At 44.8% G+C, this 144,179-nt stretch overlaps 5 protein-coding genes, 4 long non-coding RNA genes and 1 pseudogene across 15 annotated transcripts; 5 read left to right on the top strand and 5 right to left on the bottom strand.

Annotated features, from left to right (window-relative positions):
- Window positions 1-2,815: 2,815 nt before the first annotated feature.
- LOC136462443 (sphinganine C4-monooxygenase 1-like) lies at window positions 2,816-3,860 on the bottom strand. The gene is made up of 2 exons (XM_066461541.1): window positions 3,570-3,860; window positions 2,816-3,367 (listed from the first exon to the last, which is right to left on the bottom strand). The coding sequence occupies exons 1-2, from the start codon at window positions 3,804-3,806 to the stop codon at window positions 2,816-2,818; spliced, it is 789 nt and encodes a 262-aa protein (XP_066317638.1). The 5' UTR covers window positions 3,807-3,860.
- An 8,128-nt stretch (window positions 3,861-11,988) lies between these two features.
- On the top strand, window positions 11,989-13,458 carry LOC136462441 (uncharacterized). The gene is made up of 2 exons (XR_010760724.1): window positions 11,989-12,367; window positions 12,477-13,458. It is a non-coding gene; the product is annotated as an uncharacterized lncRNA (long non-coding RNA).
- A 12,425-nt stretch (window positions 13,459-25,883) lies between these two features.
- On the top strand, window positions 25,884-29,780 carry LOC136462440 (MDIS1-interacting receptor like kinase 1-like). 2 transcript variants are annotated; one of them, XM_066461539.1, is made up of 3 exons: window positions 25,884-28,902; window positions 28,993-29,442; window positions 29,515-29,780. In XM_066461539.1, the coding sequence occupies exons 1-2, from the start codon at window positions 26,235-26,237 to the stop codon at window positions 29,424-29,426; spliced, it is 3,102 nt and encodes a 1,033-aa protein (XP_066317636.1). In that variant the 5' UTR covers window positions 25,884-26,234; the 3' UTR covers window positions 29,427-29,442; window positions 29,515-29,780. The 2 variants fall into 2 exon arrangements, with proteins under 2 accessions (XP_066317636.1, XP_066317635.1); XM_066461538.1 differs by having other exon boundaries at window positions 28,993-29,780.
- Window positions 29,781-34,767: 4,987 nt separating this feature from the next.
- Window positions 34,768-35,427, bottom strand: LOC136464984 (secreted RxLR effector protein 161-like). Its single transcript, XM_066463901.1, has one exon. It carries the CDS (start codon window positions 35,425-35,427, stop codon window positions 34,768-34,770), a length of 660 nt encoding a protein of 219 aa, XP_066319998.1.
- Window positions 35,428-46,444: 11,017 nt separating this feature from the next.
- LOC136464983 (uncharacterized) lies at window positions 46,445-53,898 on the top strand. The gene is made up of 11 exons (XM_066463900.1): window positions 46,445-46,647; window positions 47,524-47,624; window positions 48,043-48,515; window positions 48,666-51,355; window positions 51,438-51,492; window positions 51,584-51,790; window positions 51,860-52,006; window positions 53,271-53,387; window positions 53,524-53,601; window positions 53,694-53,846; window positions 53,893-53,898. Exons 3-11 carry the CDS (start codon window positions 48,075-48,077, stop codon window positions 53,896-53,898), a joined length of 3,894 nt encoding a protein of 1,297 aa, XP_066319997.1. The 5' UTR covers window positions 46,445-46,647; window positions 47,524-47,624; window positions 48,043-48,074.
- Window positions 53,899-54,238: 340 nt separating this feature from the next.
- On the bottom strand, window positions 54,239-54,713 carry LOC136462439 (uncharacterized). The gene is made up of 3 exons (XR_010760723.1): window positions 54,633-54,713; window positions 54,388-54,540; window positions 54,239-54,311 (listed from the first exon to the last, which is right to left on the bottom strand). It is a non-coding gene; the product is annotated as an uncharacterized lncRNA (long non-coding RNA).
- Window positions 54,714-77,999: 23,286 nt separating this feature from the next.
- On the top strand, window positions 78,000-81,835 carry LOC136462438 (uncharacterized). The gene is made up of 4 exons (XM_066461537.1): window positions 78,000-78,073; window positions 80,696-80,811; window positions 80,958-81,147; window positions 81,486-81,835. The coding sequence occupies exons 1-4, from the start codon at window positions 78,064-78,066 to the stop codon at window positions 81,833-81,835; spliced, it is 666 nt and encodes a 221-aa protein (XP_066317634.1). The 5' UTR covers window positions 78,000-78,063.
- Window positions 81,836-88,003: 6,168 nt separating this feature from the next.
- On the bottom strand, window positions 88,004-91,536 carry LOC136462437 (uncharacterized). 6 transcript variants are annotated; one of them, XR_010760722.1, is made up of 6 exons: window positions 91,374-91,536; window positions 91,195-91,313; window positions 90,210-90,303; window positions 89,725-89,806; window positions 88,929-89,635; window positions 88,004-88,452 (listed from the first exon to the last, which is right to left on the bottom strand). It is a non-coding gene; the product is annotated as an uncharacterized lncRNA (long non-coding RNA). The 6 variants fall into 6 exon arrangements; XR_010760719.1 differs by having other exon boundaries at window positions 88,005-88,452; window positions 90,210-90,292; XR_010760721.1 differs by having other exon boundaries at window positions 88,006-88,452; window positions 88,929-89,115; window positions 89,501-89,635; window positions 90,210-90,292; window positions 91,195-91,536.
- Window positions 91,537-93,980: 2,444 nt separating this feature from the next.
- Window positions 93,981-94,597, top strand: LOC136462436 (uncharacterized). The gene is made up of 2 exons (XR_010760716.1): window positions 93,981-94,105; window positions 94,200-94,597. It is a non-coding gene; the product is annotated as an uncharacterized lncRNA (long non-coding RNA).
- Window positions 94,598-143,395: 48,798 nt separating this feature from the next.
- The window catches only part of LOC136462435 (putative F-box protein At5g52610), a 2,438-nt pseudogene continuing 1,654 nt past the window's right edge, over window positions 143,396-144,179 (bottom strand).

The following is a 144,179-nucleotide window of genomic DNA, read 5'->3' as shown; positions in this document are numbered from 1 at the left end:
CTAGTGTTGCACATGTTGCAATGGCTATACATGCAAGTTTTCGGTGTTTCATTTGTCTTCAAATGTATGTTGCATATGTTTCATCTGTATGTTTCAAAAGTAGATCGGGTGTTGCATTGCGCCGGTGGCTGGCGGAGAGCGGCCTGCCACAGGGCTTCGGCTCCTACCTCGCACGGCGTACCTTGCCCTCTCCTCTCCTCACCCTCCCCTCTATAAGGTCCTATGGCTAGAGGAGGGGGTGAATAGCCTATTAAAAATTTCAACAACAACACTTAACAAACCGGTTAGACAATTATGAGGCGAAGCAAGTGTTGCGCCAGCCTACTAAAAATGCAAGCCACCTACCACAATTCTAGTTTCTATTGTTTCTAACCACACAATAACTATGTCACTACACTAAGTTAGTGTGCTCTCAATGGCTAACTAAAGAGCCACACTAACCAAACTAACAAGCTCTCACAACTAGCTACACTAAAGAGCTTGACAACTAGTTTGAGGTAATATAGAGAGAGTGAGCAGGATGGTTATATCACCGAATCAAGGAGTGAACCAATTAATCACAAGAATCAATATCAATGAAGACCAATCACCTCGGAATCAAATGATGGCACAATGATTTTTATCGAGGTTCACTTGCTTGCCGGCAAGCTAGTCCTCGTTGTGGTGATTCACTCACTTGGAGGTTCACGCGCTAATTGGCATCACACGCCAAATCCTCAATAGGGTGCCGCACAACCAACACAAGATGAGGATCGCACAACCAACCCTGTTGAACTAGATCACACGAATTAGTTGGACTCTGCTTTTGAATTCCATAGAAAAGGAGAACAACTCAACTTTTTTTATGCACGTGTTGTGTGATTTTTTACGGAAATGTTTCCTTGAAATATAAATATCTGCCCCTACAACTACAAGTGTAAATCTTCTCTAAAAAATCTACAAGTGTAAATTTAGAATTTGAAGCATATTAAAAAATCACGATGAATCTAAATCATGCACGAAACACCGAGTTGTTTGTGATATGTTTACTAGTACTGTTTTATTATAAAAAAATAGATTTTGTGTGCGCTTGGCTTCCAATAGTGAGGTGTGTGTAAGATTTTGTTTTCTGTAGCTAATCAAGTACTCACTCTGTCCAAAAATAGTTTCATTCTTTTTTAGGATTCACTAAATCTTAAGTTTAATCAAATATATATAAAGTATTTATGATGATTAATAAATACCATAAGATTAATCATGAAATATATCTATATAATAAATTTATTTAAAGATACAATCATAGATAATACTTTATATAAGTCTAGACAAATTTAAAAACATTTAATTTAGCCCAAATCTAGAATGATATATTTTTTTGGACAGAGATACTGGATCTTTGCACCACGGTAATATACTCCATCTGTATTAAGATAACTAATGATAACACATAATTTAAGCTCACATAAATTAACTATATAACGTGTTCGACACGGAGCAGGAGTCCGAGCGGTGCGTGCACGAACGGCCCAAGTAAGTTAACGAGCCATTTTTGACGGCCCAAGATTTGGATATGCAATTTCGACGGCTCTCGGCCCAGGCAACTCATGGGATTTATATAAAAACAACTTTTATATAAAAAACAACTTTTATTGTAAGAACTTTTTTTATTATCTTACGCTCGGCGAGCTCCCATGGAGCACCACCGTCATGCTCCCTTGCTCGATGTGGAAGAGAGAAAAGGGAGGAGAGAGAATAAGACGGTTCAAATGAACCGCCGAGAGAGATGGGAAGGGATGGGGTTTTATTTATACCAGAAGCATGCTTCGTGCGTTGCAACAGGAATTGTTGTCGTTTAGAACAAAATTAGACTATATAAAAGAATGAATTATTATAAATTAAACTTAGTAGATGGTGTGGCATGCTGATGTGCACAATTAAATGCTTGCAGTGGATGATGTGTCTCGCTGGCATGAATATTATGGGCCATTTGGGAGAGCTACAGCCTTAGCTTCTCCGAAGAGAATCACTCCTAACCAGCCAAACGGTCAAAATGCCAACTGGTTCAGGTGGGGATCAGGAGAGAATCACTTCTCCCTTTACACTAGGAGCTAAAAAACCCCGCTTCACCCTGCTCCATATTATACTCTAGAGGGGATCGGCAGAGAATCAATTCTCATCGCTCTCCACTTTGCTCCCTCTTAGTCAAGGAGCAGAGCTCGCCCAAATGGGGCTTCATAAATGCATGTGCTAATGGACTTTAATTATATGTGATAGTGGACTATTAAGGTGGACAGCTTGCATATCGAGATAGATTACTAGTAAGATCTAGGATTATAAGAGATATAGATATAGATTAGGCCCTAGTTGCAGATAGGTTTTATGCTCCGTGAAAAAGAAATTTGTGAATACAGACATTTAATGGTGGTGTTGGTGTGGGGGGGGGGGGGGGGACAGGGAGGGAGGGATAGCTAATGTGTTTGGTGCCACCACCCAAGCAGCTCGCGTGGATCCTGGCAAAGGCTTTCAGACCTGTCGTCAATAAACCACCTTGCGTATGGATACATACTTATTTATTAGTTTAAATATATTACTCATTTTAAAATATTCTAAATCTTACTAGGTGACAAAAAATTCAAACAAACCCATATATTTTAGTATATTATTTATAATATCATCACAGTAGTATATAAAAAAATATGACCACATACTCTATGCATACTTACACATACAACGTAATACTACTTCGGGTGATCTAATATGATCATATACTCCGTATACATACATTTCATTGGGTCATATACACTCTAAATCTTGAGATACACATGTACGAGAATAGCTACTTGTTGCTTCTCCTATAGTCAAGGCTAGGTGCCCGGACCTGGAGCATTCCTTCTCTGTCTTCAATGAGGAAGGGCATGTACGTCCCAAAAATCCTGTCCCACACCACGAAGAAGAGCTGAGAGTAGTTGTACTTGCCACCACGCAGCTGGTGGTGCACGTCGTGATACGCCGCGTTGTTCCAGATGCTCAGGCGATCCCAGCTGGGTAGCAGCGACAGGCCGCAGTGGTTGTCGATGACCTTGACGGTGCAGAGCGAGAAGAAGAAGATAGAAGCCCTCGGCGACATGCCGGACACCAGAAAGGCGGCCGTGCCACCGATGGTGTCAGTGATGAAGCTCTCGAGGGGGTGTCCGTACAAGGCTCCGAAGGAGTAGGGAACCACGAGACGATGGTGCCATGAGTGGAGGTTCCGGTAGAGGAACCTGTTGGCGTGCAGGGCTCGGTGCCATGCGTACTGCCACAAGTCGAACCAGACCATGGCCACTGCGATTTGGCTGGCTAACTTCAGATAGGAGGTCTTTTTACTGATGGGGCTCTCTTCTTTGACCTGTGTCCCAATTAAATTCAACAAAATAGCTAGTATCATAATCATTGTCACATGCAAGCACCGCATAATAAATTGTGCGTCCCGTTGCAACGCATTATATGTAGCAAGGAACCATACCAAAAAGAGACATATATGTAGTCATGCATGCGGCACGCAATGCAATAATAATGATCTTAAGCATGCATATATACTAGGCACGTACCTTGAACATCATCACCATGGTCACCATGGCAACCTGCACGAGCTGCTGCTTGAGGACGTTGCTGATGACTTGTCGCTTCGAAACATGGTTCTTGCTATCTTCATGAGTGCTTGGGTGCAGCCTGTATTTGTCCATATACATGGACTGGCCAAGCGTTGCATGCAGGCCACAATACGCCCAGTACACCACGATGGGCACCAGGACGGCCAAACCTTCGTCAGAGAGTAGTAGCTCCATTTGTGTTCTCTAGTTTATTTGCTAGCTGTTCGATCGATCGATGTACGTATACTACATGCATGTGCTATGCAGGTACTGATGTGTGTCGATCTTACTACTGGAACGTCTCTATATATAATACTCTTGCTCTCTTGACTTTTATACGTATACCAGGGAGGACTGACGACAATTATTCGCGCAGCAACGACTGACGGACTGGGTCCGTTTACTCGGTCTGCTCGCTGCATCCAGCTACCTAATCTCGTGGCTCATCGTCGTCCGCTCGTCCGCGTCGCTCGTGCTGCTGCTATGTGCCCCCCCCCCCCCCTGCTTGCGCTGCTCGCCGGTGTCACCCCGTCCGAGCCGCGCACCCCCTACCTGTACTCCCGCCTCTTGTCTTCAAAAGTAGATTGGGTATCGCATCTTCCTCCTCACATTTTTGATGCCTCGTCTTGTGTCTCCTCCTCATCTTCTACTGCCTTGCATCCTTCTCAGACTGCGGAGAGGCGCAGCGAGGGCCGGCGAAGGGGGTGCACTAGGGCGGGCGGACGGGACACGCCAGGGGATTACGGCACGGACGCAAGCGCACGCTGTCCCCTTCCGCTACATGGGTACGTAGCGCTTTGATCCCCTTTAGTTTTTTATTTTACGCGGGATGCTAAGATGGTCCCGTTGGTGAGCCACGACGCCAGCACACGGTTCGGTTGGCTGGGGACTGGGAGATGTATCCGGACACGCTGCGTGCGCCGGACGAACGCTAGTGCCCCCGATTTTGAAATATTCCATTTTCTTTTCTTAGATTAATTAATTAATTAGTTAGTTAAAAAATCTTAAACAACAATGACTCAACCTAGCAAGTAGAGAGAGTACCGTAGCATTGCCTATTGGCCGTTGCACCTAGCGTGCATATACGACGAACGAACGAAGCTGGTCCAGAATCTTGTGGGGCATGTAGTATACGTTCGGTCTTGGCATACGTGACCGGTGACCTGGACTGGAGCTTAGCTTCTGCTAGCTACGACTGTGGAGTTATTATCAAAGTCATCGCCATTTTCACAGCGCGACGGGTGAGAATTTTCGGCCGGCCAACCCATTTTGACAAGATGAAGTCAATTATGCATAAATGAAGACATATGCATCACTACAGTTGTCCAATATAAGTATGGTCCAATTTAAAAACATTTAATTTAGCTCAAATGTAGAATGATATTTTTTTGACAGAGATAGTGGACGCGCCATAGTAATATACTCCGCTTGTCCCAAAATAACTGCACGTCTCGTTTCTCAAAAAGTCAAATGTTGTGAAATTTAATTATATATGTAGAAAATTATATCAAAATATGTATCTCAAAATAAGTTTGTTGTACAAGTATATGATGCAATCAATCTCATCGTACTTACTACGCATCATAATATTAGTATCTTTTTATATATTTGATTTAATTTTTAATAATTTGACTCCTCTAGATATGTGTGTTATTACTAATGACGACAAAAGGATCATTACACAGAGTAAAAATTAAAAGTATAATCACATTCCATCTATTCATGCAAACAATGATTATTATTTTGCTTGGAGTACATGCATATGGAGGCGCCATCGGTGGTGTCTCTAAGCAACTCTTAGATAGGAGGCATGGGCGGGGGTTGCGGTGTAGGTTTTGAGGCACCGGGGGCGGTTGCGGTTGCAGCGTCCGTGGGTTTTAGTGTTATGCTTGCTCACTCATGCGCTGACTAGGTGACATGGCGATTATTGTCCTTCCAACGGACGTGGAATGAGGCCAGAGGGTTGTGGGGGCTCAAGGCCTCCCCCTTCCCACTAGAGCTGCATATAGTTAACAAAGAGTTGTTTTACAAAACTTTTTATTTTTAACAACTTTTTTATTTTTACGAAGCTCTTTTACTAAACTACCGAAGGACACTTTTTTCTCGATTTGCTAAAACAGAGTTGGTTTACAAAACTGCCGGAGAGATGCTCTTATGGCTAGCAATGGATCGGAGTATACTACTCCAAACATATATAGGTCTTTATGGGAGGCACTTGGAGGAGGGCACATGGCAAGCGAGGATTGGTTGGGATCGAGTTGTTGATGCTAATGATTACTAGTACTTCTTTATTATAAAAAAACAGTTTGTGTGCGAGCTTCCAACAGTTTGTGTGCGAGCTTCCAATAGCTTCCAATAGTTGATAAAAAAACAGTTTGTGATCGAGGTGTGTGTAAGATTTTATTTTCAGATAATTAAGTACTTACTCTGATACTCTGTTCAAAAAGAATTTCATTCTCATTTTTAGGAGTCACTAAATCTTAACTTTAATCAAATATATAAAAATATATCAATATTTACGATGCTTTATGAGTATCATTAGATTAATTATAAAATATATTTTTATAATAAATCTATTTGGAGATACCATTGTTGATAATATTTTATATAAACCTAGTAAAATTTAACAACATTTAATTTAGCCCAAATTTAGAATAACATTCTTTTGGAGAGAGGTACTGGATTTTGCACCATAGTAATGTACTCTCTCTGTCATGCATGTCTCGTTTCTCAAGAAATCAAACCTTTTAAGTAATATAGCTAGATATATAGTATATGTATCTGTAAATAAGTTCAATATATGTATCTGTAAATAAGTTTATTGTAAATGTATATATGATGCAATAAATCTCATCATACTTACTACGTATAGTAATATTAGCATTTTTTTGTATATATCTGATCAAATTTAAAATAATTTGACTCCTCGAGGAGTGTGTGTTACAGTGGGAAATTTTTTCAAGGGAACCACACAGAGGGAAAATTAAAAAGGAGAATCACACATCCATCTATTCATGCAGACATGGATTATTATTTTGCTTGGAGTACATGCATGCATATAGCAGGGGCACGAGCGGGTGTGGGGTTCGTTGGATTTGTCAAGTGGTGCAGCAGTAGCAGCCACCCCCCACGCACTTGCCGCTGACGAAGCCTGCTTTCTTGCAGCACTTGTTGCAGAGGCCCGGCCGTATTATGCACCTGTAAAGGCATTTGATCTCTGGATTGTTGTCGTCGCCGCAAGAAAACAATTCAGTTTCAATGCCCACCCCAATTCTGGCCGCCTCATCTGCATCATATATCCATGTCCATGATCCATACATGGAGGAATTTCCTACTCATTCCATTCCAAATTGATTTTATACCTAAAAAGCCGCAATGACTTATAATTTAAACCAACTTTTCTGCAGGGGACGAAAGCAGTGGGGTCTTGTTAAATTGCAGACCTTGTCTTGGGTTGGGAGTTTTGGAAGCCTAGACATTTCATGCCCACTACAGCTTTTTACTGAGGCTAATAAGCTTGTTAGCCTTCGTTGGTGAATCCCTTATGCGAGAATCAGGTAAAAAAGCTGACTTGTGAAAAAAGACTCCTGAAAACTAAGTGGATTCAGACAGGACCTATGTAACTTACGTGAGGCGATGAGGACGACTAGCAGCAAGAGCATCAACGTTATCTTCCTCGCGCTGCCCATCGTCTTCACCCTGATCTCCCTGTGATGAGCCAGAGAGCAAGTATGCAACTTGATATTTATAGATTATACAATGTTGTCCCCAATTATTTTGCTCCCAGTGAATCACTAGGCAGTGATAATTTCCTTCCTTACATAGCTCCTTAATATAATTGTCATCTTATTATTATCTACCTATTCTCTTCTCTCTCTTTTGTCTTCTCTGCCTGTATGTAATATATCTATATCTATCACTAATATTAAGAGGGGCTAGCTAGGGAAAATGCCGATGCTTCTCTAAATCGATAATACTTGGCCACGGTCGCCCGTCTCGTCTGGACGCGGCTCCTCCACTCATCCGCTGTGCCTCTCTCTCTCTCCCTCAAATAAAAAATCCCCTGCGTTTATCCCTTCTGCTCCTTCACTCATCCGCTCTGGCGCTCTCTATCTTAAAAAAAACTCCACTGCGCTTATCCCTTCCGTCCAAATTGCCATGCCGTCCTCTTCCTCATCAGGTTCCTCGCTTTCAAGGTCCATTTCTTCCCCGCCCCGGCACCGTCGCCCGCCTCAACCTCGGGCCTAGTGGCACCGTGCTGCTCGCAGCGACTTCTCCTCCCAGTACTTGATGCGGATGCGGCGGCGCTCCATCTTGTCATCGAGCCACTGCTGCTCGGTCCCCATGCCCCCCTCCTGGTCCCTGGTAGTGACGTCGCCTTTGGCTCCGCGTCCCGGCGATGGTGGTGCGACGCGACAGCGCTTGCGGTTGAGGTTGGGGTTGTCGTCCTCGTTCTCCAAAGCTTGCTGGCTATCGCAGTCCCCCACTAGGTAGGTCATGGCCGCCGGCGACGCCGTGTTTCAAGTTTTTCAGGCGTTTCAGACTTATATTTTAAGTGTTTTATGTGAATGTTGCAAAATTCGATCTGGGATGTTGCATATGTTGCAATGGTATAAGGAAAATGGACCCTAGGCCCATTTACTTTAGATTTTGGTGTTTGATGACCAACACAACCAAATTGGACTAATGAATTTGCAAGTAGTTGTTTTGTAGTTCAATAGGGTGCAAGACGTGACTTGGACGAAGGTGGCATGATGATCCCACGATCAACACCACAAGCAAGACCCAAGAAGCACAAGAGAAGACTTAAGATATCAAGCATAGTCCAAGCATGAAGATGGGAACCAAGCCGGATGCAAGATCGCGAAGAAACGAGCTCAGCAGAGGTGATGGGACGCGGCCCTTATAGTGACCGGACACGTCCGATCGATGGTTCGAGACAGTGGCAGGTGTCAGCAGGAGACCGGACGTTGAAGAAGAAACATGACCGAACGCGACGATGGCACTGTTCATCATCACGGCAATGTTTTTAGCGTGACCAGACGCAGCGGCACAGGATGACCAGACGCAGGAACTGCAGCGTCCGATCGAGTCTAGAGAGGTTCTAGAGCGACGCCAACGTGACCGGACGCGTCCGATCAATAGTAACCGGACTCAGCGCAGAGTCCGATCAACGCGCGCTCCAACGGTCGTCCCGACCAGACGCGTCTGGTCAGGACGAAATAGTGTTCGGTCAGTAGCAGAAAGCTGGGTTTCGCCCCCAACGGCTACTTTCTCCATGGGGCTTATAAATAGACCCCCCCCCAACCGGCCATTTGAGTTGTGGAGAGTTAAGGAAACATACCAAGAGTGTTGATACACCATTTTAGTGATCTCCACTTGCATAGTGCTTAGTGATTCATTAGGTAATTAGCGTAGGTGCTTTGCGAAGTGCTTAGGTTGATTAGACCACCACTTATGTACTTGCTCTAGGTTTAGGCCTAGTGTTTAGTGAGGTTTGCATACCTCTTACCACTCAATGCTTGCGCGCACCATTGTTGTACATCGGAGGGGCTTATAGTCTTGCGAGATCACACCAACCGCGTTTGTGGTGTGGCCGCCACCGTGTACCGGAGGGAACAAGGCCCACGGCGTTTTGGCCGGAAGCTTGATAGTGAAGACGGCGGGAAGCGGTCCGGGAGAGACTTTACGGAGGCACACCGGAGACCCACTTGCGCGTGGGGAAGGCCCGGGGCTATCCACGGAGTTACCCGACCGAGAGCTTGGCCCTTGCGAGGGATTACTTGCGAGGGGCTCCAATGAGGACTAGGGGGAAGCTTGCGCGCTTCTCGATACCTCCGTAGAAATACCAGAGTCGTCAACGGGAGTTTACATATCTCTACCTTACTCTTTAGCTTCCGCATTTACATTGTTTGCATAACTCCTTTTTGCGGTAGAGATAGCAACACGTTAGCAAAACCATAGTTGCACATCTAGATAGTTTATCTTTTGCATATGTTTTGCTAAGGTTAGTAAAAGAGGCCATAGTTTTGAGTTAGAGTTTTAAGTTGCCTAATTCACCCCCCCCCTCTTAAGCGTCACGGTCCCTTACAAATGGCAATATACGTTGTTGCAAGCCTATGTTTCAATTATTTAATGTGTTTCAGACATTTGTTTTAAATGTTTCATCTGGATGTTTCAAAAGTTGATCTGATGTTGCACATGTTGCAATGGCTATACATGCAAGTTTCTGGTGTTTCATTTGTCTTCAAATGTATGTTGCATATGTTTCATCTGTATGTTTCAAAAGTAGATCGGGTGTTGCATTGCGCCGGTGGCTAGCAGAGAGCGGCCTACCACAGGGCTTCGGCTACTACCTCGCGCGACGTACCTTGCCCTCTCCTCTCCTTGCCCTCCCCTTCCTTCCCTTCCCTCCATCTCGTTGTGGCAGTAGACCTGAGCATTTTGCGACCCGGGCAAAAAAAAGCCCGGTTATTTCGGGCTAAAATAATTCCGCCCATGACTGTCCCACTGGACGAGTCTAGACCCGGGCTTGGGTGGGCCGTCCACATATTTTATAGTATAAAACAACTTAAATAAATATTTCGGGCCGGGAAAAAAATTTCTAGGTAGCAAGATCTGTGCCCAGGCCCTGTCCACTAAGGTTTACGGGCGGGCTAAAACCCATCGGGCTCGGACCGGGCCCGTGGCTCGGGTCGGGTCGGGCTCAAAATGCTTAGGTCTACGTGGCAATTCGAGCTCGACCTGAGCCGGATGGGCGTGGGGCGTTGCGTGCTTCGGGTGCAAGCGCGAGAGCTCCGTCCGGACGGACACCATATGAAACGGGTGTTGCACATGTTGCGTGCTTCGAGTGGAGCGGGATAGGCGCACGGCGAAGGGAGTTGCGTGCATCACGGTAGGGAACGGGGTGCAGGCGCGGGTGTCCAAATGAGTCCGGACGTCCGGACGTTAGCACTACCCTTGCTAAATATATGGCTAGTAAGGTGGAACTACTTGACCAAATGAAACTGATGTAGTGATTTTTTTGCAGTTTTGTTGTTGTATGGTTTCTATGTCAACATTTAAAAACTTTCTACAGTTATAAGCAGTTCCTTACCTTCTAATTAATCCATGCTCTCCTCCCTCGTCATTTTAATTGATGATTTGCCATGTAAAGGCTCAGCAGGTAGGGGGTTTTTTTTAGTGGAAGCTCAGCAGGTAGGTACGTAAAGAAGCAGAAAATAATTGCGCTAGGCCAAGAAGCGATCGGAGCCCACTAGGCCAGCTTTCGCGAGGCCCTAACGAATTTGAGTCGTAAGCGTGCGTGCGTGCGGCGTTTGTGGGCTGTGGCAGGCCGAGTTCACTGGGCTGCTAGGTGAACCAACTACGTACCGAGCTCAAGAGATTTTGGACCAGTTTCGATTGTCTAGACTAGATTTTTTATTGGAAAAAGTCTACTTAACCCTACACCTATCATACTTGGTCTACTTCACCCCCTAACTATGAAATCGTCTGTTTTACCCCTGAACTATCTAAAACCGTCTGTTTTACCCCCTGGGCGGTTTTTCAGCGACGGTTTTGCTACAGTAACAGCGTTTTGTTACAGTAACGATGTCCGTGGTTTTGAATTTTCTTTTTTTTATTTATTTTCGGTGAATTTTTGAAAAATCATAGTAAATCATAGAAAAATCATAAAATGAAAAATCTAATTTTATTGGACTCCACATGAGTAGATCTACATAGTGAATATATAATACGGTATGCTTTAGTACAAAATTTTTACTGTAGCCTTAGATTAATTGGAAAATCTAATTTTGTATTCAAATTAATTGGAATAATTCATAGCTGCAGGTTCTGTTGTCCAATTATGGTGAAATTTTTATGGTACGCTAATTATTATATGCTTGAACTATAGTAAAAATTTCGTACTCATTGGACTATGTATAACTTAGTTATAGATAAATTCTAATTAATTACAGACAAAATTGGATTTTCTAATTAATCTAAAGCTAAAAAAAAATTTGTACTAAAGCATACCGTATTATATATTCACTGTGTAGATCTACTCATGTGGAGTCCAATAAAATTAGATTTTTTATTTTATGATTTTTCTATGATTTACTATGATTTTTCAAAAATTCACCGAAAATAAATAAAAAAAAAGAAAATTCGAAATCACGGTTACTGTAGCAACTTACCGTTACTGTAGTGCCGGTAGCAAAACCAACGCTGAAAAACCACCCACGCTAAAACCGACGGTTTTAACATATGGTCATAGTTGGGGGTGAAATAGATCAAGTATGATAGGTGGGGTTAAGTAGACTTTTTCCATTTTTTATTAGCTATATAGCTCCTCCCGTCCGCGGGCCGCCGTCCCATCCGCACGCAGCGCCGCCGCTCCCGTCCGCGCGCTAGGCCGAGGCCGCTGCTCCTCCCTTCCGCGGGTTGCCGTCGTATCCATCCGCACGCAGCGCCGCCGACGCGCCGCCGCTCCTCCCTTCCGCGCGCATGGCCAAGGCGCCTTTCCTCCCGTCCGCGCACAAGGTCCGGGCACTGGCACGGGACTCGGTCGCCCGTGAAGAGGGAGGGAGACGCCACGGGAAGCGACGGAGAGTGGGCGCGCCGCTTTGCTCGCGGAGTCGCTGGTCTCCTACGGCGGTGGAGGTGCTGCCACAGAGGAGCCAGCCAGGTCCAGCGTAGCGAGTCGAATCGTAATCCAATCGAACAAAGAACGAGCTCGGATCAGGACACCAGCTCATATCGGTAAAAATCCAATGGTAAGTTCGACATGAACTCCAGAGACAAACTCCTTCATTTTTTTCCCCTGTTTATATATTAGAGATCTCGGTTGAAAAAAGGTTGTCATTGGGATATCTGTTCTCACAGGCCTACGATACTGATCTCGCCGAGCTGAATAAGTTGAGAAGTTCCTCGTCTCGCCTTTGAATTCTGATCTCGCCGAGCTGAACAAGAACAAAAGCTCCTAATCTCGCCGTACACACGATTAAGCAAAGTTTGCTTCTTGATGTTGCTAGATTTTTTCTGCTCTTTTATACTGACAAGAGTAGTTCTCGGATAATTTTTGAAGATTAGTTCATATGCTATTATCTTTGGATTCGCTAGCTGAACAAGAACAAAAGCTCCTGATCTCGCCATACACGCGATTAAGCAAGACTATCTTCTTGATGTTGCTAGATTTTTCTGCTCTTTTATACTGACAAAAGTAGTTCTCGAAGAATTTTTGAAGATATTTTATGTTGCTATTCTCTTTGGATTTGCTAGGTTTAGTTAATTCTGGGTAGTGGGTATTCATATGTGTGTTTTTTTAGATGATTCATATGTGCTATTTGAGTGCACTTCTGCTTGTGCCCAAAAAAACCTGAACTGCACCATGGTGAATGTCTGCATGTTTTCAAAAATTAGATTTGACCATGGATTAGTATCACAGTTGTGGAACTAATAATACAATTAAGATCATCTTTTTTCTTTTTTAATTCCAATGGCCCCTTGTGCTGTAGATTGGGAAGATCAATGTGAATTGATATTAGAACTAGAATGCAATTTGTGAAGACTGGTTTTTACTCCATTTGGCTTGCAGGTGAAAAGGTCATTGAGCCAGTTCGCTGCTGCACAATGGGATACTGATCAGTGGCGTCCTTTCATGGAGTCACTATGGTTCATCAAGTCCTGTTCCTATGTGTTGTCTTCATGACCGCGGAGCTTAACATATTCTTCCTCAAGTTCTGTCTATGCATCCCTCCAAGGAATCCCTTGGTTGTTTATAGATTGATCCTCTGGTGATTAGCTGATTGCTATTCCAACCATCCGTGAGTACAACTCCTACTTAAAAGACGGGTTAGCCTAAGAATGCTATTCAGTTGTTATCAACATCACAAAAAAAAGGGCGTACCCAGTGCAGAGAGCTCCCGCTCTGTGCGGGGTCTGGGGAAGGGTGTCAGTGGCAAGCCTTATCAACATCACACATGAAAAAAAAAATTAACTTTAATTTTTTATCGGTTACTTCTACCAAGTCTGGGTTTTGATCACCACAGCAAACCAGTCAAGAAGTTTGGAGCCTTTTGTTGGCTGTCTGTGGCTATATATGCATATCATTAGAGGTTCTTATCTCATCATCTTCATGAAGCTCGGGCATGGTGAGCTTTCTCTTTTCACCTTTCTTGTCAGGTAGTATAGCACTGTCGGTAGTATACACTATGATGTATGTTTGGGAGGAAAAATAAATAAATATTCTGCAAATTGTTTGCCTGAAATTCAAGTATTGAACAGTCTGATCAGGGTTTTTTCTTGACCCAAGCATACGAGGCAGATGATCTTTCGGAGAAAGCTTGGGATTGCACTTGTGATTTGTTGCTTTCATGGTCATGGACGAGTCACAAAAGATTCAGGAGAAAGCGACTGTGATATACAAATCTCAAGCCATTTCAAACTCATCTTTCTCTCTTTTTTTTTTCTAGAGGTGATATACATATATATTTGATATGTGATGTAGCTTATGAAATTTTAAGCAATTATAATCCCTTTTGCACCAGGGCTCCCTTAACTATATCCGCTTGTAGTTCAGTTTTGGGTAGAAACAAATGTGGCAGCTTAGCTTTGTTCAATATAAATATAAAAATTTAGCAATGGTTATACTGATATTTTACTGGTTATCAGTTGGATCATATCGGATGGCTATGCTTTGATTTTCTTTGGTTGCTACTTCTGCAAGAACAGGATATAATGAAGTCATGAAGCAAGTTTATTTAGTGGAGTATCATGCCTTCGATGCTCAAATTGCTTGTACATGTCTTAGAAAAGCTTCATAATGAATTGAGACATACATACGTCATAGGAATTTTATTTCTTATCAAGAAGTACTTTCCAATTTGGCTCTTCAATTATACTTGTTGGAGTTTGACGTTTGATAACTTTTTTTTCTCCCGTACGGGCATGTTTGCTAGTCTATTTAAAGAGGCAAAATTTCTGGCTCTTTTTTTTTCGTCCAGCCCATTCAAATTGGCCAAACCGTCCTGGTCCACTCGCTCTCCACTCTAGGCCCACTTCAGCCACCAGATCAAGCAGTGCTTGCGTCCGGCCCACCGGCGGTCCAGTCCAGCCACCAGCCTTGGCCCACCCCGCGGGTCTGTGCCACTGGAGGGATTCGAACACCTGATGTGAAGGTTCATGAAGTTTGTTTCATTTAGCGGTGCAAACACCTCCAATATATGACAACCTTGTTATGGTTGGTAAGACAATAAATAAATAAATAAATAAAACTATGAAAATATGGTATTGCTTGCATATATTATATGTAATAATGTTGAAATATATCCGCTACTAGACTTGTCAGTTTACTTTAAATATGACGCAACATATGTTCCAGCTCCTCCTGCGTATGGGCGTTGCATGCTACTTGCAATGAGTTGTGTCAGCGTCGGAATCAAATTCCTCCTCGAGAATCATAAGAAAGGAAAGAAAAGAGAAGAAAAAATCGGCCTAAGCTCCAATACAATGGAAGAGGAATTGGAAATCAATAAAAAAAGAACACAAGATTTTTCTGCCCTATTCTAAATTTCATACTACTCCAATACAAATTGTTTAAAGCACTGAAGCTATTTTACACAGAAAGGAGTCCTCAGAAATAGATGTTTGAAAATAGCAATCGAACTTATCTTCGCTCCTATAGATAGAAAAAAACCAACATTCTCTCAAGCAATAGAACACAAATAAAATTTGAAATATATAAAAAACCGACTATCATGCCAAGTGATTAGATCTGCAGCAAATTTTACAAATCAATTTGTCAGGTGAATAGATCTGCAATACATTTTACAAATTAATTTTTTAGGGGATTAAATAAGCATTAAATTTGATTTCATGGCTGCATTGCAACAAATACATATAGAAGTGTATTCTTTTTTTTTTGAGGAAGAGAGTACTTTGGTGCAATTTGATAAACTGATGTCCCATTCAAAAATGAATTGGATTATAAAGTGTTTTCATAGTCTGTCACTCTATCATGTATCATACAAGACATAGTATAAAGTTTGACTCCAAAGTGAATTCAAACACATGACGTGATCGTTGAATAAATCTTCTAGCCATAGGTGGTTTAAGTGACCATGCAACAAGCTTCCGTTGCAACGTACGGACATATTTGGTAGTAATACTAAAGCACCAAAATTTCTGTCCCGATTACATTTTTCGTCCAGCCTAAACCGCCATGTAAGGGTCTGGCATCCGTAAGACGGTAACCGAGCCGTTCTAAAAGAAAGAGACCGTAACCAAGTCTGTTTTTTTTTCTATTTCTGCCCGTTTTTTTTTTCTTTTCTTCTACCCGCTTTTCCGTGGAGCGTCCTCTCGTGTCCCTTTCATCCGCTTTTATGTGAGCATCAGCTTGATTTTCTTCTCTCCGTTCCACACTTTTTTTTCTTTTCTCTTTTCTAGAGTAGAGTATCTAATATTTTTCTTATAAATATAAAAAAATAAAGCGTGTTTGAACCCTTAACTTTTTTCTAATAAACAAATATTTTGACCACTAAATTTTAATGTAGTTTTGATAAGGAATAATTTTTTACATTCAAAAAATAAGGAATAAATTTTATTTTTATTAGAATTTGAATCAGCCGATGGTCCAACTAATCGAACCGTGAACTGAAATTTTAAGTAGTTTGTTATCCAATGTAATAAAATAAATCTATCTCGAGGCTGTATGCATATACCAATGCAATTGTTGAAGTGAAAATTGAGAGATCTCTATTATAATCATGAACATACAGACTAATCCCTAACACAAAACTCCTACTGTCGGGTTCATAAACTCGGGGTTCTTCATGGACCAGTTTTCCAACAAGGGCTCGGCCCAACAAACAACGTTGCGAGCAACGCGCAACTTATGGGCCGACCCAAATACCTAGACGACAGGCCAGAAGGACGATCCAATCTCCAACCGGAAGGCCTGGCTGAGGAGGAACGACGCCCGCTTCCAACTCCGGCCCACCTCTCCGATCGGAGCGCTCGCTTTGGTCTTCAGCCCGCCTCCGGACGGCCTCTCCGACCGGAAGGCCTGGCCAAACGCCGCTTCCGACTTCGACCCGCTTCTCCGACCGGGAATGCGCCAAACCCCTGCTTACAGCTCCTCTCCGACTGGCGCAATCAAAGCCGACTGGGACCAACCGACCGGGAACGCCCGCCCGGTAAGGACCAGGGAACGGACGAAGAAAGTAAGGCAGGGCACTCAAGTCAACCGCAATACCAAGGAGCGTGCCCTGTACACCTGCAGGATAGTACTCTGCAACCTCTCTGACATGACAGAGCTCAAGCAGTGTTGTAGACGCCGACATTTTCCACTACAGTGTTGTGGACGCCATCAACTCCCATACTAGGCAAACACGGTAAGGCTCCCCCACATGCCTCTAGGCATCAACAGTGTTGTGGACGTCGATATTTACCGTACCCGGCGAACATGGTAAAACCCCTCGCATACCTATGGGTATCAATAGTATGGCAGGCACCGACATTTGCCATACCGGAAGAAGACGACGCAACCTCCCACGTGCATCTGACATTCAACAGTATTGTGGGCGTCTACCATCATCTTATACCCGCCGACGTGGGCAGTAAGACTTAGCAGCGAACGTACTCTCTCCCTCTCACTTGTAAGACCATCTCCTTCATCTGTAAAAGAGGATGCGCTCTCTTCAACACATCTAAGTTGATTCAGATCGATCAAGTTCTCTAGCACACAACAACAAAACCACCGGGTTCAGACCTCGAGCACACGCTCGAACACTTAGCACATAGCGGAGCTTCCGTCACTCTCGGCCCCTCTAACCAGAGTCCGACCGGACCTCTTGTACCCTCCATCTTTCTTCTTCTCGTTTGTAACTCCACTGCAAACTTCGAGCACCTGAGCTCAGGAATAAAGTCACCGACCGACTCAAACTGGACGTAGGGCACATTGCCTGAACCAGTATAAACCCTGTGTCATTGAGTGCTAGGCCACCTCCGATCACAACGTACGACAAAACTACAAATATTTACGTGTTGGTCACTTTCTGCACCGACACCTACCGACTTAGATTAGATAATAGAATTACATATTTTATGGGTCCTCAATAAAAGTCACGTACCTAGATATGTAACTCTACCAACACAATGGTAGTATCAAAATTAAAATTATGGTATATTTAACACTAAATATTTATATGCCTTACAAAGGAAGAAACATGTTCATAGATGTCATGATCATCAAAAAATAAATAAACTACAGCTTATTAACTTTATGGAAAGTGTAAAAAGTAAATAGAACTGTAACATTTTCATTATCCTTTTCATTGAACTTTTGATAGTTTTTTTTTCTCCCGTTGCAACGCACGGATATATTTGCTAGTTTCAAATAAAAACTCAAAACAAAATTTAAGACCATAGATTATTTCAAACAAAAAAATTCTCAACTGAAATGTTTTATATATTTTCTAGATCCATAACTTTGGTTTTGGTCGTTTCTCCATCCAAGGTCATTTGAAAAACTCAAAAAAATGAAATTTAAAATGTAATAACTTCAAACAAAATCTGTGATATTTAAGTGATTTCAAATGAAAAGTTGTCAACTATAGATTTGTATATCTCTTCAAGTTACAGAACTTTGGTATAAAGTTTGTGTTTATCCAACTTTGTTTGGAAAAGCTATGAATTTTACTGTGTTTCATCTATTTTTAGATCAAGACATCTCTAGATCTAGTAGATCGAGCCGTCTCTAAAGATAGGAGCATCTTTAGGGGTGGTCGTAAATCTCAACCGCCTCTAAAAATCATTTTCTAGAGGAGACCAGTTTGGGAACCATTTTTAGAGGCGACTTTTGACCGAGTCACCTCTACTAAAAAAGCAATTGTGACGCCGGAAGAAATTCAGGAATATGTCTCACTTTGGGAAGCGGTTCAGTAGATACAGTTAGATGTTGATAGGGAGGACACCATTACTTGGCGATGGACGACAGACGGAGAGTATACAACCAAAAGCGCCTACTGCATCCAATTTGAAGGGACCTTCACTAAGCTCAAACTTACACCGATTTATAAAGCTAAGGCAGAACCTAAATGCAGATTCTTTGCGTGGACTTTATTGCATAAGAAGATACTCACGGCCAACAATTTGATAAAACGACACTGGCCGAACGATCCTATATGCAAGCTTTGTGGGAATGATCCAGAAACACCCATGCACATGTGCAAGGACTGTGCTTTCTCTAAGCAAGTTTGGTCGATCTTGAAACCTTGGTTTGGTTTGTCAATGATTGACACAGTTGGATCAAATGGATCAGTGCATAACTACTGGCGTAGATGTCGAGCGAAGATAGACGGAGCCCACAAAAAAAGATTTGATGGAATCAAGATCTATTTTTTGTGGAACCTATGAAAAGAAAGAAATAGGAGAACCTTTCAAAACAAAAGCTTGCAACCACGGGAGGTAGCCTTCCAGTGCAAGGAAGAGATCGAACGGTATCAGTTGGCCACAAGACCAAATGTTCGAAGCAGTTAGTTGCAGTGGTCTTCCATTTTTTTCCTCCTCCCTTTTATGGTTTTCTCTGGCAGTTTTTCATAGTAGAGGGGTTGGCCCGAGTGCCAAAGTGGCAGCGAGCTTAGGCTCGTTTTTTAAAACTGTAAATCCTTTTTTTTTCTTTTCCCTCGTCTAATAAAAATTCGGAAAAGCTTTTTGCCGCCTTTAAAAAAAAGCAATTATTGCTCAGGGTGTCAATAAATTTCTTAGCAAGGGGCCCGCTGTTTCCACCGTTGCACACCAGGAAGAAAAGAGAGTAGTTACATCAGCCGCCGCGTAGCTAGTGCACCCCTTTCACACCATGAAGAAGAGAGAGTAGTAGTTACATCGGCTGTCGCGCAGCTAGTGGTACTCGTCGCACACCCACGCTCTAAAGAAGTGATGAGTCAACAGCCAATGGTTATGCATGGAAGTTGTTTATGGGCACGAAACACCTCCCAATAATGGGAATAATGGGATGTGTGCTGTGAAGCTACTGCGACGCAAACTCAAGAAAAATACGTGAATTTGAACATATTTGTGTGACATATGGTATGACTATGTGTTGTGATTGTGTATGCCTTGCAATCTGGTTGATGACTATCCTCTATCGTGGGGTGTCTTTGTCACATCTCAAAGACTACTCCCTTGTCCCAGAATAAATGCACATCTCGTTTTACGATGCGTCAAAGTTTTTTTAAGCGTGTGGTAAGATATATTCAAAAAGATACTAATATATGTGTAATAAATTATCATTAGATTGATTTGAAAATATACTTTCATAATAAATTTATATAGAGATACAAATATTGATACTATTTAATATATATCTAGTCAAATATTTAAAAAATTGACTCTTTGACTTTGAGAATCAACAAGATGTGTACAGTGCACTTATTTTGGAATGGAATGGGTCAATCGACCACACAATTTGTTTGAAATCAGGATAGTAATTTCGGTAGTTTCCTCGCATGCTTGGAGAGGGGAGATTGTTCATAGGTGGTGCCGTGTGGTGGATCATATGTGGACTGCTGAATTGCAGGGTAAGCTCTGAAATCTGACGATGTTGCTTAAGCCTGGAGGAGCAAATTGTGCCTGAGTTTCAGCCGTCGTACGTCGATCTGGTTTCCAGGATGATGAATACAATTTTGATATAAATATATGCACACTTGCTTGTCCACAGAATATGGCATCGGAGGTATATATGCTCCATGTTTGTTTCGTCGTCGCCATGGCGTGTTGCCGCCGATGACTGACTCATTCATTCAGCTCGCTTGTTGATTTCAGCCAGGACTTATTAGTCAACTAACAATATTTTTCTCTCATAATAAATCAGCATCAACCGGACTTATCAGCCCAGAAATCAACTAGCGAACAGGCTGATTGTTTCATTCGATGGGCTCCGACTCCCAAAATGTACGATCGAGAAGGGTACGTAGAAGGCTAGAAGCCTGCCTCACCATTAAGCTTACTCACCATGCCAATATGGCATCCATGCATGCACGTGCCTCTCACCAAACGCCTCACTAGGGAACTAACCATATGCATATAAACAAGAAATAAAGATGATAGAGCACATTATTATACTATACTATATAATATAATATAATATAATATAATATAATATAATATAATATAATATAATATAATATAATATAATATAATATAATATAATATAATATAATATATTATATTAGATTCATTTGTGAGGATGAGCTAGGGAAATATGGATCGTTTGCATGATTAATTCTTGAGCTGGATCCATCAGCCGGGCAAGTTCATGCTTGATAATGGTGCGATGAGGCTCATCTCCATTACAATTCTAGGATGATATATACAAACATACATATTCCAACTCACTGACATGCCAGGCCCAGTCCAGTTGGCCCCACATGGAAGTGGTTGACATCCATGCCTGTGAGGTACTGGGATTAATAGATTATATACAGTATAAAATAATCCTATTGCTGCGCGTAAAATAAAAGAATGTGATTAGAGAAAGGTGAAGGAGAGAGAAAGATCAGGAGTAGCTAGCTAGTTTGGAAGCTGCTTAGCAAGAGGGTTTCACATGGCCAGCCTCAATTTATCGTTTGATGTTGCCTGTTTATCCATGGCTCGCATGTGCGCATGTGGCTTACCTAGCTAGCCACCAACTGGTAGCGCCTAGCGACGGTGGTCAGGCTGTTAAGCCAGCCAATTGCAACTGAATATTATTCCCCCATCTCTCCATGATTAATCTCCATGTTTCTCTACATGATTGCTTACTTGTGCATGTTAATTGATTCTGGTTTTGTTTCTACTTTATTCTGCAATAATAGCTAAAGGCCTAGAGAGTCCCCTAATTGATTTCACATGTAAATTCGATCCCTGTGCTAAAATAAATCTGTACTTTATTTCCATTGCCAATAGTAATAAGTAAACTCTGCTAAGTTTGATTCAGATTCTTTTTTAGGACACTACTAGTTATAATATATCGCACAATTTGGGGATACATATATGTTTCTTTGAAATAAATTAAGCGTGCAATCAGAAAAATTTCATACACTCGGTTGATTCTATGACAGGTACTAGTAAGTAGTACTCATCACAGTTTTGTTAATTTTTTTTAAAAAAAAATCAAGGAAAAATAATGCACTACATGGGTGAGATCATATGTTTCTCCCATAAAAACCTAGATAAAAATCTACAATACAATGCAATGATGTTTTAAGTTTATGATATACAATACCATCTTTGTCAAAAAAATGTTATACAGGACCTACTTTTTGTTATTCAATATTCATGTTCATGTACCCAAATTTCAATTAACTTTTTCATATACAGGGAACCTGAACGGACCTAATAACAACTAAAGCGGCAGACAGACACCGAAGATGAGATGTTATACCGATGCTCCATGCAACTAGCTAGTCCTGCAACCCTTGTGCATGCATGGCTCAAATGGCTGCATCCTGCTACATGGAGAATTGGAGTTGGAGCAGCAACAAACATAACATGGGAAGAAGAAGATTCCCGCGGCAAGGCAAGGGTGGCAAACAAACTGCCACTATAAGTGATCACCCGTTGGCAACATGCATATGCAGCCCAACTAATGATCAATAATAATTCATCAAATCAAGATCATATCTTTTTTAAACTATATTACCGTACGGTTGCTTTATACTATTAGGCCTGAACAACTCTTTTGATACTGTTTCTGGATGATTGGTGAGAGATTAGATAGATAAGAAGCAGAGGTAGTGGTAGAAACCAGAGAGTGGAAGTTCAGGGAATTCTTTGGGTTTTGACTTTTTATATGCAAGGGTGATAGGACAGGAGTCATATGGATGGTGGTAGCTTTGTGCTGTGGAAAATGAAACTCCTCCAGCTGCGCTAAAGACAGTGAGTGACATCTCCTTTACATTGTTTAATTTATCGCCGTCTTGTCGGGTAACCATGTATATTTATCCAAGATACAAGAGCTTGCGACACAGTTTATCGTCGTGCCACTGTTTGTTGGAGTTGTTCCAAATTCACTCCAGGATATAGGCCAGGCTTCTGACGGAGCGAAGCGGAGGCCCGCCGCCGGAGGCTTGGGCCAGAGCGTAGCGGAGCCTGAAGCCGGCCCATCAGGTCTCGCCCCTGTGCTCGGGGGGTGCGGGGGGCGGAGCCCCCGCGGTACGGTACGGTATATACACCCTTGCTAGGGTTTCGTGGAGACTTGATTCTCTTGTAAGCCGCCATAGGCGTGTAACCCAAAACTCTTGAGATAGTGAGATTGTTGCTGGCTGGTGCCCGTGGTTTTTCCCCTTCACATCGGAGGGGTTTTCCACTTTAAATCGTGTGTCTCCTCTGTGGTTTGATTCTTTACTTCATATTCCTATACGTCGTTCATAACACTGTTTCCAAGACAATTACGATACAACTCATTCTATGCATATATATTGTATCATGGTGCTGTTTGTTAAGGGACTTAAACAATTAGTTACTGTACATGTTTTATCTATGACAATGGACCTAAAGATGTATTGTACATGCACGGCTTCTAACCTTATTAGTTCTAATCCGCGTCAGCGAAAAGTTCAACGTACCATCTAATTAATGAGTATGCTACTGGGACTAGACTCAAGGCTTAAGCTGATCTCTTATGTTAAATTCGTACTAGCTTGCTGTATCTATAGCAAAATGCTACTGATGCAGTGCAAAACTGCAAACATACACATTAGCAAGCGTACACGTATACGTAGTCGCACACAATGACAACTTACATTAGTCACCTTTATCTATGTTTCTGCTGCAACACGACATGACTAACAAGTTAACAGCTGGATCATATATAGCCTAAACATGAAGCTTAACTGAAATGATTCCACAGGAAGCTGCTGGCCGGCGGTGCAAAAATGATTGAATTGCTATTGCTATGCATGGGTTACAGGCAAGCAAAGAAGCTACGGGCTAATGATGAGAGAAAGCCTGTCAAAAAAATGATGAGAGAATGTCACAGACTAGCATGGCTAACTTTGGGGATTTATTTTTCTTTTTTTCTTAGTAAGTAGTACTACTTTTCCTCCAACACCAAACTCATGGCTGCATGATTAAGTTTGGTTGGTATGCCTACAACAAGCAGTTGCTTAAATAGCACCGCACGCCATTGCATTGTATGTATGATCCCATTATCTTGAGTACACATTAGCCTGCTCTGCACCTCTAGCTCTACCTGCATATCCTGCTCCTGCATGCAAAGTTTGCTAGTAGCTAGTGCAAAAGCGCACCTTTGATTTGCTAGGGTCGTCCCTCATTAGGCCCTATGATTATATATGAACTCCTTTGGTTTGTGTTCCACTATTCCCTAGCTAATTAGGCTTTTCTATCAGTATTATTGCCACCACAAATCCACAATTACACTTTGTTTGATCGATCAAGATGTGTTTCTAGCCGTTTTGCTGTATCGTGGCACATTATTTTGGAGATTGTCACTCTGATCTGTGCCACATATACATCAAACTGGACTAGATACACAAATTGATGTATCCTCGGAGAGCATGGCAATTGATCTCTGTATTCTTACATGGTGCAAACTCAGATTAGTCTTTCGAAGTTATTGTTCAAAATCGGTGTACTTAAAGGTATGGATGAATGTATAAATTATTGCTGAATCCGGAGGTTATTAGGCATAGGCAGCTATCTTAGTTTAATTTTGTAATTAGAAAGGCAAGTAAACAAGGGGACGTGGCTATATATATGCAAGAATAGTGTAGGTAAATAAGGACCAGTGCATAGTGTTTTTTACTGTTATTACTTGGCAACATTTCCAGTTTAACTTATCAGTTCTTAAGTGTTTAATGCGCCCTGTTCCTTTGTCCCTAGTTTTTTCTTAAACTTCAAAAATGCCAACAACACAACAAGGATTTCAAAATATGCTCATAGAGTTGACATCCTAGGGTCTATATACATAGCCCCAAGAAAAAGCCTCTCGCAGATAAGGTTGACATATTTTTCTTCAGTACCAGCTACGTACTTGGTAAACACAGCATCTACAAGTTCCATTTACTTTCACTTGGCTTTCTGTTGTTCACTGGGTGAACTGTTCATTCACTATTGCAATAATTATCGTTGGAAGAATTTGGGATGGCAGTTGTTACTCTAGATGCAGTGTTTCTGTCCCTTGCCATTGCTGTTATTGCTTGATCAGATATTCATTCAGATCATCAGATACGGAAGAAGTGCAATAAGCAGCCTTGCAGGCCAATTTAACAATTTCACTAATCACTTGTGATTCTTTCTCTGACTGTGTTTCAGCAACAGCAGCCTTCCAAACTGCGTCAACTCACTTGCTAATTAACCCATTTAATTACATTGCTAGTACTACTTCTGTTCCCTTTTCATCTGATGCATGTAGGACACAGGTGACATTCTACTAGGGACATGTGCCAAGCAATGCTCAAAGGATCCCCTTGTCAGAGAAGAGCAGTAACAGCAGCAGCAGCAGCAGCTACTGCATGCATGCCCACTGTCACAGGAATGATTAGAGCAGGTTTTATTTTAACAAGGTCAACTTGGGCAGACTCAACACATGCAGTGCACACTGTACATATGCTTAGGCAGGGTAAACTTTCTTTAGTTGTTTATATATGCATGACATGTGTCCAGATCTCTTAGCTAGTTAGGGTGCTTGCATCAGGACCACACCAAGAACGTACCCCTCTTGTCTCCCTTTGGGTTAAATCCATTCTTTTAGAGCCTGCAATGGAAGCATCCTCCTGTTCTACTGACTGGTAAATGACATGACATAGGATTAGCACTGTGAAATTACTGTAGCTCTTATTATCCTAATAGCTTATCTGTACCACAGAGAGTAGGAGCTAGCTTCTGCATGGTACTAGTAGATGTAGATCAGGATCAATTGAAATCTTAGGCTTTCATCTACAAAAAAAAATGCAGGAGTAGATCTGTTTTAGAACTTGATAACAGAAGCTTCCAAAAGAACAGGCCGTACGAACACCTAATTTACAGCAGGTCTGTTGGTCTCTGATTAGTACTCCTTAGTAATCAATCAGGTTCAGAAAGCTAGAGCAGAGCTAATCTTCTACTGTCTGCAATGACAGGGAATGTAAACTGAAGATGCAAATGCAATTAATCTACTCTGATCTGATGGGGGCTGCCACAAAGTAAAAGATTAAAGAATGCCAACATTGCCCAAAAGCAGGCTGCAAAAGCCATGGCTTTAAAACACATTCCCTCCATGTTCCATGTTCTCATGCCCCCTCTCCAAAACCCAGCTCACATTCGTTCGCAGGGTGAGGTGTCCAGGCACTAAACAAACAGCATGGTGGCTAAGAAATGCCAAGAAGATCCATTATCTTATACATGCTTTAACCGATCTTGGGACTAGTGAGAGTGATGATATAAAGCCTTTTCTGCCATCTTCTTCTTCTTCCACCTAGCTGCAGCCTCTGCCATTCCTGCAGATGCAGTAGTGTCAGCAAACAAATTACACCGTAGTAGGCAAGCCAGACAGTGCCTCTGACATGGCGCAGCACTAGAAGCAGCAGAGGCACCTGCTGCAGCTAGAAGCTGATCGATTTCAGGTCCCAAAAGTGCTTTCTAGGAAAGTGGCAGAGGCTTCTAATGGAGGCCAGAGTGACAGCACTGGTTCTGCTAGTGACAGTGTCCTCCATCTTGTACACCGGAGCTGGCGCCGCCGCCGCCGGCGGCGACGAGCGGGCGGCGCTGCTCGCGCTCAAGGCGGGCTTCGTTGACTCGTTGGGCGCGCTCGCGGACTGGACGGATGGCGCCAAGGCCTCGCCGCATTGCAGATGGACGGGCGTCCGGTGCAACGCCGCCGGCCTCGTCGACGCGCTCGACCTCTCCGGCAAGAACCTGAGCGGCAAGGTCACGGAAGACGTGCTCCGGCTGGCGTCGCTCACCGTCCTCAACCTCTCCTCCAACGCGTTCGCCACCACGCTGCCCAAGTCCTTCGCGCCGCTGTCCAATCTCCAGGTGTTCGACGTGAGCCAGAACTCCTTCGAGGGCGCGTTCCCGGCCGGCCTCGGCTCCTGCGCTGACCTCGCCACCGTCAACGCCTCCGGCAACAACTTCGTCGGCGCACTCCCCGCCGACCTCGCCAACGCCACGTCCCTCGAGACCGTCGACCTGAGGGGCAGCTTCTTCGGCGGTGACATCCCGGCGGCGTACCGGAGCCTCACCAAGCTCAAGTTCCTGGGCCTCTCCGGCAACAACATCACCGGCAAGATTCCAGCGGAGCTCGGCGAGCTCGAGTCGCTCGAGAGCCTCATCATCGGGTACAATGTGCTGGAGGGAAGCATCCCACCGGAGCTCGGCAGCCTCGCCAACCTCCAGTACCTCGACCTCGCCGTCGGACACCTCGACGGGCCCATCCCAGCGGAGCTCGGCAAGCTTCCGGCGCTCACCGCGCTTTACCTATACCAGAACAACCTCGAAGGCAAGATACCGCCGGAGCTCGGCAACATCTCGACGCTCGTCTTCCTCGACCTGTCCGACAACTCGCTCACGGGTCCGATCCCCGACGAGGTCGCTCAGCTGAGCCACCTCCGGCTGCTCCACCTCATGTGCAACCACCTCGATGGCACCGTGCCGGCGACCATCGGGGACATGCCGAACCTGGAGGTGCTCGAGCTGTGGAACAACTCCTTGACGGGGCAGCTTCCCGCGTCGCTCGGCAAGAGCTCGCCGCTGCAGTGGGTGGACGTGTCGTCGAACTCCTTCACCGGCCCCGTGCCGGCTGGGATCTGCAACGGCAAGGCACTCTCCAAGCTGATCATGTTCAACAACGGCTTCACCGGCGGGATCCCGGCCGGGCTCGCGTCGTGCGCGTCGCTGGTGCGCGTGCGCATGCAGAGCAACCGGCTCACCGGCACGATCCCCATCGGGTTCGGCAAGCTGCCGTCGCTGCAGCGGCTCGAGCTCGCAGGCAACGACCTGTCCGGAGAGATCCCCGGCGACCTCGCGTCGTCGACGTCGCTGTCGTTCATCGACCTATCTCACAACCACCTCCAATACTCGCTGCCGTCGAGCCTCTTCACGATCCCGACGCTGCAGAGCTTCTTGGCGTCAGACAACATCATCTCCGGCGAGCTCCCTGACCAGTTCCAGGACTGCCCGGCACTGGCGGCGCTGGACCTCTCGAACAACCGGCTCGCCGGCGCGATCCCGTCCAGCCTCGCCTCGTGCCAGAGGCTGGTCAAGCTGAACCTCAGGCACAATCAGCTCACCGGCGAGATTCCCAAGGCACTCGCCATGATGCCCGCGATGGCCATCCTTGATCTGTCGAGCAACTCCTTGACTGGCGGCATCCCGGAGAATTTCGGGAGCTCGCCGGCGCTGGAGACGCTCAACCTCTCGTACAACAACCTCACGGGTCGCGTGCCCGGGAACGGCGTCCTGCGTTCCATCAACCCCGACGAGCTGGCGGGCAACGCCGGGCTGTGCGGCGGCGTGCTCCCGCCGTGCTTCGGGAGCCGCGACACGGGCGTGGCGGCGCGCGCTGCCGCGGGCAGCGCCCGCCTCAGGCGCGTCGCGGTGGGCTGGCTCGCGGCGATGCTCGCCGTCGTCGCCGCGTTCACGGCGCTGGTCGCTGGGCGGTACGCGTACCGGCGGTGGTACGCGGGGGGTTGCTGCGACGACGACGAGAGGCTCGGCGCGGAGTCGGGCGCGTGGCCGTGGCGGCTGACGGCGTTCCAGCGGCTCGGGTTCACGAGCGCCGACGTGGTGGCGTGCATAAAGGAGGCGAATGTGGTGGGCATGGGCGCGACCGGGGTGGTGTACAGGGCGGAGCTCCCGCGCGCGCGCGCCGTGATCGCCGTGAAGAAGCTGTGGCGGCCGGCGCCGGTGGACGGCGACGCGGCGAGCGAGGTGACCGCGGACGTGCTCAAGGAGGTGGCGCTCCTGGGGCGGCTCCGGCACCGGAACATCGTGCGGCTGCTAGGGTACGTGCACAACGACGCGGACGCCATGATGCTGTACGAGTTCATGCCCAACGGCAGCCTGTGGGAGGCGCTGCACGGCCCGCCGGAGAAGCGCGCTCTGCTGGACTGGGTGTCCCGCTACGACGTCGCCACCGGCGTGGCGCAGGGTCTGGCGTACCTCCACCACGACTGCCACCCGCCGGTGATCCACCGCGACATCAAGTCCAACAACATCCTCCTCGACGCCGACATTGAGGCCCGCATCTCCGACTTCGGCCTCGCCCGCGCCCTGGCCGGCTCCAACGAGTCCGTCTCCGTCGTCGCCGGCTCCTATGGCTACATCGCGCCAGGTTGGTATCATCGCCGATCCATGCATGATCCGCATGCTATCAGACAGCCAGCATCCATCAATGAATCTGAAGCGATTGTTCTGACATCAGAGTACGGGTACACGCTGAAGGTGGACCAGAAGAGCGACATCTACAGCTACGGCGTGGTGCTGATGGAGCTCATCACGGGGCGGCGCGCGGTGGAGGCGGAGTTCGGCGAGGGGCAGGACATGGTGGGGTGGGTGCGGGACAAGATCCGGAGCAACACGGTGGAGGAGCACCTGGACCCGCACGTCGGCGGCCGGTGCGCGCACGTCCGAGAGGAGATGCTGCTGGTGCTGCGCATCGCCGTGCTCTGCACGGCCAGGGCGCCGCAGGACCGGCCGTCCATGCGCGACGTCATCACCATGCTCGGCGAGGCCAAGCCGCGCCGCAAGAGCGGGAGCAGCGGCGCCGCCAGCGGCAAGGACAGCACCTCCCCCGCCGTGGTGGTGGACAAGGACAGGCCGGTGTTCAGTACCACGCCGGATTCAGACTACGCCTAGGCGCCATGATAGCTAGGTACGTTGATTTGCCTCGTGTTCAGTGCCTGTCAATGATTTGTTCATGTACCTAGATTTTGCTTTGCTGCAGGATCTTGAGCCTGTGTGTAGCCAAATGTTTGCTGTGAAGATTAACTAGCTTATAGATTGTGCAGATTGATGTAAGCAGCTGAATAAGCTTTGAAATTTTCCTTACACTGGGAGCTTTGCATCTTTCATCAAAGCTTCCAATCTTGCTATCTCCTTCTCAGTAGAGGCCCTCCCACGTGGCATCGCGCACCATCTCTTCGATTTTGTCCGGCATTTGGCCTAATTGCTCACCCATCTCCACGATGTCTCTATCACCGAGATCCTGACCAGCAGTACTAGCATGCGAGACATCTTCCTTTGTACGGCCAAAGAGTCCATCTGCACGGCAGGACCTGTCATCCATATGGCTGTCCTGCAGGTCGATTTCCTCGTTTATGCCTTCCTCGCCATGCTTGTTCCAACATCGATAGACATCCATGAAACCACGAATGATCAAGTGTGCATGCACCGTACATGACCTCTCAAATTTCAACTTATTCCTACAATCTTTGCATGGGCACCACATAGCAGAGTTGCGGTTAGTCGACATATCCACCTCTGCTGTTGTAATGAATGACTTGAGGCCCTTCAAATACTGATCGCAGATACGGTTCTTGGGATACATCCATGTACGGTCATCAGCCATCTACAACAAATAAATATAGATAACCTGTGTGTAGTTGCATACAGTTCTAGCTACTGAAATCATCGATCTGCAGGTATATTATAGCAGTGATCTTAGGATTTCAGAGATCGACCTATACTAGATATAGAGAGAAGGGGAACAAATCAATATTTGTCGATCTGCAAGAGGTAGAATGCAGCGAAACACAGAGTTAAGTCCAGCAGAATGCATTAGGCAGAGATTTGAGCAGAGGCCGGTCGGGGGTAATACCTTTAACCCCGATTGCTCGATCGACGGATGCGAACCCCGGCCCCAGCCGTTGCCCTGCGGGAGGACCTATAGTTAATTAGCTCCGCGCGCCCGCCCCGACCTGGCCCCGCGCCGGCCGCCGCCGGCCACCCGGCCGATCGAGCCACCGCCCGCCGCGCCGCACGGGATTTCACAACTCCAGGGCTACCTGCTAGCTGCTAGCTAGGTTGACAGTGGATCTAGAGCTATTTCGCGATTAAGGCCCCCGTTTAGTTGTTTTCCGGAAAGTTTTAAAACTAATTACATAACTCGTCTGAAAACTGCGAGACGAATTTATTAAGCCTAATTAAGCCGTCATTAGCACATTTGTACTGTAGCACTTCAGTGTCGAATCACGGACTGATTAGGCTCAAAACGTTCGTCTCGCAATTTACACGCAAACTGTGCAATTAGTTTTTTTTTTATTCCGTCTACATTTAGTACTCCATGCATGTGCCGCAAGATTCGTTCCTGTAGTTTTTCGTGAAAACTGTTTGGAACTAAACAGGGCCTAAGTGAATAAGGCCGGCAGACGAAAACGCGTCGTAAGGTCTAACACGACCGAGCAGTCATCTTTGATACGTTGAGTTGTGATCCAAATTCAGTTATACAAGATAAAGGCTAACTTCTGACAGAGCGAAGCGAGGCCCGTCGCCGGGAGGCTTGGGCCGAAGCGTGAAAACTATTTGGAACTAAACAGGGCCTAAGTGAATAAGGCCGGCAGATGAAAACGCGTCGTAAGGTCTAGCACGACCGAGTAGTCATCTTTGATATGTTGAGTTGTGATCCAAATTCAGTTATACAAGATAAATGCTAACTTCTGACGGAGCGAAGCGAGGCCCGTCACCGGGAGGGTCTTCGTTTATATTGCCTATCTGTTATGTTTAATACCAGCTTGCCCACAGATGTCTCTCCAGTTGTTTCTGATGAGGAGCAGGAACATGTTAGCGTGCAGGTGGAGCACGTAGATGATTAGGAAACTGAAATTGTTGATAATGATGTTCATGATATTGTTCAACACTCACCTCCTGTTTTACGGCCACAAAATCAGTCCATTACAGATGGCAGAACAAAGAGGAGTTGTGGACCTCGTCCACATTTAATTGAGGAATGTGATATCGTTCATTATGCTTTTAGTTGTGCTGAACAGGTGAAGAACATTCATGAACCAGCTACGTATACTGAAGCTGTTGTTTCTGGTGATCGCGAGAAGTGGATTTCCGCTATGCAAGAAGAGATGCAGTCACTTGAGAAGAATGGCATATGTGATGTTGTGCGCTTGCCTAAATAAAAGAAGGCCGTCCGTTGCAAATGGATTTTCAACAGAAAGGAGGGTTTATTCCCTAGTGAGCCTTTAAGGTTTAAGGCAAGGTTAGTAGCAAAAGGTTCCAGTCAGATTCCTGGTGTTGATTATAATGATGTGTTCTCTCTAGTTGTAAAGCATAGTTCAATTCGTACATTCTTCAGTATTGTTGCTATGCGTGATCTTGAGCTTGAGCAGTTAGATGTAAAGACTGCGTTTCTACATGGAGAGCTTGAGGAGAAGATATACATGGACCAGCCAGAAGGGTTCATAGTACTGGGTAAGGAGGATCATGTTTGCAAGTTAAAGAGGTCCTTTTATGGTTTGAAACAGTCTCCTCGTCAATGGTATAAAAGGTTTGATTCTTTTATGTTGTCACATGGCTTTAAGAGGTCTAAATTTGATAGCTGTGTGAGTTTGAGATGAAGGATCTTGGCGCTGCTAAGAAAATTCTAGGTATGCAGATTACAAGAGACAGAAATTTTAGTTTGTTATTTCTTAGTCAGCAAAGTTACATTAAGAAAGTTCTTCATCGTTTCAACATGCATGATGCAAAGTCTGTTAGTACTCCTATTGCTCCTCATTTTAAATTATCAGCTTTACAATGTGCTAGTACGGATGAGAATTTTGAGTACATGTCAAGAGTTCCATATTGTAGTGCTGTTGATTCTTTGATGTATGCTATGGTTTGCTCTCGTCCTGATTTGTCATATGCTATGAGTTTGGTTAGTAGATACATGGCTAATCCTGGTAAATAACATTGGAAGGCTGTTCAGTGGATTTTCAGGTACCTTCGTGACACAATAAATGCTTGTTTGAAGTTTGGCAAGACTGATAAGGGACTCACTGGCTACGTAGATTCAAATTTTGCTGCCGATTTAGATAAGAGGAGATCTCTCATAGGTTATGTGTTCATTATTGATGGTTGTGCTGTGAGTTGAAGGGCAACATTGCAGCCCGTTGTTGTCCTATCTACCACTGAAGCGGAATACATGGCTATTGCTGAAGCATGTAAAGAATCGGTTTGGTTGAAAGGTTTGCTTGCTGAGCTTTGTGGAGATGATTCTTGCATTAATTTGTTTTGTGACAGTCAAAGTGCTATATACCTCACTAAAGATCAGATGTTCCATGAAAGAACGAAGCACATTGATGTCAAATACCATTATGTTCGCGGTGTTGTCGCGCAAGGTAAGCTGAAGGTATGTAAGATAAGCACACATGATAATCCTGCTGATATGATGACAAAGCCAGTTCCTGTTGCTAAATTTGAGCTTTGCTCAAACTTAGTTGGTATAACTGTTTAGCCCAAGAGGCTATTTGGCACCAGAGGTATTCTCTTTGTTGTTTTAGGGTAAAAGGTTCGTTTTATGCTACAAGAAGAAATTTGTCTCAAGGTGGAGTTTGTTGAGTTGTGATCCAAATTCAGTTATACAATATAAAGGCTAACTTCTGACGGAGCGAAGCGAGGCCCGTCGCCGGGAGGCTTAGGCCGAAGCGAAGCGGACCCCTCGGATGCGATCTTCACCTCGCCCGAGCCCTACCGTAAGGCCTCGGGCGGAGCCAACCTCTCGGGAGCAGTCTCCGCCTCGCTTGAGCCCTCATGATGTTATCACAGCGCTCGACCCAGCCGCTAGGCCTCGGGCGCACCTGGCCCGTCTGTAGGGTTATGAGGATGCTACGCTAGCAGAAAAATAAAAATTCGACCTCATAAACCTGGATCTACTGCTAGTTATAGATCACGGGATTACCACTAGACGCGTAGGTGCAGCAGAAGTGACTCGATGTAGTCGTACACGTCATAGTAGTGCCGTGCAGTTGCAAGGTCATCCGTCCATCCCTCCCTCTCATGCGGTTCGTCCTTGTGCTCCAGATGCAGCACCTCCGAGGTATCCACACGTACAAGGAGGAAGCGTCACGCCTCCAGACTACTAGGTCCATGAGGAACAATAGGCATGGGTGTGGGATATGCAGCGGCTGCCCTAATAGCGTGTCTAGCCCCGTTGCCCACCCCATCTATTTATAGGCGTCCCTAATGAGCTGCCGAGATGGAGGCCCATTAGTAACCCTAAGCCTTGTCTAACTCGGATCCAATCCAAATTAGGCTTCTAGCCCCTTAAGCGTGCGACCCTATGGGTTCACGCACACATAGACATGGCCCGAATATTCTTACTCAGCCATTAGTTGATAGCGGCCTCTAGCAAGGCGTGTAAACTCCTATGCATACGCAAAGATCATATCAGACGAACCACCACAAAACCACATACATCTTATTCCCTTGCCTCACGATATTTGGTCCAGCTCATAGGTTAACACTTAACCCAAGCACGGCCATGCATTTCTTGATCCAATCATTCGAGTGGTCTAGTGATATCTCTCTTATATGAAGAGGGGCAAATTCCATCTTGATTGACTATGTCTCACAGCATGTATCCCGACAAACCCGAAAACCACCTTTATAACTACCCAGTTACGGAATAGCGTTTGATAGTCCCTGAGTAGGTCGTTTCACATTTTGAATACATACGACAATATCAGGTCTAAGGACATAACGTATATGATATGTATAGAGATAATTAGAACATCTCACGTTGGGTCAGTCCAGCCCCATGTCATACATGTGCCCACACTATTAGTTTGACATCTCTATGTCCATGACTTGTGAAACATAGTCATCAACTAATATATATGATGGTCTAATATTCATGTGTATCCTCACACGAACTCCGATCAGGGACAACTTTAGAATAACCATACAAGTAAAAGAGTTTCACAAACAATTCTCATAATTGCCAATCGATACAAGTTGTCTTTAATGGATATTCATTGAACTCATAATATATCTTGGATACAACGCAATATAATCATCTCTATGATTACCTCTAGGGCATATTCCCAACAATCTCCCACTTGCACTAGAGTTAATCTCGAAGATATCTAATACCCATAGCTCTCATGTGCGCCTCATGCTTAGGCCGTGGAAGAGCCTTTGTCAAAGGATACGCAACATTCAAATCCATGTGTATTTTGCACATTTTGATCTCACCTCTTCTATTGAATTCTCAAATAAGGTGAAATTTCTGCAGTACATGTTTGTTCTTTTGGTGATTCATTGGCTCCTTAGCCTGCGCAATTGCCCCATTGTTGTCACAATGTAGATTCAATGGGCTGGACGCTTTTGGAAACACACCAAGATCAATGAGAAACCTCCTCATCCAAACACCTTCCTTCGTAGATTCAGAAGCTGTGATGTACTCGGCTTCTGTTGTAGAATCGGTCACCGTCTCCTGCTTGGAACTTTTCCAACTTACTGCACCACCATTTATTGTGAACACAAAACCTGATTGAGACTGTGAATCATCCATGTCAATTTGGAAGCTAGCATCGGTGTAACCATTTACAACAAGCTCATCCTCACCTCCATAGATTAGGAACACATCTTTAGTCCGTCTTAAGTACTTAAGAATGTTTTTAACAAGTGTCCAGTGACTCTCACCTGGATCAGCTTGGTACCTGCTCGTGACACTTAGAGCATATGATACATCTAGGCGAGTACATATCATGGCATACATGATGGAACCAACCACCGAGGCATATGGAATCTTACTCATGCGCTTTCGCTCTTCAACTGTCGAAGGACATTGTTTCATGCTAAAGCGCATACCATGTGACATAGGCAAGAACCCTTTCTTGGACTGTTCCATGTTGAACCGTTTCAACATTTTGTCGATGTACGTATCTTGGCTTAATCCTATAAGCCTTTTCGATCTATCTCTATAGATCTTGATGCCCAAAATGTATGCTGCTTCTCCTAAATCCTTCATAGAAAAAGTATTATTCAGTGAAGTCTTCATGGATTGCAATATTGGAATATCATTCCCAATCAATAATATGTCATCCACATAAAAGATCAGAAATACAACAGCACTCCCACTTTCCTTCTTGTAAACACAAGGTTCTTCTTCATTCTGACGGGAAGCCAAACCCTTTGACCACTTCATCAAAACGAATGTTCCAACTCCGAGATGCTTGCTTTAACCCATAAATGGATTTCTGAAGCTTGCAAATTTTTCCAGCATTGTTCGGATCAACAAAACCTTCTGGCTGTATCATATACACGTCCTCATCCAAATTTCCATTTAGAAAGGCTATTTTAACATCCATCTGCCATATCTCATAATCGAAATAAGCAGCTATTGCTAGAATGATTTGGATAGATTTAAGCATCGCTACCGGCGAGAAAGTCTCGTCATAGTCAATTCCTTGAACTTGCCGAAAACCCTTTGCTACAAGTTGAGCTTTATAGATGTGAACGTTTCCATCCATATCCTTTTTCTTTTTATAGATCCATTTGCACTCTATGGGTTTAACCCCATCAGGTGGGTCAACCAAGTTCCAAACTTGATTGTTTCCCATGGAATCTATCTCGGATCTCATGGCACTTTGCCATTTCTCGGAATCTGGGTCCATCATTGCTTCTGCATAAGTCGCAGGTTCGTCATCGTCTAACAATAACAAATCCCCACGCAACTCATGGATTCTTGCTGACCTTCGTGGTTGTGGTGGTGATTCTATTGTCACGGGTATCTTAACTTGTTCTGCTACATTAGCATCACTCGTAGAGTCCTTCCCAACTGGCTCATCTTGAACTTCTTCAAGATACATCTTCTGTCCACTTTTCTCTCTTTTAAAAAACTCTTTCTCTAAGAAAACACCATTCCGAGCAACAAACACTTTGCCCTCTGATCGGTTGTAGAAGTAATACCCTAAAGTTTCCTTCGGATATCCCACAAAAAAGCATTTGTCCGACTTGGGTGTTAGTTTATCTGACATAAGTCGTTTGACATAAACTTCACAACCCTAAATTTTCAGAAAAGACAAACTGGGACTCTTACCAGTCCACATCTCATGTGGTGTCTTAACTAGGACTTAGACGGTACCCTATTCAATGTGAAAGCGGCTATTTCTAGAGCATATCCCCAAAACAATAACGGTAGGTCTGACTGGCTCATCATAGATCGAACCATGTCCAACAAAGTCCAATTACGTCGCTCGGACACGCCGTTTCTCTAAGGCATTCCAGGTGGCGTAAGCTGTGGAACAATTCCGCAACTCTTTAGATGATTGCTAAACTCGTGGCTCAAATATTCGCCTCCACGATCAGATCGTAAAGCCTTAATTTTCTTGCCACGTTGATTCTCTACTTCACTCTAAAACTCCTTGAACCTTTCAAAAGTCTCAGACTTATGTTTCATTAAGTAGACATATTCATATCTACTAAAATCATCAGTGAAGGTTATGAAGTATTGGAATCCGCCTCTTGCTGTCGTACTCATTGGTCCGCACACATTAGTATGTATGAGTTCCAGCAAGTCTGCCGCCCTCTCAGGAAAACCTGTAAAAGGCGTCTTGGTCATCTTGCCCAGCAGGCAAGCCTCACATGTCTCGTATGATTTAAAATCAAACGAAGTTAAAAGCCCATCAGAATGGAGCCTCTTCATGCGATTCTCACTTATATGACCTAAACAACAATGCCACATATAGGTAGGACTTAACTCATTAAGCCAAGGCCTTTTAGCACTTATATTACAGACAGGAGCATCATCAAGATTTGAAATAAATAACCCATTCACAATGGATGCAGAAGCCATAAACATACCATTTTTAAAGATCACACAACCATTGTCTTTACTCACAAATGAATAACCATCCTTCATCAAACATGAAGGTGACACAATGTTTCAACTTAAACTAGGAACAAAATAACAATTATTCAACTCCATAATAAATCCTGATAGGGTTTGTAGTTGCATCGTCCCGACGTTCAACGCAGCAACTCTTGCATTATTGCCCACGCAAAAATCAACTTCTCCCTTTTCCACGCTTCTACTTCTTATCATTCTCTGCATCATATTGCAAATATGAGCAACCGATCCGGTATCAAATACCCAAGAATTAATATAAGAATTAGCAAGGAAAATCTCCGTAACATAAACAACAAGTGTACAAGCTGTGGGAGTACCTTTACTGCCGTGATCCTTTATGGATTCCAGGTACAGGTTGCAGTTCCTCTTCTAGTGACCTTTCCCGTGACAATGAAAGTACTCAGCATCAGCAGCTAGTCCGGCCTTGGGCGCAGATGGGTTTGGCTTAGAGATCTCATTTTTAGCCTTGCCCTTTTTCTTCTTCCAAGAATTGCCCTTCCTTTTAAATTTAGGCTTGTTTTGGACAACCATCACATGGCTACTGCTAGCACCTTTCTTTATATCAGCCTCTGCTATTTTAAGCATGCCACATAATTCATTCAAGCCCTTCTCCGCCCCATGCATATGGTAGTTCGAGATGAAATTCCCGTAGCTAGACGGAAGAGACGCAAGAATAAAATTAGTAGCCAACTCTTGGCCAATTGGGAAGCCCAGCTTCTCCAACCTTTGAGTGTAACCAACCATTTTGATCACATGTGGCCCAACTACCGCGCCCTCTGCTGGCTTGCTCTCTACAAAAGCCTTTGAGACATTGAACCTTTCAGTCCTAGCTTGAGTCTGGAACATATCATCGAGCGCCACGATCATATCATAAGCTGCATGATTATTGTCAAACTGCATCTGTAGATCTGGTTCCATACAAGCAAGCATAAGGCAACTTACTTCAAGATCAGCATCACATGCTTTCTTGTAAGCGGGTTTCTCTGCAGCAGGTGCATTATCAGCAGGCTCATCTGGTAATGGGGTGTCTAGAATATCTTCCTTTTTCTCAGCCCTGAGAACAATTCTCAGGTTGCGGATCCAATCCGCATAGTTTGTTCCATTCAACTTATCTTTCTCAAGAATTGAACGCAAAGTAAATAGTTGGTTGCCAGGCGCCATTTATCTACAACAAAAGTAATACAAAATACTAAGACAATGTATCCAAGACAGAGTAAACAATATTAAACCTTTAATAGAATCTACTCCCACTAAAATCAATATCCCTCTATTGAAACTTAGTGATTCAAGACCCACAACTAACAAGTCTACTAGTGAGCTTTAGCATCACCGCTAGAAGACATGGTAGATCGGTAAGCAACTCTTTGCTAATCATATCACATATGACTCTTGTTGTTGGGTAGCATCTCTATGCTTTGGTGCCCAACTACTCATGCTCCAAGGTCCCTAACCGTTAGGATGACCTTATCCAAGTAACCAACCATTTTGCTGTAAGTATCCGATACGAACCTGTCTAGTCAAGGAAAACCAGTGGCACCCTAATTTCATAGGCCCACCACCGATTGTACAAGACACATGACAGTGCAAGGTTTGGGGAGCATTCTAACTTAAACATTGCTGAGGGATCGTTCTACTTCACTATCGTATGTAGACAAAAATATTATCGCACGTGAAAGTAGAACATAGTAAGAACGGCATTAACACATATATGACTTGGTATAGCCCATTGTTCCTTTGGGGATCTCCATCTCCATCGAACTATTCATCATGACGATCTCCATCTCCATGATCCATGTATGCCATCCTTCAGTGATGAATCCACCAAGACTAGCCATCACTAACGCAAGGTAGTGAAGAAAATTACATAGTCGCGGATAGAACCATCACAGTTTGACAAGTAGGTCATTACATCAAATTGACAATATCTTTGTGGCTCCAACCATATTGTCATACTCACGACATGCAAGCCATGAATTAATTACATACATGCATCACATACACATACAGGCTATACCAGTCATAAATTCCTGCAAAACAGAGTTAACCGATTCCGACGTCTAATCTTAAAACGCCGAAAACACCATCTTCCTGGCCATTTTTTGCAAATATAATTTCAGTGAAACGGCCACAGGACATCATCAACGGATGTAAAAATTTTTTCTCTACAATTTTTGTTTAGAGTTCGTCTCAATCCGAGGTCGTATGCAAAAGTTACGGCTGTTTTACCGAACAACACTTTTTCTTGCACCCCGGCGCCCGGCAGTAGATCCTATCTATCACCGCTGCGCATCACATGCACTCGGCACTTGACCTAGGTTCGATTCGATCAACAGAATTGATCTTCATCTTGCCATGACTGGATTTACATGTATCACTTAACTCGGATGGCGGAATTCCAACTGGTACGAGTAGATCGTTACAAGACCAACACGGTAAAATCATGAACCATGATCAGAGACTCATCTACTACCACGCATATCTTCATATGCACGCATCTGAACCTATAACAACGTAGTAATAGCTCCGATACCACTGTAGGGTTATGAGGATGCTACGCTAGCCGGAAAATAAAAATTTAACCTCATAAACCTGGATCTACTGCTAGTTATAGATCACGAGATTACCACTAGACGCGTAGGTGCAGCGGAAGTGACTCGATGTAGTCATACGCGTCGTAGCAGTGCCGTGTAGTTGCAAGGTCATCCGTCCGTCCGTCCCTCTCGTGCGGTTCATCCTTGTGCTCCAGATGTAGCACCTCCGAGGTATCCACACGTACAAAGAGGAAGCGTCACGCCTTCGGACTGCTAGGTCCATGAGGAACAATAGGCGCAGGCGTGGGATGTGCGATGGCTGCCCTAATAGCGTGTCCAGCCCCGTTGTCCACCCCATCTATTTATAGGCATCCCTAATGACTACCGAGATGGAGGCCCATTAGTAACCCTAAGCCTTGTCTAACTCGGATCCAATCCAAATTAGGCTTCCAGCCCCTTAAGTGTGCGACCCTATGGGTTCACGCACACATAGACATGGCCCGAGTACTCTTACTCAGCCATTAGTTGATAGCGGCCTCTAGCAAGGCGTGTCAACTCCTATGCATACGCAAAGATCATATCAGACGAACCACCACAAAACCACATACATCTTATTCTCTTGCCTCACAATATTTGGTCCAGCTCATAGGTTAACACTTAACCCAAGCACGGCCACGCATTTCTTGATCCAATCATTCGAGTGGTCTAGTGATATCTCTCTTATATGAAGTGGGACAAATTCCATCTTGATTGACTATGTCTCACAGCATGTATCCCGACAAACCCGAAAACCACCTTTATAACTACCCAGTTACGGAATAGCGTTTGATAGTCCCTGAGTAGGTCGTTTCACATTTTGAATACATACGACAATATCAGGTCTAAGGACATAACGTACATGATATGTATAGAGATAATTAGAACATCTCACGTTGGGTCAGTCCAGCCCCATGTCATACATGTGCCCACACTATTAGTTTGACATCTCTATGTCCATGACTTGTGAAACATAGTCATCAACTAATATATGTGCTGATCTAATATTCATGTGTATCCTCACACGAACTCCGATCAGGGACAACTTTAGAATAACCATACAAGTAAAAGAGTTTCACAAACAATTCTTATAATTGCCAATCGATACAAGTTGCCTTTAATGGATATTCATTGAACTCATAATATATCTTAGATACAACGTAATATAATCATCTCTATGATTACCTTTAGGACATATTCCCAACACCGTCGGGAACAGTCTCCGCCTCGCCCGACCCCTACGACGTAAGCATGGGAGCGCCCGACCCTCTTGGCATACTTCCGCCTCGCTTGAGGGACGTGTAAGGCCCTCGGGCGCAGCTGGGAGCCGCGTGGGCCCCCACCATGACACCTGCCTCCACGAATAAGACGTGCATGACCCCACCTAGTGTATGGGGGCATGGGAGTCATGGTACGAAATGACATGACCCCGGTCATTCCACCATGACCGGCGTCCACGCCTCTACAGCAACAGAGGTAGCGGCAACTGTGCTACCTAACCCCCTCTCTACGTAAATCTAGGTGCACGCATCGCCCATCCTTGACGGTACATAAGCACATAGGCCAAAGCATGGCCACAGCGCGTTGCACCGGTGGACGGAGAGGCCAAAAACTCGACGGCCATGCTGTCCTTGTGCTACAGAGTCGACTGCTCGTGCCGGATAAGGAGGAAGACAGCCACGCCCAAGGCCACCTTTTTGTTTTTCTCTTTCGTCTTTTTCCCTTTCACTTTTTACCACAGTTGTAACTCGAGCCCTCCCCTTCAAAGCTATAAAAGGGGAGGCAGGGATCCCATCTAGGGGGGATGGATCGACCCATCGAGAGGGACACTGAAAGGTCGAGATGGCGGACTAGAGGGGGGGGGGTGAATAGTCTTTTCTTAAAACTTAATCGCGTCGGCTAACCGATTCAAGTGCGGAATTAAAACTATCGGTCTAGCCAAGACTACACCCCTCTATCTAAGTACTCTAGCACCTTGCAATGATAGTAACTAAGCAACTAAGGTGCCAAGCTAGACAAGAGCTCGCCTAAACAATTCTAGTGGTAAGGTCACACAAACCTATGCAACTAGTACTTTGCCAACCGGAAGAGCTCCTACACAATTTTAGTAAGCAAAAGCATAAAGCCTAGGCTCACTAGCAATGCTCAATAACAAGGCAACCGTACCAAATTAGAGAGCGCAAATTACTTAGCTACACAAACTAAGCAATGTGACTAACAAGGTTACACAAACCAAATTAGCCATGCAAGGGAGCTAACTAAGCTACACAAGCTAAGCTAGCTACTAGCAAGCTACACATGCAAACTAGTAGCGCAAGAGCAACAACAACAAGCACAAGTATATGAAATGTAAATGCAAGCTTGTGTTTAACGGAATGCAAACCACCGAGAAGATGATGAAGACAATGTTGACACGGTGATTTTCTTTCGAGGTTCACGTGCTTGCCAACACGCTACGTCCCCGTTGTGTCGACCGCTCACTTGGTGGTTCGGCGGCTAATTGGCATCACCCGCCAAGCCCGCACGTCAGGCACCGCAAGAACCTACCCCAAAAGTGAGGGTAGCTCAATGACACTCTCAACTAGAGTTACTCTTCGCGATCCCCGCAGGGCGAGCACAATACCCCTCACAAGCTTTCTCTAGAGCCACACACAAGCTTCTTGCGTGCTTCGACGGAGCCACAATCCACCAAGCCGTCTAGGAGGTGGCAACCTCCAAGAGTAACAAGCACTACCGGCTTGCAACACGAACACCTAGTGCCACTCGATGCTATCTCTCAAAGCAATGCACTAGAGATCGCTCACTTCGCTATTGATTCGCACACTAGCTAGCACAAGTGAGTTAGAGGGCTTCCAAGCACACCTACACAAGCCACCAAGGCTCAAGGGTGCTCAGCAACCAACAAAGGCCGGCCACCACTTCTATATATAGGCCTCAAACCAATAGAGCCGTTATACCCCTTCACTGGAATTTCTGTGCGTCGACCGGATGCTCAGTAATGTTGCACCGGACGCGCCCGGTGCAGCGTCCGGTCACTCTCGTGATGCCACGTGTACTAGCCGTTTGAAAATAATCGTTGGCACGCTCACTGTTCTCGCACCGAACACGTCCAGTGTAGCATCCGGTCGCTGTCCAGAGAGGGTGCAGAGACAATTTTTGTCGACCGGACACGTCCGGTCGTCACTGATCGGACGCTGCCAGCGTCCGGTCGCTAGCGACAAAATCGCCCGAGAACCGCGCTCGTAAGCACCGGACGCGTCTGCTCAGCGTCCGGTCAGTTTTTCAGCCAGCGTCCGACGCAACTCAGAGAGCTCCCCGAGAGCTCCTCGAGGCACCGGACGCGTCCGGTCACATACAACCGGACTCGCCCCAGTGTCTGCACAAGCACCGAACGCGTCCGGTGCAGCGTCTGGTGCACCCGAGACCAGCGTCCAGTGCACTAAAAATAGTGAAGAACACTTCCGAAAATTCGCTAAATCCTGCCTCGCAAGCTCGGCAGAAGGGAGAGGGACTATCCACGAGTTTCTCCTCTTTCTTCGCCACCGAACTTCTACCCTTTTGTAAATGTGCCAACACCACCAAGTGTACACCACCATGTGCATGTGTGTTAGCATTTCACAATCTTACTTTAAAGGATTTTCACTCACACTCTCCACGCCACTCGATCTTATCACGTCACAAAGTTAGATCGCTCAAGTGGCACTAGATGACCGATATGCAAACAAGTTTGCCCCTCTTGATAGTACGGCCATCTATCCTAAACCCGGTAACAAACTTCTCTACACACCTATGGCCGGTGAAATAAAATGCCCTACGTTATACCTTTGCCTTGCGCATTCCATTCCACTTCATCTCTTCCAATGTTGATGCAACACATGCACCAACCATATCACAAATGATATGATCCACTTCATATCATCACGTGACCGTATTGGTTCATCGATCTTGACCTCACTTGCTCTTCACCGTTGCATCGGTCCATCGGCGCCAAGTCTTGCTCAAGCTTCACCGTCACACGCGGTCCCTCGCTTCGAAGCCTCCGACTTACCCTTCACACTTGTAACCGGTCCATCAATCCAAGTCTTGTCTTGATCTTCTCCACCTTAGTCACATGACTCCATGTCATGTCTCATATGCAATGAGTTCCTTCATCACACGTTCACCTGTGGACTAATTTCCTGTGCATTCTTATATCAAACACATATTAGTCCACTTAGGTTGTCATTCAGTTACCAAAACCAAATAAGGACCTTTCAGACACATCCACCCATCGAGACAGACATCGATCGACACACCGAGACTCGAATCCTACACCAAAAGAGATTTGGGAGCTCCTCCCTCTCTCGAAAGCTTGTAACCCCTACTACAAGCACCCCGGTGCAGAGTAACACGAAAGACAGCATCCACAAGACGTAGGGACATTCAGTCCGAACCAGTATACATCTTTGTGTCCACTTTACACACCATCCGGACCTAGACGCGCAGATACAAATTTACTTGTCACCGTGTCTAGAGCGCCATTCTAGACACCGACAATTACTGGCGAAAATTTTGCTGCCAGACACCATTCTTTGATGTTTGGCTATTCAACACCGCTATTTTCGTGCATTTGTTGAGTATGATTACAAAACTGGTTATTTTGCTCATGGACACCACACGTATAATTTTATTCACTTCTCTTTCAAGAGAGAAGGTGGGGAAATATCTTTTCTACCCTTGTCTTGATCAGTTGCTCACTGAATGTTTGCGTTAACACACCGGTTGTCCACGAAGAAGAAGCTGCTGCTGCTGCACATGGGGACAAGCTCCAACACCACCATCATCTACCCTGCCACCCCTCGGCCCCTACCTTGCACGAGAACCCAGTGTTCTTCGTCGCCGACCACCGCATCCTCTGCTCCGAGCTCAACCTGCACCATGTCAACCTACAACCTAAACCAAGAAGGCTAACGGAAGGCGGGCCCATGGTCCACGGAGGGGCGCGAAGCCAGAGGTGGGGGTAGGAGCGACGGCCGATGACTAGAACGATGGCAGGGGGTAGCCGAAGATGGGCATGGTGGCGGTGAGGTTTGGTGGCAGCTCGAGTAGTGGGTTTCAGCCGGGTTTGAACCATGGGGGTAGCTTCCTTGGGTCGAGAGCATTCCATTTTGGCCCTTAGCCGGGCTGGTGGAGGACCTTGGGAGAGAGAGACCGGAGGCTGAGAATTATCGCGGTGCGGCTGGATTGGCCGGTGGAGGCGGGATAGGAGCTGCGCCGCCGGGAGCTTCGCCTCTGCACTGGCAGCAAGAGAGCTCCGCCCCTAGCCGGAGGACGAAGAAGAGGCAAAAAAAGACATTTCCCTACACTCTCTCTACAGATCCGAGAAAATGAGTAAAATAATGCGTGCGGTGTCCAGGAGAAAAAAAAACCCTATGTTTTGTAGTGGTACTCAGCAAATACACGAAATAGCGGTGTTGAACAACCAATTCCATTAAAGGACGATGTCGCCAACAAAATTTTCATGTTACTAATAATATAAATACATGAATAAGCTTTAGGTAATTTTATTTAAGTATTTAATTGTTGACGGTCAAGAGTGGCCAAGGCCTAAAAGGACCTCATGACAATATTCATGGCTTCAAACAATCAAGAAGAACGTTTGGAATACCACATTCGGAGGTTGGAAGGCGAAGAAAGGAGCAATTGGCTCTAGCCTACATAACCGGCCTGGCTGGTTTGCATTTGGAGCATGGAAGGCGAAGAAAGGAGCAACTGGCTTCAGCCTCCAAAACCAGCCTGACCGGTTTCGAAACCGGGCTCCAACTAATTTTAGCTAATTTCACAAAAATATTAAGGTGTAATGGGGATTTGTAATTTTAAACTCAAACTTTTGACATGGAGCCACATTTAAATCTAGCTACGACATAGCCTGTTGTCATACCGAATCATTTAAAAAATTTCATCAATTTTGATAAAATGTTTAAGTGTGAACATAAGTTATTTTAGGATCTGGCTTTTAACGTGGTTCTATATATGTATAGATATAGTCTTGTTAATCTGCATAAAGTTGTAGCTTGAGTCATTTTAACAAGTTTTAATCAATTTTTATTAAAATTTCAAAGTGGAATCATGTACGTATATATAGTACGTAGGCATAGTAATTCAACTCAAACAATGAATATGAATAAAATTGATCATTATCTAATGTACACAATAATATTAGATTTTTTTTTTTTGAAAACCCCAATAATATTAGAATGAGAAATAAATAACGATGATTATGAAATTAAATGGGGATACTATCCTCTCCAGCGGCAGATATGGGCATAGAATAGCGATATACTCCTGTATAAAGCTGCGAAATGTTGAGGAGGATAAGAAATTCTGTAACCCGAAAATTCTATTGTTTTTTTCCAAATTCGGAAATCGGAATACCGAAGCAGGTTCCTCTCCCGTAGTCCCATCCCGTTCTTTCTTGTTCTCTAAGAAGCTAACCCACTGTAACACCTGGCCCCGTCTCTCCTCTCCTCTCCTCCCAGCAGCCCCCTATTCTGGCCGGCGGCTTCAGCTGAGCGAACGAGCGCCAGAAGTAACCCACGATACCGCCCTAGGGTTGTGGAGAGAATCGGCGGAGACTTCGCCGTCGCCGCAGGAGCCCACCGCAGGATCCCACCGCTTCCCCCATTCTCCGGTAAGCCCCATTGTATTCTCACTGCTTCTCATATTGTCCTGCTTAGACACCATCAGTCACCGTAGATCGCGAGCAGAAGCCACGCGACCGGAACAGCATGACGATGTTGTGCTCGTGAACCAGAGCGAGGCGCGGTATCCGTCACCCGCCAATTTCGTAAACTCTTCTCGATCGTCTTCTAGAGATGTTTTGTTACAATGTTACCCATGTTTCTCGCCCTGGCCCCCTGGATTGGTGTATCCCCTTCGTTCATATATTATCTATCGCTTGCTAGGTTGTCAGGATCCCAAAGTTGGGAAGGAAATAGCTAGACTTCTGCTACCCAAAGTTGATTACTCTGTTGGTGTATGCCTTCTACTTCCATGTTTGGTTAAGTTCCTTAGGAATCCCTTACCGCACAAGCAATGAATTCCCTGACATAATTCCCTTCTTATTACCTGCAATTCGTAGTTTCAAGTTACTCTTGCCTATTTCAGAGTGATTTCAAAAATAGCTGTTCATTTGAGGATGGAGATAGTTTATAAATTAGAGTTGATGGCTGATGAATGCTTGAATTGGTGTTAGCAGGTTGTCATGATTTGTGATTATTAGTCTGATTATGTTCCTACTGTCCTTGATATCCTTTTTTGAGTCAGATTTGCCTTTTGAAGTCTGATTGCTTAAAGTTTAATCTACAGTTGATTTGTAAATATCGTTTTGAAATCTTATGTTGTTGTTCTCTATGACATGATTGGGATCTCATGAGTGTTCAAATACCAGATTATGGAAATTCTCCCGTTAAGCATTTTTAATATTCATTGAAATTGAAGTAATAGATCCAAGTGGTGTGGTACATTGGTTATCAGCTGTAATGGATATTTACTCATGGTTTTGCAGTCACTTCCGGCCCGTTTCGATGAAGTAAATTCTAAGGATTTGGATTCCATTTCCCCTTCCCAAACTGACTGTTGGAAGTTGATCTGCTTTCCAGATTGCAAGTAAGTATGGACTAGGGAAAATATCCTTTTGTGTTATGTTAAAAGGAACGTCTTAGTATCCAGTCTTGGTGTCATTTGGGTGTTATTGGGACAATGATTGCCTATTGTGACTATAGCTTATCCACAGTAATTGAAGCAACTTGCTCTCCTTTCTATAAGGAAAATGTTATTTTGATAAACACTATCAATTTTGATATTCTGTATGGTTACTGCTCCATCCTATTTGCCTGTACAGTTTTTGTTTTGTTCTAAGTATTTCTTCATGCTCACAATTCTATATGGTTACTGCTCCATCCTATTTGCCTGAGTTTTTGTTTTTGTTCTCAAGTATTTCCTCATGCTCAAAAATTCATGTCTGACTGTTAGGATAACCTTGTGATTTTCTGGTTTGCTAACTTCAGATCAATTCTTTTTGCAGTTGTCTTTGTTAATATTAGCTTATTGACAAAGATGGCTGATAATGGTAGTGCCAAAGGGGGAACTGGCGCCTATACAATTAATCTTGAGAACTTCAGTAAGCGGCTGAAGGTATTCTATGACCATTGGAAGGAGCACAAGTCTGATCTTTGGAGGTCCTCGGATGCTATTGTCATTGCTACTCCAGCACTTGACGCCCCTCCGCATTTGAAATCTGTAGCCCTGGAGATTTGGTTACTTGGATATGAATTCCCAGAAACAATAATTGTCTTCATGAAGAATCAAATACATGTTTTATGCAGTCAGAAGAAAGCAAAACTTATCGGGACCCTCGAGAAGGCTGCAAATGAGGCTGTTGGTGCGGACATTGTGTTGCATGTGAAAACGAAGAATAGTGATGGTTCTGACTTGATGGATGACATAGTGCGGGCTGCTCAGACTCGATCGAAATCAGACAAGCCAGTTGTTGGACACATAGTTCTTAAGGCGTAAAGGCGAGGCATGACAATGTGCCACCGCCCAGACGCCTAGGCGCCCGCCTTAGACGCCTAGGCGAGCATTTTGCAAGGCGCTTGGGGGTCGCCTGGACGCCTAGGCGACGCCTTAAGAACTATGGTTGGACACATTGCCAAGGAGGTAGATGGGGGTAAACTGCTTCAAACATGGGCAGCAAAGTTATCTTCGTACGGCATACGACCTTCAGATGTAACAAATGGCTTCTCTGAGCTCTTCGCTGTGAAGGACACCACAGAGATCACATGTGTTAAAAAGGCTGCTTACTTAACTTCATCTGTTCTGGAAAATTTCGTGGTTCCAAAGCTCATGAAGGTTATCACGGAGGAGGAGAAAGTCTCGCACTCATCGCTGAGGGATGAGACAGTGAAGGCTATTCTTGATCCGCTCAAGATCAAGGTGAAGTTGAATCCTGATAATGTGGATATATGCTATCCTCCGGTCTTTCAGAGTGGGGGTAAGTTTGATCTCAAGTCTATATGCTATCCTCCGGTCTCTCAGAGTGGGGGTAAGTTTGAACTCAAGCCTGGTGCATCTAGCAAGGACGAGTACTTGTATTATGATTCAGCAAGTGTTATCATCTGTGCAATTGGTTCCAAATACAGTAACTATTGTTCAAATGTTGCTCGGACATATCTTGTTGATGCTAGCCCTGCGCAGAGTAAAGCTTATGAGACCCTCTTGAAAGCTCATGAAGCTGCTGTTGGGAAGGTGAAACCAGGCAGTCAGATGAGTGCGGTTTATCAAGCTGCAAGGGCAGTGATTGAGAGGGATGCCCCTGAACTACTTCCTAATCTAACAATGTCAGCTGGAAGTGGAATAGGCCTTGAATTCCAAGAATCTGTCCTAAATCTGAATGCCAATAATGATGGTAGGGTAAAACAGGGAATGGTTTTTAATGTCTCCCTTGGTTTGCATAACATCCAGGCAGAAACCACTACCGCTGAGAAGACAAAGCAGTTTTCACTGTTGTTAGCTGATACAGTTTTAGTCAACGAAAGAGGACCGTCGATCTTAACAGCACCTTGCTCCAAGGCAGTCAAAGATGTTGCTTATCAGTTCATCAAAGATGCAGTTAAGATGGAGTGTATGAAAAAGATTATGAATATGAAAGAGAATATCAGAAACATTTGTATCTTTGGTCCAGGTCAAGCCAATATTGTTAAAGCACTATCATCTGATCCTACACTTTTGGCTCCAGAAATGATGAGTGATGCAATTGCTAGAGGAGATGAACCTGTGGCATTATACTACAGACTGGATAAAGGTCACAGAGATACGTTTCTAGTGAATGTCACCCAGTGTCCTGAAGTTACTGATTCATCAATGGAGTTTAATGCTTCATTCTCCATTGTGGATGGAGCATTAATCAGAGTTGAGTTAAACGAAGGGTTTACTCTCCAGTGTCAAAGTTTTCTTCGCCAAGCACTCTATGAGAGTGTAATACCTCTACTCTGTATCGATGTCCCTGATATAGCAGACGTTCTGAAAGATTTGAAAGAAGGTGAGCAAGTTCCTGAAGCTTATGGGGAGGAAATCTACTGTAAGTTATCAAAACTTATAAAGAAAGCAAATGACATAGGGGATAAATATGAGAATAATCTGCTTGATGATGTCACATTTGATCCCCGGAAAGCAAATGTATGTTTCTCTTCCTCTTCTTCTGGATGGGCATTTACCTTGAATGACCTTGCAAGGTTTTGGTCACCAATACTTGGTGTGGACCACTCTCTGTTGGTGGAAAGGTTATGGGGCGAAAATTTCTATGACCCAGAAAGTAAGAAATGGAGTAAAGTGCACACTGAAACCTCTAAGCGAGGTTTTCCACACTTTTGCATTAACCTCATCATGATCATCTATCAGCGCTGCCTCAAAGGTGACCAGGGGAAGATTGAAGCACTCTTCTTTGGTGATACAATTAAAGATCAACAACAATTTGTGGGAAAAGTCGGAATTTCTCTTTATAAGGAGTTCATTAAGAAATTTCTACCAGCCGGTAGAACTTTTAGGAGAATGATCATTTGGAAGCTCCCGTCTGCGCAAAGAGCTCAACAGTACCGAGTTGACCATCTCTACAGTGGCCCAGTCAATGATAGATGTGCAACAGCTATTAGGACCTGCAACTCGAAAGGTCCACTGATGCTATACATATCAAAGATTGTTACTGATGCTAAAACACATGAACCAATTGCCATTAGTCGCGTATACTCTGGAACTGTTAGGACTGGTATGGAAGTCAATATCCTGGGTCCTGCAGCTGAAGAGAAAGATGCGGTTGGACAGAGCTTTGAAATTGATCCTATTATGTGGATAGGAAACAGACAGCAGCAAGTTAAAACTGTCCATTGTGGCAATGTTATTGGGATGAGGGGGATTCATCAGCTTGCTAAAGTGGGTTGCACAGTAATATCAAATAAGTGCAAGGCGGCTTTTCCCATTAGACCAATCAGTTTTTATCTCATGAACAATATGCAAATAAAGGATGTGACTTTAGGCCCAATAGATGATCTAAACCAAATAATCCCAAGTAATGGCACACGTTTTTCTCTGCCGTATGCAGTATATAATGGCCTCTTCTCTCACCAGCGCAAAGGTATGTTTTGGTTTTGGGAACTCCATTGCACCAATAGAGGGGGTATCTTAGCAGATGGCATGGGCCTTGGAAAGAGCCGACAAGTCTCTGCTTTCCTACGGGGGCTGTTCAATTCAAATCTGATTAGCAAGGCTATAATTGTTGCACCGCTGAGTGTTATATATCAGTGGAAACCAGAGTTAACAAAAGTTGGTCTTCAAAGCAAAATGTGAGTTAGTCAAATGTTAAGTGTGAGTTTATCTAGTGTTTAAGTGTGAGTTTATACCACTGTAATTGTTTTTGTCTTCCAGGTTCACTGAAGGTAACTCTAAAATCCATCTAACTGCCCTAGAAAATGTTGGGAAGGTTAGTCTGATTTTGACTTTGCTCAGCACACTATTTCTTTCTTAGGGACTAGTCGAGCACTAAATAATCACTTCCCTCATCTCTCCCGCAGGAAGGCGGTATTGTTTTGACTACATATGAGACTATCCGCGACCATAAGCAGAAAATATCAGATAAGCTTGGTACTGTAGACTACATCTTCGCAGATGAAGGTCACAGAATAAAAAACGAAGCCGGGAAGGCTTCCAAAGCACTTAAGGGGATCAGATGTGACCACAGAATTGTGGTCACAGGGACACCTATACAAAATAATTTGATGGTACTATCTGCATTCTTCCCCTCCACCATACTGCTCTAAATCCAACTGCTAAATTGTCTCCTTGTGCAGGAATTTTATTCCTTAATGAAATTCTGCAATCCAACATTGCTTGGCAATAAGGAGGAATTTAAGGAGACTTTCTTAGTACCTATCGATCGTGGAAAGTTTAAAGGATCAACTCCTAGTGCGAGACGAAAAGCCATTGAGAGTTCAGAGGTTAATTATTTCTGACGGTTATTCTATTATGTTTCATATTTGCATCACACCTTTCACCACACAGAAAACAAAAGCCATTTGCCTTTCTTTAATCCCTCAACTGCCAGTGTATTGGGGCAAAATATTTGATTGGGAGATGAGATGTCCTGCGCTCTGGTAGTTTTGATTGGGGATTTGGTTTGGGGATGAGATGTCAGTTTTGGCTGGGGATTTTGTTGGGGATGAGATGTCCTGCGCTCTGGTCTTTTGAATTTCCATTTACCATCCAAGACCTGCTTTTGTATCTTGGCCAACATAATAGCAAGATGCATAGTTTTCAGTTGAGGGTTCAGACCATTAGTTCCCCTTAGTGAACTAAGAAACAAAGTACAGCTCATCAAATCCACTATTGTGCATAGAAATGTCGTATTGTCAGCATAATCTTCCCCCAGGCCATCCTGCTTACATTCTAGCAATGGGTGAGGGCAGTTGTGTTATCATAGAGACCAAACTGGGACCGAACATAAGATAAAAACTGAGCCCATGTTTGATTAGGATGTTGTTTCTTGTGAAACTCGATGGTTGGGTGTGTACTGATTATGGTGTGCCCAGTGGTGCGATTGGAGGCTGATGACGGTGAGGGTGAGGATAAGGTGGTGAAGTGGGAAAACTGAAATTTATCCTGAGGACTCGCACAAACGATCCATCTGCTGCTTGGTCTGTAGCTTCAAACCATCTGTTGATTTTGACACACCAAACCAGCTGGAAGATCGACTTGGTGGTGGAGTTGTTGGTGAGACAAACCAAACTCACTGACAGGAAGCTCCACATGACTTCCCAGCAACCCTGCGCTGTGATTGACGACTCTCAAATCCATACCAGGTTGGGTGGGAATTAAGGGACACAACTCAAATGCGCAGACCTTACTCTGGGATTGCTCAAAAATCCACAGTCCACTGCCACTGATGCCGCTGAAATCCCACCCTATGATTCAATGGCTGCCTAGGCCTGCCGGAATCCCACGGGATGACTGACTGCTGCAGGCCACTCACACTACCAGTATGCCCTCAGGCCACTCACACTACCAGTATGCCCCACACTACTCTCCACACGCAGCTGGATACACCCTGATTGATTCTGCCAATCTCCCTGCATTTTGCTCCTTCCTAGTACTGCCTGAACACAGGGGCTAGCTCCTTAAAAAACATAACAGTTCCTATGTTTCCAAATTTCCTAGAATGATCAATTTATTGAGTCCCTTAAAAATATTTTTCCCAGGACTTAGAACAAATTGGTTTCTCCATTTGTTTTACGAAGAAGCAAAATGACTTTGAAGGATTCAGGCAGGATAAAGGCCAACAAGTATGAGGTGATTGTCTGGGTGAAAATAAGCGCTCATCAGGTATGGAATATATATAATATTACATATTTGTGTGGGGTGTGTGGGTGGGTGGGCGGGTGTGTATGTATGTATAGCTTGTCAGCAAATTCACCCTAACCTTTGGACCTGTTTTACTTGGTTTTGTTTCTTTGTGCAGGCTAACCTTTATGAGGCCCTCATGGTTGACCCCAATCCCAGGTCGAGGAAACATGGTGGAGCTTTTGAAATTTCAAAAGTAAGCCTTCGCAATCCATCATTTTTGCCTGCTGTTGAGGATGCATCATTTCCACTGGCTCCACTGGCATGTTTCTCTTTCTCTGTATATAGGTGGCAAAAAGCCTTTGTTTGGATCCCAGTATCGTTGGAATGACAAGCGCCAAGAATATTTCACAACAATTTAAGCGCACCTTAGTGAAGACAATCAACACATCAACTAGAGAGCTAACTTTAAGTAAATTGAGCTTTTTGCTATACTTCCTGGTAAGTTTTTGATAAGTGTCTTTCTAATTCATGTCGTGTTATTTAGAAATAACCACCTAATTTTATTGTGCCGCAGCCGTTTCTCCTGAATGATAAACTTAAAATTCTTGTGTTTTCGACCTCTCCGGAAATGCTACAAGTCCTTGAGGTAACCTCATTACCTTCATGGGATTCCTTGCCATACCTGTTCTTTTCTATCATCACACACACAACAGGTGTTTAAAGAGTTACAACAACAACAACAACAACAAAGCCTTTAAGTCCCAAACAAGTTGGGGTAGGCTAGAGTTGAAACCCAGCAGATCGAAAAATATGGTTGAACAAACACCTGTTGTGTGTGATGATAGAAGGGGGCAGGTATGGCAAGGAATCCCATGAAGGTAATGAGGTTACCTCAAGGACTTGTAGCATTTCCGGAGAGGTCAAAAACACAAGAATTTTGAGTTTATCATTCAGGAGAAGAGGCTGCGGCACAATAAAATTAGGTGGTTATTTCTAAATAACACGACATGAATTAGAAAGACACTTATCAAAAACTTACTAGGAAGTATAGCAGAAAGCTCAATTTACTTGAAGTTAGCTCTCTAGTTGATGTGTTGATTGTCTTCACTAAGGTGCGCTTAAATTGTTGTGAAATATTCTTGGCGCTTGTCATTCCAACGATACTGGGATCCAAACAAAGGCTTTTTGCCACCTATATACAGAGAAAGAGAAACATGCCAGTGGAGCCAGTGGAAATGATGCATCCTCAACAGCAGGCAAAAATGATGGATTGCGAAGGCTTACTTTTGAAATTTCAAAAGCTCCACCATGTTTCCTTGACCTGGGATTGGGGTCAACCATGAGGGCCTCATAAAGGTTAGCCTGCACAAAGAAACAAAACCAAGTAAAACAGGTCCAAAGGTTAGGGTGAATTTGCTGACAAGCTATACATACATACACACCCACCCACCCACACACCCCACACAAATATGTAATATTATATATATTCCATACCTGATGAGCGCTTATTTTCACCCAGACAATCACCTTGTTGGCCTTTATCCTGCCTGAATCCTTCAAAGTCATTTTGCTTCTTCATAAAACAAATGGAGAAACCAATTTGTTCAAGTCCTGGGAAAAATATTTTTAAGGGACTCAATAAATTGACCATTCTAGGAAATTTGGAAACATAGGAACTGTTATGTTTTTTAAGGAGCTAGCCCCTGTGTTCAGGCAGTACTAGGAAAGAGCAAAATGCAGGGAGATTGGCAGAATCAACCAGGGTGTATCCAGCTGCGTGTGGAGAGTAGTGTGGGGCATACTGGCAGTGTGAGTGGCCTGCAGCAGTCAGTCATCCCGTAGGATTCCGGCAGGCCTGGGCAGCCATTGAATCATAGGGTGGGATTTCAGCGGCATCAGTGGCAGTGGACTGTGGATTTTTGAGCAATCCTAGAGTAAGGTCTGCGCATTTGAGTTGTGTCCCTTAATTCCCACCCAACCTGGTATGGATTTGAGAGTCGTCAATCACAGCGCAGGGTTGCTGGGAAGTCATGTGGAGCTTCCTGTCAGTGAGTTTGGTTTGTCTCACCAACAACTCCACCACCAAGTCGATCTTCCAGCTGGTTTGGTGTGTCAAAATCAACAGATGGTTTGAAGCTACAGACCAAGCAGCAGAGGGACCGTTTGTGCGAGTCCTCAGGATAAATTTCAGTTTTCCCACTTCACCACCTTATCCTCACCCTCACCGTCATCAGCCTCCAATCACACCACTGGGCACACCATAATCAGTACACACCCAACCATCGAGTTCCACAAGAAACAACATCCTAATCAAACATGGGCTCAGTTTTTATCTTATGTTCGGTCCCAGTTTGGTCTCTATGATAACACAACTGCCCTCACCCATTGCTAGAATGTAAGCAAGATGGCCTAGGGGAAGATTATGCTGACAGTACGACATTTCTATGCACAATAGTGGATTTGATGAGTTGTACTTTGTTTCTCAGTTCACTAAGGGGAACTAATGGTCTGAACCCTCAACTAGAAACTATGCATCTTGCTATTATGTTGGCCAAGATACAGAAGCAGGTCTTAGATGGTAAATGGAAATTCAAAAGACTAGAGCGCAGGACATCTCATCCCCAACAAAATCCCCAGCCAAAACTGACATCTCATCCCCAAACCAAATCCCCAATCAAAACTACCAGAGCGCAGGACATCTCATCCCCCAATCAAATATTTTGCCCCAATACACTAGCAGTTGAGGGATTAAAGAAAGGCAAATGGCTTTTGTTTTCTGTGTGGTGAAAGGTGTGATGCAAATATGAAACATAATAGAATAACCATCAGAAATAATTAACCTCTGAACTCTCAATGGCTTTTCGTCTCGCACTAGGAGTTGATCCTTTGAACTTTCCACGATCGATAGGTACTAAGAAAGTCTCCTTAAATTCCTCCTTATTGCCCAGCAATGTTGGATTGCAGAATTTCATTAAGGAATAAAATTCCTACACAAGGAGACAATTTAGCAGTTGGATTTAGAGCAGTATGGTGGTGGGGAAGAATGCAGATAGTACCATCAAATTATTTTGTATAGGTGTCCCTGTGACCACAATTCTGTGGTCACATCTGATCCCCTTAAGTGCTTTGGAAGCCTTCCTGGCTTCGTTTTTTATTCTGTGACCTTCATCTGCGAAGATGTAGTCTACAGTACCAAGCTTATCTGATATTTTCTGCTTATGGTCGCGGATAGTCTCATATGTAGTCAAAACAATACCGCCTTCCTGCGGGAGAGATGAGGGAAGTGATTATTTAGTGCTCGACTAGTGCCTAAGAAAGAAATAGTGTGCTGAGCAAAGTCAAAATCAGACTAACCTTCCCAACATTTTCTAGGGCAGTTAGATGGATTTTAGAGTTACCTTCAGTGAACCTGGAAGACAAAAACAATTAAAGTGGTATAAACTCACACTTAAACATTAGATAAACTCACACTTAACATTTGACTAACTCACATTTTGCTTTGAAGACCAACTTTTGTTAACTCTGGTTTCCACTGATATATAACACTCAGCGGTGCAACGATTATAGCCTTGCTAATCAGATTTGAATTGAACAGCCCCCGTAGGAAAGCAGAGACTTGTCGGCTCTTTCCAAGGCCCATGTCATCTGCTAAGATACCCCCTCTATTGGTGCAATGGAGTTCCCAAAACCAAAACATACCTTTGCGCTGGTGAGAGAAGAGGCCATTATATACTGCATACGGCAGAGAAAAACGTGTGCCATTACTTGGGATTATTTGGTTTAGATCATCTATTGGGCCTAAAGTCACATCCTTTATTTGCATATTGTTCATGAGATAAAAACTGATTGGTCTAATGGGAAAAGCCGCCTTGCACTTATTTGATATTACTGTGCAACCCACTTTAGCAAGCTGATGAATCCCTCTCATCCCAATAACATTGCCACAATGGACAGTTTTAACTTGCTGCTGTCTGTTTCCTATCCACATAATAGGATCAATTTCAAAGCTATGAGTTTTAACTTGCAGTGACCCGTGTCTCACCTATGAGCTCCCGCTCATAAGCGGTGAGGGAGTGATGGCGGGGCGCCACCGACCTGCTGAAGAAGGTGATCGGGTGAGCCTCCTGGATGAGCACGGCCCCGAAGCCATAGGTGGACGCATCGCACTCCACGACGAAGGGCTTGGTGAAGTCCAGCAAGGTCAGCACCGGGGCCGACGTGACTGCCCCTTTGAGGGCGCTGAAGGCCGCCGCCACCTCGGTCATCCATGCGAACCCCTCCTTCAGGAGAGCTATGAGGGGTGCTGCAATGGTGCCGTAATTGTGGACGAACTTGCGGCAGTAGCCCGTCAAGCCGAGGAAGCCACGCACGGCCCGTGCAGATCGGGGCTGGGGCCAATCGTGGATGGCTTGGACCTTGGCGGGGTCCATGGCGACGCTAGCCACGGAAATGATGTGGCCGAGGTAGGCGACGGAGTCGACGCCGAATGAGCACTTGGACCGCTTCACAAAGAGGTGGTGCTGGCGCAGGACGGTGAGGACAACGCGGAGGTGTCGCAGGTGGTCCGCCCAAGTAGTGCTGTAGATCAGAATGTCGTCAAAGAAGACAAGCACAAACCGGCGTAGGTAGGCGCGCAGCACGTCGTTCATCAAGGCCTGGAATGTCGCTGGGGCGTTGCACAGCCCGAACGACATCACCAGGAACTCGTAGAGGCCGTCATGGGTGCGGAACGCCGTCTTGTGGATGTCCTCCGGCCGCATCTGCACCTGATGGTACCCCGACCTTAGGTCCAGCTTGGTGAAGAAGCGCGTGCCATGGAGCTCGTCGACTACGGGGATGGGGAATGCGTCCTTGACGGTGAGGGCGTTGAGGGCGCGGTAGTCGACGCAGAAGCGCCACGAGTCGTCGGCCTTCTTAACAAGGAGGACCGGCGAGGAGAACGCCGAGTCGCTGCGGTGGACGATGCCCTACTCGATCATGGCGGCGCATTGCCACTGCAGTTCATCCTTGTGGGCCGCCGGGTACCGGTACGGGCGGACAACGATGGGGGCCGCGTTCGGCTTGAGGACGATGGCGTGGTCGTAGGCGCGTTGCGGGGGCAGCCCCCTGGGCTCGGCGAAGACGTCCCCGAAGGCGGCTAGGAGCTCGTCGAGGAGCGACTCACTGGCCACTGTCGTGGCACGGAGGCGCGGCGTGGTGGTCGACGGCACACCCAACCAGCAGAAGGCGCGTCCGTGGTACTGGAAGGACATGGAGCGCTCCGCGAAGTCCTAGACGATTGGGCCCAGGGTCGCCATCCATTGGGTGCCCAGCACAATGTCGTACCCTGCAAGTGGCATGACAAAGAAATCGACAGTGAAGGAGGTGTTGTCGATGGAGACCGGGGCGTGTCGGATCACGCCAGGGTAGGCGACCTTCTCGCCATTAGCCACAGTCGCCGTCAGGCGCGGACGAGGCTGGACAGGCAGCCCAGTGCGCCGTGCCGCCTCCTCGGCGATGAAGTTGTGGGTGGAGCCGCTGTCGAGGAGGGCGGTGAAGGTCGCAGTGCCCAATGACACCTGGACCTGCATCGTGTCGGAGACCGGAACGCCCGTGACGGCGTGGAGGGAGAAGACCAGGGACTCTGGGTCCAGCGTGGCCTCGTCCGCGGCCGCGTTGTCGTCGTCGTCCACAGCGCAGTCCAAGAGGAAGAGGCGTTTACACACCTTTGTTGTGGCCGCAGCTGTACCTCTCGTCACAGTTGAAGCACAGGCCGAGGCGGCGGCGCTCGTCCTGCTCTGCCTGGTTGAGCCGCTTCACCGGTCGGCCCTCGACGGTGACGTTGGTTGTAGCCGGCTTGGAGCTCTGCGGGTAGGTCAGCGCGGGATGCAGCTACGGCGCCGGCAGGAGGCCACGCGGTGCGGCCTTGGGCGGAGCCGCGGCTGTCGCGGTGTACTGCTCCTGCAGTTCCATCTGGCGGGCCAGGCTCATGGCGGCTGTGAGGGACTGCGGGTTCTGGACCTGCACGTCGAGGCTGAGCGGAGGAAGAAGGCCGCCCATGAACAGCTGCACCCGCTGCGCCTCATCGAGGGGGCCGGCGCGGGGAAGGAGCACCTGGAAGCGGTCCTGGTACTTCGCGACGGTGGAGGTACGGCGGCAATCGGCGAGCTCGAAGAGGGGGGCGGCGTGCAGGGGCGGCCCGTACCGCAGATTGATCAACTCCTTGAAGCGGCGCCACGACGGGGTACCCTTGTCCATCTGGACTTGGATGTACCACAGCTGGGCGCCCTCCTCGAGGTTGTAGGACGCCATCCACACCTTCTCCTCCTCCATGATCCGCTGCTGGTGGAAGTACAACTCGCACTAGTTGATGAAGATGAGCGGGGTCAGACTTGCCGTCGTACCATGAGAAGTTCATCTTCTGGAACTTCGGTGGCCGATCCTGGTGGTGCTCGTCGGAGAACGGCTTGCTGCCCGACGAGGATGATCGGTCGGCGGTGAGGGCGGCGATGGCCTTGGTGTTGGCATCCAGCGCCTTGGCGTTGGTCTCAGCGGTGGCGTGCAGGGCCGCGACGGCCTTGGCGAGGGCTTTCGACGGTGGTCTTGAGGTCGTCGTTGTCTCCCATGGGTGCGGCACAGGAGGCTGCGGAGGATGAGGCCGGGGAGGCTGGCGTGGTGGCTGGTGGTAGTGTTGGCGCGGCGGCTAGTGGTGGTAGAGGAGAGGGCGGGGCGGTTGGTGGGAAGGTGGGGCGGGACGACAAGGATCGCCGGGACCGTGATACCAGGTTGTCAAGGGCGTCGAGCCCTTGGGTAGCTGGACCTCGGCTACGTAGTTCGTAGCCGCGACCCGTCTTCTCCGGCGAGGTTTTCCCCTCCGCCACAGGCTTGGTTGTTTAGAGAGAGGGAGGGACTGGAAGGGTAATATCTTATTCCTTTAATTGTCTCCAGTACAAATATATATAGCCTGAGGCCGAACTGACTAGAGCCAATCGGCTCCTAGAATTAAGGACTAAGAATAGCAACTAATCATATCTTTCCTCCTAACCACCGGTGGCTGGCTCGACCTGGCCCAACCTCGCGCGATCAACGCGCACGGCAGCACGCCGCACGTCCCTGGTGCGCCGTCGCCTGCTGTACGTCTGGCCCCACATGACAGAATCCATCCTCAATCCTGATTTGGATTGCACTTGAGGGATTTATCCTTTCAGCCAATGCAGACAACATTGTTTTCTTGCAAGAAACTAAGGTCGCTAACATAAGTCAACACATTTTCCTCTCTGTGTTTGGTTCTGCATATGATAATTATGTTGCTTTACCGGCTAATGGTACTAGAGGAGTTCTTGGGCACATGAAGATAAACCTTTGTTCCTGCAAGAACTTAGAGATGTTAGGGCACACTTTGCAGGTCAGTTATTAGCAGGGGATTTTAATTTAGTTTACCAAGCTACTTACAAAAACAAATGCCCAACCTGGACAGAGCTATGATGGATAGAGAGAAAAAACTAGTCCAAGGGGTAGATTGGGGGTTAAGTATAACAAATGATATGTAGACCCCTAGTGTAACAGAACCGACCAATTATACGAAATTAAGTAAGAAAATCATCCGCCAGAGCAGACGATTTAGCAAACTTAAGCCCGTATAACCCGATAGTTCGTGAAATCACGAAGGATTTCAAACCAACTCACATACCAGCCAAGATCGTAATAAGTTTAGCGGTCACCATCACATATTACATAAAAGTCCGCATCACAGGTACATCAGAGTTTAAACATAGTTATTACAAAACGAGTTCAAATAAAAGTAGCGGAAGCCATTTGTTCAAAACCACACAATCACACGGAGTTCAAATACAGTGCCAGCTAATGATCATCTCCAACAAAAGCATTAGGCAAGACGTAAGGAATGACTATGCCCATGGTCCTAACCATCACCCATCGCAGGATAAAGGCAGTTGATATAGTAGCCGTAATACATCTGCCCATCTGCAACAAGTGGGAATAAAACCCTGAGTACGAGAAGGTACTCAGCTAGACTTACCCGACATAACCGAAAATAAAGTGACACCAAAGATTATGAAGGGCTTTATAGTAGGGTAGCTGACTCATTTGCAAAAAGAGGCATTTTTAGTATTTCAAGAACCTTTCCAAAAGCATTATTGTCAAGTTAATTATTATTAACCTATCGACTACATTTGCACCTATACTAGAGCAAGCATGTGATTAAGCAAGTAATGATAACCAATGATCATTAACAACTTTCATAATGTCATATTCATTATAACTGTCCAAGTGTTCCATCAACATTACTACGATGAAGTCACTCAAGTCAAGTGCTCACTATCCAGGAGCGATGGCGATTTGAATCGATTCCTAACCAGCTGGTGATTTATTCCTTACACAAACCTCATTCACCCGCTAAAGTGAGGTATCGGTCACCGAGTCAACTATCCAGGAAAAATCTCGAGTTTGTCAGGAACCACATGTACCCGGGGGCCGACCGACTGCCTTTTGGTCTTATCATCGCGCCCCCGTGTCCTACCACACCTGCTCCGGTACAGTGTGCTACGAGCAATCTACTCGGCCCGAATAATCTCCCAGCTTCGCGGTCGAAAGATACTTTATTCGGCCAGCTAAATGTAAGGCATGCGTTCAACATGACCTGAGGCCCAACAACGGTCGGTCCTTAATCGACACAGACAGAAAGCACTACAGTCCAAAACTCTATAAGTCTCCGTCCGGTCTCAACTTCAATTAACACTTAGTTATACCATGACTACATAGTTATCCAAGCAGATCCAGGTAACCACCTATAGCTCGCAGGTGACAGGAAATCACCCGACTTCTACCGGTCTAAGCCAGCTAAGCATTGACTCGACTGCGGATACCAGGGTAACAAGGATATAGTATAACAAAGGTAGGCAAGGTATAATGCAGCAACGGTTGCAAACAACTCCTGAACATAATGCATCAATTAAAGTAAAGCATTTAATTAATAATTGCAAACCGGGGAGAAAAAATGCTCCGGGGCTTGCCTCTCTCTCAAAGGAGCTCGGGCGGTGATCGGGGCACTCCGAAAGTTCCTCAACGTCCTCCTCGTCTGCTTCGGTCACTTCCTGCAGCTGCACCTCGAGCTGCTCCTCGGGCTCCTCGGGTATGACAACTGGGCTCTTGGTTTGCGATCCTGTATGATGCAGGTGCATAAGTGCTTATGCAGAAGGTGCATCGGATAAAATGAACACAATGGATATGCTTGAATGCAAGGAAGTCAACATCATCCAAGAACATGTACTACAAGCACATGTCATCTACTGCATTCTCTTCTACTACTAATATGCTAAGTCAACACATCTCATTAAATGCTTCAAAGATACACCAAAGCTTCACTAATTTCTTAATCATGCATAAAGCAACATTTGATTAAACCCTAATTAATAATAGGTTTGAATAGCAACATCTATTTTTATAGCTTAGAAAAATCTTAGAAAATTACCATAGCACAGTACTACCCTAACTAGTATACCATCAGATTTTTATGGCATTTGGATAAGTGGAATAGCCTACACAAAAATGACAAGCTTGGACCTAATTATGAACATGAAAATACTTTGTATTATGAAAAGTGTCAAACAACATATGTAATATTTTTCCTATGTTCTATACAGTAAACAATCATTGCACAAAATTTATCACATGCATGTTTTATACAAATTTTGCTCTCTAGCAAAAATAACAAAAATCAGCCATTAAAGGCACTTGAACTACACCTCATAATTTTTCTATAGGACATGTATGGAATATATTTTTCACAGGAAGTACATTACACAAGAAGAGTAACAAACTTAGAAGCATATTTTTCTGATACATATAGGTTTTACTACCCATTTTACAAGATATCAGCAATATCAAGAATTAAATAAAGCTCTACAAAAAAGTATCTCAAAAATAACATGCAATATTTTTATCATGTAGATCTGGTGACAAGGAACACAACAAAATTTGTTTCAACAAATTTGGAGCCAAAATGAGTACACAAACATTTTCCAAAGTATTTCTCTTCCCAAATAATAAAAGAAAAACCGAAAACAATTTTCCTATTACTACTGGGCCGGCCCATGGCAACGACTGGCCCACGGCCGCTTTTGGCCTGCGCAACCGAGCGAAGGGGAAGGGCGACGGCCCAGCTCGGGGCTCCGGCCCAAGGCCAACCTGGCCCAGCTCGGCCGAGGCGAGACGGCCACGCCATGCCGGCGTTCCAGGCGCCACGACGGTGCGGCCGCTGCCAGCTGGCCGACGGCCATTGCCGACCATGACCGGGCAAGCAGGCGTGCGCGCTGGGTCTGCAAGAAGATGGCGAACCCGAGCAGGTTACTCAAGGGGATGGAGAAGGGACGGGGGAAGCTCTTCCACAGCGAGGTCAAACGCGGTGGCGCCATGACCGACGGCGGTGAAAATGCGCAAGGCAGCTGTACCTTGCTCAAATGGTGTCCCTTCAGCGAGCACCAGGTGCCGGGGAGCGAGGCGGAGCGACGTGTGCTCGATTGCAGGCAATGGTGGACCACCGGTGGCCAATTTTGTCGGCGGGGCTGCGGTGGCTATGGTGGCGCGATCAGAGCTCGGTGCGGGGCGAGGCAGAGACGCAGCGAGGGAGAGGAAAAATGAGAAGTGCTAGGAGAAGCAGAGCTGTGGTGGCTTGAAAACGGCGAGGCGCGCTTGCTTGCGGGGGCCACGGGACGCCACCCGGCCAGCGTCGCCGGCATGTGCTCGCCACGCGGCGCGGCGTGCCTGACGCGGTTGGACGCGTACGCGCGCGCAGGGGAAGAAGGAAGACAGCGCGTGGGGTGGGCTGGGCCGAGGCAAAGGCGCGGGCGTGGGGAGGATCGCTGGGCCAGCTTCGGCTGATGGGCCAGAAGTGAGGCGGCGGCCCGTTAAAAGAGATAAACAATTTTTCAAATTCTATTTTCAATGAATTTTCAAATATAAATTTTCAAGTACCATTTTGAGCAAGAAAATGACTTCTTTTGAAAATGGCCCAAAAATAAAAGTTGCTTAGAATTTAATCCTCTACAACTTTGCTTTAGGGACCAACTAAAATTTTTGCATAGATTTTGAATTAGGAAGCAAAAGCTAAATAGAGAGGATTTTTGACCCTTTCCAATAATAATTTCAAAAGCATATTTTGTCAAAAGTTTGAATACAAACTTTGCTCCAAAAATTATGCTAAATAATTCTAGATGATTTACAATTATAGCCAATCATGTTTTATTAACCTAGCAAGCAAAATTAGGGCAAAACTAACTCTAAACAAGTGTATGCAACATTCATGTTTCACGAGCATGTTTTATATGTTTCGAAGCATTGTTTCAGTTATTATTTACATGATTAGGCATGTATGATTAGGATGCTTGATGATGCATAATATGCATGATTTGCAGTGCCTAAATGCTTGCATAACACCGGGGGTGTTACAGCCCTCCCCCCTTATAATAATCTCGTCCCGAGATTTGGGTTATGAATCATTTGTTATAAAAATCTTCATAAGTTTTTTGTAGATATTCTCTCGTTTCCCAAGTTGCATCTCCCTCATCATGATGATTCCACTGTATCTTGTATGTTTTCACCACACTATTCTGAGTAGCACGTTCTTTAGTGTCTAAAACACGGACCGGTTGCTCACGATACACCAAATCTGATTTGAGTTTGATGCCCTGAGGTTCTATTCTTTCCTCTGGAACACGCAAACACTTCTTGAGTTGCGATACATGGAAAACTGGAAAGACGGTACTCATTGTCTCAGGTAACTCTATCTTATAAGCTACTGGACCTCTTTTTTTCAAGATCTTGTATGGTCCTACGAATCTAGCGGCAAGCTTTCTTTGGATTCCAAACCGTTTCTTCTTCATTGGCGTGACCTTCAGATAAACATAGTCACCAACTTCAAATACAAGGGGTCTCCTTCTATCTGCATAACTTTTCTGACGTGATTGGGCTGCCTTCATATTTTGTTGAATAATATGAACCTTCTTCTCGGCCTCTTCTACAAAGTCAATACCATAATACCTTCTTTCTCCTGGCTCGACCCAATTTAGTGGTGTTCTACATTTTCTGCCATACAAAGCTTCGAATGGAGCCATCTTGATGCTTTCTTGATAACTATTATTGTAAGCAAAATCAGCTAATGGTAACCATGACTCCCATGAACCCCTAGAAGACAACACACATGCTCTTAACATATCCTCTAGAACAACATTCACTCGTTCAGTCTGACCATCTGTCTGAGGATGATAAGCGGTACTACGAATCAAACTAGTTCCCAAGCCTTTGTGCAAATGTTCTCAAAAGTGAGCCGTGAACTGTGGCCCTCTATTAGATACTATAGTCTTTGGTATACCATGCAACCTCACAATTTTTGCAATATACTTCTCGGCATACTGAGGTGGTCGATAAGTTGTCTTGACAGGTAGAAAATGAGCGGTTTTGGTAAGACGATCCACAATCACCCAAATCGAATCATGTCCCTTTTGCGTAGTGGGCAAACTCGAGATAAAATCCATACTTATATCATCCCACTTCCAACTAGGTACGGACAAAGGTTGCAACAAACCGGCAGGTTTCATATGAATAGCTTTCACTCTACAACACGTGTCGCATCTGGCAACATATGTTGTAACTTCTTTCTTCATTTTGGTCCACCAATAACGAGGTCTCAGTTCTTGATACATCTTACTACTTCCCGGATGGATAGATAGCTTAGAAAGGTGAGCTTCATCCATGAGTTTATTCCTAAGCTCTTGATCCTTGGGAACCACAAGACGGTCATCAAACCACAACACGCCCTGTTCATCCACTTTAAAGTGCTTAGACGACTTTTCTTTTATTTTCTCTTTGATGTGAAATATTCCCTTGTCTGTTTTCTGGTCTTCTATTATCTTACTCTCCAAAGAGCAACTAATCTGAATACTATGTAACACAGCAGGATGCATCAGATCGAACCCATCTTCAAGTAATGGCTGCACATTCAAGCAATGTGACTTTCTGCTCAAAGCATCTGCCACTACATTGGCCTTTCTAGGATGATATTGCACATTCAAGTTGTAATCTTTGATCAATTCCAACCATCTTCGCTGTCTCATGTTCAGCTCTGGTTGGGTAAAGATGTACTTGAGACTCTTGTGATCTGTGAAAATATTGCACACATTACCAAGTAGATAATGTCTCCAAATTTTTAGGGCATGCACAACTGCAGCAAGTTCAAGATCATGTGTCGGATAGTTGACCTCGTGCTTTCTCAACTGACGTGAGGCATAAGCAATGACTCTCCCTTCTTGCATAAGAACACAGCCCAAACCAGTTTTCGATGCATCGCAAAACACATCAAATGGTTTCTCGATGTTCGGTTGTGCGAGAACAGGAGCAGTGGTCAACCATTTACGCAAGGTGTGGAAAGCTGCTTCACACTCCTCTGTCCACATGAACTTGTGATCTTTCTGTAGCAGACTTGTCATTGGCTTGGCAATCTTCGAGAAGTCCGGTATAAAACGACGATAGTAACCAGCTAATCCTAAGAAACTTCTAACCTCAGGAACTGTGGTCGGTGCCTTCCAATCCATAACCTCTTGCACCTTACTTGGATCGACTGAAACTCCATTTTCTGACAGAATGTGACCAAGGAAAGGAACTTTCTTCAACCAGAATTCACATTTGCTAAACTTAGCATATAGCTTATGATCTCTAAGTCTGGTCAAGACAATTCTCAGATGCTCTTCATGATCCTTCTCGTTCTCGGAGTACACCAGAATGTCATCGATGAACACAACCACGGACTTATCCAATTCTGGCATGAAAACTATATTCATCAAAAACATAAAGTATGCAGGAGCATTTATCAAGCCAAAGGACATGACAAGATACTCATACAACCCGTATCTGGTGGAAAATGTGGTTTTTGGTAATCTTGTGGCCTAATCTTGATCTGATGATAACCGGACCTCAAATCTATCTTGGAGAACACCTTAGCCTTGGCTAACTGGTCAAACAGAACATCAATATGAGGCAAGGGATACTTATTCTTGATGGTTACAGCGTTAAGTGGCCTATAATCCATGCACATTCTCAACGTGCCCTCTTTCTTCTTCTTCACAAACAAGGCAGGACATCCCTATTCAGACTTGCTTGGCTGGATAAACCCCTTTTTCGATAACTCTTCTAGTTGCTTCTTCAGCTCAACTAATTCATCGGGAGGCATCCGATAGGGTCTCCTTGAAATCGAAGCTGTTCCGGGGAGTAACTCAATTCCAAACTCAATATCCCTATCTGGCAGAAGACCAGGTAGCTCATCCGGGAATACATCCGGAAACTCACACACTACCGGAATCTGATGAATAGGAATAACTTCAGTAGCATATGTCACACTTATAAGGTCTGTTCTCTGAGGCAATGGTACTTGGAAAGTACCCTCACCCAGAGGATCCTTAAGGGTAAGTACCCGACTTCCTGTATCTATAACTGCTCCCCAATCCTTCATCCAATTCATCCCTATAATGACATCCAGAACTAGTCCAGGCATAACTATTAGGTTCACTCAAAACTTCCTGCTACCTAATTCAAGGGTTGCCCCTCGAACCATCCGATTGGTCAAAACATCAGCCCCTGCTGAACTTATACGGTAACCATAACCCAGTTCTGTGCATAGTTGTTCATGTTTCCGTGCAAATGCTTGACTCATAAAAGAATGCGATGATCCAGAATCAAATAGAACAACTGCAGGGTTTTGGTTGACAGGAAACTTACCAGCGGTTACGGGCTCTCCCTCAGGAATCTTATCCATAGTTATACTATGCACCCGAGCATTATAGGTCTGCTGCTTCTTCTTGGGCGGATAAGGACAGAACCTTAAGAAGTGGCCGGCTTGATCACAATTGTAGCAGGGTCCCCTTACTGTACCAGCAGATCCCACAGCTCCCTTGGAACTGCCCTATACCGCAGTTGCGGCTGCCTTGTTAGACTATACTACCATCTTGTAAGGCTTCTGGGGTCCCTGGAAATTCTGACCTCTCTGCTGTGGTGGCCTGAACCTAGCGCCAGGTGCAGATGGACGATAGGGAGGACGACCTCCTGTAGGTGCTCTTGCTTGGGATGGACCACCTTCTAGGGCTCTCTTACGAGTCTTAGCTGCGGTGCTGGCGTTGTTGTTCTTTTCCTGCTTCAGACAATCACTGATAAAGTCATTGAATCTGGTGCGGGTGTTGGTACCCACATGCTTCATCATCTTTGGATTGAGTCCTCTCTTGAAACTGGCGATTCTCTTAGCATCGGTGTCAACCATGTCGGGAGCATAACGACACAAGTTGTTGAAAGCATGCAAATATTGCGTCATGGTTTTGGTGCCCTGATTCAATGCCAAGAACTCTCCCAACTTCATCTCGGTCAGCCTAGGTGGAATATAAACTCCACGGAAGGCCTCAGCGAACTCTCTCCACGAAATCTGAGCATTTGGAGGGAAGGTGGTGCAATGGTGCTTCCACCACATTCCCGCTGGTCCTTGCAACTGATGTGCAGCATACTCAGTTTTTAATACCTCAGTTATCCTCAACACACAGAATTTATCTTCCATAGTGTTGATCCATTCTTCAGCATCGAGTGGTTCTGTTGCTTCCTTGAATATTGGCGGCCTGGTGTCTATAAAATCTTTAAAGCTGCTATACTGATTCACCCCAATGCCACCACCCTGATTGTTACCGCACTGAACATTGTTGGCGATAGTACGCAGAAAATCCTCCTTATTCTTCTGGGATTGTTCCGTGTTGCGCTAACTCCCGAGCAACTATGCGAGGAACACCTCTGGGGTGAGAGGGGGAGGAGGTGGCAAATGCGGTTCATGGGGGGCTCATTGTTGTTGACGTTGTTTCCACCACTACCACCTGTCCCAGCGCCATTACCACCTATCTCAGCGGACTCATAAGTGGTACGATGAGTATTTGTCATCTGCATATTTCAGCAACAAGTAATGATTGAGTGAAGCTGTAATAATTGTGAGTGAATGAAAAATTATGCCGTACTGAATTTACTGGAGAGAATAAATTCATACAATAAAATAGAGGCACAATAATCGCATCCCAATTAAAACAACATCACTAATTAAATTACTTCGAATGCAAACATCGCGTCCAATACAACCAAATTGCCAGCATACATACACTGGACTTTTATGCGTTCAGATATCGCATTACTAGCCAAGTTCCAATCACATGCCAAGTCTCATAAGTTTGAAGCCAGATACATTAGGTTACATGCCAACAAAAGAAAGGTCATCGCGACAGGACCTAAACACTAGCGCAAGGCAACTAGCCTACTCCTCAGGGCCGTCGTCGGGGTCGGAGACGTCACCATCGCCCCTAGGTGAAACTACAGGCTCGTCCTCGTCCTCGTCGTCGATGTCCATGCCAGCGGCGTCTGGAGGAGCATATGGGCCAACCCCATTGTAGAGCACGTGAAACTCCTCGTGCAGGTTGACGTTGTACTCCTCTAGCTCATCGACCCTCTACAGCAGAAGGTCCCTCTCGTCCCAGGCTTCATTCATTTCCTGAACCAACTGTCCAATCATGCGGTCTGCATTGTTGTTGGCTTGAGTCAACGTATGCACCCGCTGCATAGCTCTATCACCTCTCTCTACTGCCTGGTCCCGCTGTAAGCTCATATCAGCCAACTGCTCCTGCAAACTAGCTATAGCACGCGCCTGCTTCTTCTTCTGCTTTCTTACCTTAAGCTTATCATGACTACGTAAGCCAGTCAAAGTCCAGTAGGTACTCTTAAGACCCTCATACGCTCTGATGGCGACGAACATAGCACTCATAGCATAGTTGTCACTAGCCTGTCCCTCAGCTGGACCTCTGACCAAAGCACTTCCCTGAGGCTGAACCCAAATAGCATCATGAGGATCATCCCTAGGAAAGGTGCCAGCTAGAGCTGCTGCAAGCTCACTGGGAAATCTACTCATGATGTCCCTGATGACACGAAAAGCTGCTCCCTCTGCACCCTCAACAGGAGTGCGACCCTCAAACTCCAAGTGCCAACCATCCCATTCTAGAGCATCATCAAGGGTAGGAACTGTGATCTCTACCACTGCAAGTCCATCCTCTGCTAACTGGCTCTCATTCCAAGAGTATACCGGCTCTTGACCCTCTGGGTATCCCACATCATGGAGCACTCTCCAAAGCAAGGTCGGCATGCCAAACTCGCTCAAGAAGGTGTTCGTGGTGCGGTGCTCCCTCAGGGCCAACGGACATCGATGTGCTCTTCCTCCAGTGGACTTACGGGCGGTCTGCTTTGTGTGGGCCATCTGTAGCAAAAGTTCGTTTATTACCCCGTGGAAACATATTTTTGGTGATACAACTTTTATTAAAATGAGACAATCAATTTATAAGGGGATGAATGCATGACATGAATGAAATGCACAAGTAATATGATGTATGTACGTGCCGTACGTTCTCACAAACTTATGAAATAAATAATTTCTAGCGACGAATTCGGTGGCATACAAACGATCTCTCAAATACATATCTAATACGTTCTACATGATAACATTGTTATGTACCTACAGAAGATTCATTTCAGCCCAATTCCCAATGAATGCATAAAAGCAGTAAATTTTATCTACACGCTCTACACGAATCCCCCATATACGTGTACAACGGTAGTAACTACCCGAACCATCATCCTATTGACGGCATCGCCTCAACAGATGGAATACCCACACATGAGATACCTTTGTAAAACATGCGTAGAACATGTAATTACTCTAGCATCATATAAGCATTCACCCTAGATCGGCGGTGTATCCGATCATGCTCTCACAACTCACACTTACCGAGGCGTAGAGGCAAATGATCCATACACTACCACTCAAACAAGTGGCACTCATACAATAGCACGCCGTATGAGCAACGAAAGAGAAATATGATGCAAGATCCCCAAGTCAGTACTTAATTAAGCCACCTAGAGTCCTTAATTAGGCATAAATGATATGACCACTGGCACACTTTTTAGTTTGGAAATCATGTTTTTAAAATGCCTTTTTGTTTTAAATACACTTGTGAACAGTAACACGCTAAACCATGCTCTGATACTAGCTGTAACAGAACCGACCAATTATACGAAATTAAGTAAGAAAATCATCCGCTAGAGCAGACGATTTAGCAAACTTAAGCCCGTATAACCCGGTAGTCCGTGAAATCACGAAGGATTTCAAACCAACTCACATACCAGCCAAGATCGTAATAAGTTTAGCGGTCACCATCACATATTACATAAAAGTCCGCATCACGGGTACATCAGAGTTTAAACATAGTTATTACAAAACGAGTTCAAATAAAAGTAGCGGAAGCCATTTGTTCAAAACCACACAATCACACGGAGTTCAAATACAGTGCCAGCTAATGATCATCTCCAACAAAAGCATTAGGCAAGACGTAAGGAATGACTATGCCCATGGTCCTAACCATCACCCATCGCAGGATAAAGGCAGTTGATACAGTAGCCGTAATACATCTGCCCATCTGCAACAAGTGGGAATAAAACCCTGAGTACGAGAAGGTACTCAGCTAAACTTACCCGACATAACCGAAAATAAAGTGACACCAAAGATTATGAAGGGCTTTATAGTAGGGTAGCTGACTCATTTGCAAAAAGAGGTATTTTTAGTATTTCAAGAACCTTTCCAAAAGTATTATTGTCAAGTTAATTATTATTAACCTATCGACTACATTTGCACCTATACTAGAGCAAGCATGTGATTAAGCAAGTAATGATAACCAATGATCATTAACAACTTTCATAATGTCATATTCATTATAACTGTCCAAGTGTTCCATCAACATTACTACGATGAAGTCACTCAAGTCAAGTGCTCACTATCCAGGAGCGATGGCGATTTGAATCGATTCCTAACCAGCTGGTGATTTATTCCTTACACAAACCTCACTCACCCGCTAAAGTGAGGTATCGGTCACCGAGTCAACTATCCAGGAAAAATATCGAGTTTGTCAGGAACCACATGTACCCGGGGGCCGACCGACTGCCCTTTGGTCTTATCATCGCGCCCCCGTGTCCTACCACACCTGCTCCGGTACAGTGTGCTACGAGCAATCTACTCGGCCCGAATAATCTCCCAGCTTCGCGGTCGAAAGATACTTTATTCGGCCAGCTAAATGTAAGGCATGCGTTCAACATGACCTGAGGCCCAACAACGGTCGGTCCTTAATCGACACAGACGGAAAGCACTACAGTCCAAAACTCTATAAGTCTCCGTCCGGTCTCAACTTCAATTAACACTTAGTTATACCATGACTACATAGTTATCCAAGCAGATCCAGGTAACCACCTATAGCTCGCAGGTGACAGGAAATCACCCGACTTCTACCGGTCTAAGCCAGCTAAGCATTGACTCGACTGCGGATACCAGGGTAACAAGGATATAGTATAACAAAGGTAGGCAAGGTATAATGCAGCAACGGTTGCAAACAACTCCTGAACGTAATGCATCAATTAAAGTAAAGCATTTAATTAATAATTGCAAACCGGGGAGAAAAATGCTCCGGGGCTTGCCTCTCTCTCAAAGGAGCTCGGGCGATGATCGGGGCACTCCGGAAGTTCCTCAACGTCCTCCTCGTCTGCTTCGGTCACTTCCTGCGGCTGCACCTCAAGCTGCTCCTTGGGCTCCTCGAGTATGATGACTGGGCTCTCGGTTTGCGATCCTGTATAATGCAGGTGCGTAAGTGCTTATGCAGAAGGTGCATCGGATGAAATGAACATAATGGATATGCTTGAATGCAAGGAAGTCAACATCATCCAAGAACATGTACTACAAACACATGTCATCTACTGCATTCTCTTCTACTACTAATATGCTAAGTCAACACATCTCATTAAATGCTTCAAAGATACACCAAAGCTTCACTAATTTCTTAATCATGCATAAAGCAATATTTGATTAAACCCTAATTAATAATAGGTTTGAATAGCAACATCTATTTTTATAGCTTAGAAAAATCTTAGAAAATTATCATAGCACAGTACTACCCTAAGTAGTATACCATCAGATTTTTATGGCATTTGGATAAGTGGAATAGCCTACACAAAAATGACAAGCTTGGACCTAATTATGAACATGAAAATACTTTGTATTATGAAAAGTGTCAAACAATAGATGTAATATTTTTCCTATGTTCTATACAGTAAACAATTATTGCACAAAATTTATCACATGCATGTTTTATACAAATTTTGCTCTCTAGCAAAAATAACAAAAATCAGCCATTAAAGGCACTTGAACTACACCTCACAATTTTTCTACAGGACATGCATGGAATATATTTTTCATAGGAAGTACATTACACAAGAAGAGTAACAAACTTGGAAGCATATTTTTCTGATACATATAGGTTTTACTACCCATTTTACAAGATATCAGCAATATCAAGAATTAAATAAAGCTCTACAGAAAAGTATCTCAAAAATGACATGCAATATTTTTATCATGTAGATCTGGTGACAAGGAACACAACAAAATTTGTTTCAACAAATTTGGAGCCAAAATGAGTACACAAACATTTTCCAAAGTATTTCTCTTCCTAAATAATAAAAGAAAAACCAAAAACAATTTTCCTATTACTACTGGGCCGGCCCATGGGAACGACCGGCCCACGGCCGCTTTCGGCCTGCGCAACCGAGCGAAGGGGAAGGGCGACGGCCCGGCTCGGGGCTCCGGCCCAAGGCCGACCTGGCCCAGCTCGGCCGAGGCAAGATGGCCACGCCACGCCGGCGTTCCAGGCGCCACGGCGGTGCAGCCGCCGCCAGCGGGCCAACGGCCGTTGCCGGCCATGACCGGGCAAGCAGGCGTGCGCGCTGGGTCCGCAAGAAGATGGCGAACCCGAGCAGGTTACTCAAGGGGATGGAGAAGGGACGGGGGAAGCTCTTCCACGGTGAGGTCAAACACGGTGGCGCCATGACCGACGGCGGCGAAAATGCGCAAGGCAGCTGTACCTTGCTCAAATGGTGTCCCTTCAGCGAGCACCAGGTGCCGGGGAGCGAGGCGGAGCGACGTGTGCTCGATTGCGGGCAATGGTGGACCACCGGCGGCCAATTTCGTCGGCGGGGCTGCGGTGGCGATGGCGGCGTGAGCAGAGCTCGGTGCGGGGCGAGGCAGAGATGCAGCGCGGGAGAGGAAAAATGAGAAGTGCTAGGAGAAGCGGAGCTGCGGTGGCTTGAAAACAGCGAGGCGCGCTTGCTTGCGGGGGCCACGGGACGCCACCCGGCCGGCGTCGCCAGCATGCGCTCGCCACGCGGCGCGGTGTGCCTGACGCGGTCGGACGTGTACGCGCGCGTGGGGGAAGAAGGAAGACAGCGCGCGGGGTGGGCTGGGCCGAGACGAAGGCGCGGGCGCGGGGAGGATCGCTGGGCCGGCTTCGGCTGATGGGCCAGAAGTGAGGCGGCGGCCCGTTAAAAGAGATAAACAATTTTTCAAATTCTATTTTCAATGAATTTTCAAATATAAATTTTCAAGTACCATTTTGAGCAAGAAAATGACTTCTTTTGAAAATGGCCCAAAAATAAAAGTTGCTTAGAATTTAATCCTCTACAACTTTGCTTTAGGGACCAACTAAAAATTTTGCATAGATTTTGAATTAGGAAGCAAAAGCTAAATAGAGAGGATTTTTGACCCTTTCCAATAATAATTTCAAAAGCATATTTTGTCAAAAGTTTGAATACAAACTTTGCTCCAAAAATTCTGCTAAATAATTCTAGATGATTTACAATTGTAGCCAAACATGTTTTATTAACCTAGCAAGCATAATTAGGGCAAAAATAACTCTAAACAAGTGTATGCAACATTCATGTTTCACGAGCATGTTTCATATGTTTCGAAGCATTGTTTCAGTTATTATTTACATGATTAGGCATGTATGATTAGGATGCTTGATGATGCATAATATGCATGATTTGCAGTGCCTAAATGCTTGCATAACACTGGGGTGTTACACCTAGAATACATTCGGGGTTAAGTATAACAAATGTTCAGCAAGGGGGCAAAACAAAAAGAAAGTATCACCTAGTTAGGTGGACTGTTGTGTGCAAGAGCAAAAAGAAAGGTGGTCTAGGCATCAAAGATGTCAGGAATGAACTCTTTTATGCAAGTGGTGGTGGAAGCTAGAAAATGAATCTGACTATGGCAAACCATCATAAAATCTAATTATCTAAAGGGGGAGTCCATCTGCACTATTTGGGCCAATTTATTAAAGATAAGATACATTTACTTGCAAGGAAGAACAGTCAAAGTGAAAATTGGTAAATCCACTCTTTTCTGGAAAGATGCTTGGCTATATGACAAATCCTTGTGTCCTACTCTTTTCAAATTGTGTGAACAGAAAGATGCCTATGTTCACCAAGTGATGGTTGGGGATGTCCAACCCACTTTCACCAGATGGCCAACTGAGGAACTAAACAATGAGTGGTTGAAAATTTTGGAAGACACTAACAACATCAAATTAGTAGACAGTGAGGATTGTGTGGGCTGGAAATCAGGGAAAGCTGAAAAATTTTCTGTTAAATCCACTTGACTCTCAATGAGAGTGGCCAATCTTTCAAAAACATATGGAAAAGCAAGCTTCCTGAAAAAATTAAGATTTTTCTTGTGGCTAATTGAAAATAATGCTATTCTAACAAAAGACAACATGTTAAGAAGACAATGGAAAGGTGATCCTGCCTTTTATTTTTGTCCTATTTGTGAAACTGGTACCCATTGCTTTATACCTGTTTTCAATTATTTGGTCGGTAGTTGCTATTGGGTGTGAGAAATGGTTGCCAGGGGGCAGAAAGTTTTATGCACTTGGCATTGCAGCAATTTGCTGGGCCATTTGGAAAGCCCGTGACAAGACTTGTTTTGGTGGCAAGTTGTTAAAGAATCCTATTGAGATCTTATGCCATCCATGAATCCTATTGAGATCTTATGCCATCCATGTGCTATTCCACAGGAGGATGACCAAGATGGGGATGACGATTAGGAGATTACCAAGAAATGGCGCATGAAGCGGAGCTCATGTTTTGTTTCTTTTCTTGCAAACTGTGATGTTTTTGCTGCTGGTTCTGGATGTAGCCAGTGCATTTGATAGAATTTACTCTAGCTCTTTCTAGTGTTTCCTGTTGCTCCTCGGAACAGTCTAAAAACTACTTACATTTCCGTTGCTTCAGTAATGGCAAAGGTACTGCTTGAGGATAATCTTATCTAGGCCTACCAACAGTGGACACGAGAGGATCTTACAGATGCTATTTGTAATTATATCATATTTACATCAATGTATTGTTATTATATTATTTCACATCCCGCCTATATCCTTGGCCAATGTTCCACGAGGCTCTATTAGGCTAGGCGAAGGGAGATCTAAAGTTGCGCTGCCTCACACTCACAGAGGGATAACGACGCACGTGCGAGGATGAGGCTAGCGGCGGGCATGGTTGACGATGGGCGAAGGCGGAGAGAAGGGCTGACAAAGGCGAGGCCGACAGAGGCGACGGGCCAGGGTGCGAGTATGCATAGGCGGTGGGCGACGAGCACTGCCTTGAGGAGCGAGAAGCGATGGAGCGGAGGACAGAGGAGGCTGATGAATAAGGTTGGAGCGGGTAAGGTGGGTTGGACTAATCGACGAGCCTTTTTATCTAATCTAAGTCCACTATTCTGTTGCTTGTTCTTAAAATGCGCTTAAGCTCTAGATGGAGCACCTATCGCCTAATGTAATATTATCCTTGGCTCATTATTGTATTTATTATATTTTATTAAAGGACATGGTGGGTAAGGAGGTTCTAAGAGCATCTCCAAGAGTTTCCAAAACAATCTCCCAATAACTCCTAATTTTTTGGCACTCGAAAAAAATCGACCCTGTCATGCGAATGATTATGTGTGTATCCATCGCACCAATCTAGGTAAGGATGCGGGAAAGAATAAGTAGGATAGGGTTCCTGATGCAAATGTATAATAGAGAAAAAAATATAAAAGTAGTTGAGGTGATTTAGAAATATTACCTTCTAAAAGAAACTATTGGAGAAACCTTTCTTTGGGCTCCCAATATTTTTTGGCCACTTAGAAAACTCAATAGTTTTGGGAAGAAAATTTTGGGTACTCTTAGAAATTCTGTAAGTAAGTGAAGCAACTAAACGTCTAACGTAAACTTGTCCTTGGCTCATTATTGTATTTATTATATTTAATTTAAAGAATATGGTGGGTAACAAGCTTCTAACCATATTCAAATAAATGTAAATGTCCACTTATTAAACATTTTAGTATGGCTAGAAGCTTATTAAAATTTTAATAAGTGTTCACTGAGTAGTAGGAGAAAAAATATTTTCAATAAGAGTCCACTAGTAGTCAATTAAACTGCTTGGGCAATGCGACTTTATTATTTTATATAAATAATAGATTCTCTAACAAATTTTCTCTTTTTTTTTACTCCTCTATCGACTCGGGAGTGACGATCAGAAAACGTAACGAGATCCGTTTTCAGTCCAACTCGGCACGGGCACGCAGTCGTTACCCCTAGCCGCTTGCGAGTTAGCGACCGCCGGTGCCCGGGTCGCAGAGACGCCGAGACGCTGCCCCGCCCCGACACCGCCGACGCCCTGGCGGCCGGCCTCAGCACCGGCGCACCACCAGTCCACGACGCCGACGGTACCCAGCTGGCCAACTAGTCTTATGCTATCTGGTAGTGTTAGTATTTGCTAGCTGAAGCTTTGCTTATACATTTTTCTCTATGAAATGCTGAAAACTTGGAAAGAAAACTGATTAGCTGAATGCTGCTGGATTTCTGTACATATGCTGTTTTTTTCTGAATATCGGGTAGTTCAGGAATACCTCAGGTAATGGTTTTCTGGGGCTAAATTCGGGTAACGTTTTTCATTACCCGAATTTCTAACCCGAACGCCCAGGGCATGGACTGAGCTGCTCTGTTCTGGCAATGAGTGACTACCTCTATACTATACCTTGCTTAGGGAAAGGAATATGCATATTTCTAAAAAGGATAAGCTGGCAAGCACAGGTTTCTAAATAGGAGTTATGTATGGGTTGTGTGATCAGCTGAGCCGCCAAATCTAAAGATTTCTTAAGTTTTTGTACGGCTTCTTTTTTCAATGATCGGTGACAATGAATGCTACGAATGTCCGCTGCCACTAATGTCGTCTCAGGATTGTGAGGTGCCCATAGCTTCCCGGAAGAAGAAGCAGTTCCATGCGTGTGGCAGTGAGAACTTCTCACTTAACTCTTAAATCGGTGAAAGAAAAACACCCAATCGTCAAGTAGTTTGTGGCACGCCCTGTACATGCATAGGAGTGATCTGGACAGCTGTACTTGCATCCAAATGATGTACAGAAGTTGCCGTAGTTCAGCTGAAAAACAACGTATAAGAATTGGCTTAAAAAAACATGCTCTCTGTTTCCACCATCCTCAATATAACAGATGTCACACTATAAGAATTGGCTTAAAAAAAGCATGCTGTCTGTTTCCATCATCCTCAATATAACAAATGCCACGCTGTTGTGAACAATCCTGGCAAAACCAAATAGAAAGAATACTGCCCAAGGGGCTAATCCTGTCAAAATGCCAGATGTAAAAAATGCTACCAAAAATGCAGCTCGGAAAAAAAAAAAAACTGGGGTGAAAAGAATTGACTTGGACACACAAACTGAAGCCTATAATCCCAGCAATGTATATGTATGAACCAAGCAAACTAAAGACTAGTGGAACCTAGATAGCTAAGAATGTGTAGGCTGATCATCTCCCATGACCATCGCCCTGGCCATGCTGTGTAGACTGACCGTCTTCGCCATGACCTTCCTCTTTCCACCGTAGTCCACCAACATAATCAGATCTCCCATTGCAGTCCACCTCGAGGACACCAAGGGCCTGTTTGGTTGGTGTCCGGGCTAGTTTGCCTGACAAAAAATGTTGCCTGGAAAGTTGATGCTTTTTGCCTGGTGAGGCAAACTCGGAGAAAGTGTGTTTGGTTTGAAGCCTGTGCCTGGAAATGCTGATGAGAAGATAAATCACGTTTGCATCGTCTATACATGATTATGGAACGCTATTAACATGTGTTTACCAAATAAATGATTTTTGTCTATTAGTAAAATTATTAAGATTAAATATTTGTAATGACAACTCTCTCTGTGTTTAATTTTGTTCGAACTCATATATGTGCAATAAGTACTTTTTTATTGATATGTCCATATAAATAATTTCACATCAAAAGGATATGGCCATTTGATTTTTTTTTTTTTTGGCTAAAGAGAGAAATGCTGGCCGGACAAAACAATAGAATAAAAGAGAGAAGCAGTGTGCCGTGATCTGTGTGGCTGGCTTATCAGCTTTTGCATTAATTACGCCAGGCAACCTCCAAGCCAGAGCCAGGCGACCGATTTTGTCTGCCTGGGCGACGAGCGGATGCCTGGCCCAGTCACGTACTCAGGACACCAACCAAACATGTCACAGGCAAGTTTGCTCCAGGGTCTGAACCAAACACGCCCCAAATCCTCCCTAGAGCTGCCTCCAATGCCTCAGCCCTAACCATCTTATCCGACAGCACCTTCCCCACTGAATGTGGTTCTTTCGATCTGCTTCCCACCACCGCATCTCTCATTTCTCTGCTGCGGTCGTGTGTTCGTTCCTCGGTGGCTAAACCCTAGCTTGGTTCGTTTCGTGTGCTGCGGTTTCGAATCCTGTTTTTATTGTCTGCATCAGTCGAGTTAGTTGCATGTTTGTATTGTTTTGCTGCGGCCTGCGGATTGGTATTATGCTGTGTGTATGCTCTACTAATGGAACCTAGTTGCCCCCTGATGGGTCCAATCCATATATTAATTATTATATAAAGATAAAGAAATATATATTTTGTGAAAGTACGTCTCTGTGTTTTGCGGACCAGATTTCCTGGAGTTGCTTTTGTTATGTTGGTTTTCAGAAGAAATCGATTCTGTTAATCATCTAGAAAATTTGGGAATTGGTTATAGGATGATAAACATCAGAACCATGACAACATGCTATTGCGTTAGTGCATGATTTTACTTGGGAATCTGGTATCCTTTATGCTGTCATACCACCCAAGTTTTGCTTGCTGGACTTATGGGTTTCACTGTGAATAGCTGTTGCATTGTTTGACCTTACAATATTGCTGAACATAACATCTTGTCAACCGATTAAATGTTTGCTCCACTGTTAGCCTTACTGATTACTGGACCAAAAACTTCAACACGAGCTGCTTCAGATCAGAACTTGCTCTGCTAACTCCTTATTTGCATGTCACCGGGATAACACCTTTTCTTCTTCTTCATCTTTGCAGGTATGGACTTCCACACACTATCGTGGCGTGAGCTCCAGGTACTGTGCAAGCGCAACGACATTTGCGCCAACATGACCAACGCCGCCATGGCTGAGGCGCTGGAGAGCCTAGATTTGGTGAGTCCTGATTCCCTTTTTGATGAATTGGTTTGCGTTTACAATTTTCCCCACATTTAATTGTGGGATCGCTCCTGTGCGTTTCTGACGCCTATTGGGGTTGGTTGTGATGATCATTAACGTGGAGGGTTTTGGTTGTCAATCAGGTTGACCGGATAAACTATGAGATGGCGCCCATTCCAATTCTGGTGCCAGCACCCACAGTCACAACACGCTTGACTGCGAGGAGGTCCTTGTCGCGTAAGACGGAGGTGGTGGTGTCGAACCCAGTTCCAGCCATTCTTCGGAGGAGCCAGAGAACGGCAACGCAGAAGGCTTTGGATCAGGAACCAAAAGGTGAGGGGTTTTCACTTCCAGGATCAACTTGTTTCTACTGTTCCATTGCTTTGGAGGGATCCTTGGGGGAGAAGGGGCAACCTTTGATGCTGTTTTCCTTGTTATGACAACCATTAGTTCCATGCTGTGTCAATCAGGAGCATCCATTTCTTCTTAGCCTACGAACCAGAACCCTACCATTAGTTCCATGACCTATCTATAGTTCTGAATAGTTGCATTCCAAAATTCATTGAATCATTGCTTGCTAATTTGTGGTGTGTGCTCATGGAAACCTTTTACTAGTTGTGTATTCTGATGCATACTAGTTGTGTATTCTGATACACCATTGTCAGGAGAAGATGACATCACTGAAGTGAAAGAAAGGGCTGCTTCTAAGATGCCGCAAGCTAAGCTGACATATGAGACTTGTGAAGACGACGACCTTGATGAAGATGAGGAATGGGCTTTGAATGATGATGACTCTGCCGAGGAAATTGTCTCTACTGACGAGAGTGATGAAGTAGCTGGTGAGACCCATGAGGAGAATGACACTGTTTTCACCAGTGGCTTACTACAGGAGTTTGACGGCGAGGTGGACACCGGGCCCGACCAGGCAGCTGTAAACGAGCTGCTCGAGGATCTTCAAGTCATAAGCTTAAATATGCTTCGAGCCACGTACAACGAACTCAAAGACAAACAAATCATCTGAGTACTGCATAGGTACAACGACCTAGGGATGTTGTGTTGGTTCGTAATAAATCTACTTCTGTTTTAGCGGCGAAACGCTATGCAATAGTATCGAAGCATAAGAATTCATCCTGTGCTATTCCGTCACCGGAAATGAATGCCAGCTTATATACCTGTTATTTTATACTTCCTCCGTTCCAAATTATAAGGTGTTTTGATTTTTTTTAAATACATAGCTTTTGCTATGCACCTAAATACATAGTAAGGTTAATGTCTTTAGAAAAGCCAAAGCATCTTATAATTTAGAACAAAGAGAGTAGTAAACTAAAATTTTGTGTTATGTCGCGGTAGCTTTTGACCTGATGATAGCCAACACTTTCTTTAGAAAGAGAGAATCTCATCTAGTGACCTTCAGTAGCGGACAACACTGTAGTCAGATTGACTTTGTCCTCGCAAGAAGAAAGGACAAACGAGCATGCTTGGATTGCAAGGTGATACCAGGGGAGTGTGTTGTTTCTCAACATAAGCTTTTGGTGGCAGATTTTCGTTTTCAGGTGCGTGCCCGTAGGGATAAACAAGCTAAGATTGAAAGAATAAAGTGGTGGAAACTGAAAAGGGAGACGTCAGAGGTATTTAGGGAAAGGGTTATCAAAGAGGGTTTTTGGAAGGAAGAAGACGACATAAACAATATGTGGGACAAGATGGCAACCAACATTCGGAAGGTAGCCTCAGAGGTGTGTGGAGTAACCAAAGGAAGGGGACGCGAGGCTAAAGATACTTGGTGGTGGAACGAGGAACTCCAAATGGCTATTAAGAAGAAGAAAGAATGCTATAGACGCTTGTATCATGACAGGAGTGTGGACAACATAGAGAAGTACAAGGTGGCAAAGAAGACTGCAAAGCGAGCTGTAAGTGTGGCAAAGGGTAGAGCATACGAGGATCTTTACCAACATTTGAGTACGAAGGAAGGAGAGAAGGACATTTATAGGATGGCTAGGGTTCGTGAGAGAAAGACACGGGACTTCAACCAAGTTAAGTGCATTAAGAATGAAAGGGAGCATCTCTTGGTAAAGGAGGATGAGATCCGACATCGATGGCAAGAGTATTTTGACAAATTGTTCAATGGTGAGAATATGGACACAACCTTTCAGTTGGATGACTCTTTTGATGACACCAATAGGCGCTTTGTGCGGAGAATCCAAGAATCTGAGGTCAGAGAGGCGTTGAAAAGGATGAAAGGAGGTAAGGCGATGGGACCGGATGGTATCCCAATCGAGGTGTGGAGATGCCTCGGGGACATAGCTGTAGTATGGTTGACCAAGTTGTTCAACCATATTTTTCGATCGAACAAGATGCCTAATGAGTGGAGGAGAAGTATATTGGTACCGATCTACAAGAATAAAGGAGATATTCAAAGTTGTATAAATTACCGGGGAATTAAGTTGATGAGCCATACTATGAAGCTATGGGAGAGAGTTATCGAGCATCGCTTGAGAGCAATAACGCGGGTCTCTATGAACCAATTTGGTTTCATGCCCGGAAGGTCAACCATGGAGGCAATTTTCTTAATAAGACAAGTTATGGAGCGGTATAGGGAGAAGAAGAAGGACCTACACATGGTTTTTATTGACTTGGAGAAGGCTTATGATAAAATATCAAGGAATGTTATGTGGTGGGCTTTGGACAAACATAAAGTCCCAACGAAGTACGTCGGGCTCATTAAGGACATGTACAACAATGTTGTGACTAGAGTTCGAACAAGTGATGGAGATACAGATGACTTTCCGATTAGGATAGGACTACATCAAGGGTCAGCTTTGAGCCCTTATTTGTTTGCTTTAGTGATGGATGAGGTCACAAGGGACATACAAGGGGACATCCCTTTGTGTATGCTTTTCGTGGACGATGTAGTGCTAGTTGATGAAAGCCGGACAGAAACTGGAGTTATGGCGGGAGACTTTGGAGTCCAAAGGTTTTAGACTTAGTAGAACTAAAACTGAGTATATGAGATGTGACTTCGGCACTACTACTCGGGAGGAGGAAGATGTTAGTTTGGAAGGTCAAGTAGTGCCTAGGATGGATACCTTTCGATATTTAGGATCAATGCTACAGAGGGACGGAGATATTGATGAAGATGTTAGCCATAGAATCAAAGCAGGGTGGATGAAGTGGCGGCAAGCGTCTGGTGTCCTATGTGACAAAAGGGTACCACAGAAGCTAAAAGGCAAGTTTTATAGGACGGCGATTAGACCTGCTATGTTGTATGGTGCAGAATGTTGGCCTACGAAAAGACGACATATTCAACAGCTAAGTGTCGCGGAAATGCGTATGTTGCGTTGGATTTGCGGGCATACAAGAAGGGATCGAGTTCGGAACGATGATATACGTGAGAGATTAGGGGTAGCGCCAATTGAAGAAAAGCTTGTCCAACACCGGTTGAGATGGTTTGGACATGTGCAACGGAGACCTCCAGATGCACCGGTGCGTAGTGGAATCCTAAGTCAGGATAGTAACGTGAAGAGAGGCAGAGGAAGACCGAAGTTGACTTGGGTAGAGGCAATAAAAGGAGACTTGAAAGGATGGAATATACCCAAAGACTTAGCCTTAGATAGGAGTGCTTGGAAGACAGCTATTCACGTGCCTGAACCTTGATTATTTCTGTTGAGTTTCAACTCTAGCCTACCCCAACTTGTTTGGGACTTAAATGCTTTGTTGTTGTTGTTGTTGTTTTAGGAGTACTTAATGTAGACAAAGTTGCGACAATAATACCAGCATCTTGTGGGAACACTATTTCTTGTAGATTTGAAGACATGGTTTGGTGCTAAATAGCTTATTGTAACTGTGCACTGATACCCAGCTTCTTGTAGAATAACAGTTCATTTTTCTCCTTATTTAGAAAGCACTGTTGTCTTTGTAGAGATTGATGACTTCAGCTTATCGTAGCTTACCGAGAACTTGTATGGATCAATGCTGTCGATCTCAGATAAGAGTTTTGCGTTCTGTCACAGGTGACTGTTATAGCTGCATAGATTCCTCCGACACTTATTCTGCTGTACATTGTAGTTCTATACGCTAACCTTCAAGTGAAATATCAGTGGCAACATTTTTCTGATTGAGCAAATGTAAGTGTCTGGGATCTCTTGATCAAGGTACCAACGGCAGGCTGTATTTCCACTTAGATAAGAGTAGCAAAAGGCAGTTGCAGGTATACAGTACTTTTTTGGAAGGCAGCTAAAAAGTAAAGTCACAATTGGTCTTGCTTCGGCTTCATCATAGTTTTTTTTTTTTTTTTTGAAACGGAAGATTTTATTGCATTCCAGGAGTTCCTCATCATAGACTTAGCTGTGTTTGCATGGGGCATCCCTAGAGAGGCGTTTGACCGGCAAAGTTTTCGTACTTCTGCTAGAACCGAATTTATGGGAAGTCTACCCAACAACTTAGCTGGACTACTTAACCGTTTGGTTTCTGACATCGGATGTTTGACACTAATTTGGAGTATTAAATATAGATTAATTGTAAAACTAATTGCGTTAATGGAGACTAATTTGCGAGACGAATCTATTAAGCCTAATTCGTTCATGTTTGATAACGTGGCGCTACAGTAAACATGTGCTAATGATGGATTAATTAGTCTTAATAGATTCGTTTCGTAAATTAGTCTCCATTTGAACAATTAGTTTTATAATTAGCTCATGCTTAGTCCTCCTAACTAGCATCCGAACGTCCAATATGACGAGGACCGGCATCCGAACGTCCGATGTGACGGAGATTAAACTTTTGTCCCTGGATCCAAACATCCCTAACTTGGGTCATTTGTCTTGCTTGTAACCTTGTCTCCCCAGCATGTAAATCTAAAAATATTTGTTTGCTTCCTAAAAGGCAGTTATTATCTCCTCTAAAAGACAGGATATACTAATATATGAAAGGGAGATTGGTGTTCTTACTCCCGCTTTGAAGGTCGTCAATTGTGATTTCACTCTCAATTTTTTAACTTATGATTGTACCCATGTTTGTTTGGATCCAAAACCCCTGTATGCCCTTGTTCTAAGACTTGTTAGCTGATAGCAATGTAAATGAATTAAGGAATAGAAAAATAAAAGACAATACTAACCCTTGATGTTATCCTAACTCTCTAGGTTTCGCCGATGGTTTATTAAGTATGTGCACCTTATTAAACTTTGCTTATAGATTTGAAATATTTACAATTTTTTCTATAAAAATCCTTTTGAAATGCTCTCAAAATATTTGATTTAAAAAAAGAGTTGGAATCACATGTCTTTTTTTTAGCTAAACTGACACCATTAACTCCTATAAATAGAATAGAGGTAAAATCTGGTTTCATTTTGAAAAAACAGTGACAAATCACAAAGTCAAATGAATGAGGGTGAAATCACAATTAAATTTTCAAAACAAGGGTAAAAACATAAGAGCCCCTGTGCCATTCTCAACAATATATCAATCTTAGCTTTCCCAGCAATGGAAAACAAAAAAATTTGAGAGGCCACATTTTAGAGCGGAACTTCATTTTTAGGAGTGCATACGTTGAGTAATAACAAATTAACCTAGTCGAGAATAATAAACTTTGTAAATCGGTGAAAGAAAAACACCCAATCATCAAGTAGTTCGTGGGGGACGTGCTGGGTGTCTTCCTTTTTTCTGTGTGTGCCCGGTGGGGCTTTCCGGTCTTCCGGACTTTCCTGTACATATAAATTTCTTTTCTTCCTTAATTGAGAGGCAGAGCTCCTACCAGGTTTTCAAAAAAAAACACCCAATCATCAAGTAGTTCGTGGCACGCCCTGTACATGAAGAGTAGTACTGTACATCCAAATAATGTACGGAAGTTCTTCGGCTGAAAAACATCGTATAAGAAGTGGCTTAAAAAAGCATGCTCTCTGTTTCCATCATCCTCAATATAACAGATGTCACACTATTACGAACAATCCTGGCCAAATCAAATAGAAAGAATACTGCCCTAGGGGCTAATCCCGTCAAAATGCCAGATGTAAAAAATGCTGCTCGGAAAAAAAAGTGGTCTAAGTCGACTTGCACACTGCCTATATAAAGATTACATGTCTGCACTGTGATTATTAGGTAAGTTCATTATTATTTCCTTTTAGTATTTTCATTAGTTTTAGTTTTTCAGTATATATTGTTATTTTTTATATTGAGCAATATCCTTTTATTCAATTTATTCTTTTTAATTTATTTTAGTTTAAGCCATTTCAGAATTTCAGCGCACATTGTTAACTTTTTTTAGTTTTGTAGCTTTTGTAAGTTGTAACTGTATGATTGTCATTTTCCAGTTTCAGTTATCTGATTTTTCGAAACTCTTTTTCAGTTTTATTGTTTTTTTTGGGACTTGTTTTAATGTTTTCGTTATAGTTTCAGTTGTTTGAGTTAATTAGAAACTCTGTTTCTGTTTTAAGGTTTCCTTTAGTTTCAGTTGATTGAGTTCATTAGAAACTCTGTTTCAATTTTAAGGTCTCCATTCCCCTCTTCAGTTTTTTCCCTTGTAGTTGGTCTCATTTCCTGCTTCTGCAATGTCTGTTGTTATTTGTGTAATAATGCAATCTCCAATGTTTTCAGTTTGCTCATTCTCTTCAAATCTACTTGTTGTGAACATTGATGTCTGCAAATTCAAAGGATCATTAAATTGGCTAGTATTTTTTTCAGGGTTCTAATTTTTGGTTATCAACACAGTAGTTGTTGATATGACCTCAAATTTTGAAGCATCTCGCAGGACTAAATCAGTGAAGGTAATTGTACCTCCTCGTATCTACAGCTACATGCACATGAGCAGGAGGTTGCCAATTCGATAAGATCTGGGCGATCTTCGTTGGAATTTCAATCACTTTCTATTGTTTTATGCCACTGTAAATTCTGGGTAAATTCTTTTCCCTTTATCTACCAGATTCTGATCCGGTTTCAAAATGTACATGGCATGAAATGATTGGACACAAAACTGATTGATAAATTGAGACAAAATCAACCGAAAGATGTGTACTGACTCCCTATAGAGTTGTTTCTGGCATGCATGCAGTGGCGGAGTCAGAAATACGTATACGAATTTTTTCTTTGTTATAGGAGAATCTGCGGTACAATTTACTCTGTATAAAAGATGAGGCCAGGATAACCTGCCATAGTTCGGCTCAAACATAAGAATTGGCTTCTCAGTAGGGGTTTCGACCCCTCATGTTCCTTCAAAAAATATATAAGAATTGGCTAAAAAACATGCTTTCTGTTTCCATCATCCTCAATAAAAAGATGTTGCACTGTTATGAACAATCCTGGCAAAAACCAAATTGAAAGAATTTTTAAACTGATACAAAAAAATGCCACTTGAGAAAAAAAAGAAACTCTCATCTACAATTATTATCTCACTGGGGTAAAAAGAATTGACTGGATACACTGCATATGAATGCACCAAGCAAACTGAAGACCGGAACCTAGCTTAGCTAGGAATGTGTAGGGTGATCATCGCCGTTTCCATTGCCATGGCCATGGCCATGCTGTGTTGACAGATAATCGTCACCATGGCCGCCACTGCCGCTAGTAGACGCCTTTGCAAATCTGCCTTTGACTCGGTTTCTTGTGTCTGCTCGTACCTTCCGGAATACATACATGATCTGCTTGCCAAACCTGCAAATGCAAAAATCACAAAGGCTCTGTGTTACACACAAACATTTCATATAGACCGAACTAAAAATTTAATCTTGTGGAACAACCAAGATATACCGTGGAACAGTAACAAATTGATTGTAGGATTATCCAAATAGACACCACATTATGGCAATGCATTTTTCACTACTAGAACAACAGATAAAGTAATGTTATTTTAGTCAGCAACATTGAAACATGACCAAAAGAAAAGGGATCAGGTTATATAAGAAAAATATGAGGTTGATAGGTACATGTAAACAAAGATGTTAAGTTTAACATAAAGTACCCTAATCAGATAATGACTGCAGTGTAATTGTGGTGACACCTAAAATAGATCTATTCCCAGAAAAAAGAACTGTGGAAGACACATGATCGTCCCACACAAATAACAACTACAGTATAGAAAACTAAAAGAAATTCGTGGTGAGAACATTGGTAATGCCGAGAAAACAAACCTGGCTGAGGAATAAAGGGAAGATTTGTCTCAATAGGTGGCTGAGTCTGGACGTCTGGATACAACTGAGACCTTTCTCTTTCCATAATGTTGTTCTTTTTGTCCATGATGGCACGAAGCTCTTCAGCCGTGAACTTCTTCTTCTTGACTTCTTATGAAGATCACATTACAGATACAAATATTTATTCCTGCTGTTTAAGGTCCTGGTATTAGTAAGAATCTAATAAAAAACCATTAGAAGATAAATAACTAAAAACTGACACTGACATCAGTAGCCAAGAAGTACTAACAACTATAGTTGTCAGGAACCAAAGAGACATGGAAATTATTAACCATTTCAGAAAGTTAGTAACCCTAAAGATATATTATAGATCAGATATGCAGTCTTTGAATTCGCATGATTGCAAGTCTACAACCAACATTTTCAACAGAAGCAGCATAATAAGTAGAGCACCTGAAAGTCCCAATGAACCAAAGCATATATAAAATTTTTATTTTATTTTTTGTAAGCTCAAGTTAGCATCGCTGGACGCGGTTCTATTACAGTTCAGTAAAATAAACAAATGTACTTGCCAAATGATGACTAGTCATGCAAGTAAAGAACAAGCCAACTGAATTATGTTTTGAATTAGAGATATATTAGGCTGAGAAGAACTGCAGTTCCAACTGAAAACCCTTGTTGGTTTCCATCAACAAAATCAGCAATCCCTACATAAGAGATACATGGATGGCAATTAATATTCATAACCTGGAGGGGAGGGACTGTCAATAAATGGAAGATATTGAATTCTTCATACCTTTTGAGGCTTCTCGAGCAACCTGACAAAGAATGAATCATCATGAGTGTCTCCAGGAAGCTTCAGTTATTTCAGGCTTGAACTATAGTATTAAGACATAGGAAGGGATGGTAAATTCAATTAGCATAATTCAAAGTTAAAAACGGAAAACCATATCAAGCACTTAAAATAGAGTAGTTCAAATATAAAAACCATTCTGGTTATTCTTTGCATATCCTGGTCAGATGGTTCAGTTCACATTCTACTAAAGGAAAAAAGCAGACTTCGCCAAAACTGTACTCCTAAACTTCCAGCACACAAATCATGTTTACCAGATTATATTAATCATGAAAGGCAGTTACATCAAACTTAGAATGAGCCCTCTTGTTTTTCACTGCCAAATATTAAACTGAAAGGAGGTCTGCGCATAATGGGTGCAATCCTATTGTATTGAGATGAAACAAGGAGATGCAGTGCCGAGTACAAAGATATGAATAATCACATACCTTCCCTGTAATAAGAGGGATTAGAAGTTTGGTGACCAGACTTCTAAATAACTTCTCAGACCTCAGTTCCAGTGCCAATGTATCTGCAAGAGATCTGAAATTAGACATGGTACAAATCTGAAATTAGATTTTGAATAGACATGCTCCTGAAAGTTTAACTAACTTTGCTATTAATCTATAGAAATATTTTCACACATAAAAAAAATTGACAGACCGATGGGCTTTAGTCCCTGGTATTCCAAAGCAGCAATGGTTGTTGCTAATGTCAGTAACCAGTCTAAAGTCAGATGAATATACAACTAAACATCTAGAACAGGAATGCCAAGCTTAACAAAAGAGATCCATTACAGTGCAATTTTTTATCTACAATCCAATTCCTTTACCCGTCTGGGGACTGATGGGTTATGTTTAAGAAACTATCATGTCAGTGGATACTCACTTGACATGTAAGACAAAAAAAAAAAAGAAACACATGATTTCAATCAAACTCAGCTTGGAAGACAATCAAAAGTAACACCTTGCTATGGATATTGGATCTATCAGCATTTTACGTTCAATGAAAATCATATGTTTAATATATGAAAGAAATAGTAAACTATGACTGAAGTACTAGATTAACAACAAGCAAATAAAGTTTTTGCCAATGTAAAAATATATGGAATAAATATTGTAGTGTAGTATATATTAGTTCACGGTAATCCCTGAACAACCATTACAGTGATTTATGGCACCTCGATCTGCTTTATGCTGTCACAATCAGAATATTGATAAAATGAAGAATGAGCTCTGAACATCAGTGGAAGAAGACTTACTAATCTATTTTTTATATAATGAAAACTATGAAGTGTGTCAACTATCGATTGAAATACATGCCGCTTACACCCAGAACGCTTTGAAAGATCAGAAAAAACAAAAGAAATAGTACTAAGTGTAACATGAACAAAGCGTATTATAAATTGCAAAGAAAGTGGGGAATAAAATGGACCTTCTCCTTGTGGTCGAGTATGTTGAAGAGCAGGTCGTCTCTACTGCCGCGGGATGGAGCCTGGAGGATGACGGCCGTCGGTATGGAGACTGGAGACTGGGGGCCGGCGACGAGGGGATCTGAGACGGGGAAAGTTAGCAGTGAGGAGGAACCCTAAACACTAAATCTCGGGAGCAAACCTGACGAGGGGATCTCAGGCGCCGGCAGTGCTCGACTACTAAATCTGAGGAGCCGGGAGTGCTCGACTACTACAGCTCGCGAGCAGTGCTTGGCTAATCAAGCAAATGTAGGGGCGGCGGTGAATCAATAAGAGGATGTGAGATGTGGAAGACAGGGGCTCCATTGTTGGAAGAGATCTGAAAAGAGACAGGATGTGAGAGATGTAGGTCTGGTTTAGATGCAAAAAATTTTGCAAAATGAGCACCGTAGCGTTTTCGTTGTTATTTGACAATTAGTGTCCAATTATAGTCTAATTAGGCTTAAAAGATTCGTCTCGTGGATTTCGTCTAAACTGTGTAATTAGTTTTATTTTTTATTTATATTTAATGCTTCATGCATGCGTCTAAAGATTTGATGTGACGGGGAATGTGAAAAATTTTGCAAAATTTTTGGGGAACTAAACTGGGCGGTAGAAGACGCAGTAAGCGGGAGGGGGGCGCGGAGAGGATTTCGTATTTGGAACAGGAGAGCGCCGATATGACGAGAGGAGACCGAGCGGCGAGATGACGAGAAATTGGGAGAGAAATAAAGCAAAAGCCGGTCAAACTAGTGGTAGGCACGTGTCAAAGCGTAGACGGGCATGGGTGGGTGATGTGCGGCTCTAGATAGCCGGAGTTGCCGCACATGGTTTTTTTGATTGATTTTTCGGAGTTTCTAGCGCCCGGACGTCCGGCGCGCGAGTGCGTCCGGACGCCGGTGCTTTAGTAAACCCACCCACCCCAGTCGAAAGAAGTAAGGAACCGCCCGCCCCTAACGACCCCGCCCCAGTCGAAAAAAGACAGGAACCCGCCCACCCCCAACGAGCCCGTCCCACCCTACACGCACGAAACCCGCCACGCCGCGCTCCACACCAAAAGAGCACGCAGCAGGACGCTACGCCCCCATCTCCGTCGCGCCCCGTAACCACTGCGTCCATGTCCAAAGAGCATGTAACACTTCAACATCGAAAAATATCTACTGCAACAACGAAAAAAATATACTGCAACATTGAAAAACATGCCCTTCAACATCGAAAAATATCTGCTGCAACAACAAAAAATGTGCTGCAACATTGAAAAACATGTACTGCAATATCTCAAGCAGTAGTACTGCAACACCGCAAAAACATCTGTTGCAACGACCGAAAAAATCTCATTGCAACATTCGAAAATCATCTGTTGAAACATCCCAAAACACCCATGGCAACACGAGGAGGGAATAGCGACCCAGAGCTCGCCGGAACCCTAACCACCACCGCGTTCCTCAGATCCATAGCAGCAGCAGGAGGAGGAGGAGGAGGAGGGAAGCCCTCAGATCCAGAGGAGGAGGAGGGGGGAAGCCCTCAGATCCAATCATCCAGAGGAGGACCATCCTTACCTCATCGGAGCCGCCGCGGTCTTCCTCGTCTCTGGTGGGAGCAGTGTCAAGCGCGGGTGCCATGGAGGTCGTAGAGGGGCAAGAGACGGAGGGAGGGAGGGAGCCAGGTCACTAGGGGCGCAGGGTAGCAAGTCGCGGGAGGGGAAGAGGGAGGGAGGGAGCGCCGGCGGACGGGATGGCAGCGAGCGCCCAGGGGCACGGCGGTGCTCGCATGGGGAGCAGCAGAGTGTGGATGGGGAGCAGCCGAGTTGGAATGGCGAGGTCGGAGGAAATCGATGCGAACGTCCTTGTTTTGTTCGGCAGCGTGGTTCTATTGGGCCGCAGGCCTAGGTGTGCGGCGTCCGGATGGGGTGGATGCCCACACAGTATCATTACCGTTGATTTTTTGGTTGGCACCTATGTTTATACCTGTCGCAGTGGATTGATGATTTGCAAAGGTTGATAGTTGATAAAATCCGACAATCGCCATGTTTTTCTAAGACCAAAGTGCTAGAGAATAATTGATAGTGAAATTCAATGACCAAAGCAATTCATCATTTCGGTGAAAACCAATATCATATATAAAGTCCTATATAGTGACAACCGACAATATATGGCAGTTGATAATTGATTGAAAAACAATATATATAACTTGGGTATAATCATGCATTTAGACAACAAGGATTCTATCTTAAAGGGTTAGGTTAGGTAGGAAAGGAATACTCTTAGGAATTTTTACAACCATATTTTAGAGCGAAACTTCATTTTCAGGAGTGCATACATCGACTAATAACAAATTGACCGAATCGACAGTAGTAAAATTTCCTCTCCCTAAGGGCAGCTCCAACAATTGACTTTTAAGATAACTCTAAGCATTTTTCTCATATTTTAATATAAGAGAGAAAAGCTAGCTGTTGCGTACATTTTAAGGTTACGTGAGAGTGTCATGCGGGGCTACCCATGTAAAAAGCTATGGACTAAAAGTAAGCACTATTGAAGAAGTTGGCTTAGCACTGACCATTGCGGGTGCCCTACGTGCCTCCTGATATACCACTTTCCACAAAAGCAAAGGCAAAGCATAGAGTGAGCAATAAGAATATTTTCAATGCAATCAGGGAAATCAACAGTTGATGGCATCAAACACGCAAGCACAACTCAGTCCTTTGCAATATGTTTTTATGCAGAAACTTTAACCTGCATGTTGATACAAGTAAGATACTCATTCTCTTTTATCAGGGATGTGAAGATGGGGTACAGGAGGCTAAAGGAGAAGGTCAAGGAGTACAAAAGAAGGGATGGCAAATTGTATGGCAACATGATCTCCAAGCTGAGCAAGCTTGAAGACACGGAAGACAATGTAAGTTCCCTCCTCAACCCTCGCCCTAACTTGCCCTGTGATACCTTGATGGCCATTGGTCTAACTGTCAATTTGCTGTTGTTGCTGCTTCAAGGACCAAATGAGTCAGGCACTAAACAAGAAGCGTGGGCTCTTATGGCCACTGACAGAAATGCTTAGGAGATTCTTCACTACCGATGGTAGCAAGGGGTCCACGCTGTGGCTTGTGCTGAGGCTATTGATTCCGGTAATACTATTGGTTGCAGTTTGTGTCGGTTACTACATGAACAGCAGTGTTCAAGAGATAGACTGCATTAACTGTTAGTTGAGCAAGGTATCTGTTCTCGCCTTCTCTGCTTTTCACGGGACAAGTGTTTATCGTCGTATAGATGAGAGTATTATACGTATTTGTTAGCTGTGTGGGTTGAGGACTTGAGGGTGAAGTCTTGACTACTTGTACTGTACTGTTCAACTTGACTTGTCTAATAGTTACTTCCTCTGTCTCAAAAAGAATGATAATCTCATTTTTCCAGTAGTCAATCATCTTGAGTTTTATTAGATCTATAGAAAATATTATTATTGTATCTATTATAAATAAGTTTACTATTAAGATTTATTATACGATTAATCTAATAACACTTATTACTTGTCAAACTTGAGATTGATTAACTTTCGAAAAGTGAGCTTTATACTCTTTTCTCTTCTTGTGTCACACCCCGGACGTGACTCTGTCGGAGGAGCAGCTGGCAGGGGCGTGCCTCGGGAGCATCGCCGGGGAGCCCCCGGGCATCAGTAGCCCGGGTGCTCGTCTTCTTGCGCCCGGGCCTTGGGTGGCATCGGTAGCCGGGCAGGAGCCAAAGGCCGGGTGCGGTAGCGATGTGGATCGGATGCCCATGGCTCGGGGCAGCCCCCGAGCCTCAGGCTGAAGGCGTTGTGGGGTCAGGCTTGGCCGGACCCCCTTTCCAGAGGGTGCACACGAGCGTGCCCAATGGGCATAGCCCCCAAGCCCCGGGCTATCTAAGCGGGATAGGCCGGGGGGGGGGGGGGGTCTCCAAATGATAGGGAACCATCTGAAACTGAGATTTAGACATACCTGGATGTTTATGATCTCGACAGGAGCCCCCGAGTCCTTCGTGGCCTCACTTGTCATGATGGCGACGAAGGGCTGAATTCGATCTTGTGGTGACCGAGCCCTCCTTGGCGGGGATGTTTCTGCTGATCGAGAGAGGTGTCGCCTTGCTTGAGGACTTCACCTGCAAAAACCATGAAGAAGCTTGGCTTGACCGCCGAGGGCGAGCATTAGTAGTATTGGCTCCCTCACCAGTTCGTGGTGCTCTGGTCTTCAGCTCGAGCGAGGGCTTGGCAGGCTCGTCTGGGAGCTGCCAACTAGAGGCCCGAGGGCGCCCCTCCTTTCGATCGGGTCCTGTCGTGGGCTGGGTGATCATGAGCTCAGGGCTCTAGCTTGGAGCCAACTGATCAGCCGGAGTGCCATGCCCTTCTAAGGGCTGCAATAACAGGGCTCGATCCTCTTGAGCCGGCCTTCTGGGGCTAAGCTTCAGCTGCCATGGATCTAGGAGCGTGGAGCGCGCCGAGCCTTGGGCTGGGGGCCCTCGTTGGGCCCGTTGCTTAGCAACTCCAGACCCAACTCCGAAGAGCTAGTTGTTTTTTAGGGGATGCATCGCCTGAGCCTTTGTCGATCAAAAGGGTTAGGTTAGGTAGGAAAGGAATACTCTTAAGGAATTTTTACAACCATATTTTAGAGCGAAACTTCATTTTCAGGAGTGCATACATCGACTAATAACAAATTGACCTAATCGACAATAGTAAAATGGCCTCTCCCTATGGGCAGCTCCAATGATTGACTTTTAAGCTAGCCCTAAGCATTTTTCTCATATTTTAATAGAAGAGAGAAAAGCTAGTTGTTGCGCACATTTTAAGGTTATGTGAGAGTATCATGTGAGGCTACCCATGTTAAAAGCTATGTGCTAAAAGTAAGCACTATTGGAGAAGTTGGCTTAGAGCTAGTAACTAGCTCTAACCATTGCGGGTGCCCTACGTGCCTCCTGATCATCTTCTTGTCCTTTACATATCTGCTTCGCCTCCTGCCTGCATCAGGGTTAGAACCTGAGAATTAACTATAATTAATGTTGAAAACTGCATAGGACAACTAAAGCCAAATAGTAGGTCATTTCTCTTACCCTTGCATACCGCTTTCTACAAAAGCAAAGGCAAAGCTGGTCGACTCACGTGCCAGGCCGGTGCCGCATGGCGTTCGTAGCCTGGCGTGGGGCTGGCCCGGCTGGCCGCGGCCTAGCCCTGATGCCACTGTGCCGTGCGCAGAGCCGAGCCGTGGTGACGGTTGTGTCTCTAGGCCGACATGGCGCCCGTCCTGCCATGTGATCCACCTACCCACCATAACGCTACCTGCCTCCGTGGTCATGTCACGCTAATGCCCTTGTCGCGGTGTCACTGTCCTCTCTCGCGTCGTTTTGTTGCACCAGCTGTTGTTGCGATGGGACGCCTCCCTGCCTTGCCTCGCTAGCCGACGGCGGTGAGCCCCACTCGCGTCTGGTCGCTTCCACCCATGCACGTCGCGCCAAGCCCTCCCCTATCTCATCACCTGTGCGCGCATGCTAGCATTGCCCTATCGGTCGGAGCTACTGTCGATGTTTTACCACCGATAGCCTGCCACGGGGTACCCGGTGCAGTTGTTCGGGCTTCGGCGTACGCTAGAGTCGATGGTTAATGCAAGAGACAGTTGATTTATCCTAGTTCGGGCCCTCGACTATGATCGAGTAATAGCCCTATGTCCAATTGGCGTTAGCCTTTGCGTTGGATTGATTGGTATGCTGTGTTACACCTGTGCTTAGACTTTCGTCTCTTCTGTTAAGACTTCTGACCTTGACTTCTCACCTAGACCTGCTGATCTAGGGAGCCCTGCCCTCCTTTATATAGTCCAGGAGGCAAGAGTACTAGTCGGTTTATAATGTAGAGTCCTAGTAGGATTATAGGGTAGCACTACTACTAGGATTACATGGGAGGAATCCTAGTCAAACTAGATCTTCTCTCTTCCTTGTGGGGTATCCCATGGGTCCCGCATCGACAAGCCCCTGAGCACTTCATGGTTTAACTCTAGAAGCCTCGTCTTGTTCCTTCAGGTCTTGTCGAGTAGGAACATGCATCATCCGAGTGCTTTCTTGAGTGAAACCGTGTAGCGCTTCTTGAGATCTTCGAGTGGTGTGTACTTTTTGAAAAAGTGCACCCACTGGGTGTAGCCCCCGAGCCTCTTGCTGTTTGGAACAAAGAGTTGGAGGGTCTTCTCTGAAAACTTCCCAGGAAAATTAAAAAAAATATCCCCTGATGATATGTATCCTGTAGAGCCTCCGAGCTTTTCATGGTTGAACTCGAAGGCCTCCTTGTTTCCCCGGCTTTGCCTAGTGAATTAGGCTCGGTCCGGGTTCTTTTGTCGTAAAGCCTTGAATTGGTCCTGTGTTGAAGAAGTCTTTTGAGCGACATGCGCTTTTTCGAAGAAAAAGGGCACTCACTGAGTGTAGCCCCCGAGCCTCTTGCTATTTGGAACAAAAAGTTGGAGGGTCTTGAATCACTGTCATTTGGAAAAACTGAAAATCTCTCCTGAGGATATGTACTCTGCAGCCCCCGAGCATATATCCGGGTTCTTTTATTTAAAAAGAACTTGAATATAGGGTCTTTTGTCATATTCTCGGGTAGCTTGCTTTCTGCAGTTGAATTGGTTGAATGGTATGCAGTTACTAGTTGCGTAGTGCTGGCATATTATTTTGGATATTCTATCCTTAAGTGCTTGTGTGTACACATGTGGTAGCTTTTCCTTTACTGTTTTCTGTCACTTCTTTGATTGTTTCGTCAGGTTGAATTTGTTGGTGCACCTGGATACCATTGAAGAAACAGAGCTTGAAGTCGATGATTAAGTCAGGAAGATTGCTGAGAATCTTAATATCAATATTTCTTCTCCCGATGACAATGCTTGTCTTGGTTGTAATCGTCTTTTGCACTCAGCCTTTTTTGTAAAGAATGATATACTCTGCCGCCTTGTATGAAGATTTTTTTCTTTCGATGTAGCTTTCTTTTGTTTCTCTGGATGTCTTCGCCTTGTTTATTCTTTAGACGAGTGATCAGGATTTCTTCTGAGTAGTTGCTTCTTGGGTGTGGTACGCATCCGCAGCTTAGAGTGGTCGTGTTCTTTCATCCGTTGTAGGATAACTCCTTGATAGGTTGAGCGCTTGTCTGGCTTTCATCTGAGCCGTGTAAACAACTCAGGGTAAGTCGATCGTTGGCTTGATAGAGTTCCTTGATAGGTCGAGTGCTTGTCTGGCTCTCATCTGTGATGTGTAAACAACTCAGGTTATGTAGATCGTTGGCTTGACAGCCTTCTTACTCTTGTCTAAGCCTGAAAAGACTTAGGACCGGCAAGCTCAAGCTTCTTTTCAGCTATTTTGCTTTTGTCCGATAGGCTCAAGCATATTTTTAGCTATTTTGCTTTTGTCCGGTGAGCTCAAGCATATTTTCAGTTTTTTGCTTAACACGGGATGTGGCCAGCATTTTCTGGCACTCGCCCTGGTTGTGAAAACAACTCATGACCGGTTCGAGTGTTAGCTTTATCAGCTTTCTTACTCTCATCGGCGGGCTCAAGCATCTTTTTAGCTATTTTGCTCTCGTCCGGTAGGCTCAGGCATATTTTCAGCCATTTTGCTTTCGTCCGGTGAGCTCAAGCATCTTTTTAGCTTTTTGCTCAACTCAGGATGTGGCCAGCATTCCTGGCACTCGCACTGGTTGTGAAAACAACTCAGGACCGATTCTAGTGTTAGCTTATCAGCTTTCTTACTCTCATCGGCGGGCTCAAGCATCTTTTTAGCTATTTTGCTCTCGTCCGGTAGGCTCAAGCATATTTTTAGCCATTTTGCTCTCATTCGGTGAGCTCAAGCATCTTTTCAGCTTTTTTGCTCAACTCGGGATGTGGCCAGCATTCCTGGCACTCGCCCTGGTTGTGAAAACAATTCAGGACCGGTTCGAGTGTTAGCTTATCAGCTTTCTTACTCTCATCGGCGGGCTCAAGCATCTTTTTAGCTATTTTGCTCTCGTCTAGTAAGCTTAGGCATATTTTTAGTCATTTTGCTCTTGTCCGATGAGCTCAAGCATTTTTTTCAGCTTTTTTGCTCAACTCAGGATGTGGCCAGCATTCCTGGCACTCGCCCTGGTTGTGAAAACAACTCAGGACCGGTTCGAGTGTTAGCTTATCAGCTTTGTTACTCTCATCGGCGGGCTCAAGCGTCTTTTTAGCTATTTTGCTCTCGTCCGGTAGGCTCAAGCATATTTTCAGCCATTTTGCTCTCATCCGATGAGCTCAAGCATCTTTTCAGCTTTTTTGCTCAACTCGGGATGTGGCCAGCATTCCTGGCACTCGCCCTAGTTGTGAAAACAACTCAGGACCGGTTCGAGTGTTAGCTTATCAGCTTTCTTACTCTCATCGGCGGGCTCAAGCATCTTTTTAGCTGTTTTGCTCTCGTCTGGTAGGCTCATGCATATTTTTAGCCATTTTGCTCTCGTCCGGTGAGCTCAAGCATCTTTTTAGCTTTTTTGCTCAACTCGGGATGTGGCCAGCATTTCTGGCACTCGCCCTAGTTATGAAAACAACTTAGGACCAGTTCGAGTGTAAGCTTATCAGCTTTCTTACTCTCATTAACGGGCTCAAGCATCTTTTTAGCTATTTTGCTCTCATCCAGTAGGCTCAGGTATATTTTCAGCCATTTTGCTCTTATTTTGTTGTGAAAACAACTCAGGGCAAGCCATAATAAGACAAATGTTGTAGAGGAACACCATCTTTATTGATCGTGAACGTTGATCTCATGTGGCTTTTTTGGTATATAAATTCTTCATTGAGTTATTTTCACGTGTAGAATCTTCTTAGTTGGCTGATGTGCCATGTATTCTTGACTTTTGTTCCATCTTTAGTCATCAACTCATGCGTGCCTGGTCCTGTGACTTTTGCGACAATAAAAGGACCTTCCTACTGGCTGAGTAGTTTATGACATCTGTCAGTTTTTTGTATTCTTCGTAGTACTAGGTCTCCAATTTGGAGTGATCGAGGCTAAGTACTCTTGTTGTAGTGGCGTCTTAAACCTTGGAGGTATCGAGCTGACTGAAGGGTAGCATTTACTCTGACTTCTTCTATACTATCGAGTTCCAATCTTTGGGTGTGTTCTGCTTCTCCTTCATCATATTGCTCAATCCTTGGTGATATCCAGATCAGGTCGGTAGGTAATACAACTTTTGATCTATAAACTAGGAAAAAAAGTGAGTATCCGGTGGCTCTGCTTACTTGAGTTCGTATCCCCCATACTACTTTGGGCAATTCTTCAATCCATTTGGATCCATAGTCCTCTAGTTCTTCATACAATCTAGGTTTTAATCCGACTAGTATGAGTCCATTAGCCCTCTCTACTTGTCCGTTGGCTTCTGGATGTGCGACCGATGCATAATCTATGCTGAAGCCACAATCCTGTGCCCAACTTTTGAATTCTGTAGCTATGAAGGGAGAACCCAAATCTGTGATGATTCGATTAGGCATGCTGAAGCAGTGCATAATGTCTTGGATGAACTCGACTGCTTTGGCTGTGCTATATTTCGTGAGTGGTTTGTATTCAACCCACTTGGTGAACTTGTCAATTGCCACAAAGATGTACTTGAAACCGCCCTTTGCTTTCTTGAGAGGTTCTACTTGATCCAGGCCCCAGCAGGAGAAAGGCCAAGCAGGTGGGATGCAGATGAGATTGTGAGCTAGGACATGAGCTTGTCTTGCGAACATTTGACAACCTTTACATTTTCTGACGAGTTCTTCTGCATCTTTCAAAGTGGTTGGCTAGTAGAATCCAGTGCGGAATACTTTGCCGACTAGCGTTCTTGAAGCGGCGTGATTTCCACAGCAACCTGAGTGGATTTTGTCTATGATCTCGTTGCCTTTTTCAGATGAGACACATTTTAGGAGTACTCCTGATGATGTGGCTCTTTTTGTAGAGTTTGTCTCCTACTAGGACGTAGTTCTTGCTTCTGCGAACAACTTGAGTAGCTTCTTCTTTGTCTGCTGGCAACTTATTCTCTTTGATATAATTAATAAAAACCTAGGTCCATGAGGTGGTGATTGCCAAAATTTGGGTGCCTTTAGCTAGGAGTTTAGGGGTTATCTCACCGGGTTGTTTGATAGAGCGAGCTGATAACTCCTCTATGAATATGCCGAGTGGGACCTTCGCCCTATTTGATCCGAGCTTGGTGAGGACGTCCGCTGCAATATTTGAATCACGTAGGACATGTAGAATTTCTAACCCTTGAAAATGTTTTTCGAGTTTTCGTATTTTAGCGCAGTAAATGCCCATGTTTTCTTTGGTGCAGTCCCAATCTTTGTTGACTTGGTTAATGGCTACTACCAAATTTCTATAGATGAGTAGTCGCTTGATCCCGAGGGTGATTGCTACTCGGAGCTCGTGGATGAGAGCTTTATATTCTGCTTCATTGTTTGTAGCTTGCCATAATATCTGAAGGACATATTTGAGTTGTTTTCTATCTAGAGAGATGAAGAGAACGCCTATGCCAGCTCCGCCTAGTTTGAGTGATCCATTAAAGTACATCTTCCAATGGTCGAGGATGGTATCTGGCATAGGTCATTGAATTTCTGTCCACTCAGCAACAAAATCGGCAAGGGCTTGAGACTTGATTGCCTTCCGTGCGGTGAAATCAATGTTGAGAGTGCCAAGTTCAACTGCCTACTTAGATATGTGCCCCATTGCGTCTTTATTGTATAGAATGTCTTCGAGTGGGAAATCTATCACCACAGTAATCTTGTGGCTTTCAAAATAGTGGCGAAACTTGCGGGAAGTGACCAAGAGGGCATAGAGTAGTTTTTACACATGCGGGTACCGGATCTTTGATTCTGATAGTACTTTGCTGATGTAGTATACAAGGCATTGTACTTTATACATGCGCCCTTCTTCTTCTCTCTCTATGACTATTGCTGCACCGATCACAGTAGAAGTTGCCGCAATGTACATCAACATGTCTTTGTATTTCTTTGGAGGTGTGAGGACGGGTGAGGAGGTGAGGTACTCCTTAAGGCTTTCGAAAGCCTCCTTGGCTTCCTCTGTCCACTTGAACTTGCCTATCTTCTTTAGTAGCTTGAAGAAAGGTAACCCTTTTTTATCGAGTCTTGATATGAAACGATTGAGGGCCGCCATGCAGCCTGTCAGTTTCTGCACATCTTTGACACATCGAGGAGGGCCCATCTTAGTTATAGCTCGAATTTACTTGGCGCTGGCTTCGATTCCATGATGACTGACCAAGAATTCAAGCAGTTGTCCTGAAGGAACTCCGAATACACATTTGTTTGGGTTCATTTTCCACTTCCACCTTTTTAGGTTTTCGAAAGTTTGCTTTAAGTCTTCAATTAGTGTGTCTGGGTTCTTTATCTTTACTACCACGTCGCCCACATATGCTTTTGTGTTTTTGCCGATCTGCTCACCAAGGCATGTTTAGATAGCCCTTTGGTAAGTAGCACCAGCGTTCTTGAGTCCAAACAACATGGTTTTGTAGCAGTAGGCGCCAAATGGAGTGATGAAAGATGTCTTGCTCTGGTCTTCTTCTTTTAATGTGATCTGATGATATCCTAAATAGCAATCAAAAAAGGATAATAGGGCAGATCCTGCTGTTGAATCAACTATCTGATCGATGCGTGGTAGCCCAAATGGGTCTTTTAGGCAATGCTTGTTGAGATCTGTGTAGTCGACGCACATGCACCACTCGTCCATGTTTTTTCTGTACTAAAACTGGGTTGGCTAGCCAATCTGGATGAAGAATTTCTCTTATGAATCTGGCTGCTATTAACTTTGTAATTTCTTTTTTAATTGCTACCTTCTTGTCGGGTGAGAATCGTCGTAGCCGTTGCTTCATAGGCTTGGAGCCTTCATTGATATCAATTCTGTGCTCAGCCAACTCTCTTAGGACACCTGGCATGTCAGTCGGCTTCCAAGCGAAGATATCTTTGTTGTCCTGAAGAAAGTTGGTGAGCTCGAGTTCCTATTTTGCCGAGAGGTGGGCACTGATGGTTGCCGTCTTGGAGGGATCACCGGTGCCTAGGTCGATTTGCTTGACGTCGGCTTCTTTTGGTGGTGCGAGGATGCTGGGCCTCTTAGCCGGGATCTCTAGTTCTTCTGGGTTCATTTCTGCAGCAACAGTGGCTATTTCTTCCCTTCCGCTGGTGACTTGTGCCTTGGCCGCAATTTGGATTGCCTGAACATCGCAGTCAAAGGCACGCTTTAGATGACTTCAGAGAGAAAGAACACCGTTGGGTCCCGGCATCTTAAGCAAGAGGTACGGGTGATGTGGTATCGCCATGAACTTTGCTAATGCTGGATGCCCAAGGATGGTGTGATATGATGATTCAAAGTCTGCAACCTCAAATTTGATAAACTCTGTATGGTAGTTTGAGGGAGTCCCAAAAGTAACCGGTAGAGTAATTTGTCCAAGTGGCATGGTTGCCTTGCTGGGTACTATCCCATAGAAAGGGACACTTGTTGGAGTAATCATCCCGATGAGTTGTAGTCCCATCTTCCTTAGCGTTTCTAAAAAAATAATGTTGAGTCTGGCCCCACATCGATTAGTACTTTTGTGACGGTCATACCGGCGATAGTTGGATCTAAAACTAGTGGATAGTGGCCGACGTTCCCTACGCTAGTCCATTGATCTTCTCTTGAAAACTAGATTGGATACTGTGACCAATTGAGGTATCTTGGAGTAGCTGGTTCTGCTGCCACGATGGTCCATAGAGCCAGCTTGTTTTGATGCTTGCTCCTAGAACCTGAGACCCTAGAAAAGATCACTGCTACTATCCCTTTGAATTTTTGGAATCCCTTATCTTCATGATTGTCTTCGTCTTTTTTCTAATTGTCTTCTTTGTTGTTCCCCTTATTATCTTTTCTTGCGTATCGATCAATGAAGATGTAGCAATCTCTAGTGGTGTGATTTCCTTTAGGGTGCTAGATGCAATGCATGTTTTCAATGTCTTCATGCCTTCTAGATTTGGAAAATTTCTTCGATTTGTCGGCCACCGCTACGGTGTTGTCAGGTCCACGCTTTCTTTCCTGATGCCTAATGTTTTGATGATTTTGCCTGTCGGGTTGTCTCGGTTGTTTCTATCCAGGAACCTTTCTCGTGTTTTCTCCTCTGCAGTGATCATCTTCTCTACTATGCGTCTGAATTCTTCATTGTTTCTCAGGTTTTCTTTGCAAAAGTCCTAAAATTGCCACCTGACCATGATTCTGTGAGAGAAAGCTTCGATTACTTCTCGTTCGGTGATCTCATGTACTTGAGCACGTAGCTTGCCAAATCGTCGATAGTAATCTCTGAGGCTTTCGCCCCCTTTCTGCTCGAGTCCTTTTAATTCTGTGTGGGTGATGGGGTGCGTAATGATACCCATGAATTTTTCATAGAAAGGTCTTTGTAGGTCCTCCCAGCCTCTAATTGACACTAGGTTCAATTTGTCGAACCATTGGAGGGGCATGGTTTCTAGGGCCATGGGAAAGAACAAGGTCTTGATATCATCATCTCCTCCGGCTAGTTCAATCGATTGCATGTAGATCCTGAGCCACTACCTTAGTTCGGTCTTGCCATCATATTTAGAGTGGTTGGACGGCTTGAACTTGTGAGGTATTCATATCAAAGCAAGTCGGTTTGCAAAATAGGGGAACCTATCGTGCGTTCTGGCTTCTTTGTATTCTGATTCGGCCCCTTCTTCTAGCCAGCTATCGTTCTGGTGAGAGTAGTTCCGTGGGGCTGTTTGGATGGGTACTCTACTCCTGATTTCCTTTGGTTGTTTGACTCGGTTGATCTAACTATGGTCCCTTCTACTTTCTCTGTTGTGGATTCCGCTTGGCCCAAGTCTCTCAAAAGCGGACTTTCTTTGACTTTGATCTTCCTGTCTATGAGATGTTGACCTGGCGGGTAGCCTCGAGCGGGTCCTTCCATCGTGTGTTCTTAAGGCCATTGGCCGGAGAATATCCTAGAGCCATTCTTGTTCTTCACTGCGGTGTGAGAATACCCCAAGTTCTTCTAGTGCTTCTCGGATCCTATTGTAGGGCATATTTGCCGCACATTTTTCTTCAGCTTCTAGTTCTGATTTTCTCTTATTGTACTTGACCAGATCCGACTCATATCTGGTCCAAGCTTCTTTATGCTGCCTGGCACGGCATTGGCGTCCCTACTTCAATTTGTTTCTCCTTTCTCTGGCTTGTTTCTAGCTCTCGGTTTCACCATCGTGCCCCTGAGTAAAGGGTGATATGTTGGATTCAGATTCATCCGATGACCTGATGTCGAGTGCTTCTGGAGGGGCCAACGGTGATCGGGGATGGCAAACCATGAATACTTCTCATGCATGAAGTGTTTTGTTATTGACGTCAGCTTCCACACTATCAGAGTCGTTGAGAACTTTGGTAGAAGCTTCAGTGTCGTAGATTGAGTCTCCTTCTTGGTATGGTAGAATTGTTGTCGTCGTCGTGCCAACTAGAAGGGTACTGTCATCTTTGGGAATAGAGCTCGGCCAGTGGACGATGCAATCTTGAGATGTTATAGTTAGTACGAGGCCTTCCTGAGCTCCTTTTAGTAGCATTCTTAGCACTAGACTAGTAGATCCTTCAAGTTGTGCCTGATAAGATGCTGCCGTGTTATGGAGCCCAAACGGAAAAGGACCCAACTTCTTGAAAGAACTCTAAAGGTACTTCGAGTTGAATTCTTGGTAGGTGGATGCTATGTTTTGAATCCCCATAGGAAAAGAACTCGGACTATTATGGAAAGAACTCAGGTAAGACTCCATCTCGGATGCAAAGCCTGAGCCTAAGTCGGATGCGGTTGGTCGCGAAGCCTGAGTCAGATTAGGCATCACAAGCCGCGTGAGTCTTCTAGTGAGTCGATCTATCATAGTCATCGAAATAACAAAATCTTCACGACTATCTGAATCTTCGAGGAGACGGTTTTGGAGCTTGTCATCGTCGTCCACCTCATAGATCCATGAACTGAAGATGAAGGCTAATCCCATCGGGAATATCATGTTGTCGAGGTCCATCGAGCTCTCAGATGCAAATCCGCCGAAAGCTCCTACCTGGCACGCCAGCTGTCGATATTTTACCACTGATAGCCTTCCATGGGGGTACCCAGGACAGTTGTTTGGGCTTCAGTGTATGCTGGAGTCGATAGTTAATGCAAGAGACAGTCGATTTGTACTGGCTCGGGCCCTCGACCGTGATCGAGTAATAGCCCTACGTCTAGTTGATGTTAGCCTTTACGTTGGATTGATTGGTATGTTGTGTTACACCTGTGCTTAGACCTTCGCCTCTTCCATTGAGACTTCTCACCTAGACCTGCTGATTTAGGGAGCCCTGCCCTCCTTTATATAGTCCAGGAGGCAAGAGTCCTAGTCGGTTTATAATGTAGAGTCCTAGTAGGATTACAGGGTAGCACTACTACTAGGATTACATGGGAGGAATCCTAGTCAAACTAGATCTTCTCTCTTCCTTGTGGGGTATCCCATGGGTCCCACATCGACAAGCCCCTGAGCACTTCATGGTTTAACTCTGGAAGCCTCGTCTTGTTCCTTTAGGTCTTGCCGAGTAGGAACATGCGTCGTTCGAGTGCTTTCTTGAGTGAAACCATGTAGCACTTCATGAGATCTTCGAGTGGTGTGTACTTTTTGAGAAAGTGCACCCACTGGGTGTAGCCCCTGAGTCTCTTGCTATTTGGGAGTGGGAAGACTTGTTATTCTCGTCATGGGTTCTGGCTCTTTCCGGACCGACTATTAGGGGTGGGTTTTAGGTGGAGGTCTAAGCACCGCACGGAGGCCGGGCCTCAGGTGCTGGGGCTTGGAGTCCTAGTTTGGACGGGGACCTGGACCCCTTGATAGGAGTGAAATGGGTTGGTCTTGCTTGTGCCTGGGGTGCAAGAGAGGCGTGTGTTTTGAGGGCACCCAGCTGGGCACATTGATTCGTGAATCACCGTTTCTACGTGATGGTACGACTTGACTAGTATCTGGCATCGTGATAAGAACTAGAATATGGAAGATGGTAAAATGGTTCTGATTGCTCAACCCTTGCTTGAAAGTAGGATATGTGCTTACATAGAATGGTTTGTTAATGAACTAATGATGACTGCTAATAAAATTGAATATAAGGATGCACATTTAGTAATGCTTCCTGCAGATGCAATAACCCATGAGCCAGATAGCCTTGCATATCCTTAGAGTCTTTTATTTCCTCCTAATGGGTAAGTCTTGTGGAGTATAATTGAGTACTTAGGGTTTGTTCTACCCTATTGTAGGTGACAGGTGCTAATAAAGCTAACACTTGTGTGTGGAAACCTCCTGGTGGGCTCAGCGAGGATTTTCCTTTACGTTGCGGACATAGAGTTTATTTAAAATTTCCACAAAAATGTTTTACAAAGGAAAACTTCTAACCTGTTATTATTCATGTATATCAAGTTTATCATATTAATGTTTAACTTGTAATTAAATGATTTTTATTTCTAGTGTAACTCTGATAACATTTTATATTCCGCTGTTATAATCGATTGATGAAATACTCTGATGTAATATTAAAAGTGATGTAAGAAATGCCTAAGAATGTTGTAAGCTTTATCCTCTCACTTATGATCCTAATGTAAAAATGTGGATTTTTGAGTTCTCCCTTGCGATGTGCTCGACGGAACTGTTGAATTTAGCTCACTTTCAGGGTACTTATAGTCTAGTGTAAGACAAGTACCTCTAGAAGTGTGTTATTTTAGGCGGTTCTGCCATAGGTGGTATCAGAGCATAAATGAGAGAATAAAGCTTCCAAACCCTCTTCTAAATTAAAATATGACAATATATTTTTGCAAAAAGTTAGGGTGTTTGCATACAAAGTTATATAAGTAGCCCTATTAGTATAGTTAAGTATTCAGAGTGAATACTAACTAGGTATCTGCCAGGTGAACTAACCTCTGCATAGATCGATCAGTCCTTGTCCATGGTTACTGCTGTGCTGTGGCTTCGTGCATTGTGTTCTTCATGATTCACGCTTGTCGTGGCTCATGTTTTCCATACCCCTTTCTGCGCTTCTATCGGGCCTCTACCCGATAGTCGTGCTAGTCTTTTATGGCCTCAGGTATCGCTCGTCACATGCACGTAAAGGCTCTGCTACTTTTCCTTTTTACTAGTCCTACGCAAGGCTTGAGGGTGGACTGCGCTAGGACCACTAACCGCTCTACCATTAAAAGGCCAAGCCAGTCACTCAGTACGACTACTCGGTGCATTCTAGCTCGCCAGCCCTTTTCCCTTGAGCAAGCTTCTCGCTCAAGCCTTCCTTGCACCCACCACCTACCGAGGATGGCAGGAGTTTGGGTTAGCAGCTACTGCCTGAACACCGAGGGTTTCCTCAAAATCTTGTATGCCACCATGCAAAAGCTCGGAGTTAAGAATCGTCCTGAGTATGAGGGCCGTGAGTACATGAAGCATGGCACTGAGCGATGTGAGGTCACCGTCTACATTGGCAAGAGTGAAGAGTTCTCCAACATCATTGAAGCCTAGAGTGTGACCACAACTGGGTTTTGCTTCGGCGACACCTATGAAGTTGTGGCTTGTAAAGCCTTGCGGCATCTTTGCCAGTTCTATGAGGAGCCCATTGCTCGTACCCCCATGTGGTTCTTTCCACCTTTGGACAAGAATCGGCAGGTATGGAGGGCTCGCATGGAGGCTTTGCAGGGTCAGGACACGTGAGAAGACAGCCCAACCGTGGTGCACCTGGTCAAGTACTTGCTTGCACTAGATGAGCAGTACGATTGGTAGGACTTAGAGTTGTGGGAGTGCCTCCACCGAGCCGAGGAAGCCAAGATCTTCACCAGGATGCTCCAGGTGCAGCTTGCTAAAGCGCACGCCAATTTGGCGGCCGCAGAGAGTCACGAGATTGCCATGGTGGAGGCACACAAGGTGGATGAAGATCGACATGCCCAGGAGCTGGAGGACACCTACCTCGTCACAAGGGCCAAGCGTAGGACGTTGGCCATGGAAAAGGTAGGGACCCTTGATCTTGGAGGGAATCCCTGTCCACCCGCCAGAGAGAAGGAAGGCTGGTGTTGCAGAACCGAGAGCACCACCACCCTCGGAGGTATCTAAAGTGGAGTCCTTGCTTCCCCTCACTCAGCGAACGCCTAAAGAGGAGGCAAGTCCTTCGTTAGTGCAAGTAGAAGCACCAACCATGTCTGGGAATGAAGCCAAGTGGTTCAACGCAGTAGATTAGTTGTCCTAGGGGAGATGTACCCATAGCTAGTAGTGTTTTCCGTCATTGCCGTCCAGCGTTGTAACCTTTTGTTGTATTTTGCTATAGCCATAAGATCGTTAGTCATAGGAGGCTAGCAATGTATCGAGAGGTGTGAGAGGGAATGCCTATATGTTGTTGCCCATTTGGAACATGCATGTTGCTTAGTCTGTTGGGTTGTTACGTTGATTTCCCCTTTGGCCTTGTTAGATTTGCATCTGGTCCTCGATACGACATCAAGTGGGTTACAATAAAAGCAATCAGTCAGATGCAAGCATATCAACCCTAATTGGATAATAGACCCTAATTGGATAATAGAGGATACTGTATCAACTAATTGTGGATGTCCTAGCAGAACACTTGAAATTCCTTCACTTGAATCCGCCTTGGGATTTAATTTTCTTGTTCCTTGTTGTAAAAGGAACCCTTGTTGCCTGAATCTTCCCTTGCAATACTCCTCAGATTTTTGTGGTCTATGACCCCACTGCTTTTATTGCGTGTAAGTTGGTAATAGTTGCCTGGTTAATAGCTTATGGTGTCGCGATGAAACCAAGGGCCCTTGTGGAACAGCTGCCACATGGTGACGCTGCTCGGCACATGCTGGTATCGAGGTTGTTGACCAAGTACCTTTACCAAGTTACATCGCAATACCGCTCTTGCTATAAAATATTCTCCTTGGAAAATATCCTCGTGTTCTAACGAGAAATCCACAATGGGTTGATGGAGTTGTGCTCTTTCAAAGTAACTGAGTAACATGATTTTGAAGGAGAGAGGAGCAACAATGAAGAGTTAGTCCTCAGGTAGGCTGTAGTTATTGGAATGTCTGAATTGATGCCTTGTCCTAGTCCCTGTGTCTGACTTGACCCTGCTACACACGTCGGGTTCTTGTTGCTGCATGCCCTACAGACGTTGTTAGTACCATGGCCCACTAGCGCCCCGTTTTCACGTGGCCACAGTGTTGTGATGCACTCGCCTCGTCCTTTTGCGCCGTGCACCCCTCCTTTTCCCTACACCCTTGTCATCTCTCGCCCCTCGCCCTCGTTCCCGTACCGGCCCCCCTCTCTCTTGTCCCCTTATTTTTGAATACAGCCGCTCACATGCCTCCTTGCCGGGCGAACCCCATCCCCTTCTTTTCCCCTCCCCTTCATTTCCATCCCCTCCCCAAATTAGAAGTAGTTGAGAACAAAGCCACGAGATCTAGCCGTTGCTCATAGATCTAGGGTCATTAGTCAGAGCTAATGGTGTGACTTGAGAAGAAGAGATCTGGTTTTCGCCGAAGAAGTTCGAGTTCACCTCTGGTTAGTTTTGGTCTTAGGGTATGTGATGTTCGAGTTCTTAGTCTCTTGTTTCTGGATCGTCTGGACATACGCCATGTTTTGGATCCTTGTTTTCTTGCTACTCTTCCACTGTCCCCGTCTTCATCACTTTCTTGACAGGTTATGAGTTGTATTAGGTTCTTTCTTAGCCATGTTATCTCTAGATCCCGGAGTGATTTTAGTGTTCTAAATCGTGTAACCTTCCGTGTAATTCTAGATATGAGAAATGTAATCGTGTTTCCCCTCTTCTGTTTCTTGCTCTGAATCTCAGGACGAGATTCTTTTTAAGGGGGAAGGATGTAACACCCCTGCTGTTACGAGCTTGCTTAGCACCGTGATTAAGATCGAAGAGAAATTATCAGAGCGAGTTCTTGGGTTTTAAAATTTAGAACGCACATGAAATGATAAACTACTCTTATGCGACTCATCTTTGTAGTTGAGAGAAATCAAATAAATATTTAAGTTAAATTACTTAGTTCATAAAGGTGCTAATGTAAATCCTAACAAAAAGGGATAGGATGTGTTGCGTTAATGATTGGCTCGGAAAACAATTTTATAAACAAAAATAAAAATATAACTTGAGCATAATGCTTATGTAAAGCTTGATGAGCAGGTTATGTAGATGAAAATGCAACTTTAATTTTTGGACAATAAATATTGTTAACTAGTATTTTGCAAGCTCAAAAATCGAATTCAAAATTCAATTCCACCTCAACTCTAGATCTCGCCTAAGTCAGAAAGAGGTGATGACAATGCCATTTTGGCGTTTAAATTTTAACCAAAATGTTTAAACACTAGATTCATGTTTTTGTATTGTTGTTTGCTTCTAGATGAGCACTTGAGGATGGTGTAGGTCGTGCTTGTGTTGGGTGTGACGTGGTCCTTTTAAAAATTATCCAAACTTTGCTAGAACGCACCGTGAACCCTGTGTTTACGCTCTGTTCGCGAACTGGCGTTCAGCATGGCGAGCTCATGTTGGAGCCTTCCTAACTTCCTCTCTGCTCTCTCACTGGACGTGAGGTTTGCTTCGTCAGTTGGGTGTTAGTTCTGGCTGTAGGTTAGTGGCCTTTCTTAAACCTCAACCACGATCTTCAGTAGCCGTTGCTTCGCTTTAAAACTCATGCACACCATCACTCACACTTGTTCGACCTGAGTCAGCGGTCACCGCACGTGCATGGGCGCTGCTGGTGCCGGGCTCAAGCTAGGGCCAAGCCACCATTGCTGGTCGACTCACGTGCCAGGCCGGTGCCGTGCAGCATTCATAGCCTGGCGTGGGGCTAGTCCGGCTGGCCGCGGCCTAGCCCTGATGCCACTGTGCAGTGCGCCGAGCCGAGTCGTGGCAATGGCTGCATCGCTGGGCCGACATGGTGCCCATCCTACCATGTGATCCACCTACCCGCTATAACACTGCCTGCCTCTGTGGTCACATCACACTAATGCCCTTGTCACGGTGTCACTGTCCTCTCTCGTGTCGTTTTGTTGCACCGGCCGCTGTGGCGATGGGACACCTCCCTGCCTTGCCCCGCTAGCCGACGGTGGTGAGCCCTGCTCGTGTCTAGTCACCTCCACCCATGCACGTCATGCCAAGTGTTGATGGTAGTTAACGTTCATCGTAAACCGTCAACATAACTTGTAGAAATGGATAAAAAAGATCACGAATAGAAACTTAGGGGTTTTAACTGACAATTTCCACAAGTTTTGGTGAATCTATATTTTCAGCAAGGTTATTTCAGAAAAGAGGAAAAAGGAGGACCAGAATGTCAAAAAGGACCAAACTTAACCGCGATGAAAACTATCCAAGAAGACTCCAGAAGGCACCAGAGGACACCATGCCACGGTGGAGCCTAAGAGGCAGCCATGTGGGATCAGTCGGCCCCACCCGCAAGCCGCCCAGCCCCTAGGGGTGGCCCCCGCCTATTAGCTTCTAGAACCTTCCTCCTACCGACCCCTAGGTTGCATCTACATCGTCCTTCAAGTCAGTTTGATCCAAGGGCTCATGTTGGACCCTTGGGGCTATATAACCAGGCCCTGACCCCCCTAAGGTATCAAGTCATTTGAGATCAAGTCTTCCAGAGCTAGAAGCCCTAATCTCCTCAGAGCTCCTCTAGTTTTCTAGGCAATTAGCTAGTTAGGCTAGGTCTAGAGGGAGGCAAGCAGATCTTCGCTTGGATTCCCGAAGTTGTCAAGAGTGTGGAGTCGGTATAATTCTTTGTACCCCTCTCTCATTGTATTCTCCATCGTTTTTGTATGCTTGCTACAATGTTTATGACAACATTAGTATTCATCTTGTTTATGTTCTTGATTGTAATGTTCATCGTCTACTTTGATTATATACTTAGTATAGTTAGTTTATCATCATGTTTATGCATAAGTTTGTATAAGACTTACTCTAAAGTACATAGGGTTGGTGGTGGAGATCATGTAAGCATGGTGCTTATATGTGATTTACCTATGAATAAACTCTATATTCCGGGTCATGTGGTAGATCGTGGGTGTGACAGACCTATTGAGTCCTTTGTAGTCCACTCCCCGAATATAGGTCATAGAAGTAGGGCCCGATTACGAAGGTTGTGAGAGGTTTCTATACTCAAACTTCCTTGCAAGGAATGTCCCTTATGTATGAAGATCATGATAATATTAGCAATGATTACTAAGTGTAATTGCACTAATCGACATATGCTTTGACTTGTAGTTATAGAATGACTTAGGAATTATTCCTCTAATATTCTGACTTGACCATGCTTTTGTCATTAGACTAGGAGTGCTCTGAGTGATTTATTTATACTTGATCAATGCTCAATGCTTATCATATATATATGTAACACCTCAGTGTTATGGTTGCACTAAAACACTTGCATCACATGAGCATGTGCATCATCATCTCATTCATAAGTATCATATCATGATGAATGCTATCATTTCATGCTTGGTATAGCTTTGTTTTGCTTAGTTATGCTAGTATATGTGTATGCTTGTGTGTGATCTATGCTAGCAAGTGTCAATTGTCTTCCTAAACAACTTCACTACACTTAGAATGTCATTAGGAACAATGTTCATGAAGGTCATTAGCCCTAATTATGCTTCTAAGTGCTACTTTGAATTGTGTTGACCTATAGACCTCTTTTGTTTGACTATTTAAAAAGTGCAGCTTAGATTGTTTGCATGACTGTGCACCCTAAAGCAAAGTTGTAGCAAATTTCATAAGGAACAAAAGTTGTTTTATGACCATCTCATAAAAATGTGCAGAACATGCTCAAAAAGGGCCCACAAGTCAATTTTGAGGGTAGTTTGAAGACTTAGAAATTTCTAAGTCTGAACTGGATTTTTAGTTTCATCCATCGATGTTTGGAGCTTTGTATCTCACTAACCAGGCCGAACCAGCTCGAGCTCCAATTGACAAAGTTGTAGTCTTCACTTAGATCTCCAACTTTGTCAACTACGCTGTTGACAAAATATGGTCGGCAGTCTACCTAGGGGTATGCCCAAGGTAGTAGATTATCGGCAGACAGATGCGCAAGCAACAAACAAGATGGTAACGCAAGACAGACACAAGGTTTTATCCAGGTTCGGCTGCTGTAAAGGCGTAATACCTATGTCCTGCATCTGATTGTATTGCTGTATGTCAATGAGAGATATTTTTAGAGGGGTCCCCTGCCCGCCTTATATAGTCGGGGGGGGGCAGGGTTATAGATCTAGAAACTAATCCAAGCCAGTTACAATTGTCATAGGTGGCCGGATAAGGATTCCTATTCTAACCGACCAGGATCTTGCTTGATCTCCAAATCTGCCTTGACTCCTTGAGCGGGACTCCAAACAGGTTAGCCGGGCCGCGCGTCGTCTTCTAGTGGACCGGACCCCCTGATCCGGGCCGGCCCAAGCCTAGCCGTAAGGGTATAGGAGTTAATACCCCCACAGCTAGTCCCCGAGCACCATGTATTATGCTGTGACACGCCGTTCGATCTCCTTCGACTAATGCGATCCATCTCTATGTCATCTCCAACTGATTGAAACATTGACCAATCGAATGCGCCCGCATTCTGGTCAGAACAGAGCAGTAGACCACGATTATAGCCGAAGATTCTGGTTGTCCGAAGAATGCATGGTGCTCTTAAAGACAAAAAGAAAAAGATTTCTTTCCTTATCAAGTGTGCCCACTTGTATTTCTTATAAGAAATGTAAGTGACCCTTGGACAGTAGTAATCCTAGCAATCAGTCAAAGTCTAGGGGTCGATAAAATAAACACATTCACCGCAAGGTGAAGTGTGCCCACTTAGTCCTCGAGCCTAGTAGTAGGTGACGTAGGCACGTGGTGCCAGGGTCTAAAAAAGAATTTCCACTAAAGTTAAAAATCCAATCGTCGTACAAGCAAAACGAGATGCACCGGCAGGTACATCATACCAATGTAGTCCTTGAGCTTGCTGGAAGGCGAAGCATAAGCCTTGTAGCAAGGTCTGAATAAATGCCTCTTGACTGTATGTAAGTACAAATTACATGTAGCCGAGGAGAGCGGGCTCCGAGTAGTGGTTGGAACAATCCCCGAGCACGGTAGTGGACGGAGCAGTCCCCGAGCATGGTAGTGGTCTAGGCAGTCCCCGAGCATGGTAGTGGACGGAGTAGTCCCCGAGCACGGTAGTGGTCTAGGCAGTCCTCGAGCATGGTAGTGGTCTGGACCATCTTTGAGCACGAGACGTGCGACAAAGAACCAAATACCACTTGTACTATTGTTTGGTGTATTTATTTATCTTCTTACTCTGTCAAGTCCAATCTGACACGTCTGGTCAAAAAAGTGGGCGGGTATAGCATGTCATACTGCCTTCTTGTCCTTTCGAGCAAACAGTCACTTGGCACCTGTAAGGAGGTGCATCAGTGTGGGCCCTCTCACACTAGTAACGAAGAGGCGCATACACTGATAATGAAGAGGCGCATAAATTGGCATAGATCTCGAGGTTGTGAAAACAACCGTCTGTGGTGCATGCGCACGTCTCCCAAGAATCTCGGGCAAACGAAACGGTGGAACTCTTGGTTAAATATAGTATAGAATTGGTAAGTTACTTTTTACCGAGCCCCATTACCATTCGCCGCCGCAGCCTTCTTCTTCCTCTTGCCAACCCTAATACCTCCGAAATCATCACCAATCACCCCTCTACCATATCCACCTTCATCAGCAAGGGTGGATTCATGGCGAAGAGTGACGCCCAGAAGAAAGCCGGAGTCATGGCAAAGGAGTGGTGGAAGTCAAGAAGCAACGAGTAGACCATCGAAGACCTCGTCATCATGGGAGTACTCCACAACAAGGAACTCACAGGATGGCGCACGCCGGAGGGCGAGTGGTACCTCGATCCACAACCAGGTGAGATTGTGGTTTTCGAAGATTTCTTCAAGCGGGGTTTTGGGGTTCCAGTGCACCCTTTCCTTCAGGGGCTCTGTCTGTATTACGAGATTGGGATTTGCAATCTGCATCCCAAATTGATTCTTCTTGTCTCCACCTTCATTCACCTTTGCAAAGCATATGGTGGCTTCCAGCCCCATTTCGACTTCTTTCGCCATCTTTTCTATCTGCGGAAGAAAGGAAGTGGCGGCTCGAAGATAGTCGGAGGTGTGTACCTAAATCTTCGTGACGGGATGAAGGCCTAGTACCTACACTGCCCTTGGAACATGTCGCTTGATGACTGGTACAAGAAGTGGTTCTACATCCATGAAGAGCCAAACACGATCATGCTGTGCGACGTGGGGTTCATTCCAGAGAAGAAGACCAGCTGGTCAGAGAAGCCCGAGCACCTAGAACAGATCCCAAAACTACTTGGGATGATCCCATGGAGGAAACTGGACGATCCGAGCATGGTCAGGAACTTCATCAGCCGAAGGATCTAGCCCTGCCAGAGGAGGGTACATCCTGGCTATGAGTACCAAGGTAGCGTAGACCCAACGAGGACTAGGCAAGAGGCGCTTGACAAGATCGAAGTCAAAGCTAGAATTGGAGAGCTATTTAACTTAGCTAATCCAAATTATGTCAGATTGAGTGACATCGAGCACGCTTTCAAGCTCGCCCGACCTCCCCCAAAGGTAAATCATTCTGCCTTGTACCCGTAGTTTTATGTTGTAATAGAAACTTACTGTATTATCTCCTTTGTGTTTCCTAGATTAATGGTCGGGATAGAGCAACAGTGTTCGTGTCTCCACCCCCTGGTGTAGATTGGCCGCAAGTTGCTAGCCCAACCACCCAGACCAGCGCCGAGATCGAAGACGTCGACTAGGCCATGCTCGGAGTTGGGGAGGAGGCAGTGGCTAGAGCTGCTGGTAAGCGGCCGGCGGCCAGCAAGCGTTGTCAGGCGATCTTTACATTGTCAGACGATGAAATAGAGGATGCAGACATCTTTCGACTCATCCCTCGAAAGAGGAGGAGACAACTGGAGTCGATGGAGCAAGGTGGCTCCTCCGTGCCAGTGGGACCCGCATCGCCGACCACTGTAGCGCGGAGGACAAGCATTGAAGGGGTCGAGCACCAAGCCCCGGTGCTAGTGCTGGAAGTAGAAGGAGACCAGGTATCACCCGCACAGTACGTGGAGCAAGCACGGCCAAAGAGACATGCCTTTGCCACATCATTCCGCGCTTCCAACATGTAAGTATTTGTAACTTTGTAACTTTGATGTAAGCTTGCAATTTTTATTGACTATGGTTGCCTTCTGAATTTATCTTGGATGTACTAGGTCGGCGTCCACCGAAAATCCAGATCAACTAGCCGGGAGTAGCGTGGCTCCAGCAACAGTTGCAGAGAGGACCGTGCAGCAGCCGGCCATGGAGGAAAACATAGCAGAAGGTTCACCGAAGCCTCAGACCATAAGCGATCAGACAACAGTCCCCGAGCAAGTGGTCGAGGGGAGAGCCGAGCCAAGCACAAGTGCTCTGAACACCAACCCTGCAAAGGGCGACACCTTAGCACCAGGAGCAACGGGTCAGACCGAGGAGCAGCGGCTAGAGTCAAGAGCACAGAGCACGCTTGTCGATGCTGAGGCCCGTGGGAAGGCCATAGTTATCGTAGAAGCTACCAACTCTGGACCAGCACCAGTACCTGAAGAAGAGGACGAAGTAGAAGAGGTCTTGGGCTGTCCACAAGACAGGCGACAACATGTATATGTGTCGCGCTGGCGGAACGACCAATGGGTTGTACATGAGGAAATCCCAGAGGTCGAAGAGACCATGAAGGTTGAATGGGCGGCAAAACGACTAGTGATGGAAGTCCAGGTATGCTTTGCTTGACCACCAAGCCTTACCATCTAGTTATACTGTCTTACTTAGCTTTTTGCATGCAGGGCTTAATGAAGACCATGAGGTACCGGAAGAAGTGCTTCGACCAAATTGAGGGGATCACAACTAGCAATAAAGAACTGGTGGCCGAAGTGGAACGCTTGCGCCACCAACTTGCAGCCGCCAACCATGAGAGGACGGAGCAAGAGGCGTAGAACCAAAACCTGGTCGTCCAGCTTAGTAACAAAGAGCAGGAAAAAACAAGTAAGTAGTTACTTTATCACAATGATTGCATGACAAGTGTTGTTGCGTTGTTGGTAGTAACAGTTGTAGTGCAGGCTTAGAAGCCGAAATAGTCCATCTCCGAGAGGAGAACAATCGTGCAGTCATCTAGTGTGATAGCCTAAAGGAGGACAATAGGAAATTGGCGCACAACCAGTCGTAGCTCTAGGACCACACGACCAAGATGAAAGAGGAACTGAAAAGTAAGTGTTCCAGACCCCGTTGCTCACTTTTGTTTCCCACCTTATCTTGTCATGGTATGGCGTTTTAATGTCTTGTGCAGTTTGCAGTTTTAAAAGCCAATGCTAAGAAGCATCTTGAAGCCATGATGAAAGATCGTGATGGCTGGAAGGCGCGATGCCAAAAGATCACCGAGGATCGGGACACATGGAAAAGCCGGTGCCAGGATGTGGCAACGGGCATTTTGCCGGTCCTCAACCTTATCGACCCAGCGCTCATGGAGGACGTGCCATGGATGCCACAGCTCGGACTAGCCGATAGGTGTCGAAAGGCATGGTGATGGTTCCAAGAGTTCGTGAAGGAGGCGGGTGAGTACACAGGCGCACATGTGCTAAGCATGGTACGTGCTCACTACCCCTTGATCGATCTCAAACGCCTAGAGGCTGGATACCCGAAGGAGGTAGATCCAGACAAGGCTGAGGAGCTTCGGATGACCCAGCTGGACTTGTCGGCAAAAATAATTGGTGACATTAACCTGTGTGGAGGCAGGACAGCACCTATACAGGGTATGCCATCAACAAGTCAGCTAGAAACGCCATCAGTTTTGAGCCAACCGACAAAGCCTGTGGTCTCGACCAGCCAGGCATCGGTGGGGCCATCTTCTTCAGCTCAACCAGTACAAGAGTCCCTGGGACTTGAGCATGATGCCAGGCCCAGCGAGCAGCAGGTGCCGCATGACCCGACTAGCCAATAGTATAGGCTATAGCTATAGAAGAAGATATAGTTGTGTTATTGTAAACTTAGACCTTTTTAGGCAAGCTTGTAATAACGTAACTGTATATCATCATAAGCTTGTTTGTTTTGTGAAAAAATGTATTTAAGCTTGAATTTCACATTGGTGTAACTAAGTGAGAATATGTTAGCATTCTGTTTAGTTATACCGGTTTAGTCGACACATCATCTTGACTGGTTTGTATGGCCCTAGTTTGTCTTGTGGTCGGAGTGTGAGGAGCGTAGCCTGTGCACATGTAGACGCAGACAAGTCAAACCAGAGGGGACCTGCCGATCACCCACAGCGTAGAGAGTAGATCTCATACACGCATTGGGAGGAACTGGAGACAGGGCCTGCTTCGAAAACCCAGGAAGGAATGGAGGTTAGTTTTGACTGGTTAAGTTAGAATAATAATGGACTTCGAAGTGACACATTAGAGTGGTCGGAGAAATCATAGTAGCTTTATTGAATTAAATCAAAAGTACAAGAGGAGTACATATCTTAGTAGTTAAGCATAGAAACGCCTAAGCTTGTCGATGTGCCATGAATTGGGTACGTCCGTACCATCCAGGCGAGCTAACCTGTAAGACATAGGTCATGTAACTTCCTTGATCATGAAGGGCCCTTCCCATGGAGTTGCGAGTTTGTGGACACCAGCCTAATTCGTCTTCCACTTCAGGACCAGGTCCCCGACCACAAAGAACTATTCCTTAACGTTCTTGTTGTAGTACCTGTGCAAAACAACAAGGTATTTGGCTGTACGTATGCAAGAATCGAGCCGCTTCTCTTCTACACTATTCACTTCTAGCTCTCGTGCTTCATTGGCATTGTCTTTGTCGAAGTTCTCTACCTGTGCTAATCTGAAGGCTATATCTGCTGGGAGCACTGTCTCAGCGCCGTAAACCATAAAGTATGGTGATACGCTAGTATTGCGACTGGGCTGGGTTCTGAGGCCCCAGACCACGGCTGGTAATTCTTTGAGCCATCTTCCGGGGGCCTTGTCGTTTTCTCTGTACATCCTCTTCTTAAGTGCGTCCAAGATCATACCATTTGCCTGCTCGACCTGTCCATTAGCTCTGGGGTACGCCACTGAGATGTATTTTACTACTATGCTCCTTTCATCGCAGAAGTCCCAAAAAGCGTTCTCGATGAACTGGGTACCCAGATCAGTGATGATGCTGTTGGGTATGCCGAAGCGGTGGATGACCTGTTCGATGAACATGCCAGCCTTTTCAGAAGATGCCTGTACCAGAGGCATGTACTCTATCCACTTAGAAAATTTGTCGATTAGGACAAAGATACATGTAAATCTCCCAGGAGCCGGTTTGAAGGGCCCAATCATATCTAGTCCCCAGCATGCGAAAGACCAAGAGGCTGGTATTGTCTAGATCTCGTGTGCTGGTACGTGGATTCTCTTGGCGAAGAACTAATAACCCTCACAATGGTGGACTAGCTTCTCTGCATCGGCCACAGCTGACGGCCAATAGAAACCTGCTCGGAAAGCCTTGCCAACAAGTGTTCTTGAGGCCACATGGTTGCCATAGGAGCCAAAGTGGATTTAGCCCAGGAGTTGTTCGCCCTCCTCCCGGGCTATACACTTCATCAAGATTTCCTCTTTTGCGTTCTTACGCCATAATTTGCCATCGACGAGCAGATACTACTTACTGCGATGCATCAAGCGTTCGTTTTCTGTCCGATCAGTGTAACCGCTGCCATCTGTCAGGTATTTGATGAAAGGTACTCTCCAGTCAGGCTGATTAGTGGTCAGAGGTGGCTTGGTGGTGCTTGATGCCGGAACTGTGGCCACCAACGGCTGGTCTAGAGGTTTGTCGACCGTGGGATCTTCCTCTTCGATGGAAGGCGTGAGCAGGTCTTGAACGAATACACCATGTGGGACTTTGGCTCGGGATGATTCTAACTTTGACAGCGCATCTGCTGCTTGATTTTTGTCCTGGACCATGTGTGTGTACTCAATGCCGTAGAACTTGCCTTCCAGCTTTCTGATCGATTTGCAGTATGCATCCATCTTTTCACTGGTCGTGTCCTAGTCCTTGTTGAGTTAGTTGATGACTAGAGCCAAGTCTCCATAGACATAGAGATGTTTGACACCAAGCTCGACCACAATGCGCAAACCATGTAGGCATGCTTCGTACTCGGCGGCGCTATTAGATGCTGGGAAATAAATCCTGAGAACGTACCGGAGCTGCTCCTTGGATGGTGACACGAAAAGGACTCCTGCTCCTGCACCGTTGATGTTGAGAGAGCCGTCGAAGTACATCTTCCAATACTCATCGGGCCCCCGAGAGGCAGGTGTGCTTAAGTCTGTCCACTCGACGATGAAATCGACGAGTGCCTGAGACTTGATTGTAGTACGGCTTGCAAATTCCAAGGAGAAAGGGCATAGCTCCATTGCCCATTTGACAATGCGCCCGTTCACATCCTTGTTGCGAATGATGTCTCCCAGAGGATACTCGGTCATGACCACCACACGATATCCATCGAAGTAATGTTTCAACTTTTGAGATGTTATCAGTATGGCATAGATCAGTTTCTGAATCTGTGGGTACCTAGTCTTGGATTCATTGAGTACCTCGCTAATGAAATAGATTGGTCATTGTACCTTGTAGGCGTGGCTAGGCTCATCGCGCTCGACCACCATGGCAGTGGAGACCACCCGATTAGTTGCTGCAATGTAAAGTAGGAGAGTTTCATCTTCTCTAGGAGCAGTGAGGACCGGAGGTGATGTAAGGTATTGTTTTAGCTGTGTGAAGGCAGCGTCTACTTCCTCTGACCACTCAAAACTCTCGGATGCTTTGAGCAGCTTGAAAAACGGTAGTCCTTTCTCTCCCAATCTTGATATGAAACGACTAAGAGCAGCCATGCATCCGGTAAGCTTCTGGACAACCTTCACCTTTTTGGGCGGCTTCATGTCTAAGACAACTTTGACTTTCTTCGGGTTAGGGTGTATGCTGTCATGACTGATGACATTGCCAAGCAGTATACCAGAAGGAACACCAAAGATGCACTTCTTTGGGTTTAACTTCCATTGGAATGTATTAAGGGCTGCAAAGGTGCGTTCCAGGTCGTCAACAAGGGTACGTGCTTCCTTGGTCTTGACAACTACATCATCAACATAAGCCTCGATGAGGTCATCTTTTATCTCGTCTTTGAGGCAGGCCTATATGGCGCGTTGATAGGTAGCCCCGACGTTCTTGAGCCCAAACGACATGGTCGTGTAGTAGTAGGCACCGAAAGGCATAATAAAAGATGTCTTGATCTGGTCGTCCTTTTTGAGAGCGATTTGGTGATAACCAGAGTAGCAATCGAGAAAGGAAAGCAGCTCACAACTGGTGGTTGAATCTATGACCTCGTCTATGCGAGGTAAGCCAAAGGGGTCTTTAGGGCAGTGTTTGTTGAGATCAGTGTAATCAACGCACATTCTCCATTCATTATTCTTTTTGCATACAAGAACCGGGTTGGCTAACCACTCCGGATGATACACTTCTTTGATAAATCCAGCTACCAAAAGCCATGTAACTTCTACCCTAATCGCCTCCTTCTTATCGCGAGTGAACCATCGTAGCTTCTGCTTGATAGGTTTGGCCTTGCCGTTGACATTCAAGGAGTGCTCGATCAAATTCTGAGGTACACTAGGCATGTCAGCAAGTTTCCATGCAAACACATCCATGTTGCTCCTCAAGAACCTGATGAGCGTGTCTTCCTATTTTGGATCTAGGTTGGCCTCGATAAGGGCCGTTTTGCTGGGATCACCGTCAACCAGCTAGATCACCTTGTGCTCCTTGGACTTGATGTTCTTGCATGGAGCCTCGAGCTCTGGGATCTCTAGGTGGTCGGCTGGGGTCTTCTTGGTGTCGAGCATGGTCTCAGCCATGCGAATAGAGAGGTCGTGAGCCTCTGCTATTTTGAAGCTGTCATCCCCACAGGTATAAGCTGTGTATATGTTGCCCTTGAGAGTTAGAACTCCTTTCTCAGTAGGCATCTTGAGCACCAAATACCTATAATGAGGTATGGCCATGAACTTGGTGAGCGATGGTCGACCAAGGATAGCATGGTAGGTGCCGTCGAAGTCAGCAACCATGAAGTTAACGTAGTCAGTGCGGAAGTGGTCCGGGGTCCCAAACTGCACAGGTAGCGTGATCTACCCAAGAGGTGTAGAGCTCTGTCCGGGGAGAACACCCTAGAACTGTGCCTCGTATGGCTTGAGATCCGCCTGGGTTATCTTTAGGGCCGGCAGACTGTTCTTGAATAGTATATCGATGGAGCTACCGCCATCAATCATCACTCTGTCGAACTGAACCTTGTTGACACAAGGATCGAGGACCAGGGGAAAACGTCCTGGTTCAGGTATTGCAGCCCATTGGTCCTTTCTACTGAAGGAGATCTTGCGGTGAGACCAAGGAGGGAGCCACAGATCGGTGATGAGCTTGTCGGTGTTGGCCACGTTCAAGCAAGCACGGGCGAGCAGCTTGCGTTCTCGTTTGGTCTCGATGGACACTTTGCCTCCAATGATGGTGTGCACATGATCGGTTGGCTTGACGTACTTGTGACGGGGATCTACGTCTTCATCATCGTTGTCCTCGTTGCGCTGTTCCCCTACATCGTTAGGCTTGTCGGATGTATTCGGAGCCTGTTGACACGTGTAGATAGACTTGAGAACGCGACAATTCTCCATGGTATGATTTGACTTGGGATGGAGCTGGTAGGGCCCTTTCAATGCTTTGGCGTAGTCTTCTTCGTAGTTACGACGTCCGCCACCTTTTTAACGGTGTTGACCTCACCATCATCTTCCTGAGCACGCTTGCCCCTGTAATCGTCACAGTGGTTACGTCGCTGATTACGTTGGTCGTGGTGGTCGTGGGAGTCGTTGCGCTGGTTGCGGCGGTCAAAATTGTCATTCCGACCATGGTTGTCATGGTAGTCGTCGCGGTGTGGGGGGTGGTCGGAGTGTGGAGCCCTTACTGCTTCTTCGATAATTATCTTTTTGGCGTCATCGGCGTCCGCATATTTCTTAGCAGTGGCCAGGAGCGCTGTGACTGATTCAAGTCTCTTGCGGAGGAGCTTGTCCCTTAGGGTGTCGTGGAAGCAGAGGCCAGTGATGAAAGCCTCGATTGCCTCATTGTCGGAGATTGATGGGACCTTGATGCACATCTCCGAGAAACGCCGGACATACTCGCGCAGTGGCTCATCTTTCTGATCTCGAATTCGCTGCAGATCATATTTGTTGCCGGGTTGCTCGCAAGTAGCAATGAAGTTGTCGATGAAGGCTTGCTTGAGCTCTTGCCAAGAATCAAAGTAGTTCGCCGGCAAGCTGACCAGCCATTAGTGACCTGCATGGCCAACAATGACTGGGAAGTAGTTAGACTTGACGTGCTCGTTAGCCATGGCTGATCTGCACGCAGTTTCGTAGAGCATGACCCATAATTCGGGGTTCTCCTTGCCGTCGTACTTCTAAAGTTTTTCGAGCTTGAAGTTCTTGGGCCATATGACTTGGCGAAGGTGCGGAGTAAACTGCTTCAAACCCGGTGGGCCATGGGCAATATCATATTCCATACGGCGATAGCTTTCATGGGATGCACGATCGTTGGCTCTTTGGTTGATGCGATCGCGCAGATCACGTCCTCCGAGGTAATGGTGGAGATCGTTATTGCCATCACGGCGATCTCGGTTGCCATCCTGATTAGCCCTGTGACTGTGGTTATCATGGTGATTATTGTGGTTGTCTCGGTGGTTGTTGTCTCGAACATCGCGGTGGTTGTCCTCCCGATGGTGGTTGTCATCCTGACCACCATCATGGCCACCGTTTCTGCCTTGACGGTTGTCTGATGGGTCATTATTGCGCGAGCCACGTTGGTTGGGTGGCTGTGAGCAACTTGAGTACTGGTGGCTGTGGCTTGATTCGACTGAGACAAATGGAGCCTGGGCTTGATTTACGATCTCTGCGGTCTGGGCCATAGCAGCCGTCAAGTAAGCTTGTATATCATCGCGAACTGCCTGGGTTTCCGAGGTATTGGGTAGCCGTTGCATTGTCGCCATAGCAATGGCTACGTTGGCGCTTGGAGTCCTGAAGACCTGTTTGTCCCCCACCCTATCAAAGGCATTGTTGAGGTCGCGTGGCTGGACCCTTATGCGTCGTGCCTCCTCTTCTGCTTCGGCTTTGATTTGTCAGCGATTAAACTGATCAATATTGCGTGCTTTGCGTGCAAGCCTTTCTTGTTCCGTTTCGCCGACTACCGGTGGTTCGTCATTACTAACAACATTGATCAAGTCCCCTCACCTTGGTGGGAAAGACGGGAATTGTGGGAACCCCGGGGCGTGGTCTAGGATATCCAGATCATATTCAACGCCTTCATCGTTGTGATGCTAGAGCTTGCTACGGACAGAGGCATTAGATGTGATGCCAGACGAGGAGCTAGAGCCACCCTCTTGGACTGTGTGGATGGATCCTTCTTGACAATCCTCAATCTGGACCATGTTGACGAAGTTGCGTGGCTTCAGCTGAGGTCGATGTATAAAACACCGATCCGAGCAGCGTTGTATATTGTACATGTAGTTGGAGGTAGTGTTTCGCAGGCCATAGGGCTGGGCCTGGTAGTTCTCCATCGAGGCTTCATACTCGGAGAGCCGGAGACCCGTCGCGGAGGCTGGCCGGCGACGAGCGGAGCGCCCTTCAGGAGTAGATGTGACCACGAGATCTGTACCGAGTTATGTAGGACGACTGGCTCGAGCTAGTCGGGTAGATCTGTTGTGGGTTGCGGTTACCTACTCATTAGGTTGACTTTGAATTGAACTTACCAGAGCTAGGGTTTCAGCAAGTTTGGTGTCAACCCGATCGATGGAGTCGAGCAGGTCGATGTTGTCGATCTGCTTCCCTTTGTAGCGAGGAAGCGGACGACGGGTCGTCGGCATGGCTGAAGACGATGCGGGCATAGTCAGAGTTAGATCCACCATGGTCAGAGCTAGATCCACCATGGTTGGAGCCAGATCCACCATGGTCGGAGCCGTAGCCGATGCAGGTGAAGCAATGGTCGACGTAGATTGAATCCGCGCCTCCTCCATGGTCATGGCGATGAAGTCGTCAGAGCCGGTGGTCCAAGTGATCTGGCCGATGGTGAACGTAAGGCTGTTTGGCATAGCCATGGAGCCAGAGATGATGAGCATCTTGTTCGCTTAGAGAGCAGTACGCACACCCCCTACCTGGCGCGCCACTGTCGACGAAATATGGTCAGCAGTCTACCTAGGGGTATGCCCAAGGTAGTAGATTATCGGCAGACAGATGCGCAAGCAACAAACAAGATGGTAACGCAAGACAGACACAAGGTTTTATCCAGGTTCGGCCGCCGTAAAGGCGTAATACCTACGTCCTGTGTCTGATTGTATTGCTGTATGTCAATGAGAGATGTTTTTTAGAGGGGTCCCCTACCCGCCTTATATAGTCCGGGGGCAGGGTTATAGATCGGGAAACTAATCCTAGCCAGTGACAATTGCCATAGGTGGCCGGATAAGGATTCCTATTCTAACCGACCAGGATCTTGCTTGATCTCCAAATCTGCCTTGACTCCTTACGCGGGACTCCGAACAGGTTAGCCGGGCCGTGCGTCGTCTTCTAGTGGACCGGACCCCCTGATCTGGGCTGGCCCAAGCCTAGCCGTAAGGGTATAGGGGTTAATACCCCCACATACGCCATGAGCCAGATCAGCACGGATTGGGAGATATGGATCGCCAAAGTAGCTCTATCAGTCGTCACGTTTGTGACTGAATCAGGAATTTCAGACCGGCACAGTGCCGACCGACTGCAGGCCGTGGCCGCCGCGTGGCCGCGTCGTGGCAGCCGTACACCGGCATTGGCCCCACCGGTCAGGCCACGGTGTGCCTCAAGTGCGCCACGATGCCATCAGTTCACCTCCACCTCCATTCCCTTTCCCTCTTCTCCACCATGCAAGCCGAGGCGGGTAGAGGGCGACACTGCCGCCGCCGCAACTTGGCTGAGCTCGCGCACCGCTGTCGTCAGGCCTCAGCTCGATTCACCCCACCCAGAGCACCACCACGCCCTCCTCTACCTCCTCTACCTCCTATCTGAGTTAACCGAGCCAAGGTGAGGGCGCATTGCCATTTTCCGCCGCCACCCCCATGAGCGTGACCTCGCCGGAGTTTGAGGCCGCCGTGGCCAAGATAGCTAGGGCTCCTCTCATCCTCCTTTTTCTTCCTAGCTAGCTCCGTTGTGACCTCATGGAGCTCGTACCGAGCTCGGATGAGGCAATGGGGGCTCATCGTCGCTGGCGCACCACCACCGGAGCTTCGCCGTCTGCCATGCACGCCGCCGCCCTAGCTAGAGTGCGGTAGCGGTCGAGTGGAGGGCATGGGTAGGTGCGGCTCATCGAGACGAGCACGCCGGTGACCTCAGCCTCACCGGAATCCTCGTCGGCGACGAGCTTGCCACGGTCAGACCTTCCCCTGCTCCCTGCTCTCACTGCCAGTGGGCCCGTTGACTCCGGCGGGTCCCGCACGTCAGTGACTCAGATTGGAGTGTGAATGGAAATTTTCACAGATTTGAATGAAATCTTTGGAAATCCATATCTGTAGTTTTAGAGCTCCAAGTTGAATGATTCAAATTTTTCTAGTTAGCTTGAGATGTGTAGTATTTAAGAAAAATATAACATGGGCCATGTTAGTAGAGTTTCTAGAAGAATTAAATTGCTCTTGTAAATGTGTTTTTGTATGCTTGTGAATTTGTTAATTTCATATCTAAAGTTCTAGTGATTCAAATGCTGTGAAATTTTTATGGCATGCTTGTCTTGATATAAAGAAGCTCCGGTAAAAATTAGAGAACCAGTACATGAGTAGTGTGTGAGTTATGATTTTCCCTTTTATAATTAGATGATTCTTTGGTGAATTTTAATGATTAATATATGAATCCAATGCTCATGAAATTTATTGGAGGTTATCCTGGTAACTTAAGTATCCTAAGAAAAATATGAAATCTATTGTTTGACACTTTTCAATAGGATTTCTTATTTATTAAAAAATCAGCCTTTCTGCCTTGTTATTTTTGTGTAGGATGTTTCTATTAATAATTTTGGGTGAAATTTTTACAGTAGCCTACTTAGAGCATTTAGTAACCACTGTAATATTTGTAGATTAAATGGTGCAGTTTAATATATGTTTATTACTCCACTTAAATAACTAAATAAATTAAGAAAGGCATTAAAAGAATTGAGTTGGTGGTGGACATCTTACTTTCTGGTGTTCTTTTGATATGTGTGATGAGTTAGTAAAGTTGGTTTTGTCCATTTATATGTTTGCAACATAAGTTAATAATTATTTTCTTGCATTATGCTTTTCTAGACAGTTCTGGGGACTTTGCAAAGTTCATCATGATAATTTGGTTTGCTGGGAGAGTAGTGTGTACAAAAGTTGTAGATAATTGATGTATCTAGCTCCTGTTAAAATTTGGTGGCATTTGGCCAAGTATTGTAGGAGTTACAGTAGTTTAAAGTTGGATCACAGTTTTGCTTGCTCTCTGTTTTGATAGACTTGATTCTGTGTTTATATGAATTCGACCTGCTAAACTTGGAAATCATGCTGAGGTGTCTAAAGATGAAATGTATATAATTTCATAAGCTTTCTATATTGTCTTGTCTCAAGTCATTTGGATTTATAAATCACCAGTTATGAGTAAATTACTTGACTGCTATTGTATGCTCAGGGTTGCTGAAATTGCCGATGGCTTGTTTGCTTTGCTTAAACGTGTTTGGGATGTTTTAGATGCTTAAGCTAATGTAAACAAGTTGCTAGTTACACGTACTAGGACTTGGTGAGTTGTATTCATACTTAAAGAAGAGATATGTACTTACTCAGTAAAGTGATTTGAATAGAGCTCTATTAATATTCATTCATTGTGATGCTATGTTAATCCTTGTTCCTCATGCATGATCACCATGTCATCATACCATGCCATCTTCTATGCATCCATGATATTTATCTCGTGCATCGTCATACAATAGGTGTTCCAGAGAGAGTCACTCTTCTGGAATTTGAGTCGAATCCGGAGGAGCAGCCACCGAACCAGGAAGTGCAGGCCCCAGAAGAAGCACCAGAGGGAGACGTGGTTGATTGTCCAGATCACACGCCTTATAACTTCGTAAAAGGCAAGCCCTAGAGCATTATAAGCCTCCTAGTTTATGAAAGCAATTAAGTCTATATGTGTTATATATATTGCTGCATTAAGTTATAGGTGTTGATTGAAAACACTTGCTGCATTTATATCCAATCCTTGTCTAGGAAATATACCGTAAACCTATGTAGAGCAGGATCGAGTAGATTGCTTAGTCCCACTTTAAACGGTAGAAGTCGTGTGATCTCCTATCACCTACGAGCTTTAGGGATATTATAAATAGGCATGGTTGGCTATATTTGCTATCGTGGAAAAGAACCTGGTTAATTGAAATGGAGATCGGACGGAGGCTTGTAGGATGGTTATGCTTATAGTGACTCCGTCTGTGTCGATTAAGGACCGATGCTTGGAGCCTTTCCCAGTTCATGTTGAACGCATGCCTAACACTTAGTTGGCCGGGTTTGGTGACCGACCACGAAGCTGAGTAGCTTAGCTCAGGCCGGAAGCCGGTCTGTTTGAGTGCGCCTCAGAGGGGAGTTAATGCAAATTGCTAGTGTCTAAGGGCAGGTACCTGGAGGTCCTGATCGTCCTAGTGGCATGATATCCTTGAGAGTGCGGCGTTGATCAGGCCCACGATTCCTGAGTTGTACCAAAGGTGATCTACGACTGCCTTTAGTGGGGTTTGCCGGGTGAGTGCTAGGAATACCCCCTCAGCTGAGTTGTAATTTGATTCGAGTCGCCGTCTCTCCCGGTTAGTGAGAACTTGATGGGCATATCTCCACTGTAGATTCACTAAATGAATTAATGGTTCAGGAATGATGATGATAATGACCGCCTTATTATACCTGCTATGGTTAATATTGTTTCCTCTTAATCAAGTGATTGCTATAGAGCAGGTGCTAATCTAGATGACAGGTTAATGGTTATTAACTTGATGCTTAAGCAATAAATGATTACTTATCTGTACTAAGCTTTTATGCAAAATGTTGTCAAGCCAGCTCCACTTATATATCGGCCTTGCATACTCCTTGGTGTCATGTTATTTCTGGTTTATGATGGGTAAGTCTAGCTGAGTACATTCTCGTACTCAGGGTTTATTTCCCACCTGTTGCAGATGACCTTTTCTATCATGGTTGCTGCAAGTATTGCCTTCTCCCTGCTGGGGATGAAGACTAGACCATGGGGCATGGTCTCTACTAGAAGTTCTCACCTGTTATGCTTTTGTGGACATGGCTATAAACTGGCATTGTATTGGAACTACTGAAGTTATGTTTTAAAACTATGTTGCTTCCGCTACTCAAACTGGGTTTGTAATATTTTACCTTAAACTCCGATGATGTAAGCTTTAAGCTATATGTGAAATGTTGTAACAGATTATATGTTGTGTTGAATCATGTATGATCTTGGTTTGTTGTAAGTTGTTTGAAATCCTTCGTGATTTCACGGACTACCAGGGTTATGGGAGCATAAGTACAGGAATTGGATCACTTTGGTGATTGTTTTTGTACTTACGTTCTTATAATTTGGTCGGTTCTGTCACAATATCTTTTATCATTTGACTTACCCTTGTTATGAGTAGAGAGGTTCATTATGGTTATATTCTCCATCAATACTATAAGTTATCATTACATGTCCATAGCTACGCTTTACCTTCCCAGTGGAAAAATTATAAATTCAACAACCCCGAAATACTCTTGGGTAGAACGCTACAATGGTATAGTTATTTGTGCGCTTGCGGATTACTTTTTATTCTTATCTTATTATTCTTTCTAGTCACATAAAATGATAAACATCTATTTAGTATTATTCTTGTAGTAATACTAGATAGTACCAACAGACATTTCTGGCATCATCCTCGCTGGGGATGACAACCTAGTTAGTACTGCTAGAAGTGTAGGTAACTGTTAGGTGGCTACCAAAACAAGTGTCTAGTTAATAAATATCAACAAGCATTCTTGGCGCCATTGTCGGGGAAGGTAGTTAGCCAAAGGAAGTATTGATAAACTTATATCTTTTGATGCGATTGAAATAACCACTGACCTCTACTCAAACAGGCTTACCCTTGTTTTGTCTACTTGTGTATCTTATGTAGGGTAATGTATGATTGGTTTTGACCTTTCGACAAACTTCATTGACAATCTAGAGGCATTACTCAGGAAAACAAAAACCAAACTTAAGAGAGTATTAGCCGTAGTATCAGAAGACAACCAAATAAGAAGGAGCTTAACACCAGAGTTTGAAGCTATGGCCAAAAAGAGTCTCTGTGAATTCTCTGCTCTAACAACAGCCAACATTCGCACTGGACCTACAGTGGATATTGGAGACAATGGATTCGAGCTCAAGCCTACTCTCATCATGATGGTGCAAGCCAATCCATTTTGTGGGAAGGCACATGAAGATGCAAATGCACATCTCCAACACTTTTTGGAGATCTGTAGCACCTTCACTATCAAGGGAGTAACCAAAGATGCTATTCTACTCCGCCTTTTCCCATTTTCACTGCTAGAGAAGGCTAAGCAGTGGTTCTACGCCAATAAAAATAAGAATACTACATGGGATATCTGCTCCACTGCCTTCCTAGCCAAGTTCTTTCCCACAGGCAAGGCCAATGCTTTACGTGGGAGAATCTCAAGCTTTCAGCAACTTCATGATGAATTTGTCCCCGAGGCATGGGAACGCTTTCAAGATTATATTGCAGAATGTCCTCATAATGGAACAGAGGATTGGCTACTCATGCAGACCTTCTATCATGGGCTGACCACTAGCACCCGTGAGATAATGGATGCTGCTGTTGGAGGTGCTTTCTTGTCACTCACCCTCAGAGATGCAACAACACTTGTTGAGAAGATGGCCTCTAATCAGAGCTGGAACAAAGAATGTGTTCAACCTTGCAAGAGAGGTGGAGGTATGCATCAACTCAAGGAGGTAGACATGTTGTCTGCCAAGATGGACCTACTAATGAAGAAGCTTGAAGACCGAGCTATTGAAAAGAAAGAAGTCATGCACATTAATGATTCTCGCATGACATGTGAAGAGTGTGGAAATACTAGGCACTCAGGGTGCAACTGTCCTGAATTTCAAGAGGATGTGAATTACATAAACAATAATTATCGTCCTCAGCAAAATCAAGGATGGAATCAGCCACAGAGGCCAAACTACCAAGGTAACTACCAAGGTAACTTTCAAGGTAATAATTGTAGTACTTTCAATCAGCCACCCTTGAGAGATTTAGTTGCTGGCCAATCTAGACTTATTGATCAAATGCATAAAAAGATAGCTTCCAATGATAAAATTTTAGAGAATATAAGTACTAGAATGGATAGCTTTGCTTCTGCCGTTAAGAACCAGCATAGTTTTAATAAAATGATAGAATCACAAATAGCTCAGCTGGCAACTGCTGTTCCTCCATCTGATCAAGGTAAGATTTTGGGGCAGCCGAAAAATTAAAAAACTACAAATCTTGTCGATATTCACAATGCAACTTTTTACTACACTCAACCATCAGAGGGAAGGTGGATAGACTATTCACTCCTAAACAAGAAAGGTGACCCAGGGAGACCTATCATTCCTATCTCCATTGGAGGTCACATTTTTCAGGGAACTATTTGTGATTTTGGCGCAAGTGTCAACATCATGCCTAAGGTAATTTATGAAAAGATTTTAGGAGATCCTTTGTTGTACGCAAATATATGTTTGTAGCTTGCAGATCAGTCACTTTGCCACCTTGAAGGAATTCTTGATGCCATCATTCGAGTGTGACAATCATATGTTCTCATAGACTTTGTGGTCCTAGAGACAGGTGGAGATGAAACAGCACCAATCATTTTGGGCCGACCTTTCCTGAGTACCGCAAAAGCCATCATCTACGCGGACACTGCCAAGATCTATTTCACCATCAAGGATAAGAAGGAGAAGTTCTCATTTAAAGACCACATCCTATACTCTGCTGCTCATCCTCAGAAGGCATACATTCCTGAAGAGCCGGTAGTGACCAAGAAGAAGAATATCAGAAGAAAGAAGAAGATGAGACAGTCAACATGATCAACACAATCCGAACTGAATATGACCATCTCCTCACTTGGCCATACCTAGTCAAGAAGGATGATCCTAGTGTACCAACGATCGAGTGCACAATCAACTAGAGAATTTTCTAAAGGACCTTCTGCGACATTGGATTGGGTGCCAATATAATATATAAGGTAACATATGGATATTTATTTGGTAACGAACCTTTGTACCCGACATATATGCAACTGCAGATGGTGGACCATTCACTTCGATTTCCTGAGGGCATAGCCAAGGGTGTTATGGTCTAGATACAAGATCACTACATCCCCACTGACTTCATGGTCCTGGACATGGAAGAAGATACTAAAGAAGCATCCATCATCTTGGGAAGACTGTTCCTCAACACTACTAGCGCAATCATCTACGTCGGATCAGGACAAATCCACTTCCAGTTCCCTAGTGAGAAGGTACGCTGTTACTTTAATAGTTATAACACTTGTGAGCAGCCTAGGAAGAACCGCTATAGGAGGAGACGTCGATCATCCCGCCGTCAAGAGAACCAACTCCCAAAGAATGGATGGGGAGACCATGAACCCCACCAGAATGAACAAGACAATGAAGAGTCCAAAGCATTTACCAAGGAAGAATCTACTCCGCCAAAGTCAATCACGATGACCAAGCAGGTATGGACGAAAAAAGAAGTACAAGCATTATCACAAGAGGTACGACTATCATCGCTGATCTAGACGACCGACGTACCATGGGAAGATTGAACAAGACGAGAAGTCCTGTTCGGAGGACTTAAAATTCCGAACCCTTACCGTGAGGTAACATCGGTAGTTATCCATATTTATTTTCTAGCATTGCATGATTTTTTTTTTCTTTTTAGCATATTTACTTTTCTGCATTAAGCATTGCATCAATTATTTTTCCTTAGCGTATTTAATTATTTGCACATGTCTAGCATTTAAGAAAAAGAAAATTAAAAAGATACTTTATTGCATATCACCATTGTTGCATTTAGAAAAGAAAATAAAAATATTACTGCATTTCATTATTGCATCATAAAATCTTAAGCCCCATGTGAGTAAATCAAAGGTGTGTAAAAGCCCGAAGAAATATTCACCGTGGTGGCATAAAAATAAAAATTTTCCAAGCATATTTTCCTTCTACATTATAAAAAATAGAAAATCCAAAAAGAGATATTAGAGAATCCTCCTGCTGAAACTTTGCCAACTTAGAAATCAGTTTAAACTCACAAGGAGAACAAATCCTCGAATGGTTGATCGTTAACCCCTTGTCATAATCCGAGCTTCGAGTTTTTGGTGTTCTTGTTGGAGTATTTTGCAGGATGGTACTTTTGATTAAGAGCAAGTCACTCGGCTGTAGACATCTCACTCTACTTGAAGATGAGAAGATTCACCGACCACCATGCTCTAGAAGGATCACTCAACATTTAACTCGCCATAGCAACATCTAGCTTGGGGGAGGAGCATCCCCCGTGTATCTAGCTAAGTATTTCTTTCCCTTTGTAGTTTTACTATTTTGAGTTTGCTTGCTATTAGTTAAAAGAAATAAAAAGATTAATAATAAACTAAAACAAAATAAAAATTTATTCTAGCTAGTTATATATATTATTAAGGTATGATTTTAAATTCTGAAAGCAAAATAAAAAGTGTGTCAAAAGCTAGTAAAAATGATGGAGATAAACTCTTGCAATGGAAATGATGAATAGTTGCTCTGTCGTAATTCCTTTCAAGTACCTAGTTTCAGCCTTAATTCCTTTCAAGTATCTAGTTTCAGCCTTAAATTCTCCCAAGTTTTGGATATGACTGTTTTGACATATGAATTTACTCTGAACTTGAAACTCATGGATAGCATATGCTTGAGCTAAGTCTAGGTAGTTGACGGATATGATATAAGATGGTCTGAGCTATTGTTTATCTTGTTCCTTGCGATACTAGAGTTCTAGAGATTTCTTTTAAAAAATATAAACCTTACATGATGAGCTCTTGTATGACAAAGCTTGAATTCCTACCAAAGCCAAATATGATGATTAAGATAGGAAACCTTCCACTCATATATGCTGCTTGCTTTGCATTGAGTTTGGTCAAGCTTTGTTGATGCCTTATGAGAGGTTTGTCATGCTCTTAAAATCAAGATCACGTACACACCACCACATATGCACTACTCCTACACTGGGGTAGATGCAAGAACATGCCATTCCATCTAGATCCACCTAGAAAATGTTTCACTCTTACACTGGGAGCGAACACCAAAAATATATACCCCATAGAAAACCCCTCAATAAATGCTCCAAGTTCTTATTGTTATCTCTCAAAAGTTTTGTTGCAGAGAAGAGGCATGTGGCTATGCAAAAATTATTCATAAAAAAAGGATATTGAAAAAAATGGACAAGTATCCGAGAGATTAAAATAATGGGTACTTTGATGCCTGCCTGAAAAAGAGAAAAAGAGAGATGAATAAGATAGCCCATGTGTTGGGTATCAATATTAGGGATACCCAACTAAAGGAGGTAAACGACACATCTGTGTTAACACCCAAGGCTCAGCGAACAACTTCCGCCTCGCCCGATCCAGCCGTCAGGCCTCGGGCGCACCTGGCCCATCGAGAACAATCTCCGCCTCGCTAGACTCCTGCGACGTAAGCATGGGAGTGCCCGACCCCCTCGGCATACTTCTGCCTCGCCCGAGGGACGCGTAAGGCCCTCGGGCGCAATTGGGAGCCGCGTGGGCCCCCACCACAACATCCACCCCCGCAAATGGGACATGCACGACCGCTCATAGTGTACGAGGGTATGGGAACCGTGGTATGACTCGACATGACCCCGGTCATTCCACCATGATGGTGTCTATGCCTCTATAGCAACAGGGGCAATGGCAACTATGCTACCTATCCTCCTCTCTACGCAAATCCGGACGCTTGCACCGCCCATCCTTGATGGTACGGAAGCACACAGGTCAAAGCATGGCCACAACACGTTGCACCAGTGGACGGAGAGGCCAAAAGCTTGATGCCCATTGCGTCCTTGCGCTATAGGGTGAACTACTCACACCAGATAAGGAGGAAGACGGCCATGCCCGAGGCCACCTTTTTGTCTTTCTCTTTCGTCTTTCCCCCTTTTACCTTTTTACCACAATTGTAATATGAGCCCTCCCCTTGGGAGCTATAAAAGGGGAGGCAGGGACCCCATCTAGGGGGGATCGATCGATGGACGAGGACCCCTAATCAAAACACAACACACTGAGCAAGCACTCAAGCTCACACACACCACCAAAGAGACTTGGGATCTGCTCCCTCTCTCGAATGCTTGTAACCCCTACTACAAGCACCCTGGTGTAGAGTAACACGAAAAGCAGAACCCACTGGACGTAGGGACATTTGGCCTAAAACAATATACATCTTTGTGTCCACTTTGCACACCATATGGGCCTAGACGCACAGTCACAAATCTACTACTTGTCACTGTGTCTAGAGCGCCATTTTAGGCATCGACGCCATGTTTTCTTGCAAAGTGTTCCTTAAGTTTCACAAGAGAGGTATGTTTTCAATGAGCAAAGTAGAGTTAGGTTAACCACCATAAATATCCCCCATATTCCATACACATGCACATCTTGATTTGATTGTTTGACTTAACTCTCTTTGGATCCGAGGTTTGACTTTACAACATATGTGTTGTAAGTATGCTCTTTCATGTTTTCTCCCTACCTATGAACACCACTATAAGCTTTAGTTGTAGGAAGAGAAAGGCATAACATCATCATTGCCTTGGTGAGGATCCACAAATACCACATATATTGAGAGATCTGAGAGTGTCATACAATGGAAGCTTTGGGTTTTATTTTGAAAACTTATAAAAAAACTTTGGAATAATGGTTGAGCAAAGAGCTTGAGATATTGTGCTTGACTTGATTGTTCTGTCTTTCAATTGCTCAAGACTCAAGTGAAAGTTAAGAAGCTTCATGCTTGAAGGCAACATGAGTAAGTTTGAAAGTCAGAATAGTTTATTCGAAGGAGAATTTTTGTTTGAACGCATGTGTGTTTTTGAGGTGTGAAGACATTGAAGCTACTGCTGATCCAAGTATTGCTGAGTTTAACTTTGCTAAGGGACTAGCAAAGGTTAAGCTTGGGGGAGCTTGTTGACGGTAGTTAACGTTCATCATAAACCGTCAACATAACTTGTAGAAATGGATAAAAAGGATCACCAATAGAAACTTAGGGGTTCTAACTAACAATTTCCACAAGTTTTAGTGATTATGTATTTTTAGCAGGGTTATTTTAGAAAAGAGGAAAAGGAGGACCAGAACGTCAAAAAGGACCAAACTTAACCGTGATGAAAACTATCCTAGAAGACTCCAGAAGGCACCAAAGGACACCACACCATGGCGGAGCCCGAGAGGTAGCCATGTGGGGCTGGCCGGCCCAACCTGTAGGTTGCTCGGCCCCTAGGGGTGGCCCTCACCTGTCAGCTTCCAGAACCTTCCTCCTACCGACCCCTAGGTTGCATCTACGCTGTCCTTCAAGTTGGTTTGATCTAAGGGCTCACGTTAGACCCTTGGGGCTATATAATCAGGCCCTGACCCCCTTGAGGCATCAAGTCATTGTACCTCTCTTCCAGAGCCAGAAACCCTAATCTCCTTAGAGCTCCTCTAGTTTTCTAGGCAATTAGCTAGTTAGGCTAGGTCTAGAGGGAGGCAAGCAGATCTTCGCTTGGATTCCCAAAGTTGTCAAGAGCGTGGATTCGGTATAATTCTTTGTACCTCTCTCTCATTGTATTCTCCATCATTTTTGTATGCTTGCTACAATGTTTATGGCAACATTAGTATTCATCTTTATGTTCTTGATTGCAATGTTCATCGTCTACTTTGATTATATACTTAGTATAGTTAGTTTATCATCATATTTATGGATAAGTTCGTATAGCACTTACTCTAAAGTACACGGGTTAGGTGGTGGAGATCATGTAAGCATGGTGCTTATATGTGATTTACCTATTAATACACTCTATATTCCGGGCCATGTGGTAGATCGCGGGTGTGATAGACCTGTTGAGTCCTTTGTAGTCCACTCCCCGAATATAGGTCATAGAAGTAGTGCCCGGTTACGAAGGTTGTGAGAGGTTTCTGTACTCAAACTTCCTTGCAAGTAATGTCCCTTATGTATGAAGATCATGATAATATTAGCAATGATTACTAAGTGTAATTGCACTAATCGACGTATGCACCAACACCAGTAGCGAGCCTAGGGAGTTAGATAGCCAGGCCATCTATATCGAGACCTTACCGTTCCCTAGCAAGGACGGATTTGGGAGTTTCGTGGTCACTAGTCAGTTCACGGCCGTAGATGGCACGATTGGGGGTAAGACGCTATGCTTGGTATTAGTTCAATTAAAGTACGTCGTAGACTCGTCTTGACTCACTGGTGTTGGTGCTCGCCTTACCTCTGCCTAGGAAGCCATCAGAGGCAAGCTGACGCGACCGTGTCTTTCTCGGAGCACCACCGCATCCGCCGCTCGTAGGTGGCAGCGACGTTCAGGGTCTCCCCGTCCACACCAATCCCTCGGTGGTATTCTGTGTATGCCACTGGTGCTCACACACCACTTCGTTTCTTCCTCCGTCCTCCTTGCCCGCTAGAACGACCACGCCACCACCGTGAACCACCGCCTGCCGCTGCAGTGCATGCTAGGGCACCTCTCAGTATCCCACCGCTTTCCCTCGTGTCCGTATGAAGCGTAGGTAGTGGTCGATCTATTGGTTTGGTCGGAGCGAGTCCCTTTTGCTTGGGCAACCGGGGGTTGCCGCCAGCCGGTGCGCCGTTGCGCGCGGGGCGTCGGGTATCGGCTCAGTGTGAAGATGGGTTTGTTGGGGGTGCTCGATGCAAATGGCGTCTCTTGTGCAATAGTGGATAGAGGCGCCGTGGGATAACCGAATAGTCCGGGGAATTTTCTGCAAAAGTCGCGCGAGCGCTCGCGTCGTGGGCCAGTTGGGCCAGCCTACTGGCGCGCCGCCCTGTCCTACGCGGGCTGCAAAGGGTTTTGGGCCGAAAGGGGTTGCCGCCGGCCCTTTTCATTTTTTCTAAATGCATTCCTAATTTAGTTTCTAAGGCAAACTTGTCAAATCAATATAAAATAGTATAGAGATCCAAAAATCAAGAAACTAATTTTGTTAGGTTCCTAAAATAATAATCTACCTGTTAGTGTGTTTGGTTCATATAGCTCTAATATATTTCAAGGTCGCTCTAAATAATGAAACATGCTTTAATATTAACAAAATAAGAACTTGTAGGAATTTTTGTGGTAAAATGGTGATAGCTTTAGCTTAGAAATTTTTACAGTAGCTTCACAATATTATTATGTGCTCTCTGTAATTTTTGTAGCTTCAGAATAATTAGTTTGCTAAGGTAGTTAATGAGCCCTAGTTGAAAATATATTAAATCAATGCAAATGAAATAAGGGAACACCTTGGGTTGCATAACTAAAATACTTGTGGGAAAATGGCGTCTTGTTTGACCCCGTGGATACGTGGTCTAGTGCGTTAGTCATTAGAGTTAGCTCGTTAGCTTGTGGGACGCGATCATATTTTAAGCGTTGCGCTTGTCATTGATTATTTACGTTTCCATGTTGCATCCACGTATGTCATGATAGGAATGATGATGGATCGTGGAGTCATCTGGAGTAGCAGAAAAGATGGTGCCGTGATGATCGTGTCATCGTGATGGAATGCTAATTTTTTTGTTATATTTCACCCAGGCAAACCCCGGTGCATAACCCCTATTATTCTGTACTTTATTTTATGCTTGTGCATTAAGTTTGAAGGAGTTGAATGAAACTCACTTGCATATATATATATCCTTATCCCATGTGTCTTACTAGTATGATAGGATCGTGCAGTTGCTATGCTATAGGATTTTGGTAGAAGTCGAGTGATTATCTGTCACTCGCGAGAGATAGGAAGATATTATTGTTACTATTATTATATTACTATCACAGAAAAAATATATATATATGGATAATAATTAGAGACCGGGCAGGACTGTACTTGGATTTGGATGTGGACTTGGTCGGGTAACCTGAGTGAGGCTCTGGTTGCATTTGTCCCGCCTGTGTTGATTAAGGACCGGCCGTTGCAATGGATGATGGTCAGGTCACAGACTTATTGTCCCGAGCACATACTTGCTTATGGGAGCGGAAAGACTTGTTACTCTCTTGTCATGGGTTTTGGCTCTTTTCGGACCGACTGTTAGGGGTGGGTTTTAGGTGGAGGTCTAAGCACCGCACGGAGGGTGGGCCTCAGGTGCTGGGGGCTTGAAGTCCCAGTTTGGACGGGGACCTAGACCCCTTGACAAGAGTGGAATGGGTTGGTCTTGCTTGTGCTTGGGGTGCAAGTGAGGCGTGTGTTTTCGGGGCACCCAGCTGGGCACATTGATTCGCGAATCGCCGTTTCTACGTGACGGTACGACTTGACTAGTATCTGGCATCATAGTAAGAAATGGAATATGGAAGATGGTAAAATGGTTCTGATTGCTCAACCCTTGCTTGAAAGTAGCATATGTGCTTACATAGAATGATTGGTTAATGAACTAATAATGACTGCTAATAAAATTGAATATAAGGATGCACATTTAGTAATGCTTCCTGCAGATGCAATAATTCATAAGTCAGACAGCTTTGCATATCCTTGGAGTCTTTTATTTCCTCCCGACGGGTAAGTCTTGCAGAGTACAATTGAGTACTCAGGGTTTGTTCTACCCTGTTACAGGTGAAAGGTGCTGATAAAGCTGACACTTGTGTGTGGAAACCTCCTGATGGGCTCAGCGAGGATTTTCCTTTACATTGCGGACATAGACTTTATTTAAAATTTTCACAAAAATGTTTTACAAAGGAAAACTTCTAACCTGTTATTATTCATGTATATCAAAGTTTATCATGTTAATGTTTAACTTGTCATTAAATGATTTTTATTTTTGCTGTAACTCTAATAACATTTTATATTCCGCTGTTATAATCAATTGATAAAATACTCTGATGTAATGTTAAAAGTGATGTAAGAAATGCCTAAGAATGTTGTAAGCTTTATCCTCTCACTTTTGATCCTGATGTAAAAATGTGGATTTTCGAGTTCTCTCTTACGGTGTGCTCGATGGAACTGTTTGATTTAGTTGACTTTCAGGGTACTTAGAGTCTAGTGGAAGACAAGTACCTCTGGAAGTGTGTTATTTCAGGTGGTTCTGCCATAGTACGACTTCATCGACGGATGGGAGGATTAGAGGGTCTTTCCTACGCTCGAGTCTGCCTGAGGAGATGGAGCCTTCACTCGCTGAGGCACTATTTTGATGTTGTTCTGTATGTTGTGTGATGTGTAATTTTGCCAAGTGGGGATGTACGAATTGTATGACTGTAATATTAGCTGAATATCTGATAACGTGATGGCATGATCTCTTGGGACTATCACATTATGGTTCGTTATGTGGATTTCCCTTCGAGGAAATTATGGATCGTTTCACTGCCCCCCCCCCCAGAACTGTATAAGGGGAGGATAAGGCTCCCTCTCGCTCTCTCTAGATTCTACGTTCTCTAGCAACCCTAGCCACATTCATCCAAACCTCTTGTGTTGTAACCTCTACTATAAATTTTCGAGCTCTCGAGCTCAGGAACACGAACAGATATCACCACTATCCGCGGGACATGCTGCCTGAACCAGTATAATCCCTAAGTCTTTGAGTGCTAATCATATGAGGCCATAGCCATACGCATGACTATAAATTTAGCCGTTGACGCTACGAAACGTCAACAGTGGTAATCACCGAGGAGAGTGCTGTAAAATAGAAATATTCTAACCAGGGAGGAAAGGAAAATTGATTCTTATCCTAATCCGTTCGCGGTGTAGGATTTTATCTAACTCTTAACCCTTGTGGAGTTCTACAATATAATTATCAATATTCAAAGAACAAAGAATAAGTACCTTACCTTTAGTTTTTATGTTTTTTTTTACTTTCATCTACTTTGCGCCAAGCCCAAGGAAGAAGGCTGGTGGCTGGTGATCGGTGACAGCTCCACAAACCAGTTACTGGCCATCAAAAGAGTGGCACTCCAGAAGAGGGCGAGAGTGAAACTTGAGTTCTCTGCTCCTGCAGAGGCAGGGGATTGATGATGAAGACTGTGTAACACTGGGTTGCATAGAAGTAGTTGAATTTCGAGTGTATACTGTAGCACGTTATTTGTGTTTTGGAGCATTCTGTGGACTTGTGGATGCTGTAGCTTATTTTGTGCACCTTGGGAGTTACTGCCTTATACTGTAAAATGGTATTTATTATTCTAAGGATTACGCTCGATTATGCATGAGCACACAGTATTTTTGCATCAACTTGTTGCTTCCATAAGCTTGCTGCTCCTGTAATGTTGATTTTAGTATCGTGCAGTAGAAATGTTTTAACCTGTTGATGCACCAACGGTGTTGGTGTTTTAACCTGTTCTATTGGCAGGGTAGGACTGCCTGTAAGTTTCTGTTGTTTCTGTCTTTCCTCTTCCTACTGAGATGGTGGATGTGGGATGGATGTCTTTCAGCGTTGGCTGTTCAAATTTACCATGTGTTTTGTGGACACTGAAACAATAATGCTGATATCAACATTTTTGTCTGTTTGTATGTAATTCTCTGTTTTGGTAATTGGCAACATGCTTCTGTCTAAAATCTTTGGGTTCTGAAAAAGGTAATGTATCCAAAGTTGTGAATAGACATGTATCAAGGCATTTTTAGTATCCCGTGAGCATACAGCACCCCTAGGGCTGGATCACTAGCTAAGAAGAGAAGCTCTTGGAAAACATATTGGATGCCAATTGCCTCTACTGATAGGTCCATATAGGAGCGGACAAGTAAACTGTGGGTGTCAGAGGGTTTGCTACTCTGAAATTGAACTACAAATCCAAATACAACTTCTGGCTGTGCACAGACAGGTATGTGGTATTTTGTATGAAAAGCTATATGGACATCCACACATACTGTATTTGCAAGATACACATGTTTGCATTATTCTCACATACGATTAAAGAAGAGTAGTCACAAAATAAATAGTGAAGAGGAAGATACAAGCACTACAATCCAAACAGAATTGTTCTCATGGCATCAAATGTAATCATAGCTACGAAGTATCACAATTCTCATCTCATGGCTAGCTAAAAAAGTTAATTATTAGGCAGAGCACTGATCCGAAGGAGGCTATCCGTATAGGGCACAAAGTTGAAGCTCCAGAGGTTCTTCCATTTCCGCGTTCGACGACCCTGGTACCTCATACGATCCATCTCACACACGATGCTCAGCTTAGAGGTTTTGCCAGATCATATTCGTAGAGAATGAAATCACTCCACAGCAGCATTCGGCTGCCGCCGGCAACAAGAGCCTTCACGTGGCAGAGATGCGGTAGCCTGAGAGGGATGGAGTAGCGCGGCTCCCACCGGCCATGATCATCGTCGTCCACTGGCATCATCCAGATGGTTACAGACACATCGCTGGTGCGGGCCATGAGGCACAGCTCCCCCTGGCCGTGCAGTGCATCCAACGTGAAGTCATCACGTGCGCGCAGTGACTCCGGCAGGTCGACGATATCGAATCTCTCATCCGCTAGGGTAAGGCAGGCGAAACCCCGCGGAATTGGCTGCCGGTACTGAGCCGTGTCAGCAAACCAGAAAATGAACCCTTTCAGTGTCACACCAGTCTGCCATCTCAGGAGGGGGCACGGCGGATCTTCCATCGTCTCTGTCCAGGCCTCGTCGTCGCCACTGCCCAAAGTG

Source organism: Miscanthus floridulus, chromosome 7 (assembly GCF_019320115.1).
Source record: "Miscanthus floridulus cultivar M001 chromosome 7, ASM1932011v1, whole genome shotgun sequence".
Lineage (NCBI taxonomy): Eukaryota > Viridiplantae > Streptophyta > Magnoliopsida > Poales > Poaceae > Miscanthus > Miscanthus floridulus.
Note: the sequence above shows the minus strand (reverse complement) of the source record. Positions and strands in the feature narration are given on the sequence as shown.

What these genes read in the sequence shown, in the direction of transcription:
- LOC136462443 (XM_066461541.1), bottom strand. Translation starts at nt 3,806, where the DNA reads ATGGAGCTACTACTCTCTGACGAAGGTTTGGCCGTCCTGGTGCCCATC. An exon ending in CCATGGTGATGATGTTCAAG is followed by an intron (nt 3,368 to 3,569) that starts GTACGTGCCTAG and finishes ATTGGGACACAG; the next exon opens with GTCAAAGAAGAGAGCCCCAT.
- LOC136462440 (XM_066461539.1), top strand. Translation starts at nt 26,235, where the DNA reads ATGGAGGCCAGAGTGACAGCACTGGTTCTGCTAGTGACAGTGTCCTCC. An exon ending in CTATGGCTACATCGCGCCAG is followed by an intron (nt 28,903 to 28,992) that starts GTTGGTATCATC and finishes TTCTGACATCAG; the next exon opens with AGTACGGGTACACGCTGAAG.
- LOC136464984 (XM_066463901.1), bottom strand. Translation starts at nt 35,427, where the DNA reads ATGTTGAAACGGTTCAACATGGAACAGTCCAAGAAAGGGTTCTTGCCT.
- LOC136464983 (XM_066463900.1), top strand. Translation starts at nt 48,075, where the DNA reads ATGGCTGATAATGGTAGTGCCAAAGGGGGAACTGGCGCCTATACAATT. An exon ending in ACAAGCCAGTTGTTGGACAC is followed by an intron (nt 48,516 to 48,665) that starts ATAGTTCTTAAG and finishes ATGGTTGGACAC; the next exon opens with ATTGCCAAGGAGGTAGATGG. An exon ending in GAGCTTTTGAAATTTCAAAA is followed by an intron (nt 53,602 to 53,693) that starts GTAAGCCTTCGC and finishes CTCTGTATATAG; the next exon opens with GTGGCAAAAAGCCTTTGTTT.
- LOC136462438 (XM_066461537.1), top strand. An exon ending in CGCTGGAGAGCCTAGATTTG is followed by an intron (nt 80,812 to 80,957) that starts GTGAGTCCTGAT and finishes GTTGTCAATCAG; the next exon opens with GTTGACCGGATAAACTATGA. An exon ending in TTTGGATCAGGAACCAAAAG is followed by an intron (nt 81,148 to 81,485) that starts GTGAGGGGTTTT and finishes TGTCAGGAGAAG; the next exon opens with ATGACATCACTGAAGTGAAA.